The 120,057-nt window shown below is 33.5% G+C and overlaps 4 protein-coding genes across 5 annotated transcripts in view; 1 reads left to right on the forward strand and 3 right to left on the reverse strand.

Moving 5' to 3' along the window:
- The window catches only part of LOC133193823 (heat shock 70 kDa protein 12A-like), a 21,743-nt gene extending 13,345 nt beyond the window's left edge, over positions 1–8,398 (forward strand). The window contains exon 4 of the mRNA XM_061329754.1: positions 6,957–8,398. Within this exon, the coding sequence (XP_061185738.1) occupies positions 6,957–8,026 (1,070 nt within the window). The 3' untranslated portion in view covers positions 8,027–8,398. The remainder of the gene's footprint in view (positions 1–6,956) is intronic.
- Positions 8,399–13,010: 4,612 nt separating this feature from the next.
- Positions 13,011–41,940, reverse strand: LOC133193571 (uncharacterized). Its single transcript, XM_061329533.1, has 14 exons — positions 41,920–41,940; positions 41,352–41,488; positions 34,047–34,177; positions 29,419–29,506; positions 24,456–24,482; positions 23,381–23,401; positions 22,805–22,825; positions 22,171–22,194; positions 21,024–21,340; positions 20,709–20,836; positions 20,281–20,462; positions 17,685–17,795; positions 14,176–15,751; positions 13,011–13,231 (listed from the first exon to the last, which is right to left on the reverse strand). The coding sequence occupies exons 1-14, from the start codon at positions 41,938–41,940 to the stop codon at positions 13,049–13,051; spliced, it is 2,967 nt and encodes a 988-aa protein (XP_061185517.1). The 3' UTR covers positions 13,011–13,048.
- Positions 41,941–50,658: 8,718 nt separating this feature from the next.
- On the reverse strand, positions 50,659–94,652 carry LOC133194189 (mu-type opioid receptor-like). Of its 2 annotated transcripts, XM_061330191.1 has the most exons (7): positions 94,411–94,652; positions 82,488–82,512; positions 66,904–66,990; positions 62,989–63,986; positions 61,591–61,714; positions 54,100–54,156; positions 50,659–52,354 (listed from the first exon to the last, which is right to left on the reverse strand). In XM_061330191.1, exons 4-7 carry the CDS (start codon positions 63,955–63,957, stop codon positions 51,429–51,431), a joined length of 2,076 nt encoding a protein of 691 aa, XP_061186175.1. In that variant the 5' UTR covers positions 63,958–63,986; positions 66,904–66,990; positions 82,488–82,512; positions 94,411–94,652; the 3' UTR covers positions 50,659–51,428. The 2 variants fall into 2 exon arrangements, with proteins under 2 accessions (XP_061186175.1, XP_061186176.1); XM_061330192.1 differs by lacking the exon at positions 54,100–54,156 and having other exon boundaries at positions 94,411–94,651.
- A 4,678-nt stretch (positions 94,653–99,330) lies between these two features.
- Positions 99,331–110,287, reverse strand: LOC133193572 (uncharacterized). Its single transcript, XM_061329534.1, has 5 exons — positions 109,878–110,287; positions 103,210–103,353; positions 102,660–102,789; positions 100,724–100,915; positions 99,331–99,700 (listed from the first exon to the last, which is right to left on the reverse strand). The coding sequence occupies exons 1-5, from the start codon at positions 110,285–110,287 to the stop codon at positions 99,503–99,505; spliced, it is 1,074 nt and encodes a 357-aa protein (XP_061185518.1). The 3' UTR covers positions 99,331–99,502.
- Positions 110,288–120,057: the final 9,770 nt, after the last annotated feature.

Consider the following 120,057-nt stretch of genomic DNA (forward strand, 5'->3'; position numbering starts at 1 on the left):
AAGAAACACGTGCACATGATATTGACTTACTGTGTAACTTTAAAAAATTGATTGTACTCGGAGCATAAACTTTAAAATGGAATACGTTGGGATACGTAAACACCATATTATGGCGTGTAAAACGTTATACTTTTTTGTTATTTTTTTACTCAAAGATTTTTTTTATTCGTATTCTAAAATATATCTTTCCTATTCTATAAAATGTTATTCCTATTCGAATAGTTGTTATTCCTATTCTATCAAATGCGATTCCTCTTCGATAAATTGTTATTTCTTTTCGATAAATTGCTATTCCTATTACAAAAAAATATGATAATTTGATTCCTATTCCAAAATATATCGTTCATATTCGAAAAATGTGTTTCCTATTCGATAACATGCTATTCATATTTGGAGACATGTGATTTCTATTCGATAATTTTATTTGTCATTCCTATTCGATTATTTATTCTTTCTTGTTCGATTGTTATTGATTTATATACAATAAATTTGTTGTTGCTATTCGAAAACATATCTATTTCTATTTGAAAAAATACGATTCCTATTCGATAGTCTTCCTATTCTTCCTATTCTTATTCGACAATTTTTCTTTCCTATTCGATGTTTTCTTATTCTTTTTTAATAATTGAATTCTGGGAAATATGACAACAAATAGAAGAGGTTGTAAACTCAATTCATATTGGTTTTAAAAGTGAAAGTATGTCTTGGCGGGAATATTTGACAGTTGTGGAAATATGAAGCAAAATTTCCTACGTTTTTGTTATCCAATGGGCAGAGTCGTTACAGTGGAACAGTTCATATTACCCAGAATGCAATTATTGACTAAAAGAATAAGAACCAAAAAAAAGTCGCATAAGAATTATCAATTTATCGAATAAGACAAGATTATCGAATAGGAATTGTATGTTTTCGAATAGGATTGATGTTTTTCAATAGGAAAAAACATGTTTATCTAATATAAATCATTTACTTATCGAATAGGAATAATAACTTATCGGATAAGAATGGTGAGTCAAATAGAAATAACATTTTTTTGCATAAGAAAAACAATTTAACATACAGGAATCACATTTTATCTAATAGGAATGATAAGTTTTAGAATACGAAATACAAAATTTTTGAATAGGAATGAAGCAAAGATACTTTGTCAACTTAATGACAAAAACTTACCATAGACAGGTTTCCATGTAGACGTAAATTATTTAGCATACATGTCAACAATGACATCAAGTCAACAAAAAGAGTTGACAAGACATTATTAACTGATAAGTGGTCGCAATACTTTGCCACCATTATGGCATGATTGTAATTATGCATTGTATCTATATGGCAACAGGACAGCAAAGGTACATATCTATGTAAATAGGGATCTGACATATAGTGCCGGGATTGGTTTTTCTCTTTACCAAAAGCTTGTCAAATTCCGTTCCTGATAATGACTTTAGGCTAAATGAATGTTATAATTTGTTTTTCATAAATCTTTAATTCAGTAGTAGAGGTAGGAGGAAACCTTTCATAGACATTGACTATGTAGCAGGATATTGTCAACGCATTTTTAGTATGTTATATCGAAATGTAATATGATATTTTACTTTACTTCTCATTGTAAATAATGGTAATGTCTACAGTCTCTATTCTATTCTTGACGTGTGTTTATTTTACAACACATTTCCGTGGATATAATAAACATATGCCATTAATGTATGCAAATTACATAAATGAAATCTAAGGGAGTGCAGTTACTGATATGTAGCCCCACTGTTTCAAAACTTAAGATCTGAGTTTAGAACATTGTCTCAAAACAAAAGTACATGTATGTACATGTTTTCTAAATATATTACGCTCAAATAATACATAATAACAAGACAAGCCGTAGAACATGTAGTACAGACGAAATAAAAGCAATGGGATTAAATTCTAAAGAATATATACAATTGACAGCCTATTGCAGTCGAGAATACCTGTATCGAGTAACACAGAGTGAGTTATTCTTGTCCTCGAAGAAAGTGTCCTATACTGAGGTATAGTTCCGCTTGACTGTGTTTGTTACATTGTAATGTTACGACTTCCTCTCTCTTTAATGTTTATTATATCAAGAATCGACATGCATAAAAGATAGATATTTGAAGGAAAATACACAATCTTATTAAAAACATTTAACGACCACGGACCTAATTCATTTCTGCAATAGATTTTTTATTCAAATTTTAATATGAGGTAAAGTGACATGTTGAGTTAAAATCAATAAAAAAAAATCATATGGTCATCGATGTAGATTTTTAATGGGGAGTGTTTCAAAAGTTGGCGGTGGAAATTGATAATTACTATAGGAAGTAATGGAAATTTGCCAGTGTAGGGTATAAGAGTGATCATTGAAAAATTCTGCAATAGAATTTTTATTCATATTAAAGGACAAGGTTAACAAGACAATTTACCAGCAAATTATGCCATTATGCCAAAAAATAAATGGGTCATCAGCTTAGATTTTCCAATGGGCTTGTCAAACTCAGGTATAGGGCACGTTTTGGGGAAAATTTTCAATGAAAATACCTTGTCCAATAAATCATTTATAAATAAAATCAACAATAATATTCAAAAAAGTAGTCTCGTACTATTACATAATATGTTTGTGATCCAAAAAGACTGTAGCTAAGCTCGAAATGAACAATTACCATTTCCTTTCATAGAAATCACTTTCAAGGGTTCGGCGGCAAAGGCCATTTCATGTATTCTAGATTTTCCATGCAAGTTCTTCACATCAACACCGAAATGTTTTGCATGTTTCATCTGCCATTTGTAATCAACTCACACAAATAATTTTTTAGAATAACTACATCTTCTATTGTGCATGTAACTGTGTCCTCTTCACCATTTATCTCATCTTTAAAGCTCCTTGAGAGTTCTTCATCATCTGTCCCAGCATTGAAGCTGTCTTGCATTGCTTGGTTTTTCTCCTTGTCAAATACATTATTAGAAAAATCTTGATTTGGTTGTTCATCTTCTTTAGAAACTTCAGTTTATTAGTCTTTGTAATAAAGGATGGTGTCATCAGTGTCACGTGAAGACTCCTCTCCTGGAATCAGAGGATCTATATTTTATCATCTTCTTTAGAAACTTCAGTTTCTTAGTCTTTGTAATAAAGGATGATGTCATCAGTGTCACGTGAAGACTCCTCTCCTGGAATCAGAGGTTCTATATTTTTTTTCAGTCTGCGGCCGTTAACAGCTCCGTTCAAGGTGTAAAAACATATGCCGTTTTTCTGTACTTTCATATTAGTTATTAGGTATGACCCTAGACAGTTCTTTTCAAATTTTCCACCTTTTCTGCCGATTTTTCTTGCATTGTGAAGAACACTTTCTCCTTTCTTAAATCTTTCGTTAGAAACACTCTTGTCATGCTACTTCTTTTCTTTTTCTTTTTCTGTGCTCCATATATCCTTCTTTTGGTCCTTTTTCTTGCCTCTGTTCAGTCAGGAACGCTTCAATTCTGCACGTCGTTTGAATGCAAGGTTTTCGTCTTCTACCTGCGTACTAGAACTATCAGTGTCAGGAATATCAGGTTCTACAGGTAACCTTGCCTGTCGTCCATAAGCTAAAGAAAACGGATGCATTTGAGTGGAGACGTGTTTTAAAAAAGCTGTTCTGTATGCAAAAAGTACCTTTGACATGTGTTCATCCCAGTCATTACTTTTCAAGTTAACAACGTTGAATAGCATAGTGGAAAGAGTTCCGTTGAACTTCTCTGTTTGACCACCACTTTATGGGTGGTAAACTGTTGCAACTCTGTGCTCTATTCCCATTCGTTCGCAAAGGCAATCATTTATTTTGTTACAAAACTCTCTGCCTTGGTCGGTAATAAGTATATTTGGTACGCCATGGGTGCAGACAAATTTGATGAAAATGCTCATTACTGATACCGCACTGTTTTTCAGGAATACCTTCTGCTTCAACCAATTTCGTCAGGTAGTCAGTTAGAACTACTATATAACGATTACCTGAAATGAATTAAACTACATTAAAACATTCATCAAATTTAGTGCTTGACGGTACATGGCGAATATAACACTATTGCAGAAGGAAAATGTGAACGTTAGGTTTGTATCTTCCACAATAACATGATGTACCGGTAATTGTTGAACCTGTTGATTTTGTTTATGTTCTGAAAGACGATAATACTCATATAAATATGCAAACATCTTTTGTTCCTCATTATGAAAATTGACTTTTTATAAATTTTTTTCTTTCAATTAGATCTTATCATAAGTTGCTCGCGGATCGTGGACTTGTTACTGGTATTGGAGTTCTTTAAAACTTCCATCGATACAAACTGAACTAAATTCTACACCGATCCGTTTAGCATAACAATAAAGTATACCTCAACTTGATTATTTATGTGTATTTGCTCAAATAGATGAATGCTGAATTTTGTTACTATGTATGTATTAAACTTTATCAAACATACTCTTTTCTATATCATATCCTATATCATCCCTTGACCAATATCAGCCCTCGGCCCTCTGGCCGATATTGATGTCTCGGGCTGATACAGGATGTATTTTTCTCTATTTTTCTGAACAATAAATCTCGAAGAAAAATTCATACCACCTGTCTTTGTTTCTTCCAATGGCCCGACAAAATCCATACAGATCTGTGAGAAAGCTTTTTCGGATACTGCTATGGGGCGCAAGAGTTTCTTTGCTTTCTTCAGATGCTCTTTTCGCATTTCATGACATATTTCTTCACATCATTAAATGACCCTGCCCAGTAGGATCGAGAACAGAGCTTTTGCCACCTTAGATTGAAAAAATACTTTATATTATTTTCAATATAATCCTTTGTAATATTTTTAAAATCTGGACCAACAACATAACAATACATAAATTATGCATTACGTTCGAATCCTCAATCAGTTAAATGCAAAAGTTTTACTGCGAGTGTCACAGGCACTTTGGGGATGGATCCCCCTTTCCATTTTTTTCTCCTAAAATCTGGGATCGACACACCTTTTTCCTATTTTTGTATTCTAATATGCACTATATGTTATCGATAATGTAACCATTTTGTCTTTCTAAGCTGTTTAGCTCACCTGAGCCGAAGGCTTATGTGAGCTTTTCTGATCGAAATTTGCCCGTTGTCTGTCGTTGACTTTTCATCTTATTTTCAAGAACCACCGGGCCAATTTCAATCATATTTGCCACAAAGTTTCTTTTGGTTATGGGGATTCAGTTTTGTTCCAATACCCTCTGACCTATTGTGACCAAAAAAAAAAACCCATAAACAAAATAAATAAACGAAACAAACAAATAATCAAGCCAAAAAAGGGGGAACTTACCAAATGATGTTGAAAACCAAACTATGCTTTTTGAGGATGGAAGGGCCGCTTCAGGAACTCCTCACATATTTCCTGTCAGTGTTTCTCCGGGTGGGGGTGGGGGGTCAATGTTATATTTTGGCTACTTTGTTACAAAAATGAAATAACGCTGAAAGTCAGGGTTGTTTGTCTAGGCCAGACATTTTCCTTTTTAGAATAAAACTAAATTGACCGATTTTTTTCGAAATATTTCAGAATTCACCATGGTCCGGACAATATTCACCCACCATCGGACATACGGTATTTTGAACCGAAAAAATATTATACCTTGGTCTCCGTGCTTTAAAATTATTGATGTCAAAATTTTTATCTTTTATTTAAAAATTAACTTATAGTTAAGGTCAAGATCTAGTAAATGAAAGGTGCCTTCACATTTTTCAAATTTGAGGGGCGAGTTCTTTTAATGATCCTTTACAAATATAGCTTGGTAAAATAAGGTGTATCGGGACATACTTTTTAGGTAAACTCAACGGAAAAACATGTTTTAAACTGTCAAATGTGAAGAGATTTTAGGTGCTTCACGTCGCTTTAGAAAGGCATTACAATGTTAGTAATATGCCAATTCGTGCCTTTATCTCGTGGGTTATCATCATTTAGTTTAAAGAAATAAATTGAGTCCACTTCTAGTCGTCATATATCGATAATTTGTATTTTCACTGAAAATTTAGAGCTTTTGTTTTCTATTTCCGCTAAAAACAGTTGTCATTTGGGTTTTATATAAAAATTGAAGTGATGACCCATGCATCAGAAAGTGCCCGATGCATAGTAAATTTGTGTCCGACGTACGGTGAAATAAACATACTAGTAAAAAAAAATCTAAAAAAAAAAAATATTATATAAACAATGAAGTAAATTTTTGAAGAATTTCCTTAAAATTATCGTTCATTCACAAATTTTCACTAGGTCGGACTGGTTCTGTTGAAGACTAATTAATAGAACGACAACTCTAAAAAATTGCAAAATCGTAAAATTCTGGTTACTCTCCTTTGATGATGTAAAATATGACGTAATTTCGAGGCCATTCTTGTGGTATTTTTATCCCAACATGAAAATAAAAATTAGCATCATTAAATTTTTTTTTAATTTTTACCTTTAAGACAGAAACAGTCAAGTAAAAACACGGAGAGACTCAGGTTCAATGAATGTTTATTGCTCAAAGTTGTCCGAAGCAAGGTATGTGTCCGATGCTTGGTTAACTCATCCTATATGAAAAACATACTCACAGACTGTGTTTTGTTAGATTTGATTCTGTATGCACACCTCTCGTGGGCCATTGGGGGGAAGTAATCAGAGGATAAAATTAAAATTTAATACTTCAAGCCCTGTAATTTCATTGGATTTTCGTACTATAATATTTTAGGTAATCTTATATTTAGACATCAGTGTATTTGTATCATACATTTTTGGAGTGGTGTAAATATATATTGCTTCAGTAGTTCCAATATTTTTATAGCCGTGGTGCCTAATTATTTCAATAGTGAACGTTATAATTTCAAAAGTGGTTGCAACATAGACGTCTTTGGTAAAATCTACTAGTTTTAATTAAATCGTGTCATACATGTATTACATATATGTAATATTTACAGGTGGCACTATTGATATAACCGTACATGAGGTACAAGAAAACAACTCATTGAAAGAACTCTACAAGGCAAATGGAGGTGCCTGGGGTGGTACAAAAGTTGACGAGGCCCTGGAATGTCTACTAGCAGATATTGTTGGAGAAGATGTTATGAAGGCGTTTTCGAAATTACACAAGATGGATTATTTAGACCTTTTCAGAGATTTTGAATATAAAAAGAGAACCATTAAACCAGACTTAAAGAAAGATAACCTTATCACTTTCAAAGTTCCAACTTCCCTAACGCATATTTTATCAGATCACAAAGGGAAAAGAATTTCTTCCACCATTCAGTCAAAACCAAAATATAAAGAAAAGATTACATGGGTTGGGGATAAATTACGAATGGAAGCCAATTTGACGAAGGCGTTGTTTGACGAGAGCTGTGACCACATCGTCAGACACATTCAGTCACTTTTCCGCATAAGACAGATCAGAGATGTCAAAACAATCTTACTAGTGGGAGGGTATGCAGATTCTCCAATGTTACAGGAGGCTATCAAGGCAAATTTCAGTCACGTGAAACTCATTATACCACCAGAGCCAGCGCTCACTGTTTTGAAAGGGGCTGTTATTTTTGGTCACGAACCAGATGCAATTTCGTCTAGGGTTTGCAAATACACTTATGGTGTTCGTACATATTGCGATTTCATTGCAAATAAACACCCCTTTGAAAAAAAAATACTAGTCAACGGAATTGAAAAATGCAAAGACGTTTTCAGTATCCATGTAAGAGTTGGTGAGACACTACGTGTAGGTGAACCTACAGCTTCACAAAGGTATCATCCACTACTTCCCGACCAGACCAAAGTAAGGTTTGTAATATACACGTCACCAAGTAGCAATCCAGAGTTTACTTCGGATGAAGGCTGCCGCCGACTTGGCAGTTTATCCATAGATATGCCAGACATTTTAAAGGGCGTTGATAGGGCAGTAAATGTCCAAATGATTTTTAGTGGGACTGAAATAGAGGTATACGCTACCGATAAAGACACTAAAAAAACTGTCAAAACAACAGTTGATTTTTTGGAATAAGTTTGAAAACAATTAATAGGCAATAAAAATGAGAGGACTCGATGTATAACTTCCACTTACGTACCAGAATAAGTGGTTTTGATCTGACTTTAAAACAATTAATTACTGTTATGTATATTTGTATGAAGGCAATCCTAGAAACCTAGAAACTTAATGTAAAACTTATTTGGTTAATTGCTTAATCGGAGGTTTTGTTAAATATATTGTATATTCTTGTGATACTATCATTAAAATTTTACATCCTCAACTTGCATTGTAGTCTAACGTCTACATTAAAGATAAATAACACAAACAAACTTTTTTCAGAAATCAGCAATATTTTCCATAGATTTATATTCAATTATGTAACCTGAATAATATTTGCCGTGTAAAGTCGGAGAATTTTGTAAGATTTTGTCACAATGTTAAAATTATGTGCAAAATTTTGTATAGAAATTGTATATAGAAACCAAAACAAAGTCGCATATCTTAGCACCAAAAAAACTTACGATTTCTTTATAATTTAGGGATTTATTATTTATGCCATTTCTATTCAAATTCAGTCAAAAAATATATATCAATCCAGGCATCAAATTTTTGTTTGTGTTATGTATCCTTAAAGCTAAACAAAACTCGTACCTAGTCATACATGTAACCGGGTTTTACCTGTGAATAAAGAAAACGCTAATCATTTTGTAGGGTTCTTTAATTCTGACATGGATGATTTTTAAGATAAATATTAAATCAGCCCTGCAAAACATATGTAAACATAATAAATATTTCATAGCATAACATATTATAGTACATATATTATCACAAATTATTCAATTTCAAAGGGAAATAACTCTTATTTCTCGATACGCATAAAACTCAAGTAAACTTATTTAATTTACCAAATATTTACAAATCTCAAAAATAAGTAATTATACATGTATTGATATATTCATATTTGCTGTGTTTTTCTACTAGGCCAACTGTTAAATTGATATGTCATTTTTGTGCATACTCACACGTAGAAATATACAAGGTGAAACTCGCGCTAAAGTGACGTCACAATGAGGCTACAGAGACATGATAAAAATGTAACGATATAGGGCAGCAAGAAATTCAAATATTGAGTATATTATTGGGGCTTTTAAACTTGTAAAATGTAAATATAAAGAATGTTTTTAAGTTTAGTGTGAATTATTGGGTGTAAATTACACAGACTTGCACGTAGGCATATTTTTCATGAAGCGCTAGATACCTATATTTTATCAACTTCGGTCAGTCGCCATCTTCCGATCACGGAGCAAGCGCTCTATCGAATGAGCTACCGTGACGGTGGGATCTTATGAAATCAATCTCCAATAATTCATCCAAGAAGCAAAGAAGGAGAGTTTACACTGGCGCCCCATTCGATATTGGACGCTCGTATTCGGAATGTTTCGGGACATACTCATATACGTAATGCAACTCAGTGTTCAATAAAACGCCAAGATATTGAACGCTTAAATTCACTAGACTTTCAGTAGTTCTTTTTTTTTTATTATAGACTATTTTTTAGCTATAATAATAAAATGTGCATATTAAATCCTTTAAAGGAAATCATTTCAAAAAAGATTGTTGTTCCTTTTATATCACTGCCTTTGAAACTATTGTTGATATGAAATATGGAGATAACGAACGGTATTTAAGCTCAGAGTCAAATAAAAAAAAATATAAAACAATATATATAAGTTTCAATTAACAACAACAATTAAAATCAAACATCATCTCAATGAAGCAAATAATATCACTTGCATCTTATTGCATTGTATTTACCTTACTTTGGAAAGATAAGAATATAAGTTTAACAATGTCTTCAGACTGTGGATGAATTTTATTACATATATATAATGTAATTATATATGCATTACAGTATTTAAATATAGTGACACGCTTTTCTAATGATAAATGCCAAGTGTTACACAAGATACTGTACTTATATTTTACATGTAATCATTCAAGTATTAAAAAATCCAATTGAAATTTTTTCTATTGTCACATATGGTGTTGTTCTTTGTAAAATTATTCCTGCCAGAAGCATTGTTTTTATCACAATCGTTTCACAAATCATGCAACGTATTCAATCGATAGTAATCGTTCACGGTAGCTCAGTCTGTAGAGCGCTCGCTCCGTGATCGGGAGGTCGTGAGCTCGAATCCCGGCTGCGACTGACCTAAGTCGATAAAAAATGGGTAGCAACTGTTCCTTCGCCATGCGCTCGGCACTTTGAAGTGAAAGTTGCGGGTCCTTTGGATGAGACCTTCAAAACCGAGGCCCCGTGTCACGGCAGGCGTTGGCACGATGAAGATCCCTCACTGCTCAATGGCCCTAAGTGCCGAGTAAAGGTCAAAATTTGAAGCCCTTCACCGCTATATGGTGACGTCTCTATATGAGTGAAGAATTCTCGAATGGGACGTAAAACAACATACAATCAATCAATCGATAGGATAAAATGATTTTAAATTGTCTAAGGTTACATGTTAGTAGAAAAAGGAATTATTTATTACTTTATTTATAATAAACTAGTTCAAGTGAGTACATGTATTTGATTTCATTAATATTCGTGGGCATCAATTTTTGTGGATTTAGTAAAATTAATACTTTCGAGGATATGTAAATTCGTGCATATTAATGGCCTAATTTTTGGTCACGTTTTTTACTTCATTCTCTCAGCCAGAATTTTCAAGCCTTAAAGTTTACAGAGTTAACAGCACAAAAACAGGTAAAATCAATTAGGTGAAAACTTCTATTCATTCATTTTTTTTTTTTTAAATTTAATTCATCTGTATTAAGAAGTAAGTCGATCGGTACCTTCACGTTTATAACGCGGTGATAAAAAGTGAGGAATTCAAGATACTGACTCAATTGTAAGACTTTGAGCCCGATTAAAAATGGTATATTGAAATAAATAAATATTTATTTACTGTATTGGGGGAAAAGCGGGTATTAAGAAAATATTAAACGAATTTGGATTTTATTGTATTCTTTCAGGCGCATATACAGACGACAACTTTGTGTGGCGAATAACTTTGTTTGTTCAACCTTTCTTCGACAATCTTTCACTCAAATTGAAATGCCACCACATACCGGTGAAGGGCAGCAAATTTAGACCTGTACCTGGCACTTACATGTAGATGAGGAAATCTGATGACAGAGAACAATAATTAAATCTTGATATCAAATGCACGACTTTGTTCAGTAGTTTTCCCATATAGGTTCATTTTTCCCCTATTCACCAACTTTAATACAGACTATAATAATTCAGTAAATATCTTACTTAATATCTGGACAAATTACCGTTTTGCACACATTTTTTCTCTACCTGATTTCAAATGTGTGCAGAACAGGAACAAACCAATACATGTATGTGGTCATGAAGCGCCGTAGTTCATATCCTCATGAATTTCCAAAAGTAAAATTTATTTCTTAAATTTGCTGAAGAAATAATACGGAATGCACAAAAAGAAGTACTAGTATTTCTTCAGCTAGAAACGATAGGGAAAATTTTCGTATAAATGTCAGCTCTCTTTTCGTCGGTACTTACCACAATTGTATACCTCTTCTACAAGTTCTTCTAACAAAATTAAGCACACTTTATTTTTTTTTTAAAGGACATAAATTTAATATAAACCCCAAAAGAGAATGCAGACTATTCAAATCAACATCAAAGCCAACAGAAACTCTTATTTAAAATGATAAATAAACTTCTTAAGAAATTTGATTTAAGATTCGGGGAAAATACAAATAATTTAGAATATTGAAAAGAGGGTTAATCGTAGGAAAAATAATCAGGAAGGATAAAACACATCTATACTTATGAATTAATAAATTTTGCAAATAAACTCCGAAACGGGTGCATCAGAGTTCTTACTTACTCCTCTAACAATACACTAGATACATGATGATGTCCATAAACTATATTTAGATTTCACTCGCATAGTAAGTATCGTACATTCAATCAAAAGTCTACTTTCATTTACTATAAACAGCCATGAAATAGCAATATTGTGAGTACGGTGGCATTTCCAGTTGGCGGATCTAAGTTACATGTACTGGCAATTTTTAATGAAACTGACAACAAGCAATCGTTTATTTATTTCATAAAACGTCATCACTGAATTATTCAAACAAAACTTGATTTAAATGATATAAAAGAAATAAGTTGTGATAACCGATTAAAAAGGAAAATTTACAAATTATTTTCGTCATTCACCGATCTTAATATTGACGGAAGTTTCCAGAACATCATATAGAATCGAGCCCGATGTTAAAAAGAAAAACGAGGCGATTAAAGCTGCATGAACATAAAAAAAAGCTTGTGTGTGAATGGTCACTGAATTAATGGTAAATCATTGATAACACTATAAGTTGTGAATATATTCATATATCGAAAGACTATTACATACATGTATATGTAGTAGGTTTTTCTTTAAAAAAATATCAGTAAAATTTGTATTATACATATTCCTTACTGAGAGCATCAAAGACAATTTTTTGATGAAAAAAAAATATGAAAAATTTCAGAGCTCCATTTCTGTTGAAGAAGCAGTTGTTTCTGATGAAAAAAAAACTAGTCTTTAATTTATATACACTGTTCATTATTCATAAACTTGGTGCTTTTAGTTTTGGGGGAAAAAAAATGAGATTTCATTTTTTTTCTAGAAGTTTTTGGAATTTTTAGAGGACAGATTTGATTTACATGTACATCACCTTTCAAACTTTCAAATAAGATGTAGAAACAGTACGTCTTGAGATCTCGTTTTTAACATTCGATATTTTTATAAGGCATAAAGATAAAACTTGCATGTTTGAACATATTTCATAGAGCATATTACAGAATCATTTAGGATATCAATATATCAGTTGTGCATCAAAAGAATCAATAAGTTCTGCGCTTAATAAGATAAAACAATCTTTTTTTTATTTTATTACTTTTATTTATACTTCTATATGTTTTAAAACATTTATACCTCTACAAGAGATGATTTATTAAATTTCTTATAAAAAAATTTTTTATCACAGAAAAGCTTGCATAACACGTTTTTGTTTTTGTACGTTATCAAAATCTGGAATGTCATCAACAATATGATGGCGGACATGTTTATGATCTTTGACCTGGATCTTGTTGTCTGCAAATCTGCACATGCGTCGTCTTATCCATACTTTTCCACCAGGTTTTGGAGCTTTGGTATCATTTTCCTAAAACAAATAAAAATTTTATGTCTACAACAAATAAGCAACTGGTAAGTGCATTGCCATTTCTTTTTTTTTTAATCTTGGCCTTTGAGGAAGTTTTGAACTTCAGATCTACAAATATATATTTTATGATATTATCATATTAATAATGATTAGACAGGAAACAAGGATTATCGATCATAATGTGGCAGCTGTGTTCAGTGTGAATTGACCTTTGTCAAATCTCAAGCAAATTTATCGTACATTTAGACAGTTTGCACTATGTAGACCATTACCTTTCAGTTTAGGTTATTAGTCACAAAGTATCAGACTACATGTATCTACTAACATTGTAGTACAATTACAAATATTATACTTTCATGTAAATTAGTTGAATCTGATTCGTCGAGAAACATTTGTCAACAAACACTATTGCCCGCTGAATAATGAAGCCACGCCCTCCAGCGTAGCAACAGTCAACATTGCTTGACGACGGGTGATATTCCAAAAAATATTGACTGCGCGGAATTTATGCGCGCAAGGTTCACTGTAATATGTATTTGTAAAAAACATTCAGTATAATATAATAAATATTGCATGTAGTTGAGTGTAACATTGAAAATTTTCACCCCTTGAAAACCATTGTCAACCTCGGCTATGCCTCGGTTGACAATGGTTTTCTTGGGGTGAAAATTTTCAATGTTACACTCAGTTACATGCAAAGTATTTATATAATGATAAATCTCTCATTAGCAGATGATTAAGCACTACATCGTATATCAATATGAGGATTTTACTGGAAATACATATACATGTACCTGCCATGTTATTTTTGGTCAAATGATTTTGGTTCACAGGTACATCTATGACAAAACATAGATTCCTTGTTGGGGAAACCTTCGAAATCTAATAGCTTTCCACAGCTTTATAAACAGACTAACTTTTAATTGATATTTAGATGTACTTACGTCAACTGTATATCGCGCAAGTTTCGGTAATTTCATGTGTATCTTTGACTTCCCGCCATATTTCACGTGGAAAGCCATTAGTCTGTTCTCTAGGAAGGACAGATTTTTATCATTAGACTCGTAGTCGTCGTAATGTGGAAGTGTGTCGTGCTCTGGGTCCTTGTTCGCCATAAGTCGCCGATGGATATTCTCGTTAACGAATTTCATTGCTGTTGCCCATTTAGAGTTTTCATTTCTTTTCTTGTCCGTGGATGATGTGTCTGCCCCATCAATATTTGGTAAAGCCTTCTCTTTATCACTTTCTTGTCCGATCAAAGTAGGGACATTTTCTAAGTTTGGAACTTGAAGTTCCTTTGATTTAGCTGCATTTGAGACCTGAAATTGTGTCCGAGCTGCCACATCAGATTTCTGAGTTTCTAATATGAAATCTTCTTTGGTATTATTTCCTAAATTTTGTTTCTTTAGAATAATTTCCTCTTGTGTTCTCTCCTCTTTTATATTTGGTAGTTCAACACGCTGGTCTTTACGATTTACCTCCGTAATTAAAACTGGTTTCACAGTTTTCTGCTCCTCTAAAGAACCCCTCCTACTCTTTGGCTTATTTTCGTTTTCATTTGTCGGTTTATTGTGATTTGCAAGTATTGTGAGAAGTGAGTTATCAGTTTCGTCGTTCTCTTTCTCTCCTAGATAATTTGGAAGCGAGGCTAGTGACTGAAGCGAGGCTGCTTTACTCCTGCTGCCTTCAAAATTTGATTGCGTTTGTGATGGATGTCTCCTTCGACCCTTTCCTCTCTTTTCCTTCGGTTTTCGTCGGGATCCGATCTGCTTTTTAGCACTTTCATTTTCGAATTCTATTACTTCCGCCTCCATCATCTGCCGCAGGGATTCCCTTATTTCCATCAAACTTCTTGGTTTCCTTGGCGGCTGGTTTCGTCGATTTGCTCGAAGAGTAAGAGCAACGCTTGTTTTTACAGGTGGAGGATGGTCTTTTCTGGCTGCTGCCTTTTCTTTCATGAGTTGCTTATAAAACACTGCACCAGGGGTATACGGTTCCACGATTGTGGATTTTCCGTCTTTGAACCACTGCAGTAGCTGTTGAAGCATGGTGTCCCTGTCTGGAAGCGTTTTGGAGGTTTTTAATGGAGGTAAAGGTTTTGACTGAGGTAAAGATTCCTCCGTCATTTTAAAATGCAAAAATTGCAAGAAGGGTACTAAATGTCCTTGTTTCATGTTCATTCTCGTTTCCAGTTTTGCTTTCACATGTTCACGCATAATATCGATGGTAGCAGTGTTTTTCTTCCCAACAATTCTTTCGTAGTTTTTCGTGTCTAATATAAATACCTCAGTATTTGCAATACACTTAACTGTGTGCATATAGGTACTCAAATTATTCAGAAGTTCGATGTCCCCGATCACCTCGCGGTCTTGAATTGAGCACAGATCTACGTGGCGTTCCTTCATCCGTTTTTCAACGGCAGCGTACCCCTCAGTCCGTCTTATGACAAGTTCCTCGGATTTCGTTTCCCACACTGCTGGATCCTCATACTTTCTGAGTATTGCCTGTCTTCTTGCTTCCCTAAAACAATAATGATCAAAGAAATTTAAGTTGTTTCGAAACTTATACTGTCAATCTGATCAACACGAAAGACAAGAGAAGAATTTATTTCTGAATAACTTACTTTCAATATTGACTTTCTAGAAACGATATGTTTAATGCAAGGCAACATAAAGCGACATCAAAATAACGAAACAGAATTTCAACAATTTTTCATATTTTTTCCAGATTCGTGCATGATACACCATCTTATAAATATTCATATAATCTACATTAAGCACTACAACAATAAGAGCATTTTTAACAAAGGCTAGCATCGACCAACATTGGGTTTGTGTACAACAACATCCTAAAATTAACAAATGCTTTATTTTACTTCTACATTTAATTACACAGATATTACTCACTTTCTTTTCTCCCTTTTTGTATAGAAAATAAATTTTAATCTTAGATCTTATTCAAATAAGAATATTTTTTTCTACATTACAAATCATTATGTAGTCGAGAAATAAAGTTGGTGTTACATTTATAATAAATCTAACTTCGTTTCAGAAAGATTAAATGAGAAAAGACTGCATCACGTAATACAGTGCATGATTTATGTCCAAAAGTTATAATTAGGTGTCGCATAGACTTCACAAGAATTATATGTCTCCTCAATTTTTTTGTTATTTTAAAAAATAATAAATTCCATAACGGCATAAAAATCGATTGCCTAGCCAATAAAGACGGAACCATTTGAGTGACAAATTACTGTCATGTATTATTAACAAAAAGAAGCTTTCTTAAAATCTGTTCACCATATACGAAAAAACACCTAAGTCCAAAATGGTGATAAAGTGAAAATCAAGGTTGCTTACAAAGCAATTATAGTCCATAAATATCTTATATATGAATGACTAAAAAATATATGTAAAACAAAAACCACCATCTACAGAATTCTATAGACTTACTTTTTCCTAAAAGTCGGACTGATGTACAGAGGAAAATCATTTGAAATTAGTTTTTAAGAAATATATATTGAAATTGTATCATAACTACCATTTTGTAAAGAAATAAATAGATGTCTACTTAAGAAATGAATTTATTTTTTGAAGATTCATGAGGACATGAACTACGACGCTTCACGCCGGCATATTTCATGAAGCGCGTTTGCACTATAGTTTTGACGTCACAATGGAGGTCATGCTCATCCATGGTAGTTCATGAGAAAATGAACAGTCTTCAGATTTGCAAAGATTCTTAAGGAAAATTATTTGGAAATGTAAATACATGTATATGTACATGTACTTGTTAACAAGGCACTATAGATTTTATTTCGTTATACTCTATTTCCAGTAACGTAATATTATATTGTTCCATTGACGTTGTACGCGGCCTACTGCAAGAAGTATGAGAGCATATTCACTATAAACGTAATAATTAAAATCTCTCTCGATTTCTGTTTGTATACAATTTTTATCAATATTATCTATTGTATGTTTTTCTTTCTTTTCTCTTGTCTTGATAAAAATCATATACAATCACAAAATATAAACAAAGAACACCCTATATATACCCTAAATTGCTCGTGTTAGTCAAATTGACGGAAATATGCGTTATCACCCCTCCCCCCACTTTTTTTTTAAATTTAATTTTAAAACTTTCTCACATATTTTTCTGTCGATTATAATAAATATATATGAATATACTGTCATTTACTGATTTTTATTTTTGAAAATTAAAATAAGTACACAACTATAAGTCGTGTACACTTATTTTAATTTTCAAAATCAGTACGCGACAATACTACATGTAAAAGAAATGTATACATTTATTAAATGCATATTATTAGTAGAATAGTTCAAAATATGATAAATTGTGACTCAGTTTAAATTTGTGATAAGGGAGAGAAAGTAACAGGATTTCAATAAAATATTTCAAACCATACGAATCACGTAATTATCTTTCCTACCTGAGATGCTCAAATTCCACTGAGTAGATATCGATACCCGCCTCAAAGGGCCACAGATGTGAGTACTGTTTCTGATGTTTGTGGGGTTCTAATATCACATTGGCTTGGCCTCTGTAATTGGAATAATTGTTTATTATTTGTAAATCTAATGTGCATTCTGGTGTAATTTTGTTTTTCTTAAAATAAATCTCTAAGAATTAGAAACACAGAAAAATCTGCGTATAGCTTAGCTCAGATCAAGTCAGAGACTGCATGAATTACATGTCAGTCAATAAAACATTTTGTGGTAATCCTTATTTAGTTCATTTTCTAGGATGTTTACTTGAAACTTCAGAAGTTACATGTAAGCTATATTGTTTGATAATTCAATACTTAGATGGGCTGTATATTTCAATAATTCAGTTAATACAATAGCTACTTAGATTGTATCCTTGAAAAATTCAATAGCTAGGCTGAAAAAATTAAACTTGAATGCTTCAAAAGCTTGGCTATATATCTCAATAATTCAATAGCTAGGTTGTATTGTATTTTCGAGACACTGAATACTTAAAAAAATTAGGTTGTATACTTCAAAAGATAGGTTGTATACATGTACTTGAATATGTTAATTGTATGGCTGTATACTTGAGAAAGTTTATTTAATACTTCAGTAACTATAGGCTGTAAACTTGAATACTACATTTACTAAGCTGTATACTTCAATACTTCAATAGCTACTCGTAAATATGTAGGCTGTACACTTGAACACTTCAGTATCTAGGCTGTGACTTGAATACCTGCATAGTTTTACTGTATACTTGAAAATAACTAAGCTCTTAATACAGCGTACTTGAATACTTCAATAGCTCTTGTGTCTACTTCAATATTTCACTGGCTACATTTTGTATGTTGTACACTCAAATAGCTAATACTGGAATACTTCAATAGCAGGCTGTATACTCGAATACTTCTGTAAAAAGCTAGAATGTAAACTTAAATACGTCAATAGCAGGCTGTATACTGGAACACTTCTGTAAATAGCTAGAATGTAAACTTAAATACTTCAATAGCAGGCTGTATACTGGAACACTTCTGTAAATAGCTAGAATGTAAACTTAAATACTTCAATAGCAGGCTGTATACTGGAACACTTCCGTAAATAGCTAGAATGTAAACTTAAATACTTCAATAGCAGGCTGTATACTGGAACACTTCTGTAAATAGCTAGAATGTAAACTTAAATACTTCAATAGCAGGCTGTAAACTCGAATACTTCTGTAAATAGCTAGAATGTAAACTTAAATACTTCAATAGCAGGCTGTATACTGGAATACTTCTGTAAATAGCTAGAATGTAAACTTAAATACTTCAATAGCAGGCTGTATACTGGAATACTTCTGTAAATAGCTAGAATGTAAACTTAAATACTTCAATAGCAGGCTGTATACTGGAACACTTCTGTAAATAGCTAGAATGTAAACTTAAATACTTCAATAGCAGGCTGTATACTGGAATACTTCTGTAAATAGCTAGAATGTAAACTTAAATACTTCAATAGCAGGCTGTATACTCGAACACTTCTGTAAATAGCTAGAATGTAAACTTAAATACTTCAATAGCAGGCTGTATACTGGAATACTTCTGTAAATAGCTAGAATGTAAACTTAAATACTTCAATAGCAGGCTGTATACTGGAATACTTCTGTAAATAGCTAGAATGTAAACTTAAATACTTCAATAGCAGGCTGTATACTCGAACACTTCTGTAAATAGCTAGAATGTAAACTTAAATACTTCAATAGCAGGCTGTATACTCGAACACTTCTGTAAATAGCTAGAATGTAAACTTAAATACTTCAATAGCTACATTGTAGGCTGCAAACTTTGCAAATACTTTAATAGCATGACTGTATACATGAATTTTTCAATAGCTAGACTGTATACATGAATTTTTCAATAGCTAGACTGTTTACATGAAATATTCATTAGCTACATGTGTAGGTTCCATATTTGAATACTTGAATAGCTAGACTGTATACTTGAATACTTCAATAGCTAGACTGTATACTTGAATAGCTAGACTGTATACTTGAATACTTGAATAGCTAGACTGTATACTTGAATACTTGAATAGCTAGACTGCACACTTGAATACTTGAATAGCTAGACTGTACATGTATACTTGAATACTTCAATAGCTAAAGTGTATACTTGAATACTTCAATAGCTAGACTGTACACTTGAATACTTCAATAGCTAAAGTGTACACTTGAATACTTCAATAGCTAGACTGTATACTTGAATACTTCAATAGCTAGACTGTATACTTGAATACTTGAATAGCTAGACTGTACACTTGAATACTTCAATAGCTAGACTGTATACTTGAATACTTGAATAGCTAGACTGTACACTTGAATACTTCAATAGCTAGACTGTATACTTGAATACTTCAATAGCTAGACTGTATACTTGAATACTTCAATAGCTAGACTGTATACTTGAATACTTCAATAGCTAGACTGTATACTAGGATACTTGAATAGCTAGACAGTATACTTGAATACTTCAATAGCTAGACTGTATACTTGAATACTTCAATAGCTAGACTGTATACTTGAGTATGAAGTGTAGTCCTATCACGGGGTCCCCCTGTTTCACCATCACGGTGTCAAAGATAAATGTCTCCCGCCTCAGACTCATTTCCAAAAGCTTCTTCAGTTTGTTTGGCATGTGACAGAAGAAAGGATGAGACTCGATAAAGTCGCTAATCTCAGCAAATTCTCTCTCATGGTCAGACTGGTAAGTAATAGAGGTACACAAATTAAAATAGCATTATAAGAAAATATGGGATTCTAATAATTAGTTAAATCTATCACTGCTTTCTTTCCTTGTGGACGAAAAATATACATTTATCGTATATAAACTTAATTTGAAGCATTTTCTTTAATTTGATAAACTCTTTATTCTTCATAAATATGAAACAGTTGCAGATTGTTGACTATTGATATAACATTCTGAATTCTAGATCAATCCTTCAGTCACCTTTAGGGATCTATCAAATAAGTCTTGTCCAATCACCAAAAGGTCTACATCCTCATCTGCAATAATAGAGGCGTTCCGAAAACTGTCTCTCTTGACAAGAGCCACCTCTCCAAAGGATTTACCGGGTCCTGAAAATGATATTATTCCGAAAAACAGTTGAATTTTTTTAAAAAAAAAAAAAAAAAAAAAAAAAAAAAAAAGTTTTATATAACTTTTTACTTTAATAAACACATTTACAACACATATTGGTGAAATTTTCATTCAAACTTTTCGTTCAAATTATCAGTTAATAAATATCCTTTCAGTAATTCTTACCGTAATTCACGATTAATTTCCCAAACTTGGAGCGATCTAGAACAGCAAGTTTTTTGGGTGCTGGTTTTCTTAATACTTTTTTCTCTTTCGCTTCGTCAGTTTCGTCATCTTCCTCCTCTTCTGCCAGTGTCTCTAGCGCATGCGCGCCCTTTGGACCGGATGGATCAAGATGTCCAGGTTCTGGTGTGGCCGGAACAGATGAAGGGGCAGGGGAAGGGGTTTTACGGCGGGCTGGGGTGAAGTAACCCCCTTCATCCTCCCCGGTCATCTTGGGGTCGATGTAAACGGAGACCGTGCCGTTAAGAATTATGTAGAAGCTAGAATAAAGGTATACAAAATATGGAAAGAATAAAAATTTATACTTTAAGAAAAACCCGAGATTTTAAAGACCAACTCTGCTAAAAGAATTTATGAAAAGATAATAGAAATAAATGATATTAAGTAAATATATTTTCATCCTATTCTAAATAATTTATATGCAAAACAGAAACGGACATAGTTACAAACCTTAAGAGAAGGCTGGAAATGGCACAGTACTTATCAATAAGCATATATATATTTTTCCTTATTTTAACCTTTTTATCGATTTATTTTTCTTCTCCTACGTACATATACATGTACTGACCTTTCTGTCAGACGGTAAAACCTAGATATCATTTTCAAATATTGCAATCGATGTTATTTAATAAAGCGACAAGTTAGTTGTACATGTTCAACGTGCAAATTGTTTTTCTTTGATTAGTTCAAACGTCTTACACATGTGATTCCAAAAGGATCAAACCAAACAATCATCATTAAAAAAAATATTTGTTATATGCAACGCTTAAAAAATAAACATAAAGTTAAATTCACGCTGAAATAAACTGCACATGCTTGATATTTTAAATTCAGGCTAAAATAAATCCATGATGTTAAATTCACGCTGAAATTTATCGCACATGCTGAAAGTAAGACTATTAATTACACTTTCAGGAATATGTGTATGAGACACACGTCAGCCACCGTTGACCAAGATGAATGCAATAATTCGTGTACATCTTTTGACAATGAATGACATGTGAAGAAACAATGACAAATATATGTGGGAGACATTCTTTCTGCACGCTTGTGTGATAAAGCCTGAAACAAAGAAATAATGACAACTCACCAGAACTCGATTTCCACAGAGTCCCTATGTGACGTAAAAAGCACATATAACATGTCATTCTTCACAAAAAAAGAAGCAAATAGCCAACACTAGGCAAGGTTTTAGCTTTACAAGTTCGTATCTTTTTCCCCCTTTTTTTCATTGGAAGGGAAAATATTGAACAACCGTTAAAATAAACATACCCAGCTGAAAAAAGCCAATCTCTACAGAACCCATCTATTTGAATGCAGAGGTTTTTTTTTTTTATATTTTCTGACAGATTTTAATTTACACACATCTAAAGCAAAGCTTAAATCGACCCTAGCTTTAACCACACCAATGCCAAACACTTCAAAGAACTAGACATCGTAATGAATTTCTAACAGCGCAAATCCTCTTTCGAGTTATTGTGAAACGTAACCACACGAACCATCGATTTCAATGTTGGATTTTGCCAGTCTTTTTGTCTAATATTACATGCATAGCATCTTCCAATAAAATTTCTTCCTAAGAGGTTAGTATTCAGTTGATTAATGTCCAATTTTCCTTTCTTATTCATGCAATTAAACTTTTCAATGTCATACAAAAGCATGCGCTTTACTACAAATTGGATCGAGCAACCACACCATTCTCAAAGTCACGTGACAAATCTTACCAATCATCTTCTGGGATGTCCCTGTGTAATTCAATGAACAAACTCATTTTCATGATTTTGGATTTTAAAAATCATTAAAATTCAGGATTTTAAAAAATATATTAATCTTATAATCTTCATTTATGTGAAGAAATTTTATCTCAATGCATCATTTTTCATTGTTGCTACATGTATGTACATGTACATTTCTAAGTATAAGCTGTCGACTGCAGGAAAAAAAACATGATAGTTTTTACATCAAGCAATAATGTTAGGCTTTAACAAAATATCAAAACACACGTTCTACCTATAATATTTTATTTCTTCAAATAGAATATTATACAACTATTGATTTCAAAGAAAGCCATCATTTCATCACTGAGCTATATTAAGCTCTGATATTGCTTTCCTGACAAATGCTTAAGTGGCTTTTGATCATTAGTAATTTATCTGTAACATGCATTTTAAAATTCAAATGCTAAAATTCCTTGAGGAAATTGATAAAAGCATGCTTTAATTTTGGGATAAAATCTTTATGATTAATTATGATTCACGCAGATGTTATCATTAACCAGTTTCACACGTATAATAACATACCCATCTTCATCAACGCGCATGCTGATAACATAAAAAAAAACATGGAGAGTTATAACATATGGATATTCTAATCTTTTTTGTACTGGGTTTCTTTTGTAAGCAAACAATGCAATCGAGCGTATGCCATGGCACTTCTAAACAAATAATACAGTAAGCTTAATGCTGCAGCCTCTTTGAAGATGTGAGAATATTCATTTATCTATATAATAAATACATCAATTATATAGTTTAAAGTTCTCTTACCTTTATTTCGTAAAACGTTAAATATATTCATATTTTTTATAGAGGGTTTTTCTTAACAAAAAATAAATCTAATTAATAATCATTGTCTTATGATAATTATCATAAGGTAACATATTCACTCCTTAAAATAATAATTACTTTATTCTCCAGTTGACTTTAACTTCATATAGTTCAATGTATTTTTGTAAATAACCTTCATATATATATATATATATATATATATATATATATATATATATATATATATATATATATATATATATATATATATATATATATATATATATATATATATATATATATTCCTTTTTGCCCATTATAAAACCTTAACAATGGAACTGTAAAAATGCTAATGCAAAATTGCTTGAAAAATGCTTTAATGTCAAATGTTCGCTAACTTCGATCATAAGGTGACTCGATAATATCAAATATTACATTGAACGTATATGGAAGATGTGTGTAATACTCTAGTAGCCAATCATGAATAAACCAAGCAACTAGCTAAACTTCTAATGCAGGATTGATGAATTATCAACTTTGTCAAATATTTATTATGTTCTTTGTTATATAAATTTTTCTGTAATTGGGTATTTCCAACATTTATTAACAATAATCTAACATTCCAAAAATATTTAATAGAATTCACCTATCACCACACATTATACGCTAACTAAGGGTTTTTCTTTCCAACACCTGATTAAAATAGCATAAAAATATCCATTATCCTTAGCATTGGTTCATAATGGTCAATAAATTCTGGGACTCATATAGCATAGCTTTACTCCCAGCTACAACATGCTGTACCGTATCACCAACAGACATACATACATACCGATTAAATTCGTCTTCTTCCTTTAAACTAACACATACATGTATAATTTTAATCAAATGGAATATTTAGACAATCGGTTATATCACTTCTACATGATACATGTAATGTTCACTTTTAAGCAACAGAAAAGATATGCCCAGAAAACATTTAAGGAGACTTTATAATTGACCAGTCATGAACTGCTATACTAGGAGGCACATGTATTTAATAACTAGACGTATCATTAAAGCATCGTTCTTCAACGAAGTATGGCACATATTTCTTCCTTTTCAAATTGAAATCTTCAACACATTTTCTCTGAAGAATTTCATACGACTTGGATCCATCTTTCCTCCATTTTATATAAAAAAAATCAGCCAAGTATAACACCGACTCTGGCGAGTGTCACATCAGTGTACCCTGTCAGTAATCTTTAAGTATTTTGTATATAAGTAATCTGTCAAATATTCTGTAAGTAACCTCCAAGTCATCTCTATGTGTTCTGACAGAAAGTAGTTAAATTCTTATCAGAAACCTATCAGTAACCTGTAAGTATTCAATTAATTACCAGTTAATATTCTGTCAATATCTTGTCAGTAATCGGCCAGTAATTAGGTAAGTAACCTGTCAGTAACCTACAAGGATTCAACCAGTAACCATTTAATATCCTGTCAATATCTTGTCAGTAACCTATCAATATCCTATTTGTTAACTGTCAGTATCCTGTCAGTAATCAATTGGTATTGTGTCCAAATTCTATCGTTAACATTTCAGTAACATTAAGTATCCTTTCGGTAACTGTTTGTGCTGTGTCAGTATCGTGTCAATAACTTGTTGGTATTGTGTCAATATCGTGTCAGTAATAAAAAGTATATCACGGTTCTTTACATGTTAAATAGCACAAACATTGTAAATAGATTTAATTCATGTTATAAATAGACATCTTTCCTGATCTGCAGCTGGAAACTGGGCATGTAAAACGTCCATCGAAATTCTCGATAAAAATATTTAACTTCAAATCCATTTTCGTAAATTGTACACAATTTAACAACCTACGAAATTCTCACTGGAATATTTTCCAGGATACTTTAGTCCATACTATTTATTTACTATTTATTTAATGCGACTAGAAGTGTCACAAGCCATATAAATACTTCATTTTTTTATTTGTGACTTTCGGGAAAAAAACGATTTTAAATTCATTTTGGTCATCGAGGTGCGTATCAAATGATTTGTCGACAAAGAAACAATTAAAAGAAACAATTGAAAGCATAATGAATCCCTTATTTTTAAATGCAACAAAATTAATAAAATTAATTCCTACCTCGGATGCCCTGAGAAACATCAGGTACCTACTGCAGTGTGCTTCTGCATAATATAGCTATTAATTCTGTCCTACCCATTCGACTTTTACGACAACAAAGATAGATAGTTAAATAATGTGATTTCTTTCCTTTGTTCACGTAACAGTCAATAATCGTATAGGTAATTTGATTCGGGGACATCATTAGTTTCTGAATTCTGATAAAAACCTGCTGTTGAGAGTTGAATTTTCATTGTGACATGTATTCAAATCCATTAAAATTTTAAAGTGCATACTTCTTAATGTGTTCGTATGAAATTGTTAGGACATTTAATTCTTCTTTTAACATTTAACTGATAAGTATCGAGGATTGTTTGACATTTCAAATGATTATTAACATGGAATAAAAAAGGGACGTTTTAATTCCTGAAGGAAAGCACAGTTTCGCTAACGTCACAGATAATTTTTTTTTCTCCTGAAATAATGGAAAAATAGGTTATGTACAACAAAATATCCTGAAGCATTTATACTTTGTATTTAACGTTAGATTGACCTTTCAATCTCAGAATAATTTTTATTCATTTTTCCCGACAACTGAACTGAAAGTCGCATGCTCTATCCTTGGTGTATACAGTCATGTACATTTACTTTAAGCTGCAGAACTTAGGAAGAGAGATCTACTATAATGTCAATTAAAGTTCTGTCTTTAATTTTGTTTTAATTCACAACAAATCAAGAGAGTAAGAACATTTTACATTTTTATTCCACCTCCCATCGTTAATCTACCAATTGACATTATATACAAGTACCCTATCATCGTTTGAATTTAAAAAGTTTACAGTACAAGTACATGTATAAAGTTTTCTTTTGATGCTGAATTTTTACGACGAGACAATTTTAGACTTTACGGATATCCAGATATCGTCATGTACTCGTAGATATCCCTCCCGTAGAAATTCAGATAAGATCATGCCGCATTTTGTACCGGAATAGATTATTTTATTTGGAAAACCTTTGAAGCATGAATTCAAAGTAGATGCCGATACTTCAGGTGTACAAAGCTAGCATATGGAACTACTAGGCATTGCCCTATTTCATTTATTTAAATTTCATTTCATGTGGCGTATCGCGGTTTTGATATAAATGAATTTTGCTTAAATCAAAAATAGTAGTCGACATTCTATGGCTTACAAGAGTGTCATCAACAAAAAGGTGAAAACATTTTTTTTTACTTAGAATAAATATTACAATTAGGGAAAATATTAAAAAAAAAATATTTAATATATAAGCTCTTACCTCTAATAAATATTAAAATATAAACGGACAAATAATCCTAGAAATAAACCCCGTAAAATCACGACGATTCGATTTACGTTCAAAAAATAATTCAAACACAAACCAAGCATATCCCTATCAACACCTGTAATACTGAATATATACGATATGGCTTCTAGTGATTGGAATGTCAAGAATATGTAAATAAAGAAAAAGCAAGAATTCGACATTTGACTTTGATATCATTGTCCGCCGTGCGACGCATGAAGATAACAATTTAACGGAACACAGAAGCCCCCCGAAAAGGTGACGGGATAAAAGGGATCACCACAGAATCGCGTGGAACTCGGTGAACAGGGCGGGGGGGGGCGGATCCCGTGGGGTGAGGACACAGAGATAGTGTTGGGAGGCACATGTAGCTGATAGACAGGAGTGGGATAGATCCGTTACCTGCTGCCTCGTATGGAACTTTACATTAGTGGGTCTACTATTGGGCAGTATATTGAAGTTTACTTTGGGTGCAATATAAACTGGAGTAAATAAATCAACCATATATATGACGCCAGGATACTGCGTTTCTCAAATCAATTTAAAAATTAAGTTCAAAGTTAACATCCCCACTAAACTAGAAAAAAATCGCCCTTTAATTGAACTGGAACTAAAAGAAAACAAATAAAGCTCCAATGTATAATATATGTGAATATGTTCTTGATTTAAAAAAAATAAATATAAAAGTTAAGTGATAAAAATATATAATACTACAAGAAAGAAATTAAATATTTTAAAATGAAAATCTATCCAATCAAATCACAGCTGAAATAACAATCTCGGAGCATATACTCAGTATATTTGATAAGTATTTAACTAACGGATTTTATCCAGTGTGACATTTAACGGTAGTGAAAAATAAAACATGCTGTCAAAACTTTCGGCCATTCTTAAATTTCATACTAAAGAGAAAAAATATAATTACCTTATCGTGTTCAATTATTCCTTTAACAATTTTTGTTTCAGAGAATGTATTGTCGGTGTTTCATTAGTTTCTAATCTAACTCGTTTATACTAAAAGCCTTTCTTATATATAGATATCACTGACTTTACAAAATCTAAAAAGTACCAGAGTTAACACGTGTCATATGAAGCAAACAGAATATTCACTTTCAAATAAACTTTTTAATTAAAATGTATATACAACATTCGACCATTCCGTTTTATTTTATAAGTAGCTATCGGAATAATGGTGATTGTTGCTTTAACAATTCGTTTCAGAGAGGGAAAGGAATTTTAAATGTTTGCTATCTTTTCATTGATAAGATAATATAATTACCTTTCATTTTTGAATTTGCTTGATTTTCAGACTTTGGCGGCTTAAGTGCTATGGGAAAAGGCGTTTTCACCGTGCACACGGGAATACATTGGGATACTCAAGTGCCTCTTGTTAAAAGCTTATGGGAATATGTATTCATTAACATTGTCAGATAACAATATTATTCTGTTAAATTAGAGTTAGAGTCGTCTCATATTGAAATAACTAAGATTTCCTTCACAAATTTTACAAAAGTATTACAACATTGAATAGCTTTATCATGCTCTACGGGATTAGTGCAAATTTGAGACATTCACTTCTGACATTTTTCAATCTGTATTGCCGAGAGAGAGAGAGAGAGAGAGAGGAGCATTCCGTGTTTCACTGGGCACTAGACACAGTGAACCATCATTAATTCACTTAACTTATAGTTTATTGATATCTTGAGCAATATTAATAGGAATCTAAATTACAAGAATTTCTGCCCAAATCGAAATAGTAAAAGTATCTTGGTTCGAATTCACGGGCACAGAATAATTCAAATCGACAGAGAGAGAGAGAGAATGAGACAGAAAGAGAGATGGACGGTGCATACTGTCACCACTAGAACATGGGCTTTCCCTATTCTGTGATTTTCATTTTCTTAACAACTGTAGTATCAGTATAATTTAGGTCAAGTGGTCTCTTACAGGTTTTTAACTTTACAGAATAGACCTGGTGTTTAGCTCCATATTAATCCTATTTAAATCCCCTAGCCCGATAGCTGGATTGATTTTTACGTTAACACGATTTTGTCATACCCAGCTGGGGAATTCTAGGCTTATAAAATATCTTTTGCAATAGCCTACAACCATCCTTCAAGCTTTTAGAACATTTCGTACAATTTTTTGGATCCATTGATTAAAGTTTCTTTGGTACAAAAGTACCAGTATATTATTGATTATTAGGACCAAGTACTTAACATGTTTTTTTTTTCCTTAATGAATTATGATAATTCATTTCAGGAACCAATATGTATTTGATGATCTAAGGGGAATCACTCTATTTGAGAAATAGTATAAATCACAATTTTGTGTCTTTGTAAGAGTTATCGTACTTACGCATCTCCCTTTTCCCCTTGCTTTATGATGATATCGTCCCTAGTACATTTATGGTAGGTACAATTTCTGCCTATGTCCATCAAAATATCTGAAATGAGAAAATATATTCAATCTTTGTTGTTCTTTATTTTTTTAATTGGTTCAACATGTTGCTTGTAAAAAAATTAAATAAAAAAGAATCCGTGGCCGTTTTTCTAGATGATTTTAGAGAAGATAATTTTGATTCAAAGAAAATGCATCTTGATTTGGACGGGTAAATAATACATGTAGGTGGATTAAAACAGTAAAATCACTGTAACCTTTCAAAAAGACAAAAACAGGAGGCTCAATCATATATAATTATGAACAGCATGTCTACTCATTACCTAAGCCCGCGGTATAATTCTCCATATCTAACAAAATAAAACTCAAAAATCAAGATTGTCAAAGTGCAAGCATAATTGCAAACCCATGATAGCTACTTTATAGCCCCCGAAGTAAAATTTCTATTTCCCATGACTGGTGTAGAGAAAATTGATGATAGTGCTAATGATGAAATTAAGTTTCCAAAAGTACAAGGCAGATCATTATAATTCTTAATCTGAAACATTTTCCTGTATGTCTGTCACAGACCTCACTTCGATTTGAACAATGACATCTAAATTCGCAGTTTTCACCGAATTTTGGAGGAGAGTGTATGGAACGCCATAGCTGTCTTAAGGTATGGTACATAATATTACATGGTGTGTTCTATATAATAAAGGGTTGAATCAGTAAATTAAATGGTCGCCACTCCTTGATAAAGGGTTAAGAGCACATAATACATGGTGCATTCAATATGATAAATGGTCGGTTCATTATGTTAAATGGTCATCACTACTTGTTGTACGGTGAAAAATACATTATATATGGTGTGTTCAATATAATAAAGGGTCAGTTTAGTATGTTAAATGGTCATCACCCCTTGTTATAGGGTGAAAGGTGTATAAATGGTGCGTTCAATATAATAAAGGATCATTTAACCATGTTAAATGGTCACCGCCACTTGTTATAGAGTGAAACGTACATAATACATGGTGCGTTCAATATAATAAAGGGTCGGTTCATTATGTTAAATGGTCACCACTTTTTATTATAGGGTGAAACGTACATAATAAATTGTGCATTCAATACAATAAAGGGTCGGTTCATTGTGTTAAATGGTCACCACTACTTGTTAAAGGGTGAAAAGTACATAATAAATGGTGCATTCAATACAATAAAGGGTCGGTTCATTGTGTTAAATGGTCAACACTACTTATTATAGGGTGAAACGTGCATAATAAATGGTGCATTCAATATAATAAAGGGTCGATTTATTATGTTAAATGGTCACCGCTACTTGTTAAAGGGTGAAACGTACATAATAAATGGTGCGTTCAATATACTAAAGGGTCAATTCATTATGTTAAATGGTCACCGCTACCTGTTATAGGATGAAACGTACATAATAGATGGTGCGTTCAATATAATAAAGGGTCGGTTCATTATGTTAAATGGTCACCACTACTTATTATAGGGTGAAACGTACATAATAAATGGTGCGTTCAGTATAATAAAGGGTCGGTTCATTATGTTAAATGGTCACCGCTACCTGTTATAGGGTGAAACGTACATAATAGATGGTGCGTTCAATATTATAAAGGGTCGGTTCATTATGTTATATGATCACCATCCTTTGTCATACGGTTAAGGGTGTATAAGAAATAGTGCATTCTACATAACAAGGGGTCGGTTTAGTATGTTAAATGGTCACCACTCTTTGTTATAGAGTGAAAGGTACATAAATGATGTGTTCAATATAATAAAGGGTCGGTTTACTGTATTAAAAGGTCACCGCTACTTGTTATAGGGTGAAAGGCACATAATAAATAGAAATTAACACGTTTTAAAAAATGCGTTAAGTACATATAATCAGTGTGCAGCTAATTTCACATGGTTTCAAAAAACACACATTAAAAGTTAGCTATGTTGATTTAATTAACTGGTGTTTATGGAGAGATTTCCGTGGCACAGTTCTCTTTTAGTATTCTTACTCTAATTTATTGATTTTCCAATTTTATTTTAATATTTCATTTATTTATTATCTTAGTTCTAACATCTTGTTTTTCCAATTCAATTTTTCATTTCATTTTTACCTTTTTACAGATTTTCTTAATTTGAATATTTACTTGGTCACCGAAAGAACCGTACAGCTTTTATTATTTACTTTATGAGGCTGAAATTGAAAGATTATATTCCAAAGACACTTGATTCTTTAAGAAACTTTCAAAATTTTATTTCAGTATATACACCTTCCTTTATTTCAGTAAAAAAATGTGTAAAGGCGGAGTTAGAAATTAAGAGTAAGTAATAGTAAAAATGTTAAAATAAGAAAGTTAGAATGAGTAATCCGAGTCAAATTTTCTAAGCAAATTAGGACGAAAGGGGGCGCTGCGACCTCTTATGCAAATTTGAATATACATTGAGGTCTTGTGCGAGCTATCAATGAAACGTACCGTAAAACTATATTTCCCGGAACGTTTTAGGAATCGGCCATTTCATTCTGAAAGGGGGGCGCTGGCAAATTTTTCAGTGTCAGATTATTTATTTTTATGTCGGTATAGGACGGATAATTTATTTTAAAGGTGATCTGGGTCAGATTTAATTTTCCTCTTCATGTTCATTAAGATTGACAAGCCAAAAAATATTTTATTGCGGGGAGGTACCCAAACTCTATATTTTCAGGGTGGTACCACCTAACAAGGTCCATTTATTTATTTTTCTTCGCAGTGGGGGAATACTAGTATAATTTATATCTAGAATCTCCCAGCCCCAACAACACAAAATCAAATTACTTTCCATAATATTCTTCTGTGTTTTCGTTTAATTCTATAAGAAATGTGATGTGAATCAGTACTCGTTTTTGGTACTTGCCTTTAGTACACAAATGTCACGTATCTTTAAATGTATATCGTTATCAAGTACGATTGATAAAAAAGAACGGCTGATGGAAGGGGAGGGAGAGTTTAGTGTCATCTTCTTTTTGCCGTACGTAATGTGTAATCTTCTAAGGAACATCACAGTCACTTATTACATAATATTTCCTCCTCTGTAAAAATATCATTTTTCTATGTTAATAGAATTGTTTATAGAAAGACCACACCTCTCTCAATCCTTTCGTAAAAATTATCCCCCCTTTTTTGTCATTTGCATTATGTGTGGAAATTGGAGGAGGGGTCGTGTCTATACAGTATACAACGCTTTTAATTTGCCACATAGGCCCATAGCAACATTTTTAAACGGGGGATAAAAAAAATTGACAAGAATTAAAAAAAAACCTACTGGGGGTGGGGGGGGGGGGTGGTGTAGTATCTTTCTATAACTTTTCGACATTTTCTTAAATCAATGCATTAAAGTGGGACACATTTCAACCATGCTGCTACAAAAATATGGGGGGGGGGGGGGGCAAGCAGCCTTTGAATGAAAATTTTCATATTAAATCGGTGCACTCTTCCCCCTCGAACCACAGGCCTACATCGATACTTAATTGATATTTTATTTTATTGTGTCAGATAAACTTGACTGATTCTGAGGTAGGGGAGGCCTGGAAGATTTTGGAAATAAATAATCTGTCCATGAAATTGTTGAAAATAAACAATCTGTCTCCCACTTGGGCGAAAATAAATAATCTGACCTAGACCGTACCTAACCCCCTTACTAAACTAGATTTTTCAAGTTTGCGTATCCCCCCTTATTCTTTAAGTTTGGGTACCCCCCCCCCTACACACACACATACTGACACACAAAATTAAAATAAGAATATCAAAAGAAGAGTGTGGCATTTTAAACCTTCCAAAGACACCATTTAAGCCATCATATTGTTAGCTGCACACCAAGTAATGTACTTGACGTATCTTTTGTAATGCAATACTAACCATTTATTTTGTTCCACCCTATAACAAGTAGCGGTGACCATTTAACAGAATAAACCGACCCTTTATTATATTGAAAACGCCATTTATTATGTACTTTCACCCTATAATAAGTAGTGGTGACCATTTAACACAATGAACCGACCCTTTATTATATTGAACGCACCAATTACATGTATTATGTATGTTTCACCCTATAATAAGTAGTGGTGACCATTTAACACAACGAACCAACCCTTTATTTTATTGAATGCACCATGTATTAAGTACATTTCAGTCTATGACGAGTGGCAGTAACCATTTACCATAATAAACCTACCCTTTATTATATTGAACACACCATTTATTATGTACGTTTCACCCTATAACAAGTAATGTTGACCATTTAACATAATGAACCGACCATTTATTATATTGAACGCACCATGTATTATGTGCTCTTCACCCTTTAACAAGGAGTGATGACCATTTAATATATTGAATCAACCCTTTATTATATAGAACACACCATGTAATATGATGTATCATACCTTAAGACAGCTATGGCGTTCCATAAGAGTGTATATTCAGCTGTATTTTGGGGTATTTAAAAGTCAGTATTTGCGCTTCTCTGGTCTCTGATACGCTTCTCTAATCTGTGATGATCGTAGCTGGTACACTATACATGTATATCGAGTTGGGAATTTCAAAACTTACTTTTATCCAAGTTCTGCAGAAGAGGACTCTTTTTCCGGAAGAATTCCACGAGCATTTCCAGTTCCGGATCCGAGCGGAGAACTCTGGGACGGGTTATAATCTGCTTCACGACATCCATGTTGATCAAACTTCTTTAAAGATTTCTAGTTTTGCAACTAATTCTCACAGCATCTTTTCCGGGAACAGGTTGAATTTCAAATTTTGTTTTTGTTCGTTAGTTTGTTTATTTGTTTTCTTTTTTTACGATAAATCAGATTTTTTAATCCCATCAATTAAGATTTCCATGCATTAGCGTTCACCTGAAATTAAAAGAAGAGCATACTAATCCTAGTTATAAAATTTTTCCACGGTATTTTTTTTTTTCACTCAGTCAATTTTTTACATGAATAAAAGTAGAATAAGTTGGTTATATGCTACTCTACCGCAAATAAACAAATTTATCAGACTTGCTATCAAGCAGTTATTTGTGTATTCATAAACAATTGTTTCGTGCATATAATGATGTTTTCGACAAATAACATCAGGTGATTGATATTTCAATCCAAGAGTCTAGCTTTTAAAATCAATATTAGAAATCTAATATCAAAGTCTGATGAAGTCGAAGGAAGAAAATGACCGAGAAATTAATATCCTGGGAATTGATAAAATCCCATAGCTCGGAATCTAATCAAATTAAGAGGCTAGATGATATCAAAACATCAGATTAATTAAATATGTATACGAAATCGGATATGTTTTTCTTTAAAATGTGTATTGTTTTATGTAGAGTACAAGAAATATTTTGTATAGCTGCCCTTGACTGGAGATTAAAAAAATCCTTTCAAATAGTTAAGAACTAGAAATATTTTGAGTACAATGAAATTCATTCAAATTAGAACTAAAGAAATCACATTGGCCCGAACACAGTTTTTGTGAAGGGGAAGGGGGGGGGGTGCTAACATGCCAGATATGTTTAGCATGAAAAAAACTGGCATAAATAAATTTTCTCCTCAAATAAGTAATTTTGAGGTCAAAGGTCAATGTCATATATGGATCATGAAGGTACATAGCGCTTATTACAATGACTATTGCCGACTTACCAAGTAATATATGCTTAGATGTTTGGGGAGGAGGTTATGTTCTGGTCAGGTTTACTGGCCAAACTATTAAAAACTGATTGTAAGTTCAAAGGTCGTATGTGAATCAAATCTCATTTCATCACTTGATGATATAAAAGCACTTGCAACGTGTATCTAATCTAAATCAAGATTTAAGCGATAGAAATGAAATATATCCTGTACAGTGTACAGTCCCATATATTGTCTCCAGAGCAAAATTTAAGGACGTTTGTAGGTCAAACTTACAAACCAAACACACTGTCTTATATAGCTATACAGATACATGTACCTCATATTCCAACTATCTGAAGCCTTGGGTATTTTTTTTTAATTTGACAACCAGGCAAGAGTTCTCTGAGAAAAAACAAAAATAATATTTATGAAAATAAGACTTAAGGATAATAATAAGAAACTGGCCATCCTTTGTGGAAAGGGGGGGGGGGGGGAACAAAGTAAAGCCCCAAGACAAACAAATCTATGAGAGGCTTAGATGCAGGTTTCTTCAGAATTGTCTGTTTAATTATACATGTACAGTTAACGTGCTTACATTTTAAAAGTAAAAATAACAAATAAATTTTATATTCAGATTGCTTGCTAGTGGTCTGAAAAGCAATAGATTTTTAAAATGAAAGCTATACAATGAAACGGCCTTTAGTTTTAATATTAAATCACTTTTAAATCTCAGGTTAAACAAACTTCTTTGTGTCAATCAAAAATAATGAGCTTGGGGCGGCTATTAATGCCATTTTTTGAAAAAGAAAGTACAGTATTATAAAGTTTAATCTTTTTTTCTATTTTACAATCAATTTTAATAAGGCCAATTCATTCAATAGTCATTTCTTCCGGTGGAATGTTTCTTTCTCAAATTTAAAACACACTACAGTTGACAAACTTTGTCCCTCGTTATTATAAGAATTAGATCGATAAACAGATTAAATCTGCATTCAATTTTCTATGATCCGATTTTCAAGCACCCTTATTTTAAAAAATATCTTTTAATTGCGTTTAAATCACATTGTCAACAGCTCTGGATTGGATTGAAATTCTTATAAATTTTTATAAATAATATATAGCAAGGGCAAGGATCTTTGTATTAACGTATTCAAAATAAATAAATAAAAATACAGAAGTTTCGTCATTTAAGTACATTGTAAACAAAACTTGTGGTGTCAATCATTTTGAACGGTTATACACAACTTTTTATTTGCTTGTTTGTTTGTTTTTAAGTAAGCAGCATTTTTCTTTTTAACACAATTTCACAAAAATCTATAAAATTCACAAAACAACAAAGCAATTATTTATCATCTGTTCTTTTTTTTAAATTTGATTTCATTATGTTGAATTTGCTTGCATCTATCATCGAGAATTTGAGTTTCTTGTGTTGCATAACTGTAAAAATGATAGCTGGGAATAAAAATCAATTGTACACGGACTTGAAATAAAACAAATAGTAATGAATGGTTATTAGAATCAAAGATTAATTAGAAGCATGCAACGCGAGAGTATTTATTTAAGCAAAAACTATTTTTTAAAGAAAAAAGTTGTATCTACACCTAAATGTAGATGATGTAAATTGTATTCTTTGAGATTTTTGTTCACAGATCATTATCTCAAAATTTAGCTATAAATGTGTGAAGTAGTCATAACGATTTTTTTTCTTCTAATTTTGATTTATATATATACTTTAATTCTTTATTAAATAACTTTAAGTCATACTGCTCATCAGCATAAACAAAATAAACATAATTATGAACACATGGCGAGAGTCTGCGGGGGGTGGAACCCCTAGTGTCCATCTGTCCGACTCCTCAACACCAACAATTACAGTAAGCATTATAAACTCCCCATTAATACATGAAAAAAATATCTATACATAATATACATATAAATTAAATTTATTATTATCATTATTTCTTACAAATACTCAACTTTGATTTCAAAGAAAAACATACTGAACTTCTTCATGTATTTTAAAAATTTAAACGATATGTGACACGATATATAACAAGGAAATAAAATAGAAGAATTATCTTAAATCTGAATTTAAGGACATTTTATTTCTAAAAAGAAATTTTAAACACATACGTGCATTATTTTAAACCCAGGGGGGAAATTAAAAAAGTAATCATTGAGTTCAATTGAATGTTTAGGAAGAAATCTTGTGTATCTAAGAGTTAAATATATTGATCAAAATATGTGCATTATCTATTTGAAGTAGAAAAAAATCGACATGAAAAGATATTTTGCTAGGATAACATTTAAACTCGTCTTACAATTCGGCAATTTATCGCTACGAACAGATCGGTCCTTGTCAAATATTATTCCATCAAACAGAGCTACAGGATCTCTTATAATTCCACTCTGGACACCTATCACATGCACAGTAATAGTCTATAGTATCTACCGATGTTTCAATTTCAAAGGTTCCGTGTCGTTATGAATTCACGTAAATATACCGGGTAACATCCAAAATATGTTTGTAATAATGTTTCTTTGATCTTTAATTTTTTTTCTTTGGGAGAATAAATTCCACTTGTGTGCGTATTAATCAGGGCAAACTGAGACTTATTTTGGACTACTTATGGAAATGAACTTCTAATAAACCCCGGTTCCACTGAAAACACTAAAGGCAAACACCATATTGAGACGATGTTTGTCTTACAAATATACCCTCTAATGTACACCCGCCCTCTAGGAACAGAGGACGAACATTGAGAACTTTTAAGAAAAGGGAACATCAATGTACAAGGGGTTGAGATTTAAACTTTTTGTTAACAAATGAACAATTCCTTGTTTACATAGTGTAGCATTCACAGTTAATTTCTGCTGCCGGAATTTGAAGCCAGTCAAATTGCCGTCGAAAATTAAATTGCGAATGTTACTCAGAATTAATGGTACAGTAAAAATATTGTGTTATCTTCGAAAAAAATCTATTTTAAGTCAATTTTACTTGACTGTATTTATCGGGGCTAATGGGCATGACAATGCACTATGTTGGAGGAGTGAGGTTTTTCTCTTCAAAGTTAAAGCTACATGTACTTTGGAGTTAGAACAACTATGACAAAAATATATCACTGAAAGAGAACAAAATACAATGCTTTATTTTGCTTTAGATACTTCCCCATGTACATGACATTCTATCAAGTACTAATGTAATATATATGTGTAGTGTTAATCATAAAAAAATCAAAATAATTATTCCTAATTAGCTAGCCGAATCATATCTATCACGAAATCAAACAATAACAGACCTGCAGCATGCATTAATTAATATTTCCCTTTTTATACAAAATCCACACCGAATATAAATATAGATTCACAGCTTATAGCCTGAATAATATCTCCATGAGTCGAAAAAGTGCATGATATTTGAAAAAGCACCCCACAGAACTGCACAGGAATTCAGTGTGTAGGAGATTAACAGATAATCTTTTAATCCCACTGCCCCTCATTACGTTTTAAAAGGCTTACGTCTGTGCCAATGCGGTGATATTAAATTGTATGCATATAAAATGGGTTACGAAAGAACGATCAGATCTACTTTGTAAATGTTTCAAGTGCCACGCGAGCGGTTTCAGAGTTTTTGACATAGATAAATAATTCTGATATCTTAAAATAAATAAAATTAAACCACTTAACAATGAGCTTACTCAACAGTTTCGAAAAAAAAGTTACATATTACAAGATCTAAAATTTATGCACATAAGTTGTGCTTAATCGCCATTCGGGAACTGGGAGGGGTGAAGGAAGAATTAAAATTCAAATAATTTAGACATATTTGACAGTCAGATAGGTGACCAGCCTTATGCTTACAATTTGAATATTCTAGAACAAATTGATGTGTTTTTGACATCAGAACTTTTAAGGTTTGAGTTAACATCAGAACTTTTTGCATTAACAGTTGCAATACAATTTAATTGGGATCGTACGTAAAAGAATAAGATCTTTATTGATTATACTAACCTTTCTGATCCAGAGAGAGTTTATTCCTTTATTCCAGACGTTACCATGGTCAGCGTCTTAAAAATCTTTGGAATTTGCAATTTCAATTTTAATGGTATTTTCCATACAGACAGCTCATTAACTGCTATCTGATTCGAGGACTTTTTTTATATAAACGTTACCACGTGAGTTTTCTTACAATTAAATAGATAAAATCAATCGCCTGTCTTATTCCTAAGTTGTTACAATGCTAAAAAGACGCCTTCTCCAATTCGGTACTGCGGGATTTTTAAATGGATTTGTTTGCAAAATAGAGATTCGATGGGGATTTGAAAAACGGCCATGTTATTATTTCAATCAATGCCTCGGTTGAGTCTGTTGTTTAGACCTCAGGTAAAAACATATTTCGAACATTTTAAAGTGTCTTTTCGTACATTTAAAGTGCCTTTTATCAATATTTTTTACTACAGAGTAGCAACGTAATATTATGCTAACTGAACATTGGTTCAAAATGTCGCCGAGGACCCGAAGATCCATAAATGTTATCATCCTTGCTGATTTTGCTGAATATGTTGACATAAGCACTACAAACGTTTCCTGAAATTGAACTAGTTTAAATGAACTAATTTAAACACTTGGTAGTAGGCATTGCCTATGCAAGCTGCGCTTCAGTACAACCATGTAAAGTATACGCCTATCTCAAAACACACATATAGGCGTACATGATGAGTTGAAGTAAAATAAACTAAAAAAAAAAAAAAAAAAAAAAAAAGGTTTAAAGATACGCAGAAAATATTTTGAATGAATATCGGTTTTGTGGGGAAAATATCTCTATTCAAAAAGATGTTAAAAGAAATGTTCTTAAAATTGCGAAACTTAGTCACTGAGAAAACTATTTGATCGATACACCCCAAAGACCTGAGAAGCATCAAACGAGATTTTGTGTTTTAGACTTCACACTGTCCAAAATATGCATCGTAAACAATTTGAAAATGAAAAATTCAAAAAGCAAATTACTGTGTCCTATATTTTTTTTGGCAAAAATATCCCGAGACCCCTTAATGCATCAATTTATAAGATTTTATAATTCTAAACCCATAATTTTTCAAATTAAAATAATTTGAAAATAATATTGATGAAGTTTAGAATTAAGGTCAATGTGACCTACTTACTTTTTGGACTGACACACCCCTGAGACTCTTAGAGGCATCAACTTATGATTGGTGACCCTTCATGTGATATTGTTGGTTTCAATTGATGATCCTAGGCTTAACTATGTCCAAGAATGCATCAGCAAAAATTTTAAAACGAAAAGCTGCAAAATTCAGAAAGTAGGTTACTGTGACCTACCTTTGGGTCAACACATCCTGAGATCCCAACAAGCATCAATTGACAAGCAAAATTCAGAAAGTAGGTTACTGTGACCTTACTTTAGGTCAACATATCCTGAGACCCCAGGAAGCATCAACTGACAAGATGTAGTCATTCTAACTTCAGAGTTTTAGCAAGGTACCATTTAAAGTTAACTTCGAATTTTCTTTGAGACTATACCCTTTGCCATAGTGTGTTTCTTTGAACAATTTTAAATCTACAATTTATTTTCATTGTTCTAGATAAGTTTCATTATCTGCCCAGTGGTTCATGAGGATATTGTTTTTAAACAACGTTAACCACTACATTTAATATTTCCCTAATTAATTATTTCTGAGATATGGCCAATATTACAATGAGTTGAAATGGTGTTTTAACATTAGCTCTTTGAGCCTTCGGCTCAAGAAAGCAAAAAAGCTAAAAAAAAAAACAGCAAATATAACTTAAGTGGTAAAGGTACGTGTAGTTGATTCATTACATTAAGGGATATAGTTTATAAACTTATTCTTTACTTGACACAATATGCAGTAAATTATTTAAAAGATGCAAACACAAACATTATTGAAGCCGGAACCAGCAGAGTAAAAAAAAAAAAGAATCTTTAACAGTCTTGAAATCTGGTTTTACTAAGTTAGATGTATATTCATTATATCAAAAAAATACATTTCAAAACAAAGAATAAATTTATTAAACAGTAGATAACAACAGAGTGTCAATCCATATAGTCTTCCAAAGAAATAATTATGTTTCACATGTGTAACAGCATTCTCCTTGGGGCTGTATCGGTTGGGTGCAGTTTCGGGGAAGAGCAGGACATCGAACTCTGTCGCATGACGCATGCGTCCCAGCAGGTGCGTTTTCGGGACATTCACAAAATATGCATGGACTTACGAACTTTTTCTCACCGTGTGGTAAGATTTCTCCAATGTCTGGACCAAAAATAATTTCACAACCGTCAGTATCATCATCGTCTGCTAAACAGCTGCCGATCACAAACAAAAGAAGGAGGAGCAGGTCTCTCATTTTCCTTTTCTGAAGCAAAAAACATAATAGTTGAATTCAAATATATGTACATTCCAATACCGTAAAAATCATACCGATACATGACAAAATTAAAATGAAGTTCGATCTACTACAAGTAGAATATTCTTGGTACTTGCAAAGTTAAAGTAAAACCAATAACTAGATAAATTTCTGATTCAGTTTTAGATCTGTTGATATACATGCATTAAACTGACACATGAAGTTTAAAACGTGAAAAAAATAATAATAAAAAAAGAATGTAGTTCACCTCTGTTCTACCTTGTGCAATGAGTCCACCGTGAACTCTGAAGTCAACAGAATGTTGTGACATTTTAACTTTATATATAACCTTCTGACTGTTCTGTAACATGTGTTTAAGATAATTCATCAGTATGATGGGACATTCAATTCTGTCCCTGAATTCTTGACAAGTGACTGACCATGCCATCCATCAAGTCCATTGTTTACGATGACACAGACCTCTAATTACGATTTAATATTATTACCTTTTCATGCAGTATATCAATGGCATTTTATTTAGTTATTGTAACTAATTAAAACATTACAAAATTCTTTGTAAACTTTAAAGCGGCAGTACGGCTGCAAAACGTGTGCTTTTTCATTCAAATTTACCCAATATATCATTAAGAAATGAGGTATAAAGTTGATGTAAGCAGTTTGAGAAACAGAAATATTCTCTCCTCATACAAAATTAACGTAATTAGAATCTGCCGGAAAATCAAGGGTCATACGAACTGGAGCAATCTTAGATATGTTTATTTGTACCACGTGAATTCTAAAACGGCACGTGCCTACACTGTAGAGTTCACAAATTATAATGAATATGAGGTAAAAGCAATTTTCAAAAGCAAATTATCATAACTTTCTGATAAAATAATCCAAAAAAATAAACGTTAAGATTTTAGTCTGCTTTCAAACGAATTTAACAGAATTAAAAGTACAAATGTTGACGTTTTGTGTATTGGAAAGGAAAAACCACCAAATCATACGTTATCGCGGCAAATGTCAAACAAAATATTCTTCTGCACAGTTAAAAAAAATAGCACTTCAAATGCTAACAATGTTTATAACTCATAGGTGTATTTTTATGTTGAGTTTACACTATTTTTTTTTCTTTGAAAGCGATGGAAAAATGAGAAATGATAACTATCAACAAACCTGTCGAGTAGAACCTTCGCGAGCCCTGCGTGAGTGTCGCCGAGTTCCCGTTTCTTCCTCATCCAACAATTATATTAATCCCCAAACTAAATTTTAGTCAGGAGAGTTGCTTTTTCAAGCTTTATTTTCAGTTTCTTTTTCTTTTTGGTCGACTTTATCAATGTAGCATGCTCTTAGGGCTTCCTTCTCTTACCATGCTGTTTTGTTTATGAAAACTACGCATGCGTGCATAGCGTGGAATGTGGAACCCCGAACACGTTGCGATGTATATATTTACGTCCCATAAATAATTATTAATTTTAATGAAATAATCAAAATTATTTCATTGTGAAAGTTGTAATTTTCTGAAAGTTTATACATTTATGAGTTGCAAAAAAATTCCAAATCTTGTCGGAAAATTTTATCAAGTCAGTTTTTTGATGAGATGCGCCGTACTGTCACTTTAAAGTTGCATAATGAGTCAAAACCATGTGTTTCTTTTAAGAAAATTGTATCACAAAACAAAAGATTTCTGTGAAATATAAATATAGCGAAGTTTTGACAACTCAACTGCACTGTAAAGCAAGAAAAAACTGCAAAATATAAGTGCCGGAAAAACAAATGTTGTATCTATCGCTTTGTTTTTATCGTCAATGTGAACAATGTCAAGGTCACGCGTCCTTTATTTTTAGCGTAAAAGTTGTAAACAACTTTGAATTGGGGCAAGCAGAAGTAAGGAATAAGTTATGATCATCTTTTTTGAAGATTGTATCAGAATTCTCAGTCATCCGACATTTATATCTATGAAATTGAAACCATGGTAAATCCATCAAGTTTTCAGCGCATGCGTACAATAAAGAGGAAGAAGTGAAGCAATATTTTTGTGATGGGTTATACAAAGATTTTTTTTTTACTTTTATTTTTCTCCATTAAATTAGATTTTTTAGGTTCTGAAACCTGTAATTTTCTGAAACCTAATATCTTCAAGAACTGAACAAAATTTGCATGTATCATGCAAAAATTCTACTGTTGTCAATTTTCCCGTTTGTCCGTCACAGTGTCACTTTAATATTGAATTCTATCTAAGAGAGATAACTCTGAAGATTTTGATTTACAAAGAGGCCGGATGGTCAATAAATGACCCAGCAGATTCGACTAAAATATAAAAGATAATTTTTCTAGCCATAAATTATTATTTAGAAAAGAAATAGGCACATGTTCCAGCCTTAACAGTTCATGCAGTTTCCTATAATTTAATAAAGAACTCTCCTTTTTGTTGTCTAGAAATGTCCAATGCATGACATTCGAGCAATCGTGAAGTTTTTTGTTTGTTTGTTGTTTAATCCCTCTCGAGAATTTCTCACTCATATGGAGACTCCACCACTTGCCGGCGGAGAGCTACACATTTTTGACCTATACTCGGTACTTAGGCCATTGAGCAGGGAGGGATCTTTTTCGTGCCAGCACCTACTGCGAGACGGGACCTCGGTTTATACGGTTTCATCCGAAGGGCCGGTCTCCACGTCCCACAGTGGGATTCGAACTCGCGACGTAAGGATCATCTCCTTACTCCGCGACTCTAGAACGAGCGCTCTAACCACTGTGCCACGCGGGCGACTTGCAATCGTAAAGTGAAATGACCAGTACGTTTGCTTACTTTTGACAATTTGATGGGAATAAAAATCCTATAATGCTTCTAACTCACCTTTTCATGAAAATCATCAATAGGTTCAAGACACATATGTTGAGAAAAGTGGATTAAATACAGGAGCATGTAAGTAAACAAAGGTGTCGGAAAATACGTCAAAGACAAAAAATGTGATGTTTCCTGGATGATCACTCTTTTGTGTCATTTTAACCGAAACGTTTTTTCCCCTGTAAACAGAACTGTCCTCATGTTTTTAAACGTTGTTTTGCATCAATATGTGTATAAGGCTGATGAGCTCACCAAACTGATTATAAAGTGTTTATGGTCAGTAAATTTGGGTATATTTCGATAAGGAATAATATTTCTGCACGCAAGTATATATATTTTCCATTTAACCAGAGATTTGGCGATTCTGAAAATTGCAAGATCTCACAGGGAATCAATTTATCCAGGGAATTTATGTCCCCCACATAAAGACAAAGTAAGAGGGTTGAAGACTTTTAAAAAATGCAGATGGAAATAAAAAAGGACGTTTGGGCCATGGACTTTCACCTTTTAGCCTTAAATATTCAATTGGGTTTTTTCTTCAGTTTGAAGATTTATCACCTTAAGTTTCGTTGCAAACACTCAAAGAGATCAAATGTAAACAATTGAAAACTACTTTTTCTAATAGATGATTTTTTTTTTTTTTTTTTTTTTTTTTTTTTTTTTTTTTGCTGTGGCTTTTGGACTTTTTGGCTTCAAAATCAATAGGAATGGCTAAAACAAAGAGAATTATGATGTACAATTTTATTGCTAAGCTTATAGAGAACTAAAATTATAATATGGAAACCATTTTAAGAAATTTGTGAATTTCTGACCTTGACCTTTTACTTCAAAATCAATAAAGTCGTTTAAAGTGATATAAAATTTCACCGACAAAGCTAAAAAGAACTAAAGATATCGGAAAATCTTGTACATGTATACAAATTTCTTATCTTCGTTGACCATTTGACTTCAAAGCAGAGGCCTTCTCGAAGTCAAATTTGACGTAAAAAATTATTGGAAAATCTCAAAAAAGAATTATAAAGTTATCATCTGGAAAGACTTTTTTTTGCAAATGAATATATAAATTTTTGATATTGATCTTTTATCCTTTAAAACCTCGAGATCAGTAGGTTCCTTAAATCATAGCTAAGGAGCTAAAATATAAATTTTCAGTGCAAAAACTAAAGCGCTTTTTGAGATAATTCACAATGAATTGTCTCCGTTCAGAGTGCCCACGGCTCTCCCCATTAAATGTCCTGCAATTCTTCGCTGCATTTGCTGCACATTAAAAAGTAAGTCACGTCTTGTGTTATATCATGTGATTGCTTCATGTATGATTATTGCTGTTTTTGAGGTCATTACGATGAATTAGCCACCTGATGAGTACAATATTTACCGAGCCCAAAGGATGAGGTGAATATTGTACTTCGATTGTTTTATTATATGATTAAAAACTAATTAAGCGAACAATGTCATCTTTCTTGTTAGCATTTACTGACGTCCTAGCCAAACGCACTGAAAAAAAACAGAGTTAAAATGAACATTATCAGTTGTATTAACTTAGAACTTCTTAATCTACATGTATTAATGGTGCATGCAAAAAAATGTCAGGCACGAAGCATTGATTTTTAAAGGGGGCATTATAAGGAAAAAACAACTTACCTGAAAAATTCTTGACAACCCAAAAAAGACGCAGAGAACTATCCAAACTCCGTATCTTATTTCGGGGTTGGTGAGGGCAGGTTTCATTAATGTATGAGGAATTTTTTTTTATATACTGTATCAAAAAGGGGAGCAACTACAGTTTTTATGAACATTTTCAAACTAAATTAACAGTAAAAACCTAGTACGTTCAGAAAATGGATTTAATCTATTATAGCTCAATGTAGAAAAAGTGAGTCTTTACATGTATGTTCTCCTGGAAGGTCATAACATAGTATATTTTCTATAATGAGGGAGCTAGGAATTATTCAATTATATCATAAGATACAATATTACCTAAAATATACAATATGAATGTATGTGATAAATAATAGTATAATCTCTCTCTCTCTCTCTCTCTGCATTAATCCAGTTATCAATGACTGTATGAGGATGTACACATTTCCGGAAGTGGACATCAGGAAACGATTAAGTAGCAATGTAAGGACATCCCTGTCGAGGACGGAACAATTTAATCAGTAGGTATTTTACTTATTATAATTACTTTATATACTACTGAAATAAGAAAGAAATTGTGTATTTGAATATTTAAAAATATCATACGAAATGTGAAACAGTGATTTAATATTCAAACGAAACTTGACTATAATATAATGCCTATACTTGTCCTATCTTTCCTAATCATCTGAAAAATTTATTTATATTACATAAAATTGCATGTAGTTGAGGGTAGCATTGAAAATTTTCACCCCGAAAAACCAATGTCAACCGAATCCTTACACTAGTTCTCGAGGGATGAAAATTTTCAACATTATACTGTAAATTACTTGAATTTCATTCGTCGGCAAACGTTTGAAAAAAAAAAACACTGTTACCCTCTGAATGTTGAGACCACGCCCTGAAGCACGATAGAACTTAGCAACAGTCAATATTGCTTGACGACAGGTGATATTAAAAAAAAAATATTGACTTTGTGGAATCTTTGCACTCGCGCTTTACTTTTATTTTATTTGTATAAAATATTAAGTATGCCCCCAATAATTTTGCCGATATATAAAATACTACAGAAAATATAGATACTATATGCTTGTGCCCCCTCAGTATAATAACATCTGATGACCTTTAATTTTTTTGCTTGTCAAATTTTGAATATTTGGTAGTGCCTTCCAAACTAAAAATGTTTAGTTGCGTCCCCCTCCCCTCTCAAACTGAAATTGCTTCCTACGGGCCTGTACTAAATTTATACTATTTCATACTACTGTCTTTACTCTACCTATATTTATATGGGAAACAATTTTTAAAGGTATATATAAAATGCTTTTAACAAATATTTCTCGACGAATCAGATTCAACTAATATACACGAAAGTATAATATTCGGAACACATAAAACAGACACGTAGCAACGGTTTCAAAATCTGACAAGCAAAAAAACAAAAACAAAACAAAACAAAACAAAAAACCCCCCTTCTTTTAACAGTCCAACAGTGTTTGACCTTAGAGCAACAAAAAGTGTGTGTGTGTTGGGGGGGGGGGGAGGGAACCAGCATCCAAATGAAAATTGTCTAAATCAAAATACTATACCCAGAGAAAAAGTGGGGGGGGGGGCGACCTGCCTTCCTCCCTGCGCTCTACGGACATGTAAAATTATCAAACATCAATTTACGATCATTTGTACCCATTGTAGCTATATATGTACAGTATGTAAAAGTGACCATACTGTTAATTTCGTTTTGACACTTTGTAAATACTGATGCCATATGGCAAAGAGAAAAAGATTTCACGTATTTTTCTTTACAAGCATTTTAATTTTAGGCCCATTTATTTTAAGTTCCACCTCTCACGCATATTTATCTGCCAAATCTTCAATTGTAAATTTTCGACATTTTCGAAGCAGCAAGGGGAAAAAAATACATACATGTAAATATTTTTTGTATCATAGTCAAAAATCATTTCGACATTCAAATTCGATTCCAAATTGACAAATTCTTTGACAAATTAATAGAGGTAAAATTAGATAAGATATGAAAGTAATAGAAGCTATACCAAAAAAAAAAAAATTAAAAAAAAAAAAAAATCAAAACCCTAGTTAAGTGCAGTCATCCTTTTGACATATAACATGACACATACAGTCATGTATTTAAAGGGGGCACTATTAAATATCATATGTACTGTAAATAACCTTCATTTGGCAAAATAATAATTCCTATACATGTTTGTCAGTATTATGTAATATGTACCATCATTTTGTAAAGGTAAGGAGATGGGTGAACATAGCGTGCAGAAAGCCTATAGCTTCAGATATATAAAAATCATATTCAATTTGTGAATTTTATATTCAGAGTAACGTTCTCATTATTGAAGTTTATGAAATTATGATAAACAAAACTTTTCTGAAGAAAATTTTCTCGGCAAAATTTATTCTTTTATTTAAAAAATAATGTGGTATTCGTTGGGTTCGAACCCTAGCAATAAAAATCCTGAGTAACATTTTCTTTCGAGACTAGCACGTTAACCACTATAGACTACACAAGTCCGGATGAATAACTTGGCATTTAAATCATGCTTGTGATATGACCCTTGACTGAATGGACAGAAGTATTTCTGGGAAAGATGCGATTGTTGTATCATAAAAGTATATTTTTAAGGTATAGTGGGTCTTTGCTCCATGTTTTTTGGTAACCAAAAGATGTATATTTTTATGCAAACTTTGAGGATTAACTTTCAAAAAAATGGAGCGAAGACCCACTCATATCGAAAAATAGTGTTATAGTATGAGAAAATGACTCTTTTTGCCCTCTTTAGTGTGTGTATAATGTTTCATAGGCAAATAATTTCAATCTTTGTGAGATTTTTGCAAATTGTAGAGATTTTACATGAAGTATATTTTAATGTTAGATGAAATATCAAGGAAAATTTTGATAAAATTGAGATTTAATTTTTCACCTTCATGTTTGTCACACTATGGACTTTTTGCTCGTCATGTTCACCCATCTTCTTTAATTTGTAATAAATAATAAAAAAGGTATACTTAGAATTTTATATTCCCAGTTATCCTTCTTTGCTTTGCCGTAGGTACATGTATACATGTAGTATGTGCATATTAATGAGAAAAGACCCCTTCTCAAATTTTCGAGATATTTGCCACAAAACTAACATCCTGAGATACTTGTTTCTACAGGAAATCGCCAAAATAAAATACATAATGTAATTTTTTTTATTATAAGAAATGGAAATGAATTCATTGGCAAAGACTGTCTAAAATTTAGTTATAGAATGATACTATAGAATGAAAGCTTATGTTGGAAAAAAAAAATTAGATATCTGGGAAAAACACTTTTAAAAAAAGGGAAAAAAACTTTTAAGAAACAATAAAAAAAAAAATACATTGCTTGTTTTCAATCTGTTTAACATTTTCTACTGATTATGAAGTTTTGAGACTTCATAAAATTATCAGTATCACTCTTTCATTTACAGTATACATGTATGTATATCAAATAACCTTTCTTTGTCAGAAAATGAAAATGAACCTCTTTACCGCCATTTTACTTGGATTTATCGTCTGCTCCGCCATCGCTGCTAACCTTGATGACGCCAGCTGCAGGACCCCGGATGGTATTAAAGTCCGACCAGGAGAACAGAAGTTTGTAAATCCCTGTATGTTCTGCAGTTGTGTAGCGGGAGAGAAAGAGGCTGTGTGTGCCCCCATTGATTGTCCCCCTCAAAAATGTGAAAAACTCGTCTACATAGAAGGAAAATGTTGTCCAGTTTGCCAATGAACCCAGGTGAATGCCGAATTACACAGTTATAAAATTTGTTTTATCACTTTAGCTATAGTGTGTCCGTCGTCGGTTTCCGTCTACCAGTCTGTCTGTCTGTTAATTCAATTTACATTAGATCTCTTCTTATCCCATACATTTAGTAAATTTTAACCAAACTTGGCTGATGGGAGTTGAAGTTTTTACTTTGCAAATGAAGACCATGCCCTCTTTCATTGATAAAGGAATACTTTAGTAATCAAATTAGATGAGGGTCATTTCTAAAATATTCTTTTCGAGAACCAAGGGACCAAAAAAAAAGGTGGGACCACGTTATGTAGACAAAAATTTAATATATTTAGAAAAGATTTTTTTTAAAATTCTTATGACCAGCATGCTAAAGAGAAAGCACTCCAATAAAGTGTAAATTCAGGGTTGCTTATCAAGGCCCCTGGGGTAAGGGAGGGACCATAATGGAGGGTCAAAGTTTTGAAATTTGGAATATAAAGGAAAATCCTCAGTTTCTTGTTGTATGACTTGGAATTAAGATACGATATATTATTGCTGATATTGTTTCATTTATTTTGTTTACAATACCCATGACTTGTTTGAATGCATATAATTATGATTTTTTTTTTCAAAAAACAAACAAAAACAAAAAAAAAAACTTTGGTTCATAAAAAGTATACAGTAGACCAAATGATGATTTTTTTAAATAATTAAAGTCTGTGAGTTATTTTTTTTCTGTCTCTTTAGATTTTTCCTTATTTATGGAACAGCACAAAGGCATGAAATGACAAGATGTGGAAAACAAAAACAAATCATTCATATGTATTTCTTAAAGAATTTTTCAATTGTATGTCTACATTAATTTTCCAGATATCATGTTCTCCTTATTAAATCATGTAAAATAAATCTTAAAAGTCATTTTTCAATAAAAATATTTATTTTCTGTCTATTGTACATATATTTTCATTTACTCAAACAAAACAATAGGTACAGACAACAGCTGACGTATGTGTTTTAGTGTTATACATTACGTATAATAAAACTGGCAAAATCTGTTAGAGCTATTACACAAAGTCGAAAAATAAACCACGTAATCCAAAGATTAAAGGACTTATCTCATGATTCTAATATTTAAAACTTTGTAAGAAATAAAAGATAAATGTATCAAATATCATCGTATTTCTTTTAAAACACAAACTGTTCATTTTTAAAGTTTGGGTCAGTTAAAATTTGAATCCTGCTTTTTGCACTTTTTCGACCTCAGATTGCCAAAAGCGTAAAGTTCATCTAAAATAAAGAGCATTTTTAAAATCTTGAATTGTATATTTAACAATAAAGCCTTTATAAACGTTTAAAATATGCATGCTTTATATAGTAAAGCTTAGAAGTATATGTTTAAAAGAAATCGTTTATTAAAAAAAAATTAAAAAATAATTTGCCTGATAAGTTTTGCAAAATTCATTCTACATTTACAGTTAAATAATACTTCATCTCAAATTAAAACCAAATGGAGTGCTTCATTTGGGAGAAAGTTCTAAATTTAATTAATACAGTTTGTTTAGTCTAAACAACAACGCGCTGCATGAGGTGCACAAGTTATGTATAGCCCTTTTGTAACCATTTCGACGTAAAACAGCTGACCGTTTAAGTAAAACCCGACTAATATTTTCCAAGAATGATAAAATTCATCACGTTGGATCTTTTCTATTATTATGTTTTAACCATCGTCTTGTATAAAGAGGGATGTTCACATTTATCTCACTGTCACTTGCGTTTTCGTTTGTTCGCGCATGCGTCCTCAAGCGTTCAAAGGACGGGGATGTCAGGGTTGGTAACTTGTACACATCATGGTCACTTTTTGACAAGAGACGAGCTGTATCTTCCTGTTGATCAGTCTGGTGTATTGTGTCACTGCGCGACCGTCTCATGGTCTGTGGACTTGGTAAAAACAGACCATGTGGACAATGATTTTCTAAAGGTTTAAAAGTGGAAAGTCTCTGACACTGTGTACACTCGCCCTCCTGTGTATGATTTTTTTCAGCATCAGGAGCTTCCGAGACAAGTATCTCGATATTTGGTGCGCTAGCATTAGATTTCTCAAGAGAGTTCATATTGGATTTCAAATCCTCGTCTGAAATAGAACGACACATAGCAGCAGACCCATTCTGCTTTGCTTGACGTATGTCTACCCTTTCAGAGTTACTTTCATAAAGTATATTTAGATTGGGTTGTCTTGTTAGTGGCGGACGTGTTCCATTTTTATACTTTTCCGCCGAAGGAGATGTACTTGGGAGAAAGACGTCATCAAAATCCCCGGATGTGTTTCTTCTGCGCACATCCTCGCGCATTGAAATTATTTTGCCATTTTTAACTAAAATAACAGATCCATCTCTTTTGATGATAGAACTCCCTTTTGCTGTTTTGCCTGTTAATTTGCGAAGCAGTTTGTGCGTAGAAGAGTCGTGAGTTTTGTGGACTTTATTTAGACTATGAAGAGAATGGTGAGATAATGAGTCATCGGATCCCATCCTTGATCCGCGATGTGATCCCCTCATTGAGTTGATAAAAAGTGAGATCCGCCTACGAGGGCCTGGAGAACTATCATGGATTGTATCTGAAATTTATAAAATATAAAAAAAAATTATTCAATATGTTCAAAGATTACTTGACATCACTGGAAGGAAACTTCATCATGTGTTATGCAAAATGACGTCACATTATTTAAATTTACACAATTCCACTATTCAAATATGAGAAATCTTAACGATCAACAAGAAGTAAATAAATATTTGAGCATAATATAATTTAAAAAAAACATCTTTTCATTATAATAAATCACTGAAACTTCCAACAAATTATATTTCCCTCAGATAAAAATAAGGAACAAAATGTCTAGCAGCTAAATTCGAAATTTCATTAACTAAAACTATATTTACTTCATACAATGCATCGTTTATGAGAGATAGCAATAATGCATCGGAGTTAACACAAAACGACATTAAACAATCATTGATTCTTTGTTGTGACAGATTGCAAAACCCAAACAGTTCTCATTTGTCAGTTAATCCTCTCTCAATGGTTGTTTCATTCCTTTCCTTAGGGATTTTCAGATTGTTATTCATTTTAATCATCGTTGGCAACACCGATGCATTATTTCAAAGGAATACTAAATCTATTTTCACCATACATTCACATGCACATGGGTTTACAGTTTTTAACAAACGGTACGGGGGGAATGTACGACCTTTATACACTTACTGCACGTGGATGTAAAATATTCATACAAGACTAGAGTATTTTCTGTACGGGTTAATTTCATGCTTTCGATTTAAAGAGTACAATGTTATATCACATGACCATATACTTTTACACAAGTTCAAGGACATTTTATATCGGTATATGCAGTAGAAAACTGTTACACACACAGTTAGCCTTTTCTTAACCAAGTTACTTAACCATTGAATTAATATTTCTTGCATTTCATTGTTTATGCAAACCCCTCTGCTAAGTTCAATGGAGTTTCTCTACAATGTTGTCAATTTTTCAAACAGAGAAAAAAAGGAAAGAAGAATTCATGCAAATTTTGCTCTTTTTTTTCCTTCAAAATTAACAGTTTGAGTTAACTTTGCCTCGACAAATGAAATACAGGCAGGGATAACATGTATACAAGGAAGACAATTGTAGAATATAGATATATTCTATACTTAATTATTTTTAATTTATTAGAAAGGGTTAAACATAAGTAAGGAATGAAGGCATTCCGTGATAACAAGGTGTGTATAGGTTCATAAACAGGTTTACTGTATTTGGAAGTTATACCGAATTCTTCAGCAGAATTTATATAAAAGTTTATACATAGAATACAATTAAAAGAAAGAACTTGAAAGATCAGATCCATGCTTTTATAATCATTTCAGTCGGTTTTACATGAATTGCAGGATTTAACGTTGTTTTGGTGGTCTCTTTTGTTTGTTTGTTTGTTTTTAATCAGATAAAGCGAATCTATGATGTTCTCTCTAAATGCAATTGAAATGTACATATGTACATGCATTAAGTATAGGTGAACTTAGATAAATCATTCCCTAACTTATTTAAAAAAAAAAAAAAACACGTTGCCGGTACACAAATATCTTATCACTAACAATACTTTTCTATTTCAGTATCGTAATGGAATTAAACATTCAGGAGCATTCCAGTCTTCAGGAAATTTAAAATAATGTACTTCATGAATGTGGCTTTGAGTCTGCAGATAAATTTTTATTCCGATAACTAAAATATATTTTAACAAATAATTCGATTCGAATTTACCATATATAGTATATGACGAAATACCACCAAAGCAACGCTTATCCCGGATACCTGTTAGTCGTTTAAATGGTTGGCTATGTTCCTGATTGTATAATACTTCAATCCTGTCTGTTAAAGTGAAACCCAAATACAATCAATTAAAGAGATTAAAAAAAATAACTATGAAAAAGTGTGCTTTTCAGTAGAAATTTTAGCTCAAATGTTAATATGATAGCATAATTATTAAAAATAAAAATAACTATTAATTATGCTGTAAAACGATGTCTATATACGATATATTATTAATTATTATAATAACGTCATAGCCTGATTCCATTTCCCCTCTTCGGCTTCGCCTCGGGTAATAGGCTTGCTCTTGGGGAAATGGAATCTTGCTGACTCCTTAACTGTATACTGATGAACGATCAACGTCAACGTTATAGATTTTGGTATGGAAATTTGCTAGGATTGAAATGTATTATTTCATGTAAAAAATAATAATAAAATTTACACTTATATATATATTGATGATGTAAAACAGTCACATGCGTAAAATGGAAAACAAAACGTCTTTGTAGTTTACATTACATTGTACATGTATTAATCTGAGCGATATCTCCACCACATATATCATGAATTAATGATACACGTACATCTATACCGGTTCAATAATAAATATGATAAGTATATATTAATTGTACAAACATGAATCCATGTGAACAAGACGCTTGAATCAATCATGGCTGAAGAGTGTCGTCGTTTTAGTATGTTAATGTGTGAGACAATTAGCTGGAAATGTTTTGATGGTTTAACATCCGTTAACATGCAATTTTTGTCATCACTCATTCATGAACCTTGAGGAATGTACTGACAAAATATGGTGATACATGACAATAAACATTATATATTGATTGTTAATCAATAATACTGCGAATCCCCAAATAATTTTTGTTATGATTGGTTAACAAATCCTACCAATAATATCCACAACCACGATACATAAATAATTCTCTCAATACATACACATGAATATTTTGGGAATAATCTGTCCTATAAATGGAAAATTCAATAGAAACATGAAAAATATACCAGTTGTTTGATTAGATGTACCCCGAAATCCATAACCTATAGAGGGCTGACCCAATGAATGTTTAAAATGAAATGAACATGCAGAGGATGGGGATGCAATGCACCTTTCATGCTTCGAAATGCATCATTAAAACTGCAAGCTTTTTTCAAACTATTATGCAAACAGCAATGCAGATCTTACTCCAAATACTTAAAAAAAAAAGAAAAGAAAAACTTGCTTCTAAACGACTATGGGTGCAGATATTTCGACTCTTTTTGCAAGTCTGTTTTCAGACCTTGCCTATTAATTTCTTTTTTTAAATATGTGACAATATTTTCAGAAAAAAGAGGTTAACATTAAAACTATCACTATTGTCAGAAACATGCAACTGAATAATCTTTTCTCCCGAGCGACTGAGATAAATGCCAACAAACAGCTGCAGATACTACACTGAACTATGTGAGCTTTGTTTGCACTAGACATCTCTATATATATCTTGCTTTTTAAAAAAATAACTTAAGTTTAAACAATTTTTTTTAAAGAAAGTTTCAAGAAAGTATATGCAGCTTGCTGTTCACAAAAAATTAACAATAGCTTACAGGGTATACTAATTGACTAAAATTGACGACGATGAACCATCGAAGCTGATAGGTTGCATTAAAGGCGTGGACAATATATAACGAAGATAGCCATTGGTTAAGATACTTTACACTTGGCATTTAAGACTGTAGACCATCTCAAGCGATTTTGCCTTTGTTAAAGCGAAACGACGTCTTTCCTCTGTTTGTGAAGAACAAGAAGCTATTATTTGAAATTGTTCTTTTTCTAAATTGTACATATTTCAGGAATATCGCTTTCTCCGCATCAACTGATAACGTGTGATGGGGTAACTTCGAAGATTGCAGCAGAAAGAACTTTGCAATATATTTTACACCAGGAACCTTAGATGATAGAGTCATAATTTTTTTCCAAACGACGCCAGACAGATTGAGTTTACCAACCACGACATTGTAATCACCCGACATATACAGGATATATAAATAGTGTTAGTCACCATCTTCAAAGGGAGAGAAAAAACGCAATGTTTGCCTCATGTCAATAGATGTATGATGTAACATAAATTAGGTTTCTATCTGCAATGGTTATTCCACAAACCAGAGACATCAGTATATCATTTCAAAGCTTTTAGCTTGAGAAAAAAAACTTGGTATTTTAGGGATATGATTAAATAACAGTGCAGTCGATATGGCTTTTCTACCGAAGTTGCAATCAATATATAAAGAATAAATAACGACTTTCTGAATTTTAGCTTGCGCAAATAATATGCCATCTACTCAAAAATTCACTGCAGTTACAGCTAAGAGCATAAGAAAAACTAAAAAAAAAAGAATTCACTGAGAGCTGAATAGAGTTCTATACCTTAATACATGCCTTGTCGTCTATAACAGTGTCCAATAACTTGGGCTATGTAAATTGGAATAGGCAAAACAAATTAGCAAAATATCTAACAATTAGCAACAAAATAACTCAAAACCAAATCCAAAAAACTTTGCAAACAGAATTCAACGTGATTTCAAATTCAGTGCACGTGATAGGAAAACGGGTGGTGAGGTGAAAGTCAAACATTACCAGTGTTTTCTGACCGCTAGTAAGCGTTCAGGGATGTTCCCCATACTTTCTACTTTGGCCAGAACACGTATCCGTGGTCCTAAAGGCCCTGTTGGAATAAGGTGAAAGGTCACATATTGAGCATGCGCCTACAGATCTCTTCTACACTCTCTATATGTACGCGTCTATAGCAAAAATGGCGCCTTAACATTCAGATATGATGATGCCTACAAACAAAGTTTATTTTACGACAACTGTGCTTACTTCATAGCTCTCTGTGAACTTAAATTATATTATAACAGCGAGAGTTGTTTGTGCTGCAAGTTATTTTGAACATAGTTTCTCTTTTGCTGACAGCTTGAGATTAATCAATGTCGCTGCCATTATTAAGGTTGCCTTACTTTACTAATCATAAATATTAATGATAGTAGAAAATGGGTTTTTTTTTTTTTGTTTGTTTTTTTTTGTTTGTTTGTTTGTTTGTTTTTTTTTTTTTGTTTTGTTTTGTTTTTTGTCCTATTATTTTTTCAATAAAAATCTCAAGTTTGAAACCTTAGATAGTTAAATAAGCAAATTTATGTAGTGAATTTTGTTTTCATCATACGTATATCTGTGTAGTTGTGTGCTAACGTACAATCCAGTTGTTTTATAAAGACGATATACAGAAGAAGTGCAACTCAACTGCCATGAAAAAACGTACCCTTAACATTATATAACCACACTGTGCCCAAAAACATAGAGATAAACTGAGAGTATTGCCAAAATTAGGTTCACCACCCTATGGAAAAATTTACTCACAGAATGTCAAGATGATAATCAGAGAATGTTTTATTTTCCCCTTCCTTTTACCCCAAAGCAAAAAATTAACTTGAAGCACAGAAGAATTTGGTGAAACATGCCACATTACGTAAACATTGTGCAGTGATCTACCTAAAGTTTATAATTCTTTTAATAATAAATCTAAACAGAAACTCGCGTACAAACTTAAACATGCTCTATATAACCACTATGGAGTAGATCTGCCCCAACCGTACAAATACGACCATAGCAAAAATCAAACAAAACCGATCCTAGGTTTGCATGCAAAAAGGACCTTATTAATTTTTAAAATTAAAAATTCAAAACAGTATCACAAGATTACAGTTCTGTTTCAAGACAATTAAGGTCCATTCATGTACGTATGCGTAGTACTTGTGCAGTGTTTATCCTATACTTTAAATTCGACTGATGTTATTGTTGTTTAATCATGCTGACAATTACCACAAATTACGACATTTTCTGAGTAAGGTCAAAAGATGATCTTTCCTGGATTTGATAGCGAGCGCTACCTAGCGGTGTGTTTGATTTAGACCTTGTCCGCACCACCACAGTTCCCATTGGTCCTTAAATATAAATATAGACTTAAAAACAATATTATCTTTGGCCGGGGGAGGGGGAGGCAGTGGTTCATGTTCTTACAACATTTTTTTCTCTCATGACATTTTGAAGATACACATACAAATTTGTTAGAGAGTATTGTTGCATTTGAAAATAAACATAATTGTTTTGTTTTTCATTTGCATATATAAACATTTATATTATTATGATAAATTATATATTCTTTTCTATCATCCTTTGTTTATATTTGCCGGGTATATCTAATTTCCATTGGGTTTACCTTTGGTAGAATAGAGCACAAATAAATTGATAGGAGTTTTTAAAAGTTTGGAAATGAATCATAGATTATCTTCGGAACCTTGTGACCCCCCCTCCCCCCCCCCCCAAAAAAAAATCAATTGAGCAAACAAAAAAAGAAACCTATAAAAAATCCATATACCATCAATAAAACTGCTCCATCACCTCATTAGATTTTAAAGCGACAAAGTTTTGGCACATCTACCGAACAAACGAAATAGTATTTACCCTGTAGTTCAAAGCAGTCTACAGTAGACAAAAATGAGATGAAATCCTGTTATTTTATACAAAACTCAAATACCATTAAGATATGCAGACAATAAAAGTTACATTTGTTTGGAATGTTGGTCAATACAGAACTTTCACCTTTTATAACAACTGATGTATTATCTGAAAATAAATACTACCGGTCAAGTAAATTAACTTAATTTATCTCATCTATTACGATTTCAAAAGAGGGGAAAATATCCCTGACGACAATTCATCTCAAATCATTGATTTGTCTCCCTTGGGCGATGAGTAAAAACCTCGATGTTGATATTAATTTCACGAAATAATGAATTATCAATGACGACAAAGCGAAATCCTAACAGAGGCGAGGAAATACGCTTGGTTGTTCAAACAGTAATGATAGAGAGCAGATAGCTATGTACGGTTTTTCGATGATTTCATGCGGATTTGACGTAGGTTTTTTTGGTCCGGATTTGAAAGATGTATAGCCATGGGACATAAATCCCCATTTTTCATTATAATTTTCTTTCTGGCTGATATCCAATTGATCTCTTTGGGTGTTACAAAGACGATTTTTACAAATCATCAAGGGATGTTCACCAACAGTAACGTTTCAACAGTAATGGCTTCAACATACGGTCATTCGAAACAGTTTAAGTAAACTTCCTCAAAATTATAAAAGTTATAATATTGTTCTGCCCATTAACCAATCGTGAAATGCTCATAACGTTCATTATAACTTCCATCAGTAGTGTCGAACAACAAGAGTAAACTGATCACGACTTAACTAATGTGTCAGAAATCATTTTGGCATAAGAGAGGTTTTTTTCTGTTCTAATGACCTGGTTCTATGATGCATACTTTTTTTTAAATTCATTCTACATAAAATCAAAGCAGAGCCATGTCCCTTCAGAATTTGAAACAATTAATAATTTTAAAAACATGTACACAACTAGATTAGGACATATACATGTACCCTTATTTTTCCCTTGATATTAGTAACTCTTAAACATTTACATTTCATATTAAGACATGATAACAGAGTCTGATTGACAGAGACTGCTCGAAATATTCACAGCAGACAGCTAAAAAAATCTATGACGTCATTTCTGTCTATAGATGTCTTTCTGTATTTGAACTTTCACGACATCAAATCTGTGGACAATGTTAGCTTATGCCTAACATGATTATATTTATAATTGTTATCATAAGGTCATAAGGTCATAATATGGAAACATATTCTATTATATATAGAGCAGATTTCTCACATAACACAAACAGGCGTCAAAACAAAATCTTCAACAACATTATATAAGAAGGAAATATTTGACACAGAGGTGAATTGAGTTAAAAGGTCAAAGATGTTCACGACAGGTCGGCAGGGGATGCTCACTCCTTCATGGCACCTGCCCCACCTCTAATGTTTTTGGAGGTCCGTGTTTGCTCTGCTCCCGATTTGTATTGCTTTAATGGACTTTGAGTTTGAATACTGTTCGTTATCTCCATATTTCATGGTATGGGTGAACTAAGAGGGTGGATGATGGCAAAAGGTTAGTTTGAATAAAATTCATTTACATGACCTTGTGGTCTCTTTTAAACCATCTTAATTACATTGCAATCCTAAAAAGTAGTCCCTGGTGTTATATTCTATAATAAACATGGATATAAAGTGTGGCACGATGCCATATAATGTAAAATTTGGCTATAAGTTTCCGTGTCAGAATTGACTTCAGCAGCTTAATGTATTTGCACATCCTTAATTTATCTGATCCAACACTAGCGTCTATCTGGGTGTCTTAAAAGGATTATAAATTGTATAATGGTCTGACATCTGAAAGATACAGGGGATCGTTAATTTCACCAGATTAATTCATCTCACCTCATCAATGAACCACTGTATTCATTAGATATAAAAATACCAGGAAGGTCGAATGCAGTGCACGTCTGATCGATAATCTATATCTGAATGGGATAGCATAGCTATTATGACCTACGCATGCATATTGTATGAGGATATTAGATCTCTTTCTGTAATATCTACAACAAAGATTTCATTGTTCTGGCATTAAATATACACGTAAGCGTGCTTCTCATTGTAAAAAAAAAATAAAATCCTGCTTTGACAATTTTTTTTTAGCCAAGCCTGTAGCACATAAGTTATAAACAGTTTCCAACTAACACAAAACTCGAGAACAATTATGACAAATACAATTACACTATTTACTTTTCTTTTTAAAAAGAAAACAAAAAAAAATGACATGCATGCCTATCGAAATTAAAAAAGTTGAACATAATTGGAACATTCTTACAATGTTAAAACTAGTAGCGTCAAAATTAAATGTTTAACTGTTTAAAAAAATATTGTAGCAGAAAAAAAGGTTTACTTCATTCTATAAACACGAGAACTTCTGCCCAACTGAACAAAAAAAAAAAACCTCAGCAAACACTCGAAAACACATGATCATAGCATCTGGTCGCATTCTATAAATAGACACCAATGAAAAGACGAGACTGACGACCGGGGATTTTGACTTACCCCACTAAACGTAAGTAAGATGGGCGTTTGAAACATCCTTACGGCTTTGAATTCCACCTTGAGATGATTTTAAATATTTGATTGTAATTGTACTCACTTAATTGTGAAGTTATGTGAAATATTTAGATGTGAAAGAATTGGGATTTTCATATAATATTATGATAGACCTATATATACAAGTTTTCGATCAATCAATCAATCAATCAAAAGAGAGAGAGACGTAAGAAGTTATATAATTGTATGATACGAAACATCAAAAACACACTGAAAAGAAAAAAAAATCTTATAAATATAGAGTGATATACTATAACGTGGTATATATTCCAAGCTAACATTTAAAACACTCGCTTTAAAGAATAGGACAAAATTGTATATACTGTATATGTATATTGAACACAAATAGAAACATGGAAGATGATTGATGACGTCAGAGTTGAATACATACCGTCACTGACGACGTAAGATGGCTCCTGACAGAGGATTTCCTTGTATCCCTCCCTAAAGGAGGGACTTCGCCAGGCGTAGATGATCGGATTACAAGCACTATTCATGTAACCAGCGCAGTAAGCCTAAAACAAGATTTAAGAATATTCACCTGAGGCATATTCTTTGCTAGGGGGTGAAGCATACGGGGGATTGTTGGGTCAACTAATTACACAATAGACCAACTTAAAATATGATCTTTCTAGCCATATACTAACTTTAGTAAAGAATTTATCACATGTGTCAGTCATACTTATGCAATTTCTTATATTTTTCTACGTAGCTCTTCTTTTCCAAGAGGTTTAACTACTTAAAATGGCCATGATCACCAAACCCTCTTAAATCGAATTCGATGGAAATAGATAATAAATTCCTTGATATGTATAGTAATTGAATTGATAGTTATAAAGTTATCATGTAATTCAACGTAACACTTGATTATTTAGCTTACTTGTGGAAATTAAAAACGTTATTTTAACAATAAAAAAGTCTTTTAAAAACACAAGAATGTAATCATACTTGACACTGTGCTTAAAAGTATCTGCCAAAGAAACTTTTAACTGAAACACTAACCCAGTGACCCACACAGCCGCGAACAGTATTGTATTCCTGTTACATTTTAGCATTTTCTATATACTTGTACCCCAAATTCGATCTTTTCCAAAAATTGAAGATAACAAACGGCTGGGATATCTTTCCAGTTCAACGATCCAAGCAGTGGTGATAAATACAATCTAACTAGATACTAGTCAAAGGATACCTGACAGGGAAATGGACAGCACTCATTTGTACAATCACCATTATTAGATATATGTCATATTTTTTTTGGTATATCCCCTTTGTAAACATTTTCTTATCGATTTACATGTCTGAATAATCTGAGATGCTTTTTGAAATTGGAATTTGTCCTTCGTCTATTGTACATGCCTCAATTTGTATAAAATATGACACTGTTAGCCAAACTATTCAAAAGTAATGGGAAGGAGAATGAAATAAGTGTATTTAGATTTCGATTCAATTGCTAGTTGGCTCTTTGACCCAAGGACCCCCAAAGCAATCCAAAATGCACACGAATACTAGTATTCAATTGCTAGATTTTTCTATCTTTATGGTGTAGCATTTCATTGGTGGGACAAAAATACAATCTTGTATACTCCTTCCACAAATAAGTCCAGACCCTGTCTTGTTATTAGAATGAAATAAAAACTATACTACAGCAGCAGTTATTTCATTCCGATGACAAAAAGGGTCTTGACTTATCTTTCCAAATGGCAATGAAAACCAAGATTATTGTCTTTCCTATAAGAATCACTCATTAAGATTTTCCTCTTTACCATATCTACACATTGTATCCACTTACTACAGCATTAGCCCATGCTGGAATCGTCTTTTTATCCTCCACAAATGTGACATAATTGGCATATACACAGTATGGAAACCAACAAACGACAAAACATGCCAAAACGATAAACAATGTAATGGTCACTCTCCGCTGTTGTGAGAAAATCTGTTTCCGGTCCATGGCTGAATTTTCATCCATCCTCTGCATGTGCTCCTTAATCTCTTGAAATATCCTGATATAACAAAACAACATAATTCCTAAAGGAAGATAGAGGTTCGATGTCTGGATAATAAAATGAAATATTATGGACCGAACCGTATTCCCGGGATACGCCGGTCCGCACTGCATGGTTTTCTCCTTATATTCATAATGACTTAGAATGAATGTAGTCAAGGCAGCACAGATGATTCCCCATAGCCATGCTGCCATAATCATAATTAATATCTTACACTTAGTTATACGAATTAATGGACGGGTGATAGATAAATACTTGTGTATACTGATGTACATCAACGTTTGTAAAGATGTCAAAAAACAGACGGCATTTAAAAAACTATTCAAGAAACATAGTGCATCTCCTAGAATCCAGTCATGTGCTATTAATGTTGTTAGTGAAAATGGCGCCAAAAGTATTCCAATCAAAAAATCTGCTATCGCCAAGTTCACTATAAACATATTTGTTCTCGTCCGCATTCCTCTATGTCTCCATACAACTGCAATCACCATGAAATTTCCCACGATAGCAAAAACCATAGATATTGACAACCATGTTCCGAACACCACCGTTTCTAGGAGACTCCAGCTTGTGTGAGCGCTGTTATCAACTTCCGGTCCTGAAGTCACGTTAGAAACGTTGTTTTGAATATTGTCCAATGAAAATGAATGGCTAACCGGAAGCGCATCGTTGGGTCGGGGTCCTGTCTTGTTGTAGAGAAGTTGGTCAAACAAAGACGTAGATGAATTTACAATCCAAGGACTTGCTGTCATTTTTTTTTTCTATTCAAATGTCAATCCATCTGTGAAAACGAAAACTAAAATTATTAATTCAAAGCTTTGTAGAATTTTGAATTTCACGCTGTTCACAATCAAATTGGTTCTTCCCTATTACTAGACATTTCATTTACCATGTTATATCATTTACAAGAGTGCAAAAACCCAATGTTACTAAATCTGGCATTTTAGTTCTAGCATTTTCCAAAACGTTTATATATTTCCTTATGATTATCAGCTTTCGCACGTTATGTAATATCAATGACTCTGAGTTTTAGACCAATTATTGCATTCACCCTAACATGTACTGTATAACTGCAAAATTAACTCCTATTTTTCATTTATAAAAAAAAATTACAAGTTCAGATCTTGTAAATACGGTAATTCAGGAAACTGCGAACGTTCCAAACCTTCTCATATTATATTATACATGTAGCTATCAATAGCGTAAGCTAGGATATTTTCAGCTATATCTGAATGTGAATATCGAAGGATTTGCCAGACACTACTCCAAATATCTTAAAATGCTAATCTTGCAGAATTCAGCAAACTCCAACAAATCAAAACAGACTTAACGAAATTTAACAGATACCGATGTTTAATTGTAGCGAAACCAAAATAAAATTCACTGTAAGAAGTTAAAAGTTATCAGACAATTTCGAATCGACCATGCAAAGATAATACACATTTTCTTATTTTGAGGAAAAAAACCTGGATTTTTTAGGACAGAGTGTACATATATCTCTACATTCAGTGCATTATCTCCCTGCTTTTTTATTTTTATTTCAAACAGTTTCAATGAACTTGATCAATCGTTCACCTACGACTTTTGTTTTACAAAGATTCTATCTTTAATTTTAAAATATAACAGAAGTTTCGACTTTATACCATTATCAGATAAATAAATTTTATACCGGTATCAAATAATTAAGTAATCTGTGGTTTTCTAAATATTGACAAATATCACATATTATTAGACGTTAATTAGAAGAGAATTTAAGAATAAAACGTGTACCATGAAAAAAAAACTTCCCTGTGATATTAGTATTTCCTCAGCTCAGAGAGATATACTGTCGATGATTAATTCCACATGTTTAAATCAAAGTGTATCTTTCAAAACCAGATAAAAATATTTCCTTTTTCAAAGACAAAATAAAACATCCTTATATCAAACCTCAAAATCCAAAATGTCAGGTTTTTGTAACATTTTCCTAAATTAGAATGGAAACGCATGCTATAAAAAGAAGTAAAAATGTCATCTTCATTTTTTATGTCAATAATCCGAACTCCCATCAGTAGATCACAGTCATGTTGTAAGAGGCTTTTACGCTGCTTGATAATTGAAAATTAATTTCATCCTCCGGAGAGAAATGAAATCGACACGATGTTTCCTCCTAAACCTCCCACTACAGATGTGACGGAGAGACAATGTATGGTCAGGGCAAAACAGGGGGGTCGATAAATCATATGTTTATGACAGAATCCCAATGCCAACCAACACTGTCCCCAGACGAGTAATTAAGATCCAATTATAAAGTAACCGCTGAGGCTCAATCTGATTATCCTAGCCGGACTTTATCTCAGATTTTGAATTGTTAATTACTCAAAGAGCGAAGAGAAATTGTCAGACCCTCCGCGCGGAAGCGACAGATGAAGCGGAACGGTGCTTAGCAGAAGGAGAATTGAAGCGGAACGCCGCCTCACAGGAGAAATGGAAAGGTTGTAAAACTGAAAACAAATACTTACCAATAATTAACAATCCCTTTAGATATTCATCGATGCTGCGTTGTACCATATCCTATTTACTTTTTCCTAATCGAAAACTACTGTTTGGTTTTACTTGCCTTCGGAAAGGTAATAGTTCAGTGTTTCAAGCATCCGATTATTTCATTCATCAAGCTTTCTTAATGAAGTAAAAGATGTAAGTAGCTGGTGCCTTGCCTTTTGTCTTTAATGTGACACATGAGTGCAAGTTAACAAACTTTTTGAATAAAAAGGTTTAAGATCCGTCAAGTGGTTGGATTTTTGTAATAGAATTTTCTAGGAAGGTACCTGGCTCGATTCCAAGTCGTAATAATCAGCAATAGATTATTCTGAACTTGTTTCAATCCTTTAAAAAAGTCAGAATTTACGTTTCTGAAAAGAAATGTCATTTCTGTGATTAGTACGAGCTTAGCTTGATGGCTACATTAAAATGGAAGATATCTTTGCAGCTGTTGTGTCTGGGATGAAGTAATGTTTCAAACCTTTTTTTTAAGTGCGGTTGTACAATGCACATAGGACGTACAGTTTATATATATGTTCAGAACCCGAAGAAATATGTAATTCTTGCACCTTGGCACGATTCGAATAGCCAGAAAAGTCTAAACAATTCTATCATGTGGTCACCAAGAATTTACAACAATATACATGCAGCTGTACAAGTATGCATACTTTAGCTGCAGAACTGTAGCTCTCCGAAAAAAAAATATTCCCGTGGTTGTCCATCCCAATTTTTTCAGACCAGCAAGTTACAGATCTACAGTTAAGGTATGCACTGATATTTTTAAAACATGTATAGTACGTATACTTAAATTATAATGGGTGAAGGACAAGAGAAATAAATAAAACGATGTTCTTTCTTTTAGAAAAATATCATAGAAATTAATACTCTATATGTCAAGGTTTTTCAAATGGTCGCAGCTGGAATTTTAACATCAAAGTGTCTCTTCATTAGCAAGGAAATCGGACACAAATAATTCCGCATCACAGTCAGCTTGTACGAGACGACGATAGGCAGTAATTAGTATTAATCTGTAGTATGTAATCGTGATGTTTATAAGCTTAGAAAATGAAGAGTTCGGAAAGAGAAAGGCGTTCAATGAATGTTCAGAGGGAATCTGAGGACATTTTCCTCTTTCCGCTTTAATTAAGTTTATAATTAAGTCTCCCTGCAGTTCTCACCTTAACTGTGTGTCGTCTCAGAACATCCTGCCCGATTCCAGTAAAGTCTTTCTGCGGAACCCGATCATCTGTTCGCTCTGTCTCAGTCTGCAATGATAAAGAACAGATTTCTCATGCCACTCGATTTCCAAAGGCTTTCATCAACTCTTCACATTAAAAGTGTGGTAATTATGCGCATGTCACAGAAAGAACGGGAAAACATCAATTGAGATAAAAACAAAAAATGGAAATTAGTTTATTTTCTGTTTTGAATACCAACAAGGGTGTGCGTATTCTATAATATCATTAACGTTAGATTCTCTTTTGTTTAAGTGCTTAAAAAGATACATCCAATCTCACAGATCTAAAAGATAATCACCATGCATCGTCTTATTTACTTTCAGAAGCAAAATAATTTTTTCATCAGTTTCTGAGTGTCAAATTAACTAAGGATAATAAATGAAGGAATATTGAATTAGATTATTGATCAAATCCGGAGTTTTATACCTTAATCATTAACAAACACACAAATATCTGGTAATGTTTGCGTTCGTTACTGAGTTTCAGTTATCATGGTTGCAAGGTGAACGTTCACAAAAAGTCAAGAACGGCTTAAAGCTGAGGATCTAATTGTATTATCAAGGGCAATTCCAGTCAATTCACTGACGCAAATGATTGATAAATGGAGGTTAAATAAGCATTCGAAACATATTTTAGCGCGTACCTTTACATGCATGCTGTAGGTACACCAAAGCATATTGCCTTACCCCTTTTTTATTGCTTAAACAAAAAGCATGCTTTAAAAACATCAAAAATCCTGGATCCACGTGTAAGCAAAAATCCCCAAGAACAAACTTTTAAATAGGAATCAATGAAAGATGTATACGTTTACATTATAAGGTTTTTCCCTGATAAACAATAAAAGATCTTGAAATAAGAAAACATGTGAAATAACTATCTTCTATTTATGAACTCATTTCTATTAACTGTACAAAGTAATATGGTATAGTAAAGATATATTAAAACACCCTTTTAAGCCTACCTTTCATAAGACATGAACAGAGTGACCTCAAGCAACCCGAAAGAGATTAAGAATTTTTCTCTCAAGCTCAATTTATATATCAGATTCTGTAGCTAAGAATCCCAATAAAAGGACTTGCGTCAAAAAAAAAAAAAATCCTTAAATTGCACATTATCGCCTTTTTTCGTTCACATTGATTCAGTACCTATCAATATCGCTAAAGCAAGGAATATGATACTAATTACGAAAAAACTTAAGTTGCAGTGCTAAAACACAAGGATTGTCCTCTATTTGAGATTTTTTTTTCGTTAATCAAATAAATAAAAGGATTATGATGCAAAGAAAGTAGTTCTGTTGGTGATAAAATGGACATTTTAATGGAAAATTATTTCTTGCAAACTCATATCTTACAGTGCATCAAAAACACTGAATTATTAACTTGTTACATTAAATATTGCTGTATAAAGGTTCACAGTCTAATTTTAGACGAAAATCTTTTTTGCAATCAAATACTAGTGTTTGACAGTGGCGTTCAAATTAGTTATTAACTTTTTATGTAATAAAAAAAAACATAGGAAAACGGGGCTCAAAATATAAAACAGAAAACAACAAACTATTTACATGTACAAGGAAATGAAGACTGCTGCTGATATGGTTATTTCCTTGTGTATTTTTGGTCGATTCTCTGAGTGTTTATAACCGATAACCAACCATTGGATAACCAAGTAAACCACCGTCATGATGAAATTGGGCAATTAAAGGCTTGATTCTAAACTTTAATAAAAGACCAAGGGTTCAATTTATATGAGACAATACAAAAAATAATTTAAACAGAAAGAAACATAACTGCTCATCACTACGAAGTTGGATATTCAGCGTTTGCAAATTGACTCTAAAAGTACAGTTTTGCAGATATTTATTTTACACCATTTAACATAATAAAGCTCTTCCCCTTTTTTATATGATGTTCACAGGGAAGTGAATTTCATCGCCTTTAAAAGCAAACTGACAGCTTCCGTAAATCGGATAGATGAAGATATGGTAATGTTCATTGGTTTAATTGTGCCTTTCTGGCATCCAATAGAATGGGGTATATTCAAAATTGAACTTTCGTCAAAAATTAAAAAATAATTCCATACTTATTCTCTGACATTTTTGAAAAAAAAGGAATATGCATGCATGGTTACCCCTGGTCAATGTTTTTGTATCGACATCGTTAACCACTGTATTTCATACTGAATCCGGAATATTAAGATTACAAAGTAATACATGTATGCTAAAAGCTATCAAATCTGTGTTCAATTGACTGAACATCTTCAACATTGTGAGTTGAATACCGATACGACTCAAGTTATAACAAAGATATCGTAAAATGAAAGCACATGATAAGGTGATGTATTTTCTCGTTAAGCATTTCCATGCGCTGATCTAGGGTGGGGGAGTGTCCGGACCCCCCCCCCCCCCCCGGAATTGCAGAGCTATTAAAAGTATATAATGAAACAAATAAAAAATGACCCCCCCCCCCTTAGAAAACGTGGACCCACCATCATCACCACATTTTTTCTTCTTTTTTTTTATTTGCTTGTCAAGAAAACTTTGGGTTAGAATTTTTTTTACTGGGATGGACCCCCCTAGAAAAAATGCCTGGATCCGCGCCTGATTTCTTCATTATAAAAGGTGAAATACAGCGCCAAAAAGATTTCGATTCTCATTAATACAGTAACGAAAAAAAAGTTACTGCATTTTTTCTCAAATTGTAAAATTCGTTATTTTAACAACTTTGTTTTTGAGTGATCCATTATTTGAAACAAAAAAAAATGCAAAGTCAACATATGTAAAATAATTATTAATAATTAGAATGTTTTAAACTTGATTAAACTTCGACAAATTTTAGCTCGTCTACTCTTCCATTGTGAAAACATGACCAATGAAATACATGTATCACTATGTTCATAGCACCATAAATGCTCTAGCTATTACACTTTAGATTTTTAATATGTGCGACAGAACATTGTATCAGACAATGCCATATGTACACGTAAAAACTAAATATGCACTAAAAGGAAAAAAACGTAAGTAAAAGACTTTGCTGTATATAAGCTTTTTATTTCTTCACGAAAACGGATTTGAGATGTCATGACATGTTTTTTAATACGTCTCGATCAATGAATAGAAATCAGTGACGGACAAATGGCTTGGTTAAAAAATGAATTACTGAATACATAGTAGACTTTAACTCTAGAAACCATTATTTTGATTGTTTACATTCGAGTGGAGGGTCAAATGTAAAATACTAGACATGCACATGTTCAGAATTATACAACGTTTTTACAGTAAACATAGTTAACACTGCTGGCATAGATACATTAACGAAATATGCCAGCAGAGCAATTGCTTTTCATATTTGCCCTTTTATTATTTTTGAATCCATCTATCTTTAATTGTTTTGCTGATGAAACAACTCTTTCCAAATTGAGTGACCTTTAGAACAGATACATTTATATTTACATCAACCACATAGAACTGCGGTGAATTTCTTCAAAATATTGACATGAGTTGCAAGAACTCCTTTCCGGTGGCAAAGAATCTCTAATTACCCAAATCGTATTTCTTTAACAAATATTTTCCTTTTGTCTAATATTACTAGAATTGCCGAGCCTACACGATAGTGATCTCGGGCCACTTCCACTGGGGCCAAAAGTTTAAAATCTTAACTTCATAACCACATGGCAGTCAGCATTTTTTTTTTAATTTTGTGGATCTGTTTTGCACGTCTTCTGTGTACCGAAATGAAAACATAATTTCACGATGAGCATTTACTTTTCGCAGAAACTTGATTGATATCTAAATATATATGAAGTGTTTTTTTTAAATCTAGATGTCTGTGCAAGCTTTGCATTTAGTAGTACATCAAAAGATCTGATAGATAAGTCTTCGAGGAAAAATTTTATGTTTAACATTATATAACTCTATGTTTCCTTGATGATTAATTGTGTGAAGGGGAAAGCAGGTTTCCAAATAGTTTACACTCCTCCCAAAATGATTTATTAAATAAAGCTTTCAAAGCAACAAAAACAAGTTACATGTACATGAAACATCTGGGGAAATATTATAAACCTTAGAATCGATCTCGGGATAGGTACTGTACTGTTGTTGCTATGGAGATGATATTGTCCATTTTGACTTAAGTTTTGATGTTCAGTTAAGGATAACATTGATTTTAGTTAATCATGATTTGCCCAGAACAATAAGGAAAATAGCTTAGTTTTTTTTTTCCTGCAACAAAAACATCACAAATTTCTGACTAAATAAAGTTCAAGGACAAATAAAAAAAAGTACTTCGTTTGAAAAAAATTACCAGCTTGAGCCTGCGTGAAATATCATAACCAGGACGTTAACTACTACAGAATGATCCATCTCAATTTGACGGAAAAGAGATACATTTAATAAATGAAATATGAAGATAACAATCAATCAAAAGTCCATTGAAACAATACAAATTTGGAGCAGAGCATACACAGACCTCTAAAAACATCAGAGGTGGGATCAGGTGCCATGGGGGAGTAAGCATCTCCTGTCGACCGGTCAAATGCTCACTTTATAACACAAACTGACACCATTACGTAAATTTGTATGCTTTTTAAAAAGCTTTCTAGCATTAATCAGGATATCTATTGTACACGTCCCCATATTCGGTTCTTTTGATCAAAATAATAAACAGCATTCAAACAATGCATGGAGAAGTTGTAGGTTTACATTGTTTAAAATATCTTCTTGAAACATTCTCAGCTTTCCATGAATTCGAGAGAATTTACATGATATTCTTATCATGAAACTTTTAAAAAAAGAAATAAGCTCGTTAATTATTATATAAAGATAAAACAGTTATCTTACCGGAGGTGTTATAAAATCTTCAGATGGATATTCACACCCTCCGGGAATCCTAACACTTTATACACTGGTCTGTGTGAAGAGATTTCTAGCTGGCTACCGCAAAGAGAGTAACAGCTGTTCTTAGGTAAATACATAAGCTCGGCGTATAGTTATGTTTTACAGAAAACCTAACGGACACCAGCCGATAGGTATTTCATGCTTAATGTAAAACTGTATCTCAACACAGATACATGCAGATTGTAAACTCCAAATTAAAAAAATCTGGGATTCCTGAACAGGGGAGTTCGTGTATGTTTATTGAGATAAATGTTTCATGATTTTATTCAAATGACTAAGACTTTACTGATAATTTTTCGTTAATTCAAAAGGAAACTTAAGGAAATTTATTGCTTTATATTAATTTTAATTTACAGTAATTTAATTAAAATTTAATTTAATTTAATTAGATTTTAATTATGAGAGTTCAATGAAAAATATCAAGTTAGGGATGGATTCTTCTCATATTTATTGTATTTAAACATAAATGAAATTTTCACATATTCACTAAGTGCCGGTATTATTTTAGTACCAAGGTCAAGGTCACTATTTAGTACCAAGGTCAAGGTCACTATTTAGTACCAAGGTCAAGGTCACTATTTAGTACCAAGGGCAAGGTCATTATTTTTTTACTTGATATTACAAAATCGATAATTACTGTTGCGACTCATATAAACTCTCTCTCTCTATTTTTTCTTTTTGCATAAAAAGTAAGACATGTACCACAAAAAAGCTTTATAAAGCTATTCAATTGATATACATAGTTTAATTTTAAAAACTTTTGACTTAACCCAAATTTCCTCTAAGTTTCTTAAATTTTTAGGAAATTTTATATAATTTTTCTTTGCATTTTTCTTTTCAATCATATAGAGATACAAATTGATACAAATAGAGAGAGAGAGAGAGAGAGAGAGAGAGAGAGAGCGTAAATAAGAGAGAAGAAGAGTGTTTACTGATTTTTCAATCAAATCTGTTTATAAATTGAAAGCCTCCAAAAGCAAAGAAGATAGTGGTTTAATCAAATTTATCTAACATATTTTAAAATTTTAAATCCTAAATTACAAATTTAATTTACGTTAAAAAATCTTATACAGCTGCTATACGACTTAGTTCAAGTGAAATAAATTTGAAACACAGAATATGACTGTGATCTTTTCTTACACTGCTGTTCCGCCAAAAAAATAGTTCCTGTTTATTCTGAACTCAATGACTATTTTTTATGTCAAGTTGTACAATTGGTAAGAAAATTACGATTGTTTAAATTCCAAAAAAATTAATATAAAGAACTTTAATGCAAATTTACTTTAAATATTTTAATTAGAAAAATCCCTCATTTAGATTATAACACAATTTTAAACTTAAAAATCTTTACTAGCCATAAGACATTATTTAGATTTATATAATATTCTATCCATTCTATCTAGAACTTCAAGACCTTTTTCCCCCTCTTATCAAACTTCAAAGAATTTAAACATTTTGTAGAATTTGAAGGAATATTTAGGCTAATTAAAACAATCTATCTCGTTAGACTTATTTAAAGAATAAAGGTCAAGATCCTGCAACTACATAAGATAAAATTTTTGTACAGAATCTAAAAAAAGGAGTCAAGTGCCTTGCGTGTGTTCGTTAAGTATTCCTGTGGGAAGTCGAGAAGAGAAAGTCTCTTTGCTCCTTTCTCAGGACAAAATTAAACGTGTTGACGCTATAAGTAATACCACTAAAATACATCACAATTGAACAAGAAGCCCTTCAAAAACACCACATGTAATTCCGCTTGTTGAAAAACAATATTAGTACGTGAAGAATTGCAATTTCATCAGCTATCAGCATAATCATCCATGTCCTTTCTTACATGTATATATTGTATAAAGCAGCAGGAACAAAAAGGCACCCTTTGTTTTGCACCAAATTTCACTTCTGTTCAATAGAAGTTCATGCTCACGATCAAAACAATTTTTATATGTATTATACATGTCCGTTTAGTAATTTCTTTTCCTTTTTTCAAATAAAATTTCATAGCATTTTTTCCCTTGCATTTTTTTTTAATAACGAATTCCCTTTTATAAGTACGATATCGTAAAATTCCAAAGTTAAAACACTGTAAAATGAATGTCCAGGGTATCATTTACTATATTCTCGGTACTGGGTCCTGCATGTACATGTACCATTTCAATTGGGAATTTTTGATTAAAAATGTGGCGAAGTGTGGAAATATTGATGACATATTATGTTTTACTGAACTATTTTGATCTAATAATTTAGATTTCTGATTATAAAAAGCTCTAATAAATAAATCACTAAATCACTCTCGTGTCAATTGGAAATTTTTACCATAATTTTTTTTTGGGGGGAAAGAATCAATTTTTAATACTCGGGCCTAGGCCCTTTTACTTGATCTGCATGCAATGGATATCAAGCTCAGACATTGTCTGTAAGACTGGAACTAATGCTCTGATTGTCCTTGTATGTATATTGACTTTTTATTCCCAGACATTGCCATTATAAAACAAAGAATTCGAAAGCCTGGGAATGGCAGGTTCTGAACAAACATAAATGACCATTAATTTGACACTAATTTACCTTTGGTTTTCTAAATTCGATCACTTCTCTAACCGATTATTGCTTTCTTGTAGTCTGCTAGCAATATAATTAAGACAAATACATAGACTTTCTTATTAATGAAGAACAAAGAAAGAGACATTTTCTATTCAAACAAATCTTCATTAATATCAAGTTATAAAAATAAATATATAACTCTGTTAAACTTTTGCATCAAAGCGCCCGTCTTGTTTTGAAATCTAGTTTGGAACATTTGAAAAATATATTAGGCTTCTTCGTATGATTTTCAATTTGATTTTTTTTTATGTATATCGCGCGCTGTTTGAAACAACTGTTTTGACCTCTATGTGAAAAATTCTATATATTAACATCTGCCAATGTCTTTCCTTATATGGCAAAACTAATTAGATTGACCTTCAATTTTCGATGAGATGAAGTTGATCACGTGATCTGAATTTCTTGCGTATGGAAATCAGATCAAAGCGACATTCAGAAGGTCCAGACAGTGAAGTCACATGACGTCGTACATATATGTTGTGTTGCATTTCCATAACAAAGTCTAATAAATAGTGAAAAATTCTCGAATGGGAGGTAAAACAACATACAATCAATCAATCTTTTTCACTGTATCAATCCCCAATATTTTTGAAAGCCTGACAGAACAACCGCTGTGTTTGGGATTATAACCAGTGCGCATCCTTCACAAATTATTCCGCGGGGTGAATATTGAATGGTTTACATTAACTGTCTCATTATAAAGGGAAATAAATGCACAGATTGCATGTTGATCCATAACTTGACAGTTGGCCATTACATATCTGCATTTGAGGAATGTATAAGAGTGTATTAAATCTTACTAGCTGGCCATTATATGTCTGCATTGTGGAATGTATAAGAGTGTATTAAATCTTAAGCAAGTGACGAAGAGAACTCTTTTTAATTAATTTCAGCTGGTAGAACAATTACATGTATACTCGTTCATAAACTATTTATATGAAAGGTCAGATTAAATCACATGACATAAGCATACAAACAGCACATTTTTGATGGTATAATGGTATTATTTTTTCGTTGGTAAGACATTCCAGGACGATCAACCCAGAGTACACATAAGAAATATCAGAATTCTATCTTCAGCCAAAAAAAAAAAAAATAAATAAATGAATAACATAAAAATAAATAAATAAATAAACAAAATAAATAAAAATAATGATCATTAACCCTGTCAGTCCACAAATCTCATTTCACCAACCAACGAATCAAAATCAAAACATTTTGACGTATTGCACAAAAACAGACATTCGATCAATAGAATACAATATTCCAGTAAAGCTCTTGATAAAAGCATCTTTTAGTGCAGATAAGAACTTCTAACCCCAACTTTTGGCAGATAAAGCAAATGTCTTTTATAGATATCTGTGAACAATTTGTATTAAAATTTTGTTCAAAGTGATTTAGATACATTGTCATTGAATTCATCTCACCTATATATAAGAGACCTGTATTCTCTTAAGGCTCTTTGTCTTAAAAGTAATTTAGCAAAAAGTTTGACTTCAAGATATTAGGGGTACGTTTATACCAGACCGGTATATATCTGAAGAGTTTCAAATCTTTGACACCCTGGAGAATAAGCCTACATGTATAATTATTTATTTAATGATCTTGAAATTTGTATGTTCATTCATAAAATTAGTTTATTCTGGTAAGGCAGGAGAAAAAAATAACTAACATTAAGCTAAACATCATTCTTTTGTCTCGATGTATAATAAGCCACCTTTAAATTTCTAGCAGAGTTAAGTTCATAGGAAATTCAAAAGCGTTCCCGGAACACAATTTATTAACAAGTACAATTTACGTAATAAATTATAATTAGATTAGCTTTTTGTGATGAATAAGAAAGTTGATGAAGCTTATAATGTGGGTGTTCATTGCTGACTGCTCCAAAATCACTACCAAGCTTTGTCAAACAGATATAGCCAACATCTATTCGGTACCCTGTTGCGCTTGTAGATCACTGCACTGAACTATACAATGTACATTATACAATGAAATAATTCCCCTCCTACGCCGGGTTCATTTTTACTGTTTTGTCAGAAAATAAATACGGCAAGGAACGAGGGTTTATTTTAGGCTAATAATACATCAAAGGCAATTTGCATTGACACATGGCATTGCAACAACATATTAAGCATTTGCAAAAAAGTTGCACTTTGTCAGTGATTGAATACCGTTACCATGAACCATGCACAAGTCTTCGGTTCCCGCTAATTCTATATTGATCTCAAGGTGTCCACGGTATGCAAACTCAGCTTCCGTAAACACTGGTGTTTGATTTTGGTCACCGACGTTATTTGAGTCCCCCGGACATTTTCTTTTAACTTACGACATAACTGATCACGGTATGGCGGTGTGATATTGAGGTCAGTAAGGATAGGATGATCTCCGCAGCTGATTTATACTCTCATAAATCTTAACTAAATGTAAATTGTAGTCTATCTTTTATTCTTTTTCATTGTGTTTGATAATTTCAATTTCTTACTTTATCTGATCGATATTTCCAATAAGTTTTAACAATATTGAAAGTAATAAATTACATATAGGTGTTCATGATAAAAGTGTCATGAGCAAACTGCAAAACAATGTTCAATATATCAAGAATTGAAAAAACAAGCAAATTCAAAGAATTGTGGTCCCCCGCTTTCGGTGTCTTAGTGGTTAGCTATAGGATGCAATCATTTAAGGCATACTGTTACTGTCTTGTTTGTGATTTCTGTCTTGTCTGTGTATCATACCAAAAAAAATTGAATTAATAAGACGTATGACAAAGATAAAAGCTTCTCAAAGCTACATCAAACTTCAAGGTCATGAGGTTAAATATCATAATACAACCCAAAGGATCTTGCCACAAGTAATGCACATGTGAAAAAATATGAAAGCCTTATCTCTTCTGGGGCAAAAGTCATCGCTAAAGTTTAAATTTTATAAGCAGGACAAAATTCTAGGTCAAGGTCATGAAGTAAAAAAAAAACCATATATCTTTCTGAAAGGTGTTGTCATAGGTAATGTACATCTTAATGCCCTATCTCCTATTAAAATTAATGTAGGTTAAACTTCAACGTCACCAGGCCAAAAAAAAGCAAAGAATATTTAGAAAGGCCTTGAAACAGGTATTGCGCATGTCAAAGGTAAATGCCCTATCGTCTCTCAAGCAAAAGTTATCAGCAATGTTAAAGTTTTTTGAAAATCAGGTCAAATTCAAGGTCAAAGTCTTGGGGTTAAAAATCATAGTACATTTGGAAATGCTTGTCACAGGTATAATGCAGGTGTCAAATATAAAAGCCCTATCTTTTCTCATTCAAAAGTTATAACCAATGTTATACACGTAATTTATGAAAAGTTAGGTTAGGCGTCAAGGTAAATATCACGAGGTCAAAAAACAGTATATTTCGAAAGGTATTGTCACAGGTAATGTACATGTGAAATATGAAAGCCCTATCTTTTCTCGTTCAAAAGTTATGACCAAGGTTAAAGTTTGTTAAAAGTTTTGAAAAGTAGGTCAAATTTCAAGGTCAAGGGGTCAAAAATCATAGTATGTTTGGAAGGGACTTGTCACAGGAATTTTAAATATTTAAAATGAAAGCTCTATCTCTTCTCATTCAAAAGTTATTACCAAGATTAAAGTTTTTGTGACAGACAGACGGACAGACTCACAGATGAATGAGATTCAATAACATCCACTCGCTTTAATAGCATAGGAATAAAAAAAAATACGTGTATTTGTACTTCGCTAACTCGGTGAGATTAGGAATACAATCTAATAAAGTTAAATGTGACAAATGACCAAAATGTTGTCGTCACTAAACACTAAACTTTATAAGCTGAGTGTCTATTTTATCATGTAGTTCACGTGTACCAAGCCTTATTTATCTACAATGCAGATGAAGATAGAACAATTAACAAAGTAAATGGATATTCTAAAAGGAAATTGGGCAATAACACTGTATTAGGAAGACTAACCCTGACTTTCTAGAGGATTATATTGACTACTAATATTGACAGTATGAAATTCTCTAACAGCTGACTGACCGATGGCTTTTATTATGGATCACATAAAACAGAGTGGCTACAAGCAAATTCAAAGAAATTTGGTTCCCCACTTTCGGTGTCTTAGTGATTGGGATGTAATTATTTATGGCATATTGTTTATTTTGTGTTTCCTGAATTGCCTGACCATCATACAAAATTGAATTAATAAAAGTTACGGCAAAGATTAAAGCTTCTCAAACTTGCATAAAACCTCAATATCAAGGTCATGAGATCAAATATCATACTATAATCCAAAAGATCTTGTCACAGATAATGCACATGTGATAAAATATGAAAGCCCTGTCTCTTCTGAAGTAAAAGTTATGGCCAAAGGTAAACTTTTTGATAAGCAGGGCAAACCTTTAAGTCAAGGTCATGAAGTTAAAAATTATAGTTCTTCCTGAAAGGCGATTTCATAGGTAATGTACATATGTAATACGAAAGCGCTATCTTCTCTCATTCAAAAGTTAAACCAATTTTAAAAAAATGAAATTTGAGGTCAAAAAACCATAGTACATTCGGAAAAGTCTTGAAAAAGGTACATGTAATGCACTTCAAAAATAAAAGCCAATCTTCTCTCATTTTCACCTTCAAAAGTCAGCAACATTTTTTTTTTGAAAATTAGGTCAAACTTCAAGGTCAAGGTCACGGGGTCAAAACTCAAAGCACTTCTGGAAATTTTTTGTCACAGGTAATGTACATGTTAAAAATATTCTCTCATTCAAAAGTTAAAACCAATGTTAAAATATTTGAAAAGTAGGACAAACTTCAAGGACAAGGTCAGGGGTTAAAAAATCATAGTTGTCACAGGTAATACATATAGTACAAATATCATTTCTGCTTGAACTTTCAGTAAGGCGTGATATTCTTTTTATTTTGTTTTCTTCTGGTAAAAAGCAGTCTTCATTATTTATTTGATGGAACCCAGAGAACAGAAAGATCGCTTTCTGTAAAGCTCTCGTACTTTTTACTGTGTATTGGCATTTTTGTACGTGACAACAAACGAAAACTTGTGATAATTTGCAGAATATATTGTAGCACAGATTTCGAGCAAATACTTCTCTTTGGCACATATTATAGTCATAGTGTAGCAGACACCACAAATGTTGTCTTTTTTATTCGGAACAGACAACTCCTCTAGTTAATTACAGTCTGCTTTTTTATGGAAATGTTTAAAGCATGTTTAGATACCACAATCCAATTACCACGAGAGCAGAACCCATTAAAAGGGAGAATTATACAGGCTCAAGCAGTGTTATGTCATCGCATCTTTAAGGCTTGTGTCTGTGAAAATGTTTATTGAAATAAATATATAAACCATGAATCTATCCATGCACTCATGAGAGTATATTTGTCGGTATTAAATGAAAAAACTAAAGTACTCTTGCGCAAGATCTATATATATATATATATATATATATATATATATATATATATATATATATATATATATATATATATATATATATATATATATATATACTAGTATGATTCCAATATGTTGCGGGTATTGTCGAATTAAGTTCAAAGCAATCATTTTGAAGTCTGATATTGCCATTCAAGGAACTTTTTTAAAGTTTTGTGGGTGTTATTAGTGTGTAAATCACACAGATCTGTCACGTAGGCATTTCTCATGAGGCACACTATCGAATATCCCTGTTTTCTCTCCGAGAAATAAAACAAAAAATATCCCATTTTCTTTCATAATCGCAACAAAATAACAGCAAATACAATGTATGTATCCATGCTGAGAAATATATTTACTTACAACAGATTACCATAGAGCACCCGGAATACAAGCCTATCTGTATTTTTTATTACAAGGAAAAATTCATTTTTCGGTTTGAAAATAGCTCTATCAAACAATTGTGGCCACAGTGATGATTTTAGAATTTTTTTCTCACCCAACAACTGTTTTTTTCCCTCCAGATTATGACTGTTCACTTAATGTGCAGTCACTCCGTGTAATTTAGAGCCGACATTGGCTCCCTTTTCCTTCTTATACGGACATGGTACAGTGATGACGTAAAATCAACCATAGTACGTTACCGGCTCCTATCCAACCAACAGGCATATATTATATATAAACAGAATATGCAAAGATGTCATCTGATACTTCAAATTAGGTGAACAAAAAATTGAATTAAAAAATAATACGGAATGCGGAACAGAAAACCAAAGTAGTCAACAATACCTTGTTTATCGTGTGTAAATCCTAGAGTTCAATAATTAGATTCCAGTCTCTGGTGGACTGATATAAACCTACAGACTAATTAGATAATGAACATGTAGTGATGACGTCACGGTCAGAGACACTGACTGACAAAGGGAATCAATAGGTTTTTGTAGTTCATTCTATTTTTGATATCTTGTCCGATATGCTGAATGGAATAAAAAAAATGTAAATGTGACTGAACCTCGGACACACTTAATGATGGAATTGCGTGCTGGAAATAAACAATTAACACAAAGTGATTTAAGTTTGGGCACCTTCAGTGCTCATCTTTGAGGTTTTATAAATGAACGATGTCTTTAAACTTCCTGTATTGTTTGGTTTAACACGCCGTACGAGAAGGGTATCACGCTTTATGGATGAGTTAAAGGCTTGATCAGATCAAGTTATATTTTTATAAACGTATCAATAAAGTTATCTATTCCACTAATCTGCTTGTTTATTGTGAATTGTAAGTCCATCTCAATCAATCTAGGGAGACCTTGATATTAACAAAGTGTAATTAATAGAATGATACATAGAAATGAAGAAACGAACCCGATATTGGTAACATATAACGTTGCACGTATTAATTGTAAGTAATGACTTTTTTGCAATATGGAAAAAAAAATTTATCAGAGACATGATTGAATATCACTTGAAGCATAATGTTCACAAAGAGCAGTCTGTTTGTAAACAGTCCGGCATGGTCAATAGACTGGAGGGCAGAAAAGTCAGGTCATGGCCCGACCAATGAGTACAAAAAGGGCACTTATCCGCTCAACACACGGGGTACAAAATGAATATCCCTTTCAGTTTGAAAGTTCATCTTTTTGGCGATTAGTCATGGTCACTTTATGTACATGTACCTGACTGTCGTTAGCTTAAGAAAATGTTTGTGTTTCATGCGGACATATCTCAAATATAATAAGTCAGTTGTTTTTAAAATACTGTATTAAAAAAAATTTGACCACCAGTACATGAGAAAAACCACATCAACCTGACTTAAATTATCTCAATACTACCATACATAATCACCATTCATGATTAAAGTTAAATGGTCCATCATTTCGCACATATTCACGATTGGTTTGAGTTAAATCTGTGGTTTATGTTTGTTAAAAAAATTCCCTTTTCAATTTTTTTTTTAAATCTAAAGTTTGACACGAAAGTTCAGACAGGTGAATGATGATTTCAGGAATATTTATTATTGAAAGACCTCGATCGATTGTTCACACGTTTTCGATGGCAAAGATGAAACTTTGTAAATTGGACAACCGCGCTTTTTTGTCGCAGGAAGCCTATTTTCAATCCTATTCATACCTTGAATGTTTCTCTTTTAACAACGTTGTCTACAATCTTAGGCGTTGTTTTACTGCCGTGTATGGCTATAGCTGTCAAGTTAACAAAACTTTATTCTAATCGATATCCGTTTTTCTCATTAATTCTGACTTTTTTTAAAGGATTTCCATTACTTACTTAGAAATAACAGTTGAAATTATTATTTGAATAAATTTTTCAAAATGAATTTGAATTTGATACAATGTTTTTGAAACTGATTGCTTCTTGAAATAATCAAATGTAGTTTGAAGTCTTTGGAAATACAGTAGTTGATGTGTACTCTTTATAAAGGAACACAAAAGGACAATTTACAGTGACCAAATTTCATTTTAACTTACTTTATGTATACCCACTGCTTATTGGAATGAAATTAAAGGACTATATATTATAAGAGTCAGTTTTTACCCCCATATATCATTTTTTTAAGTGATTCTGGTATACATGATTTAAACATACCTTTTTCAGTTGCCTGTCCTTTACCCTGAAACATACAATGTAGTTGTTGATATATTTTCCAAGAAAATGTACAACTGATTCAATTAAAACATACTTCAGATTTTGTAATTTCTACAGCATGATATGATTAACTATAATGATTAACTAAGTAGAAAATTGTAAAGGTAGATGTGCATTATTTTATGAATTGAGTGACATTTTTGTGAGCATTTTTAGTTACTTAAGTGTTGATTCCCCAAACCTGAGGGATAAACTATCTTAAAATATACAATTTTCAGACTGACTTTGCCAAGAAGGAAATTGTACCTTTGTTCCGAGTATTTATTTTCTCTATATCGAAATATGTTGCAAAGTTTAAGTCCATAACACTCTCAACAATTGGATGTCAATGGACAGACAGCCATTTTTGTCTTCCCTGCGTTGATGTAGAATACATCACTATGCTCTTTCGATCATTAACCTTTAACATACTAGAGCTCTAATGAAGTTGAGGTGCTTGATTTATGACGCATTAGTATTTTGGAAATGGCTCTTGTAAAAATGTTTGTAATCAAATTACAACCAGATTCTTCACTTCAGGAGGTGGCACTCAGTTGTCAAACAGTACTACCGTAAGAATGCTACATATGCTTATCTATGAGCTAGATTGGAAAACCTCAACCGATGTTACTACCTAGATTTATAAATAATTTCCTTTTTGTCCCCCTGCTTTCACTGTAAGTTTGGGATATTATCGTATTAATTGTGTCTGTCCCTCTGTCATTTCTGTTAGTCTGTAACACTTTAGTTTCCGGATGATATCTCTGGAACACCTTTAGCTTTTGCAATAAAATTTATATCATATAACTCCCTAGGCCTATGACTTAAAAAGGCCCAATTTATTTTCAGGTCAAAAGATTAAGGCATAGGTCAGAAATTCGTATATTACATAAAATAGTTTGCATGTGATCACTTTAGTTCTCCGAGAGTTTTTGCAATAAAGGCAAGGTGCTCCTACACAGCAATAAGAAAAAAGAGCTAAAAACAACTACCGTAATTCCGCATGGAAGAACAAGAAATCCCTAAAGACAACATGGCCAGATTCCGATGGCATGGATGGGTTTACAATCAATCAAACCTTTCATTTTAACGATCGGTCTTTCTTGTTAACTCAGGGACTTAGGGAGAGGGCTAAAATAGGTTATGCCTGCTGTCCAATCCCATTCACTTCATGTGAAAAAAATAATGTATAATTAAATGTTACCTCATAATAAAACAAAGGACCCATAGGATTCCCAATGCCAAACCATTAACCGATTCAGTGTCAAAAACTACATAAAACTTTAGGTATTTGAAATACTGCATCTCAATTTTTCTCTACACACGTGTAATTTTAAGAAATATATCTTGTTACGACAGATGTCAAAGCCATCAAGCTATAATTCACAAGGTAGAGAAAAGGCGTTGTACCCAAATGACAATACAAGTACACGTACATTCTAATTTGATTTAAAATAAATTATGATTATCTGAATATATAAGAAATAATCTTCAATTAAACACTGAGGTGAAAGGTCAAGGTAAAAAGAGAGTTCGTTGGTCAGGCAGTACCATGTGATCCAATCAATCTGTCCTGCTTCACCTGTGTTTGAAGAAAGATAATAACATTATGCCATCCTGGAGGACAATTTACGAGTTTCATAATTATAAGCTACCGTTCACGGTAGCTCAGTCGGTAGAGCGCTCGCTCCGTGATCGGGGGGTCGTGAGTTCGAATCTCGGCCGCGACTGACGTAAGTCGATGAAAAATGGGTACCAATTGTACCTTCGCCATGCGCTCGGCACTTTGAAGTGAAAGTTGCGGGTCCTTCGGATGAGACCTTAAAAACCGAGGCCCCGTGTCACGCCAGCAGGCGTTGGCACGATAAAGATCCCTCACTGCTCAATGGCCCTGAGTGCCGAGTACAGGTCAAAATTTGAAGCCATTCATCGGTATATGGTGACATCTCTATAAAAGTGAAAAATTCTCGATCGAGACGTTAAACAACATAAAATCAATCAATCATAACTAAGCTAAAGGTCAAAGTCATTTAATCCTGATTACCTATGTGAGTTAAACCATGGTGGACTGAACAAAAAAATCATATTAATAACTACCCGATCATAAAACAGACCTAAGTCAATGGAAAATTCGAAATACTAGTTGTTACATCATCCAGAACCCTTACATGTATATAAATTTATCTTAATTAACTCTAGCTCGCATCAACCATAAAAAATATCTACGCAACCCCCCCCCTTTCCAAGCCCTCACCCCCAAAAAATCATTTGTATTTTAATTTTTTATACATTAAACATAATTCTAAAACTGAAATTATTATGCCCCCGTAATCAAAGATTCGGGGGCATATAGTTTTTGCCCTGTCCGTCCGTCCGTCTGTTTGTCTGCAAAAACTTTAACATTGCCCATAACTTTTGATTGGTTAGAGCTATGACTTTCATAATTTATATGTGTATTCCTTGTGACAAGACCTTTCTTTGGGTACCATCATATTTGACATTTCGACCTTGACTTTGGAGTTTGACCCACTTTTGCAAAATTTTACCCAACTTAACCCTTGGCCATAACTTTTGAACAATTGGTGCTAGGGCTTTCATACTTCACATGTGTAATCCTTGTGATATGTCCTTCTTTTGGATACCAACAACTTTGACATTTTGACCTTGACCTAGGAGTTTGACCTACTTTTGAAAAACTTTAACCTTTGCCATACATAACATTTGATGGGTTGGTGTTAGGGCTTTCACACTTCACATATATAATCCTTGTGACACGACTCTCCTTTGGATACCAACAACTTCGACCTTTGACCTTGGAGCTTGACATGCTTTTCGAAAACTTTAACCTTGGCCATCACTTTTGAAAAGTTGGTGCTAGGACTTTCATACTTCAAATATGTAATCCTTGCGAAAAGACCTTTCTTTGGATACCAACAACTTTGACCCTTTGACCTTGAACTTGGAGTTTGACCTACTTTTGAAAAAAATTAACCTTGGCCATAACTTCTGAATGGTTGGTGCCAGGGCATTCACATTTCGCATGTGTATTTTTATGAGAAGGCCTTTCCTTAGGTACCATTAATTATGACCTTGATCTTGATGTCTGATTGATTGATTGATTGTATGTTGTTTTACGTCCCATTCGAGAATTTTTCACTCATATAGAGACGTCACCATATACCGTTGAAGGGCTTCAAATTTTGACCTGTACTCGGCACTCAGGGCCATTGAGCAGTGAGGGATCTTTATCGTGCTAACGCCTGCTGGCGTGACACGGGGCCTCGGTTTTTAAGGTCTCATCCGAAGGACCCGCAACTTTCACTTCAAAGTGCCGAGCGCATGGCGAAGGAACAGTTGCTACCCATTTTTTATCGACTTAGGTCTGTCGCGGCCGAGATTCGAATTCACGACCTTCCGATCACGGAGCGAGCGCTCTACCGACTGAGCTACCGTGAACGGTTCTTGATGTCCGACTTACTTTTGAAAAACTTTAACCTTTTCCCTATCTATTCAATGGTTGCTGCTAGGGCTTTCATATTTCACAGGTATATTCCTCAAGCAGGCCCATAGGAAGCAATTTCAGTTTGGGGGGGGGGGGGGGGCACAGCCAAACATTTTCAGTTGAGGGGTCACTATCAACTACCAAAATTCCTTGACAAGCCAAAAAAAAAAAAAAGGTCATCAGCCGTTTTTATTGAGGGGGCACAAGCATATAGTAGCTAAGTTTTCTATAGTATTCCATATATTGACAAAATTATTGGGGGGGGGGGGGCAAGGCCCCCCCGTGCCCCCCCCCCCCGGTTCCTACGGCCATGTCAAGACAATACCTTACTTTGGGTACCAACATATTTGATTTGCATTTGAGAAAGTTTAATCTTCGCTCTAAGTTGCCATATGGGGGCATCTGTGTCACAGGTACTTGTGGACAGGACCCCCCCCCCCCCCCATATTAAACCCCGGGGCTTGTTGGACATTTTTTTCACAAATTATATTTATTGCACTTATTCATCATGTGTACAATAGGAAAAAAATAGTGAAAAACCCCAAAATAATCGTTCCACACAAAAATGCCCCACTATTTTGGGGTTTTCACGATTTTTTTCCTATTGTTTCTGATCTGTGTTTCACAAACACATCTTGTTTTGAATCAGTTCTGATTAATCTTTATCATTATATTTCATCAAAGTAAAGTGATTTTAACATTTTTCGTATACATTTTTTTATTTATCTTTTTTTAAACTTATTTCTTTTTTGCTTCATTTTCTTATTGGTCAAATACAATGTACTATTTTATTTGACTAAGTGGAGATCCAGAACACCCCCCAACTCTCCCCGGAGCACAAAGAGACATAAAGATCCTTTAGCCGGAGAAAGGATGAACTGGTCGAAAAAACATTGTGTGCCCCGAATTATAAGTTACATCGTGTAATTTAAAAAAAAACAAAAAAAAAATACTTTATACATACCATCCTTAGTTATTATGTCCAGCCATTCTATTGAACACGGAAACTTAGAGCGTCATTTCCAGACAATTAAGATTTTCTTAAGGATTTCGTAAACAGCTGTTTTGTGACGTGGAGAATTTCATGTCTGATTCATTCACGTAAATATGAACCCGAACGTGAACTCAACAAACGTACATCTAAATTTACAATTCAATGTGGGCGCTAGTAAAACGTCAGACAAATGTACACTAATTATCTCTCCCTTGTTCGTTAAGACAATGGGAATTATTCATGTGAAACTCTTAAACATTTACCTTAACCTTTTCATTTTACTTAAACATGTAGTTGTGGTTGCACGACTCAATACATCTCTCTCTCTCTCTCTCTCTCATACATAGATTGTGTTTTGAAAGGTATGTACTACGTTTAAAGTTCCAATAACTTAATTCTTTGAACAGCGACACGGAACTGTTAGTAAAAGAGACTTTTGTCTCACAAGAATGCGTTTTGTAGTATATTTCTATTGTGAGTAGTGTTATATAGTTTCCTAACAAAATTTTATTCACAAAAAATTAAACATTCGTCCTTTTCTCCTGCTTTATATCTCAGTGTACATTTACACCCTCCCTTTTTTCCATAAGAAGCTGTTGTATTCGTATTATTAACCAATATAGACATGGGAATAGACCAAGGTCAAATACACTTTATTAACACGAAGGTGAAATTTGAACAAGACCAGCTTTATGGTTAATAAACAGGGTCATAAAATAGACTGTGTGTATCCCACTCAATGATAAGGGGGTGCTTGACGTCCTTGTAGCTACTCGGGACATATTGAGGGGATCCATATTGATTATTTCCTTAATAAATAAATCATTTCCCCTCAGGTTCACCCCGTATTATATCTATCGAGGATTTAAGGCAGGATTTGTAATCATATAAATTATAACAACAAGGAAGGGCTAATTAATTCAATGTGATATTTTGTGCCTTCTCAAAAAATGTTGAATTTTAGAGCAGACTGCATTAAAATCAACTTGGCAATTTCAAAAAAAGTGCATTGTAGTAATTCATCTAAAAGGCCATTTCCAAATTATATTGCAGTAGGTTACACCTCCCTTGATGGAACATGAATATTTTAAACATATAAATTGTTACATTTACATGTAGTTTGTTTTGATTCCAATCCACTGTGTTCTGCGAGAATAAAGAATATTACTAAATCACTGGCGAAGTTGATGAAATTCGTGACTATACACTCATACTCTCAGCAACTTTCCCTTCAAATTTTCCATACAATGACTAATCATGTATACATGTAGCAAGACCATGTCACAGATTGATTTTTGGTTCGAACTTCGACGCCAGTTCTGTGGGTCTAGCAATATTTTAGCTCTTGGAGTTTCAGACTCAAGTGCAGCTGAACTATACACTTGACAGAAAACAAGATTGATAAGTGAACCCCTGGTTGCACCCCTAAATTAAAGGATTGATTGCAGCAATTGCATGAGTTCCTTTGGTGCTTAAGAGTGTAATGTTTTTGTTTACTGTGTTATTTTAAATTAAATGTACATGTATATGCAATACAAATACTTACGTATACCAGAAGGGGAGGGACCATTTCTAGCTGCCATAAAAATGTATAGTGCATTTACGTCTAAATTTTACTCCAGGTCATATTGCAAAAGTTCAAGGTCATTTGTGTAATGATATAGTGAAACGAGGACACCGACCGTCACCATGTATCGACCATAGAACTTGCGGAATGTTGACGTCAAACAAGAATGTTGATACCTTTGTTTCATCAACTTGTTTGTCTATAGCTTGCTTTGTTTTAGATATTTTTCGTACGTAAAAGCATGCTCTTGCGTATCGAATCAACTGGGAGACATAAATTCTATAAAATTATGCAGGTGATAAGGGTATATTGCTAGACGAATAAGGGAAGAAAGGATACGTTGAATGGAAGGAGTGTTATTCAAGAGAAGGCCTAGGATTCCTTTTTATGCTTAGGTAGTCTAGTTATTAGACAATTTCCTTTTCGATAAGAACTGGAAAAAGCATTATGAAGTCATTAAATTAATGCATGCTCAACTTCAAGACAGATTAGTAGATACATAAATATCATAAGAATGCTGTGTATGTTGTATTTTAATAGACATACCTTCTTCTACACAAATGTTCATCACTATCTTTTCTGATATAAGTAAACACTTTGATGACATAATATTCAATTTGAAAACATTATGGTTTCCCATTTGATTTGCGTTAAGTTCTATTATGAAAGCAACTCACTTCAATCACGGGAAAGGACTTCATGATCAATGAATAATATTTTGGCTTTCACCAAAAACTGATTGATTCTTACACATTTACCCCTACATGATTGTGTCTATTTCTCGTATTAAAATGTGTCATGATTTACAGAAATAGAATACTGAGAATTGTTATATATTTACAAGGTTCTCGACTAACAACCATTATTTAATATTATTGGATACATCAATGAATATTTCAGGATTCCTCGCCATTTTCTGCGATAAATTATAAATTTTGTACAAATAAATGATCCGGTTACAAGGTCGCGATGCAAGATGTATGTATACACAAGTTTTTCCTTCCGCCTACTGCGACATCTGTATAATGTTTTAAAGAACTGTATCAATATATTCATCTGTCCGTACAAAGCACCTTGTCAAAAGCGTACAGTGTATCTTATCTAAGTGTCAACTGACAAAATCTTGCAAAAAAAAAAAAAAAAAAAAAAAAAAAAAAAAAAGGACAGGTTTCATTCAGCGACTTAAATCAATATACAAAGCACAGTTGCACGGATTGTTGCATCCAGTGAATCTTGTGTACATTTGCATCACAGATATAGTTCTTAAGAATAAATTCCTGTCTCTAAATCTACACAGTTGATTATAATCCTAGGTAAATTGGGCTTTATTATTCATTTCAATGCAAAACGAGAAAGGGGCTTCATATGCAGGTGTCCGCTTCGAATTCCTAATATTCTTAAATAGTGCATGGGTACTATAGCATTTACAAAAGCTCCTCCTCCTCGCACTATTAGTTGGTGAAGTTTTGAATTATATGCATGGGTTCGAAATTTAGACGGGTCTGCATGTGTAAATAAGTTTTTTTCTTTTAGAACCTTCCGAGTCGATACCTAATTTTTGATGTTGAATCTCACGTGTTTAACATTAATAGATTTTCTGCAAGCTTTCTTACCAGAAAAGTAAGCAGAATCGTTTATTCAAAGATTAACCGCCTGGTTAACTTGGTACTATTGCGCACGACAGTGCAAGATAATAAAAATAACCCTTATTCTGGGCTTTCAGTATTTAGGTTACTGTTTTGTACAAATTAGGCCCTACTGATTACTGTTTTCAATACACTATTGCTGTACGTATGTAAAGCTCAAATCAGATTGCATTTAAATTAGCATGTTACTGTGCTCTAAATTTCTTTTATTATTATAGTATTTCATTGGGAGTAAAAATCCAAAAAATGAAATCTACAGTGATCCAACTCTACTTTTGGTGTTGAGAAATATGCGTTTATTTCATATATAAATTTATGAAAAATAGAAAGATATTGCATATCTTCACAATTTATAATGATAGGACAAATATATTATATAAATATATAATAACACTTAATTGCCTTTGGTCTTGCGGAGGTTTAAACAAGTTACATATAACCTCACAGACAGCTATCCTTCAGATATTAGCTATACAACAAGTTACATACAACCTCACAGGCAGCTTAGCCTTCTGATATTGGCTATACAGACAGCTGTTAAGTGGAAATAATGTTTGGAATCTTCATCTTTATCTAAGATCGTGAATAAACAATTTTAAAAAACATATGGTTTTCTTCTATATTCCCCGATGTGATCATTACTTTTACAAGTTCTTAACATACCATTCCGTCCAAAAATATAGAAATGATTGTCATCCTCATTTCTTGGAAATGTGCAGTCATTTAAAACATGGCCCTCTGATCACGCTTTTACATTGATTTAAATTATTAATTTAACACATGCATTCAGGCAATGAATAAAATTATTTCATGATAATGCATAGCGTACAAGATTCAGAATTTCATTTCGGATTGCATATTTTATAAACCAGGAAAATTATACCTATGGACTATTTTTTTTTTTTTGTATGAAAGTATATAACCTGCACCATTCCAATTTTATCTTGACCGTCACGGTAGCTCAGTCGGTAGAGCGTTCGCTCCGTGATCGGAAGGTCGTGTGTTCGAATCACGGCCGCGACTGACCTAAGTCGATAAAAAATAGGTACATGTAGCGACTGTTCCTTCGCCAAGCGCTCGGCAGTTTTAATTGAAAGTTGCGGGTCCTTCGGATGAGACCTTGAAAACCGAGGCCTCGTATCACGGTAGGCGTTGAAGAACCCACACACTCAATGGCCCTACGTGCCGAGTAAAGGTCTAAATCTGAAGCCCTTCAACGGTCTCTATATGAGTGAAAAATTCTCGAAAGGCACGTAAAACAACGTACAAACAATCAATCAATAAAAATACTATCTTAATAATTACATTCGGATATTATTTCATCTTCCGTATAGGGCAATTACATGCATCTGTGTGAAAAGGGAACTGAGAAATTAATGTTAGAATAGTGACCTCGGTTTTGACAAACGGCCTAGAAATTTTTTTGTCAACAATTGAGGTCTACACTATGTACCTCTTATATTATTAATGTATCATTATAAATCATAAAAGACTGATGATTATAATAACGTCTTGTCTCTACATTTACAGACTATGGATTCAATTCAATTGGGTTATGTAACATATGTTCTTTTGCATCGAAAAAGCGTAACATTCTCCTTCCATTCGTTTAATCAGGTACTGACTTTAACCTTGTAATAGTGTATATAATGTATCAGAGAAACCATAGGGGTATTGCCGTAATTATTACATAAATTTTACAAAAATTCAAATTCCCTTTAATTTTTAAGATTAAATATTGTCAGGTATCTCCAATCCACAATTCCCCTTTCTTACAATGGCTGTAATATTACAAAGATAAGTGTATTTTAATCAGGCATCCCAGGTTCTCTAATCGTCTGTCATATACACTGTAAATAGTATTGTATTATGGTATCCCCTGTCATTTCCCCATCAATACGTTTACAATAAATTTGGCAGTATTACTTGAATCTGATTAATGCATAAGGCTTAAGGTCGACGGGGGATGCTAGCTCCTCCTAGGCACCTGATCCCACCTCTGAAATGTTCGGGGGTCCGTGTTTTATGCTCTGTTTACAGATTCTTATTTGAGATCGATCACTGTTCACTATCTTCACTTTCTTCATCTACACCAGACACCCCTCCCCATAATCTCTTTCATTACATTGTCTCTTGATATCATAGCTATCTTAACTTTAGTCATATTTCAAATTTTCAAGAAAGAGGTGATATAACAGCTTATGTGGAGATAGATAGGCTAGGTAAGAATATAGTATTTCATCATTCAGAGAGAGAGAGAGAGAGAGAGAGAGAGAGAGAGAGAGATACACATGTCAATAAGAGACATCCTTTCATTAAAATAATTAAATAAAGACAGCTGTGTTAAAATGCATGGTCAGGCACTGATCGATGCTGTAATTCTAAACTTCTCTTTGAAGAAGGCTAGCTTGTATGAATTTCCAATGGACACGACAATTCACTAATGGTCCTACAATGACATTTCTATATACAATCAAAAGCACAATCTCCATTTTTATCCAGATAGTTATCTAAGAATCAGAAATTGTGTTGAAGCAGTTGATAAATCATCCATGTTGTATGCTGATTACATGAACCAGATATACATGTATATTAAAAACAATCATTAAAGAAATTCCAAAATATACAACACGTCCTATGAATATAAAAAAAAAATAAATATCTTAAAAAATCCGAATCCCCCCGCCCTGATATTTGACCAAAAGAGCGTTTCTGTCTATTTCTGGTTGTTATCAATCATTTAATTATTATATCTATATATTTTATGTGACAGAGCCCACTATACATGTATGTGTGTTTTATCATCCGTCTAAAGCAAAAATTGAAACTGACATTATCGAACAACATATCTTTAGTCTTTAATATTTAGTCCTCATCAAGGAAAAATAGAGCAATTAAGTTAATTTGCATTCATCAATCTTTCAGAGATTGAAAAATAAGCAAAGCATTAAATTACTTCTAGGTCAATTAAAAGAATACGTACATGTACATATGAAACAACAGCACGTACCCTCTGTTTCAAAAGATTTTATCATATGTTAACGTCAGGAACATAGTGGGAGGGGGCAGCCCTGCCCCTATACTTCTTCAGAGAATCTTCTCTTTCTGTTAATATACTATGGAATTTTTCATTGAAAGACCAGTTGCCTTCACCCCCCCCCCCCCAACACCGCGCACACCTTTTGTTGCAATACGGTTGAGTCCTCCCACGTTTTCTTCATGTATATTCATTTTAGGGGTGGGGTGGGGGTCCATTTGATAATCATGCAATATATAAGTCTCAAAAAATAATAACGGTTTCCATATTATAGACATGTAGATAGATGAATATATTTGCCCAATATCCAATTTACATGTAATTAACGAACCAAAACATGCCCCCCTCGATTCACAATTCTTTGATCCTCTACCTTTCAGAGATGCTATAAAAGACGCTTTACCCAATTACCAGTAATAAAATATGAAGTTGACAGTAGACAAATATTGACAAACATATCCATTACCAAAATTTTGGCGTCCCACCTCAAGAATTAAGGGCCGTCATTAATGTCAATAAATACAAGGACCAAGGCCTCTCGCCATGTGCCCTTAAATACACCAGATTTAACAACAATTGTACGCAGGCAGGGAGCCGGCTAATTTGTGGGCAGTCTTTCACAATTTGATACTTGTTACATGACCTGGTGTGCAAATACTGACAAGACATCTATTATATACATCTTATCAAGTTATCTACATGTAACAGGTACTCGTAATATATTTAAATGTGTCTACTTTTTTTAATGGGACACACGCAAAACCTTCGGTATATATTACAACGGTTGTCGTTATATCGACGGGGGGGGGGGGGGGGAGGAAGGATGCTGTAAAGTACTAGTTTGCACTGCCTGATTTTCAGGCCATCTGAAGTGTGCGAGAGAGAGAGAGAGAGAGAGAGAGAGAGAGAGAGAGAGAGAGCGAGAGCTAGAGCATTTAAACATCATAAAGAAGATTACATATGCATACTATACTGGTGATCATTCAAAAATGACTTCTCGTATATATGTATACCGTCTATTGGTTTTAGCCTGTTTGCTGTTTTATGTATGCAGTTCTTTACAACCATATACACATGTTACATAATAAGCACTCACACACCTGTATCTCCTGATAATGGACCGACAATATCGTCCTACCTGAGAATTCAAATTCCGTGTGTGCATAAAAGTGTTCTTCTGCTGTCAGTATAAAGAATCCCTAGAAATATGTTCAATGGTATCGTAATGTCGGAATCACTTAAAATCCGGGAGAGAACTGACCAGAATTCAAGTTTTTTTTAAGTTCCTTTCACGTGTTCAACACATTTGTTATTAACTCACAAATCACTCACATGTATTCACTGATTGAGGCAGAAAAAGTTCTGCGTCTATACATTTGAAAAGAATGCACTTCATTTCCTTAATATGCATTCCAATCTCGCAATGTTTGAAGCACCCCCTACTTTCAAGTGCCTCCCTCCATGTTTTCTATGGTAAAAGGCCTATGGTACACACGACGGCGGATTAAATAACTTCCGTTTGCGATTTAAATACCTCTTGGGTTCAGTGCATAACTTGAAAAGTAAATAATAACAAAACCATGAAGATTTCGAATGGGAGAGAGGTGTTACCAATTACGTGGCTTTAAAGGTTCGATCTTGACATACTTTTTTCTTACACCCCTAATTCCCGGAGAGTAGATCATGGCCTACATTAATTTAATAAAAACAATATTGGGAGACCTAAAGCGGAACTGAATCAAGACAGAATGAGTCATATGAATAACATTAAGTGGAGAGAAAATTGCTAATTTGCGTAAAATTATTTTCAAAAAAACGATGCTAATAGGCACTTTAATGAAATGCTTTTTTTCTAATGACGAATTTCATTTCAAAATCATGTTATATATTACCGATAGAAGGATGCAATTCATTGAAATAATTGTGGAACTTAAAATGCTAAATCTTGTGTTTGATATAAAACTTCGTGATATTCAGTTAGAAATCTACACTTATCAGAGTGCGTGAGGTGACCTGCATGCATCCCCCTTTCCAGTGTTGGCTTTCGAGAGGAAAAAAATCCCCAAGACCTTAATTTTTTCCCCATCCATAAGATCGAAGACAGAGCAGTATATATAGTACTATAGCTTGAAAAAACGGTCAGAATATTACAGCTATAAGAATATATGAGCATGATGATATTACACAAATATTTATGTGATAATGGTTTAACGTTGGAAAACTTCCAAACACAAGTCAAATGGATGTTTGTAAAATTTAACAGGTCCAGATAAGATGCATCTGCTCTTCCAAATTAACACTTTGAACTTGATTTTACCGGAAACATGCTTTTAGATTGGTGAGCTCTCTGTTTCTAATCTTCTACATTTTGTTTATGTTTTGTAAAAACTACTCTGGGCTGACTCGATTTTGATAGACTGTGAAGATACATATATATACACTGTACAAATCGTCAAAATAGTCGCCGGCGACAATATGTACGTAACTTCACTGCACCTATTGTCGTCCATCGGTATATACATGTATTGTCACCGTCGACAATATGTACGTAACTTCACTGCACATGTTGTCGTCCATCGGTATATACATGTATTGTCACCGTCGACAATATGTACGTAACTTCACTGCACATGTTGTCGTCCATCGGTACATATTGTCACCGGCGACAATATGTACATGTACATAACTTCACTGCACATGTTGTCGTCCATCGGGGTACATATTGTCACCGGCGACAATATCTACCTAACTTCACTGCACATTTTGTCGTCCATCGGTACATACTGTCACCGGCGACAATATGTGGAGAGAGGAGCCTTTTTTCTCTCCTGCAGAATGGATGACGGAATGTACAGTCACACATCGGCACATATTGTCGTCGGCAAATTGATAAATCAGCCTTTTTTCTAGTTTTATATATATATATATATATATATATATATATATATATATATATATATATATATATATATATATATATATATATATATATATATATATAAAATTTTTTGAGTCCACGGCAATTTATGTAGATGGACGACAATATGTGCAGTAAGGATGGGTGCATTTTGTCGCCGACGACAATATGTACATAACGACAACATGTAACGTCACATAGCCTATCACATGTATCAGTCAAAAGGTGCTTAAAACTCTCAATCTGGTACAAATTGTACATAAATATATCATTACATCTTGACACTACTTTTTTTTTATTCGCTGCAAGTAATAAACACCAGAAAACGAAAATATATAATTTTCCCCAAGAATTTGTGATTGAAGTAACGCCACTTCAAGTTTTCTTACAAAATGGAGGTACGTAACCAAGACATCTGTGCAAGATTACAGAGGATGGTATTCTCTACACGACTCTACTGGAATCATAATTTAGAGATTTTTTAGGCATTTTAAAAATAGCTTAAATATCACAAGGTAATATTAATAATGTGTCTATTTCTACACAAAATTGAAGTTCAGTGCCTATAAGCCTCAATAAAAACCTCAGTAAGCAAAACTTAAAGCTTGGTAAGGTCACTGGAATGACGTAATATTGTTCAAAGACTTCCAAGAGAGAGAGAGAGGCGCTTCAGCTTAATGTAAATTTGAGATATTTCATTAAAAAAGTAAATAACAAATCAATGTGAAAATATTTTAGCTTTATGATAAAAGAGTTATAGAACTTTTATTGGTTAACGAGGTTCGCTCCTGAGCTTTTGAGCAGATTTTTATTTTAACCTATATTTAAAAAAATCTGCGTAATGCTTTAATTCTTACAATAAATTTGGATTCTACAATGCCAAATAAACTATATTCAGTTAAAACTCCATGATTAAATTCCATACCAAAAGCATTAAGTGAGGAACTATATTTTGTGGCGGAAGGTTTTTTTTAGAAGAAAATGATCATTTTTTCTCTCTCGAAGTATTTAAAGTATGTTAAGTTTGGATTCCTATTTTTACATGCAGTCTGCACACAGAATTATTTTGAGCAGTGAACTGTTTTATACTGGTCCTAAATTATATATTTAATAAACTGTCATGAATTCAATCATCATATTTGATAAATAAATCAAATATATTGTGAAAATCAAGAAAAAAAATAGCCCAAATTTAAGCTCAAAATTAGCACTATTTTAGTAATATCTAAAAATTAACATCACAGACCTCCACTTTTAACTTTCTTTTCTGAATATACAAGATACTTTTAACCATTCTTCTTAAATTCAGTAAAATGTCATTACTTTTAAATGAGTTTTTTGCTTGTTAAATTTGTAATGCTAGCAAAATGAAATTTTTTGAGTGCAAAAAGGTCAAATAATTGAACGTGCGGAGTAATTTTTAAAAAAAATTTCGTTGTCAAAAATTTTAATGGGCCTATTCAAGATGAAATAAAACTGTGTTTGTTCCCATAACTTATTTGAATAAAAAATATTGGAGGAAAAACTTTAAAAAATGATTTATGTGTAAGACGTTTTTACAGTGCAAAAAGGTCAAACTAAATGCTCTCTAGCGCCAAAAGAAGCGCATTGACCCCAATTTTTTGTTTTCATTTTTAATTAAGCTATGTGTATAAATTCTAAAAATATACTTGATAAAAAATTCTCATTACTTTTGATGTCAGGATCCAACCTCCTTAAGAATGCTCGCAAGCTCGTGCATTTATTCAACCACCTTGTGCCAATATTCACCAATACAAGTTCAATAACCCTTTACCAGTTTTGTTATATTAATAAGAGATACAAAAACAGTGACTTGTGCTGTCAAATCTACTAAAAAGAAAAGAGATTATGATTTTGATATACAGACTTCACATATTTAACCCCCCCCCCCCCCACACACACACGCCCAGAGAGAAATACGGAGTCTGAGTTAACTCGGTGCTATCCAAGGAAGACAGAAGAGTATGAGTGCCTTCTCCTCCTTTTCAATTAAAGATCATCGGCTTTTCCTGGAAAGTTTCATTCTTAGTTAAAGAATTCCATGAAACTTCTGTCAAATATTTCAACCACTTCTATCTATTGTGTCGCAGGTCTTCCACCATTTTCACCCTACTCAGATACAATGACCTTTTTATATTAATTAAATGTACAGGTATAATCTACAAACCTTTGGTGTACTATAGACACTGTTTTTCCGTCCAGTAAATCTCCCAGATACTTCCTGAAAATGAAGTCTATAGGATCGTTGTTTTATATTAATAAATGTTAAAAAGAAGCACGTGCAAGTTCTTTGATATTTGAGGAGAAAAAAAAATAGTGAATAATACTCTAAAAATATCTCTTTTATTATTTACAAGATAATATAGCGCTTCTTTCTAAAACTCGGTTAATTATGGAGTGTAAACGTACTTTTGCAGTAGGGTTTGGACTAGAACTGAATTAAGATAACGTTGTCGAACAATCGGACATAAAATCCTAACGAATTCTTGACAAATCTTAAAAAATTATCTGTTCTAGACTATGGAATTACGCGATTGCAGAAGTTTGACTGAAGATGCGCTTTGCAATACGCGCTGAGAGAGAGAGAGAGATCGAGAGAGAGAGAGAGATCGGCGATACAATTAATCTACGTACACGTACAATATCTTTTACCATTTTAATCAATAGTAAAAACCATGGCATCGCCATAATATTCCCTCAGAACAATTTTTTTAAAGATAAATAAATGCTATCCTCATTTTTATCGTAATATTCAACTTTTAGCATGCAACATTGAATGCCGCTGCAGTGCTATCGGCCGCAGGTCGACGTCACCGCGTTCCTTTCCCTTCCATCTCAGTCTCCAAGAGAGGGAGATTAACTATAAAATATAATTTTATCATGTTGGCATGTTATTGTAAGATTTCTTTTTCATTCTTTCGTGTCGACTGAGGGAGGCTAGGAAGGCATCACTCGGCGTCAGTTGAGGTTCACTCAGTTAAGTTCGTGCAATATTGATGTTTCTGGCTTAAACAGTACCAATGATCATTCTTATCTTCTTTATCCACTCCCTTTCACTGCATTGAGTAAAAATTCAAACAAACTAATTTACAAAAAGGAAAAAAATCGAGCAAACACCCCCTCACTCACAGCATATATTTTTCTCTCTGATGAATCACCAATCACCCTGATGTAATCCCGACAAAAATTCATTTGGTTTTTCCATTTCCAAATTTTTGGAATGGTCACATTTGAAATCTATTTGATGATTCCATTCAGCTTCTGTCTTCCTAGGCAATGGATATGGAAAGTATCAACTTCTACTGTCACAAAGATACTGAATCAAGTCCGTCATATCTAGAAGTGTCTGTATTAATGCCAGTCTGCCCTCCGTGGACAGAATATTACATTCCTTGCTACATTTCACTGTGACCCCACATCCCTTCTCCACGAAGCCTTGATTCAAATTCTCCATAAAACCTTCATCTGCCTCCAGCGATACCACAGTTATCTGTAAATACATTAATTCAGCTGATGGTCATATATTTAAACTTTAGTATCGATATCTTAAGAAGACTGGGTGGTCAACAAATTTCCCAACAGATCCACATAAAAATAGGAAATACTACTGTTTTAGACATAAACTATTATTTAGAAAAGAAAAAAAACAACTACATGTTCCAGCTATAATTATATTTAATGCTTCTTTCCCATGTCTTTATAGAGAGCTCTTTTTTCAAGAAGGCTAAAAATAGTCTAAAACAGGCCATGACTACTGAGCCCTCTCAAATACAGATTATACCACTGATATTCTGAATGCGAGTCAAAAACTTTGACTTCCTAGTAGAGAAGTTTTGACTTCATTATGTTGTACCCCATGCTCAAGATATCATGGTTGTTCTGTAGCAATTCAAGTCGTATAAAAAGTTCAAAGTGAAATACCAAATATTTATCTATTGATGATAAGTACAATAAATTTTATTGTAAGTTATAATAGATAGCTAGAAGTTAGAACTGTCATAAATCTAACTTTGCATGTTCCAAAAGGATTTGAGATTTACCAAAATCAACAATATACGTTCTTCAATTTTCAAATAACCGTCACGGTGTCCCAGTTGGTAGAGCTCTCGCTCCGTGATCGGAGGGTTGTGTGTTTGAATCAAGGCCGCGACTGACCTAAGTCGATAAAAAATAGGTAGCAACTGTTCCTTCGCCGAGCGCTCGACACTTTGAAGTGAAATTTGTGGGTCCTTCGGATGAGACATTAAAACCGAGGTAGGCGTTGGCACGATAAAGAACCCTCAGTGCTCACTGGCCCTACAATCAATCAATCAACTTTCAAGTACATCTCCCTTTTGAAAATATGCATATCGTGCAAAGCACTGCTCAAACCATTGGCTGAAAAACAATAAAAGTCTCTCCCACATTTTGCATATGTGAGAAATGAGCCTACAAAGGTACTGATAAACTTACTTGTGATTAATGAATGAAATATAATATTGTTTTCCTGAATGTGCATTTATTTAAATCTTACTTTAGTTCCTTTCACCAAGAAACCATAAATCCCATTGGAACCAAAAACAGAGGTAGGAAGAACAGCTATCATATCACCAATCAGCTGACACAGGGGTCGGGATGTAACTGAGTCTGTCTTCAGCTTCTTTGGCCTGCTCCCCATTTCTCCCTCCTCATGACCTACTTTCTCTCCTCCAGAGTCTTTATTTACCTATCAGAAGAAATAAAACCAGTGACATTCAAACTCTCCTCTTTTTTGGAACGCACTGATTTACTAGTCGTTAAATAAATTGTATGAAAAAATTAAGGCTCACACAAGGGATTATGTCTAACAGTGAAGTTATGAATATAATTCTAAACAAGAGGCCTATGGGCCACAATGCTCACCTAAGTCACCTAGGCCTTGCTGTTCTTTAGAACAGTGGCCCCACCCTTATCCTGTGGAACATGATTTGAACAAACTTAAGACTACACTAACTAAGGATGCTTGCATTTTAATATGAATAATCATGACCATGCTTTTCTTTACAAGAGTTTTTTTTTCAATTTTTTTTCTTTGATCCTCTATTGTGCCTAGATTCTACCCCCTGGGGTCATGGTCTGAAGCAAAAAAAAAAATGAATCTACATTACCTGAGGATGTTTGAATAACAGTATAACTAATCATTTGCCTATTGTTCTTGAGAAGAAAATATTTCCTTTTACATTCCCAGTTTAATCTCTGATCTCCAATGTAGGCCTACCTTACCCTCAGGGGCCATGATTGAAGAAACTCAAATCTACACAATTTGGGAATACTTAAGAAATGAATTTAATTTTTGAAGATTCATGAGGACATGAACTACGACGCTTCACGCCGGCATATTTCATGAAGCGCGTTAGCGCTTCATGATAAATATGCCAGCGTGAAGCGTTGTAGTTCATGTACCTCATGAATCTTCAAAAATTAAATTCATTTCTTATATTTACATTATTTTTCTGATGAATTACCACAAATTTCACCATTCAACTGTCATTTTTAAAGCAAAACAGTTTGCACTATAGTTTTGACGTCAAGTACGGCATTATGACGTAACAATTGAGATATTCATGCTCATCCATGGTAGTTCATGAGAAAATGAACAGCATTCTAATTTGCAAAGAATATTAAGAAAAAATATTTGGAAATGTAAATATTTGTGTATCAATATAACTAACTGTTCTCTACAAGAAGTATATTTAAAGATTTTTTCCTATATATTCCCAGTAAAATTTTGATCCCCTATTGTGGCACTGCCCTACCCCTGGGGTCATCCTGGGTATGCTTCTATATTAATATGACTAATAATGGCTTAGCTATTCTTGAGAAGAAGATTTTAAAAAGATTTTTCCTATATATTCCTTTGATAAACTTTGACCCCCTAGCTATTATATCTTCTCCAGAATTCTGAAGAAGAACTCAAATCAAAAATGTGAAAAGTTTACAGATGAACACCAGACAAATTGTGACCAGAAATGCTCACTTGAGCTTTAGCTCAGGTGACCTAAAATATGTTTATTTGATTTTTACAAAGACTATCCAAAAGTAGTCTATATTTCAGAAAACTTTTAGAAAGGTAAAATGTAAGGCATGTAGTATTGTCCAGATTTTGATGCAGATATTAGCTAAATTTATATAGAGTGGAATCATCATTGTTTGTGGGGGACTAATGCTTTTGGATTTCTAGGGTCACACTTCACACTAACCCATGAATATACATCCCCACATAAATAACTTTGTCAATCATGTATATGTTCATTGAATCTTCTGTATGTAAAATTACCAACAAAATCAAGTCCCAAACAACCAGACAAATTCTTATGAACCATGTGAAACACTGACTCCCAGGAATTGAAATGATTTCACAGTACTCATCAATTCTAGGTCAAAAATACATAAGTAAAATGTTTACAGCATCATATCCTCTACAATTTTACCTTTATAACTGCAATAGAGTTGTCATTTTCTAGATCTTTACAAGAAGAGGATTGCACTACAGCATCAGGAGTTAGAGGTAGTCTGTTTGGTCCAACGGGAATAATAAAAGAGTGCATGTTTGAATTCTCACTGAGACAAAAAGAAATAAATACATTTTACTGCACATGTACCACTTTAAGTTTCATTCAAAAGATGTGCAAAATTCTCATACAACAGTGTGTTTCTTTTGTTTAGAATCATTTAATTAGAAATTCTGTTGGTGTTTAAAAATTATCATGATAACATTCATTTACAACAGAAAAGAGAAAATTTATGGCTGAATTGGGAATTCTATTACTAGTAAGGTGCTGCGCCACCCAGGTTTACATCAATATAGCCCAAACCACTACAGATCTCAGGCAGAGTTCTATCGTCTTTTTTTGTCTGATTTTTGTCTTTATCATCATGATAAAAAAATCTGCTGTCTTACAGTACCCCCAAAAAGTTTCAGTATTTGGGAATATCATTAGTAACCAGCAGAGTAAAAGTTCATAACTTAGTTGTACTTACATTATTTGTGTCTCAAATATTTTCATGAATCTGAGAAAAAGTTCTTTATACATTCCATCTGTGATTTCTTCAGGTGTGCCTTTCTTTCTTTTTCTAACCATTATGGACAACTGCTGTACAAATTGTGTCAGCCATACCCGAAGACTTTACATGAAAGAAATGACAGATTCAGACTCAAAATACATGTCATATGATGTAACAATTATATTTAGTTCACAAGTGCACTTCATCTACTTAACCAAAGCAGACCAATGTGTCTTACTACCACATAGCAGTCAAAACAGCACAGTCAAGGACAGTTTAACAAAATACAAGAGGCCCATGGGCCACAACGCTCACCTGAGTCAATATGGCCCTGCTGTTCTTTGTCAGCAGATTTCTTCTTCTATATATTCATACGTAAAGCTTTGATCAACTGTTCTAGGCATAACCTATCCCCATTTGCCATGTTTTGAATGAAATTGAATCTAAACTTTCTGAGTATGCTTCTGTATTCATATAACTAATCATGGTTTTGCTGTTCTTGAAACGGAATTTTAAAGATGTCTGCCATCCTACCCTGGGGGGAAGGAAGGGGGGGGGGGGGTTCAAGATTTGAACAAACTTGAATATACACTACCTAAGGATGCTTCCATATCAATATGACTAATTATGGCTTTGTTGTTCTTGAGAAGAAGATTTTTTAAGATATTTCTTATATATATTCTTTTGTTAAACTTTGATCCCCGATTATGGCCCCACCCTACTACTGGAGGATGCCTTGAACAAACTTGAATCTACAATACTTGGGGATGCTTCAATATCAAAATGACTAATCACGGCTTTCCTGTTCTTGAAAAGATTTTAAAAGATTTTTCCTATTTATTCCTATGTAAAACTTTGATCCCCCATTGTGGACCCACCCTACCCCCCGGGGTCTTGATTTCGACAAATTTGAATCTACACTACCTAAGGATGATTCCATATCAATATGACTAATTGTGGCTTTGTTGTTCTTGAGAAGAAAATTTTTAAAGAATTTTCCTATGTATTCCTATGTAAAACTTTGATCCCCCATTGTGGCTCCACCCTACCCCCGGGGGTCATGATTTGAACAAACTTGAATCTACGTTACCTGAGGATGATTTCATATCAAAATGACTAATTGTGACTTTGTTGTTCTTGAGAAAAAGATTTTTAAAGAATATTCCTATATATTCCTATGTAAAACTTTGATCCCCTATTGTGGCCCCACCCTACCCCCCGGGGTCATGATTTGAACAAACTTGAATCTACATTACCTGAGGATAATTCCATATCAAAATGACTAATTGTGGCTTTGTTGTTCTTGAGAAAAAGATTTTTAAAGAATTTTCCTATATATTCCTATGTAAAACTTTGATCCCCTATTGTGGCCCCACCCCACCCCCGGGGGTCATGATTTGAACAAACTTAAATCTACACTACCTGAGGATGATTTCATATCAATATGACTAATTGTGGCTTTGTTGTTCTTGAGAAGAAGATTTTTAAAGAATTTTCCTATGTATTCCTATGTAAAACTTTGATCCCCCATTGTGGACCCACCCTACCCCCGGGGGTCATGATTTGAACAAACTTAAATCTACACTACCTGAGGATGATTTCATATCAATATGACAAATCATGGCTTTGTTGTTCTTGAGAAAAAGATTTTTAAAGAATTTTCCTATATATTCCTATGTAAAACTTTGATCCCCCATTGTGGCCCCACCCTACCCCCGGGGGTCATGATTTGAACAAACTTAAATCTACATTACCTGAGGATGATTTCATATCAATATGACTAATTGTGGCTTTGTTGTTCTTGAGAAGAAGATTTTTAAAGAATATTCCTATATATTCCTATGTAAAACTTTGATCCCCCATTGTGGCCCCACCCTACCCCCGGGGGTCATGATTTGAACAAACTTAAATCTACACTACCTGAGGATGATTTCATATCAATATGACAAATCATGGCTTTGCTGTTCTTGAGAAGAAGATTTTTAAAGAATTTTCCTATGTATTCCTATGTAAAACTTTGATCCCCCATTGTGGACCCACCCTACCCCCGGGGGTCATGATTTGAACAAACTTAAATCTACACTACCTGAGGATGATTTCATATCAATATGACAAATCATGGCTTTGTTGTTCTTGAGAAGAAGATTTTTTAAGATATTTCTTATATATATTCTTTTGTTAAACTTTGATCCCCGATTATGGCCCCACCCTACTACTGGAGGATGCCTTGAACAAACTTGAATCTACAATACTTGGGGATGCTTCAATATCAAAATGACTAATCACGGCTTTCCTGTTCTTGAAAAGATTTTAAAAGATTTTTCCTATTTATTCCTATGTAAAACTTTGATCCCCCATTGTGGACCCACCCTACCCCCCGGGGTCTTGATTTCGACAAATTTGAATCTACACTACCTAAGGATGATTCCATATCAATATGACTAATTGTGGCTTTGTTGTTCTTGAGAAGAAAATTTTTAAAGAATTTTCCTATATATTCCTATGTAAAACTTTGATCCCCCATTGTGGCTCCACCCTACCCCCGGGGGTCATGATTTGAACAAACTTGAATCTACGTTACCTGAGGATGATTTCATATCAAAATGACTAATTGTGACTTTGTTGTTCTTGAGAAAAAGATTTTTAAAGAATATTCCTATATATTCCTATGTAAAACTTTGATCCCCTATTGTGGCCCCACCCTACCCCCCGGGGTCATGATTTGAACAAACTTGAATCTACATTACCTGAGGATAATTCCATATCAAAATGACTAATTGTGGCTTTGTTGTTCTTGAGAAAAAGATTTTTAAAGAATTTTCCTATATATTCCTATGTAAAACTTTGATCCCCTATTGTGGCCCCACCCCACCCCCGGGGGTCATGATTTGAACAAACTTAAATCTACACTACCTGAGGATGATTTCATATCAATATGACTAATTGTGGCTTTGTTGTTCTTGAGAAGAAGATTTTTAAAGAATTTTCCTATGTATTCCTATGTAAAACTTTGATCCCCCATTGTGGACCCACCCTACCCCCGGGGGTCATGATTTGAACAAACTTAAATCTACACTACCTGAGGATGATTTCATATCAATATGACAAATCATGGCTTTGTTGTTCTTGAGAAAAAGATTTTTAAAGAATTTTCCTATATATTCCTATGTAAAACTTTGATCCCCCATTGTGGCCCCACCCTACCCCCGGGGGTCATGATTTGAACAAACTTGAATTTACATTACCTGAGGATGATTTCATATCAATATGACTAATTGTGGCTTTGTTGTTCTTGAGAAGAAGATTTTTAAAGAATATTCCTATATATTCCTATGTAAAACTTTGATCCCCCATTGTGGCCCCACCCTTCCCCCGGGGGTCATGATTTGAACAAACTTAAATCTACACTACCTGAGGATGATTTCATATCAATATGACAAATCATGGCTTTGCTGTTCTTGAGAAGAAGATTTTTAAAGAATTTTCTTATATATTCCTATGTAAAACTTTGATCCCCCATTGTGGCTCCACCCTACCCCCGGGGGTCATGATTTGAACAAACTTGAATCTACATTACCTGAGGATGATTTCATATCAATATGACTAATTGTGGCTTTGTTGTTCTTGAGAAGAAGATTTTTAAAGAATTTTCCTATGTATTCCTATGTAAAACTTTGATCCCCCATTGTGGACCCACCCTACCCCCGGGGGTCATGATTTGAACAAATTTAAATCTACACTACCTGAGGATGATTTCATATCAATATGACTAATTGTGGCTTTGTTGTTCTTGAGAAGAAGATTTTTAAAGAATTTTCCTATATATTCCTATGTAAAACTTTGATCCCCCATTGTGCCCCCACCCCACCCACGGGGGTCATGATTTGAACAAACTTGAATCTACACTATGTAATGAAGGTTTCCCATAAGTTTCAACTTCTCTGGCCCAATGGTTCTTGAGAAGAAGATTTTTAAAAAAAGACACCAAATTTTCACTTATTCTTAATTATCTCCCCTTGGAAGAGGGCATGGCCCTTCATTTGAACAAACTTGAACCCCCTTCTTCCAAGGATGCTTTGTGGCAAGTTTGGTTGAAAATGGCCCAGTGTTTCTGGAGAAGAAGTCGAAAATGTGAAAAGTTTACAGACAGACGGACGGACGGACGGACGGACAGACGGACAGACGGACTACGGACAAAATGTGATCAGAAAAGCTCACTTGAGCTTTCAGCTCAGGTGAGCTAAAAACCAGCTGTTATTGTGTTTGTGCTGTGTGTCAGACTGTCATTGTGGTTGTGTTGTGTGTCAAACTGTCACTGTGGTTGTATTCCGTGTGTCAGACTGTCATTGTGGTTTTGCTCTGTGTCAGACTGTCATTGTGGTTGTGTTGTGTTTCAGACTGTCATTGTGGGTGTGCTCTGTGTCAGACTGTCATTGTGGTTGTGTTTGTTTTAGACTGTCATTGTGGTTGTGTTGTGTGTAAGACTGTCATTGTGGGTGTGCTCTGTGTCAGACTGTCATTGTGGTTGTGTTGTGTGTCAGACTGTCAGTGTGTTTGTGTTGTGTGTCAGACTGTCATTGTGGTTGTGTTGTGTGTCAGACTGTCATTGTGGTTGTGTTGTGTGTCAGACTGTCATTGTGGTTGTGTTGTGTGTCAGACTGTCTTTGTGGTTGTGCTGTGTGTCATACTGTAATTGTGGTTGTGCTGTGTGTCAGACTGTCATTGTGGTTGTGTTGTGTGTCAGACTGTCATTGTGGTTGTGCTCTGTGTCAGACTGTCATTGTGGTTGTGTTCTGTGTCAGACTGTCATTGTGGTTGTGCTGTGTGTCAGACTGACATTTTGGTTGTGTTCTGTGTCAGACTGTCTTTGTGATTGTGTTCTGTGTCAGATTGTCATTGTGATTGTGTTCTGTGTCAGACTGTCATTGTGGTTGTGTTGTGTGTCACACTGTCATTGTGGTTGTGTTGTGTATCAGACTGACATTGTGGTTTTGTTCTGTGTCAGACTGTCATTGTGGTTTTGTTGTGTTAGACTGTCATTGTGGTTGTGTTGTGTATCAGACTGACATTGTGGTTGTGTTGTGTATCAGACTGACATTGTGGTTGTGTTGTGTGTCAGACTGTCATTGTGGTTGTGTTGTGTGTCAGACTGTCATTGTGGTTGTGTTGTGTGTCAAACTGTCATTGTGGTTTTGTTTTGTTAGACTGTCATTGTGGTTGTGTTGTGTGTCAGACTGTCATTGTGGTTGTGCTGTGTGTCAGACTGTCATTGTGGTTGTGTTGTGTATCAGACTGACATTTATGGTTGTGTTCTGTGTCAGACTGTCATTGTGCTTGTGTTGTGTGTCAGACTGTCATTGTGGTTGTGTTGTGTGTCAGACTGTCATTGTGGTTGTGTTGTGTGTCAGACTGTCATTGTGGTTGTGTTGTGTCAGACTGTCATTGTGGTTGTGTTGTGTCAGACTGTCATTGTGGTTCTGCTGTGTGTCAAACTGTCATTGTGGTTTTGTTGTGTTAGACTGTCATTGTGGTTGTGTTGTGTGTCAGACTGTCATTGTGGTTGTGTTGTGTGTCAGACTGTCATTGTGGTTGTGTTGTGTCAGACTGTCATTGTGGTTGTGTTGTGTCAGACTGTCATTGTGGTTCTGCTGTGTGTCAAACTGTCATTGTGGTTTTGTTGTGTTAGACTGTCATTGTGGTTGTGTTGTGTGTCAGACTGTCATTGTGGTTGTGCTGTGTGTCAGACTGTCATTGTGGTTGTGTTGTGTATCAGACTGACATTTATGGTTGTGTTCTGTGTCAGACTGTCATTGTGCTTGTGCTCTGCGTCAGACTGTCATTGTGGTTGTGTTGTGTGTCAAACTGTCACTGTGGTTGTATTCTGTGTGTCAGACTGTCATTGTGGTTTTGCTCTGTGTCAGACTGTCATTGTGGTTGTGTTCTGTGTAAGACTGTCATTGTGGTTGTGCTGTGTGTCAGACTGACATTTTGGTTGTGTTGTGTGTCAGACTGTCACTGTGGTTGTGTTGTGTGTCAGACTGTCATTGTGGTTGTGTTGCGTGTCAGACTGTCATTGTGGTTTTGTTGTGTTAGACTGTCATTGTGGTTATGTTGTGTATCAGACTGACATTGTGGTTGTGTTGTGTGTCAGACTGTCATTGTGGTTGTGTTGTGTGTCACACTGTCATTGTGGTTGTGTTGTGTATCAGACTGACATTGTGGTTTTGTTCTGTGTCAGACTGTCATTGTGGTTTTGTTGTGTTAGACTGTCATTGTGGTTGTGTTGTGTATCAGACTGACATTGTGGTTGTGTTGTGTATCAGACTGACATTGTGGTTGTGTTGTGTGTCAGACTGTCATTGTGGTTGTGTTGTGTGTCAGACTGTCATTGTGGTTGTGTTGTGTGTCAGACTGTCATTGTGGATGTTCTGTGTCAGACTGTCATTGTGGTTGAGTTCTGTGTCAGACTGTCATTGTGGTTGTATTCTGTGTGTCAGACTGTCATTGTGCTTGTGCTCTGTGTCAGACTGTCATTGTGGTTTTGCTAGCTCTTTGTCAGATTGTGGTACTTGTTATTTGTTTCTGTTTTATTTAGTGGGCTTTTAAAAGAATGCACCACTGATATTCTCAACATATATAAATACCTATAAGCGAAATTTGTGAAATCCTCATGTTGATTACTTCCTAAAAGTTTCGCCGGGCATGCGTTTAGCTGCAATATACTTTCTATTTTACCAATTTTAAATGCAGGTACTTCATCGATCGATACACAGTCTATACAAAGGACATCCGTTAATGCTCGAGTTAAACACTGGCTCCGAAAAACACGCTGTTTTTCATTACGGGACATTTGACCAATAAATCCACTTATCTTTTCATCATGTTTTTGTTTTATGAAAATCTTTACATAACCGCTGATGAACAGATCATGCGGCTCATGAACAGTTTGGTCAACTTTGATGTTTAACTGAGACAACACTTCTCCTGTCCATTCTTTTGTCCTCCATGGAATTTTTTCAAAATTTATCGGTGCCGCAGATATCTTGCTCGCCATCTTTTTCTACTTTCAATTTCCCAAAAGCGGAGACAAGTGGTTACGCCCTGGTACGTTTTAAGTCCGAGTGTTTAGGGTCCAAATGATAAAGAAGCGTCGCAAATTATCGGTGCTTGGGGATATTACTATTCACTTTCGTTTAAGAGATATATGCTAGAGGGTCTGTGACAATAATTATAATCACCAGTGACAATATTATAGTGTTTCCAGAATCATTGGGATTTTTTAATACAAAATATTTAGCTTGAATATTTTTTTCACCAATGGACAATACTTGTTACTTTCTTTGTTATGAAAATAAATTATCGTTTACTCTGTATACTTTGTCGATTACAAGTGTTGAAAGTGAGTGCTTTTCAAAACAGAAAGCTTATTGTAGATCTGTATTTTACAAATGTACTTAAAAATACTACATGTACCAATGTACATTAATGTACTAAATAGAATTACCCTTCACTGTAATGTCTACTGCAGTTTGTTACGAAGTATCTGTAATTATACATTATGTTAATGTTTATAGCCATTTGGGCCCTGTTTTGGTTATAAATGCTATTCTATTCTTAGTGTTGCTGTTACTGAGAAAATATCCGAGCTTTCTTAAGCTTTGATCTGTAATTGTTAATTTACTTAGCATACCATCTCTTTTCCTTAGCTGAATTCATCTTCTTTTTCAATGATTTGTACAACACAATCCAAAGAAGACAGCGAAATACTCAGTGCTTCAGAAATATCACAAGATTTAACAATTCCTTAGGCCAACTTTAAAATAATGTCTGTTTGCCCTCTCTTGACTCAGTAAGAAAAAAAGGGTAGGTAGGTATAGGTGGGAAATGTTTTCCCCCAGAAAATTTCAACACCAATGCAAAATTTTCAAAATCTTTTTTTTTTCCTGAATGCATAAAAAAATATAATTGTTTCATGTAGCTGAGGTTAAAAAAGTTTTGAGTCGGGCCATTTTTAGCCATTCGGTCGGGAGAGGGCAACTGAACATTTTTTCTTAAAGATGGCCTTATTAATACATACATCTTGTACATGTATATGCTTTCAGTTGACAAAAGCAGTAATTTTGAGTAACAGCACACAGCAGGAAGTATATATATAAAATAAACGGGAGGTTTGTCATGAAAATTGCATGTATCATAATAAAGTATAGGGGGGTATATATTGTAATAGATAAAATACTATAACATTATTATATGTAATTAATCCAATATTTTAGATAAAAGTATTTATTAACAAACCAATTTATTTAATATATACTTACAGTGTACCATCTTTGCTTACATATTGACACCGGTCGGTGACAATGTGCCGAGATCTTTTTGTCGTTGTCTTTGATTGAAATAAATGTGTTATTGCGCGCATTAATATAAGAATAATTTCACTAAATTCTATGGAATTGTAACTAGAAAAAAATATTCCATATCCTAGGATAGACTTGTGTGACTGATTGGGAAAACTGCTCTGATCTGGTCCCGGTTTTTTTAAAATATCTTCTATTGAACAACATTGGTATACATGTATATTTATTTGTTTGTCAAATGCATATTTATGAAAGTGCACTAATGTGTAGTGTAAATTTAATTTCACATTTGAATCCAGGTACCGACATGACTTGTGGGGTTCCCCAATAGAGATAGAAAGTCTAAAGTGATGATTATGTATTATAAAGTACATGTAATATCGTTTAAGATCTTTTCGGTCCATTTGGGTTCCATTTGCGTGCGTTTTACATACGGTAGGTCAACACAGAAAAACTATCGGTATACACCAACATTTAAAGAACAAGGATACATTTTGTCAAATCAATACAGAAACATCCCCATATAATGTAGATTGAAATTTTCAATTGATCAGTAAATGTAGCAAATGTAGTATATTCAATTACAATTAAATCAAACCATGACCCGGTGATCAAGGTGTGTCGATATAGGAGGTTTTGATGAGCAAAACAGCACAGTCATCTCTGTACGGCCTATTTATACTTATAGCTCGATTGGGCACATACATTACCTGTAATAGACCTATGACATGATGAGCCAAAATGTAATCTTTATATTTTAAAGACACCACTGAATCTGACACGTCTGTTTCATAATTGGATCTTTTACTAGAGAATAACATTATTGGCAATCTAACAAGTAAACTTTATGATAAATAAGATGACTTCAACTTTTCGTTTGTCAACTTTCCTTGTTTATGTATACAGCAATAGACCAGTAATTTCCCCAAATGGGGTTTTTGATTCGGTACGCTAGAGCACGTTCTGCGTACAAACAGTTTCTAAAACGAGAAGGGCTACTGATAAATAAGTTGATAATACAACGATTCAACAATCTCATTAAATTTAAGTCAATATTTTGCAAATTCTATGGTCAATACTACATTATGACCTTGTTTGCATATACAATCTGTAGTTAGGTCGAATGTTGACTGACGTCTTCCATACATTTGTGAGGCCATTATATTCATACGCAATTGTTTACGAATTTCTTCGTTTACCTGATCATGACTGACAAGGGACACACGGCGGGTGTAACCGGTCGGCAGATGACGTTTACCTGATCCCACATCTGAAGTTTTCAGAGGTCCGTATTTGCTTTGTCCATGATTTTTGGTATTGTTTAATTAATTGGATCTTTGAGCATGATGTTTGTCATATCTTCACATTTCATTAGAAGCAGGCCAGTAGAACGCCCGGGGGCCGGGGGGGGGGGGCTGTCCACCTAATTTTTTTCTGACTATAATCAGACTGTAGTTTTAACACTGAATTTTTCATTTAGATGCTGCTTGTTCCCCCATCCCTACCCCCGCCCACTCTTTGTTGCTGTAAGGTCATACAATGGCAAATTCCAGGGTTTGAGAAAAAGAAAATTTACCAAAGGTTACAGAAAAGTCGAACTTTGTCTTCATGTACGCAAATTTTAAGGGTGATGTCCATTTTTCTACGTAAAAAAATGATCAAGGGATATGGACACCGAAAAATATTCGATGGAATTCATTCGTCTTTATACCGGCAACAAGATGTAAACATATTTTTTGAAGAAAAAAAAATTGAGTCGGCGACTATATTTGCAGATGTACAACAATGTGTAGAGTTAGGTTAGATACAAATTGTCGCCGACGACAAAATGTACAGGACGACAAGTACCTTCACAGTCCTTTTTCCCCCTGCCGAATGGACGACAAAATATGTATCTTACATATTGGAACGATGAAAGATGAGAGTAGGTGTATAATGTCGATGACAATATTTACAGGAAAAATAACACCATCTCAGGTCCTCTTAACTACATTGTGGAAAGCATATATCAACAGTTCGAACTTGATTCCTATAAATCTAAAGGGGACTTTGTTTCTAAAATGTGACAGATAGACGGGCAGACCGAGTATACTTTTCGCTCGTTGTGATTTGGTATGGTGTCATCACCAGTCCTAAAAATAAGATAAGGGGTAGTACATATAGACACTGCAGGGATTTATCAGTACCTTCTCAGGGGCCGAAATTCGGCCCCATTCCCAATTGAAAATGAGCTCAGTTTTTCCCAATTTGGCAGTATTTTTTCCCAATTGGTGAACAATGCTTTTATATTTAATTTTCTTGGAAAAACACAGAGAAAAATTGTCAGATTGTCTGTAATTTTCATCTGTTTAAGTCATTTAGTAAAGCTACAGTCATAACAACATCGCCAACTTTTAATCCGAATTTCCTCCGTTTTTCTTAAAATGGTGATATTGTGTAATTGTATAGATTTATTAAGTTATTTCCACCTACTCAAATGATCTGCGAGTGAATGGTAAGGACTCTAGGCATTATTTCAGATAGAAAAATATATTTTCAATGTTTTAATACATATTAAAAGAGGACTAATTGAGAAAGGGTGTACTTTAGTATAATTTTTTGCAGGAGGTTTGTATTTTCCAGAAACAGATTCTATAATGACCTTAATTGAAATCTCATACACACATGTACTACCCTAAGTTGTATAAATACTTTTTACCCATTGAAGTCAATTTTACTTTTATTAGTCTATTATTTATAATTGAGCTTGTATGATGAAGTTGGATCATATTTAATTGCCTGTTTGAATGCCCAAATTAGAGTTCATGCTGAAATGTTAAATGAATTACACTTCAATACATGATTTAAGCAACATTTTTAATTTTTCCCAATTTCATCAAATAGCCGATAATTTTTTCCCAATTCCCCAAAAATGGCGTTTCCCAAAATAGGGTGATAAATCCCTGCACTGTCTAGCAGATTGTTGTACCAAATACTGTCTAGCAGATTTTTACTCAAGTCCTCATTGGATCGAGCTAAGGGCCTGAGTTTTTGAAAATGATGCAACATACGTCATTTATCAGTGTTTATATACATTTTTTTAATAACATGAAAGATATTCAATGTGTAGATAACGTTTCTTAATGAAACAAAATAAATTTATATCAGATGAAAATGTATGACTACGTAAATTCCTGCATCAGAATACTGATCTTTGTATTTGTATATTGCTAGATGTATAATTCTTAATGACAAAAGAATAAAAAATGATGAAAAGTACTCTAAACAGCCACGTAGGCGCAGAGGAAAATTACGGCTGTCCGTCTCCAACTGACTAACAAATAAGTTTGAGTAAAACAAATTAAACACAAAGAAGAAATTAAGTGTCACATAGAGATAAGATAAAAGTGTGACATTCTAAAGATGGACAATTAAATCAACATGTCAGATAAACAGCATTGTTATAAAAATCACCCATAAATCCTTGTCGTGGTCAAGGTGTGAAAATTACCTAATGGAATATCCTCTGTTTAACGCCAATCGATAATTCGATTTTTCAAAATGGTTTTCGTGGAATGTTAGATATTTTGCTAAACAAAGGATCATGCAGAATCTTTCATAAAAATTATCACAAATAGCAGCAAGAATAACTAAGTAACAAAACAGTAATTAAAATGAATGTGAACATTTAAAATCTTGTAATTTTTCATCACGACATTTGTATAGAACATAGCGGAGTCATCCAATCATTGCCGATTGTGAGTACAGTGTATTTGTTTAGTTTATGCAAAACATGGAGCCACACTACAGTTTCAGTATAAGCATATTAATATAACCACGCCCTCACCTGAGATTATTTATCTACCCGTTAAAACAACCCTGAACATTAGCTGTAGCTTTTAAACTGAGTTTACATTTTAAACAAAGAAGTGCTAACAAAATATTGAGAGAAAAAAAGATGGGCGTTGATACTTGGAACAGACTGAGGAATCTGGTGTGGAATATGACAATGGGTAACATTCATTCTAAAAAATGTTTAAAATTTTCCGAAGTTTATGGGGAGTGGGGTGTGCTATATTCCTTTTATGTTAACCCATACTTATTCTTTGTGCCTTTAACTGTTACCTTCGTGATGTCAGTAGGGATTTTACGCGGAAAACTTTTCGGAAGGACGCAACTTTTTCTGATTAGCATCATGTTGGTGGATATGTGTTTTGTCATGGTATCTTCCGTTAGAGATGGCTTGTTGATAGCTTTTAAAATGGATTACGGTTTATATGTGGAGTACCCTGTTTGTAACGCGATAGTCATTTCCTTCAGAATCCAGATGATGATGCATGGGACCGCCATCTGGTTAAAAACACTGATGACAGTCAATCAAGTCTTCATTGTGGCGTTTCCTTTCAAAGTCAGATTAATTAGGTTAAAATGAGTCATTGTTGGGTGCATCGTCCTTCATTTTACTATGGTTATTCTTTATCATATGTGTATGCAATTAAAAGTCCCAAGTTTGAGAAGATTTACATTCTACAAGAGTTTAAAGCAGGGGTTCCTCTTAAAGTGATAGCAGGTTGTGGATTGAAGGCAAGCTTCATTCTTAATTTTGAGGCCACTCCAGTTGTTTCCACATTCTTATATTTTTTATTTATTTGTTATTTCCAATTATTGCCATTCGCGATCAATTTCATTGCAGTTCTCGTGTTGATGGTTCTTCTGAGAAAAAGCTTATACCGGATGTCGATTTTATCGGCAAATAAAAGCATAAACGCGACCAAAATAAAGTTCATAATTCTGATAAAAGTCAATATCTTTTTAGGAATATCGTATATTTTGCAGGAAGCACCAATAGTTGCTGTGCCTCTTTTCATGCACTTTCATTGGTTTAGTAAGTTTACAAATAGCATTTTCTATCAGGGAATGTTCATTATTTCAATGTCCATATCGTTTTCGCTCGGGAAACCCATAGATCTCTTGATTTATGCTAGTTTAAGTTCAACGTTTAAATCGCAGATTAGGGGCATCGTACAAAAAACATGTAGACTGTGTAAGTTTCCAGGTAATTAATATATAGACTAAAGCATTGCAGGCCCGTAGAACGCGGGGGAGGGGGGGGGCAGAAGGGGCCAGGTCCCCCCACTTTATTCTGAGTATAGTATTTTGCAATAGTAAATATACAAACTTTAGAATACAATATTGACAAGAATTAAATTAATGATCGACAAATGGCATACAGCACCTACAGGAAATTACAATATACTACAATTAAAGATCGGCAAATTTTCAACACCTACCGGAATTACTACTATTGATAGTAAAAAAAATTTACAAACTTAGGTATACAGCACCTACAAGGTGATAGATTATAATTAATGATAGACAACGTATAAACTTAATTGACAAATCATCATCGCCACCATTTGATTCTAGATTTTTTTTTTCAATACAAGCGTTATTTCATTCATGTGCGTTTAAAAAATCATATCATGAGTGAACATATTTCTTTACATTGAATATAATTTTCAAAATCCGACATTTTAAAAAAAATCATTTTAATCTATTCTGTTGGAAGAAAAGAAGAGCTTAATATACATTGGTAAAGTGTCCGGGTTTTTTCTCATCAAAGAGAAACGTACATGTAATTCTATATTCATTGAGTTTTTTTAAAAAAAAATTCCAGTACGTGTTGTCATAAACTATACAGATGACTACCGGAAATCGGTTCAATTCTTCTAAAACCCTTATCCTCTTACTGTTTTGATCTGTTTAAGATTTGTTGACCCTGATTAAGGTTCACTGACTCTTTGATAACAGAGATAACTCTCACTGGGATAAAAATGACTATTGTACCTTTTTATTATACTGATATTACCTTATATAAAATTCCACCATTAGATCGAATAATTCCCTAGTTAATGGACTAATATCTGTTTTGCCGTGCGTTAGTCCAGTGAACTAATCCCTGCTTCGAAAACCAATTCCTGGTTATCTTTAATCCTCGAGATATTATTTTTGTACCGGTACATGCATAAGAAAAAAACGTTAAGAGGCCTATGGGCCACAACACTCAACTGAGGACTTTAGCCCTACTATTCTTTAGAAGATTTTCAAAAAAAAATTATATTCCCTTGGAAAATTATGACCCCATATTATGGTCCAACTCTGTAAATCTGAATTCACACTCAATGGTGATGCTTCAGTATCAATATGACTAACATGGCCCTGCAGTTATGGAGAAGAATATTCTTTTTATGTATACAAGCATTTTGTATTGAGCCATCTCTTACCTGGGGTCCATAATTAAAAAAAAAAAAATAAATCCACACAACTTGGGAATGATTGCAAATTTTGATTCTGTTGCGTTTTTAGAAGTTTTGTTTTCATTTCTTATATAGTTCTATGACCGTTCACAGTAGCTCAGTCGGTAGAGCGCTCGCTTCGTGATCGGGAGGTCGTGAGTTCGAATCTCGGCCGCGACAGACCTAAGTCGATAAAAAAATAGGTAGCAACTGTTCCTTCGCCAAGCGCTCGGCACTTTGGAGTGAAAGTTGCGGGTCTTTCGGATGAGACCTTAAAAACCGAGGCCCGTGTCACGGCAGGCGTTGGCACGATAAAGATCCCTCACTGCTCAATGGCCCTAGGTGCCGAGTAAAGGTCAAAATTTGAAGCCCTTCACCGGTATATGGTGACGTCTCTATATGAGTGAAAAATTCTCGAATGGGACGTAAAACAATATACAATCAATCAATCAATATATAGTTCTATGCGAAACTTTGATCCCCTATTTTGGCCATACCTTATCCCCCACGGCCATGAGTTAAACAGGCTAGTATTTACACTACCTCAGAAAGCCTACACTTAAGTTTAATCTTTCTGGTCCTTGGAAAGATTTCAAAAGATTCTTCCTATACATTTCAGTGTAAAACCTTGATCCTTTATTGTGGCCCCACCCTACCTCCAGGGTCCATGATCAAAACAATTACAATCTTCATTATGCCTGGAAGCATTCACATTAGTTTCATTTTTTTCTTGTCCAGTGGTTTTTGAAAAGATTGATTAAAAAATTCCCCGTATATTTCAATATCCTTAGATAAAACATTGATTCCTTATTGTGGTCCCATACTACCCAGGGGTAAGTTGAAAAAATTTAGAATTTAAATTATGTCTGGAAGCTTTCACATAAATTCCATCTTTTCTGTTCAAGTGGTTCTAGAGAAGATTTTTTTTTTTAGAGATGTTTCTATAAATTGTATTTCAAGGTAAAATTTTTATCCCCTATTATATATTGTGGCCCCACTCTACCCGATTGTTTGAACAATTTAGAATTTACACTACCTCAGGAAGCCTTCACATAAGTTTCATCTTTTCTGGTCTTGTGGTTGTAAGAAAAAGATTCTTCAAAATGTTTCAATTTATAAGTTTCATCCCCTATTGTGTTCCCATCTTACCCCCGGGGATCATGATTTAAACAAGTTAGATCTACATTTCCTCAGGAAGCTTCCCCATAAGTGTCACCTTTTTCTGGCTCTCCCCTTGGAAGTGGGCTTGGTCCTTCGTTTGAACAGAGGCCCGTAAGAAGCAAATTCAGTTTGGGGGGGGGGGGGGCACATCGTCGGTAACCCACCGGTGATTCACATCGATTCTCTCTATCATGGTAGCTTGTGGACTCAAAACCGTGGTTTGCGACGAGGGGGGGGGGGGCATAGCCATGCATACATTTTCAGAAAAATTTCCTGACAAGCAAAGAAAAAAAGAGCATCAACTACCAAAAGTTTCTTGACAAGCAAAAAAAAAGGGTCATCAGACGTTTTATTGAGGGAGCACAAGCATATAGTATCTATGTTTGCTATAGTAATCTATATATCGGCAAAATTATTGGGGGGGCACCCCCCGGTTCCTACGGCCATGGAAAAATTTAGAATCATCCAACATACCCAACAATGCTTTGTGAAAATTTTGGTTAAGATTGGCCTAGTGCTTCTTGAGAAGTCGAAAATGTGAAAAGTTTACAGACGGACAACAGGTAATCAGAAAAGCTCACTTGAGCTTAAAGCCGAGGGAAATAGCCCTGGCCATCTTGTTTACTCCCTCAATGATATACCTTAACTGTGTGATAAAATTGTCAAGTTAAAAGACCATTTCTGGCCAATTTCGCCCTTCAAGGAATGCTGATTTTGTGGATATCGTTCAAGCGAATTTTATATAAGTGATAAGATGGGGGGGGGGGGGGGGGGTTGAAATGAAACGTCATCCGGTTATTGCCGTGGATGCTAAAAACAGAAAAACCCGTACGCGTGAAATTCCTTTAATACGCTCCTAATTCTAGCTGAACATTTAATGTTACTAGTACTTAATAAATATGTACATAAGTATATTGATTTTTCCCAGTTTAACGAAAGATGTCACATGGTTATTAGAAAGGAGAATATTTAAAGATACGTTCATTGAACTTTTCAACGATGGTTATACATATGTACTACAAACAGAATCT

Source organism: Saccostrea echinata, unplaced genomic scaffold (genome assembly GCF_033153115.1).
Source record: "Saccostrea echinata isolate AGI-Se365-2 ecotype Australia unplaced genomic scaffold, CSIRO_AGI_Sech_v1 ptg000028l, whole genome shotgun sequence".
NCBI classification, from domain to species: domain Eukaryota; kingdom Metazoa; phylum Mollusca; class Bivalvia; order Ostreida; family Ostreidae; genus Saccostrea; species Saccostrea echinata.

What these genes read in the sequence shown, in the direction of transcription:
- LOC133194189 (XM_061330191.1), bottom strand. Translation starts at nt 63,957, where the DNA reads ATGACAGCAAGTCCTTGGATTGTAAATTCATCTACGTCTTTGTTTGAC. An exon ending in CAGCATGGGCTAATGCTGTA is followed by an intron (nt 61,715 to 62,988) that starts GTAAGTGGATAC and finishes ATCTTGTTTTAG; the next exon opens with GCTTACTGCGCTGGTTACAT. An exon ending in ACCATTTAAACGACTAACAG is followed by an intron (nt 52,355 to 54,099) that starts GTATCCGGGATA and finishes TATAAATTTCAG; the next exon opens with ATACAATCCATGATAGTTCT.
- LOC133193572 (XM_061329534.1), bottom strand. Translation starts at nt 110,287, where the DNA reads ATGGCGAGCAAGATATCTGCGGCACCGATAAATTTTGAAAAAATTCCA. An exon ending in TTCACAAATTTCGCTTATAG is followed by an intron (nt 103,354 to 109,877) that starts GTATTTATATAT and finishes TTTCATGTAAAG; the next exon opens with TCTTCGGGTATGGCTGACAC. An exon ending in TCTTGGTGAAAGGAACTAAA is followed by an intron (nt 99,701 to 100,723) that starts GTAAGATTTAAA and finishes ATGTATTTACAG; the next exon opens with ATAACTGTGGTATCGCTGGA.
- LOC133193571 (XM_061329533.1), bottom strand. Translation starts at nt 41,940, where the DNA reads ATGGACTTGATGGATGGCATG. An exon ending in GAAGAAGACGAATTTAATCG is followed by an intron (nt 23,402 to 24,455) that starts GTATGTATGTAT and finishes TTATGTTATCAG; the next exon opens with CATGCGCGTTGATGAAGATG. An exon ending in TTGCGCGATATACAGTTGAC is followed by an intron (nt 13,232 to 14,175) that starts GTAAGTACATCT and finishes TATTTGTTTTAG; the next exon opens with GAAAATGATACCAAAGCTCC.